This window comes from Diospyros lotus, chromosome 2 (genome assembly GCF_014633365.1).
Source record: "Diospyros lotus cultivar Yz01 chromosome 2, ASM1463336v1, whole genome shotgun sequence".
NCBI classification, from domain to species: domain Eukaryota; kingdom Viridiplantae; phylum Streptophyta; class Magnoliopsida; order Ericales; family Ebenaceae; genus Diospyros; species Diospyros lotus.
This window is the reverse complement of record NC_068339.1, coordinates 33488685-33632863: the sequence shown is the minus strand read 5'-3', so window position 1 is coordinate 33632863 and position 144179 is coordinate 33488685. Positions and strand designations below refer to the sequence as shown.

At 38.0% G+C, this 144179-nt stretch overlaps 1 protein-coding gene across 2 annotated transcripts; it reads right to left on the bottom strand.

The window, feature by feature from the left end:
- Nucleotides 1–27348: 27348 nt before the first annotated feature.
- Nucleotides 27349–139082, bottom strand: LOC127794939 (serine/threonine protein phosphatase 2A 55 kDa regulatory subunit B beta isoform-like). Of its 2 annotated transcripts, XM_052326267.1 has the most exons (14): nucleotides 138713–139081; nucleotides 136714–136817; nucleotides 136422–136529; nucleotides 136181–136300; nucleotides 119062–119253; nucleotides 118879–118970; nucleotides 118472–118590; nucleotides 84130–84253; nucleotides 83840–83963; nucleotides 82882–82950; nucleotides 61884–61975; nucleotides 61693–61770; nucleotides 28124–28200; nucleotides 27349–28005 (listed from the first exon to the last, which is right to left on the bottom strand). In XM_052326267.1, exons 1-14 carry the CDS (start codon nucleotides 138804–138806, stop codon nucleotides 27869–27871), a joined length of 1530 nt encoding a protein of 509 aa, XP_052182227.1. In that variant the 5' UTR covers nucleotides 138807–139081; the 3' UTR covers nucleotides 27349–27868. The 2 variants fall into 2 exon arrangements, with proteins under 2 accessions (XP_052182227.1, XP_052182229.1); XM_052326269.1 differs by lacking the exon at nucleotides 136714–136817 and having other exon boundaries at nucleotides 138713–139082.
- Nucleotides 139083–144179: the final 5097 nt, after the last annotated feature.

Sequence of the window (144179 nt, the reverse complement as noted above, 5' to 3'; positions counted from 1 at the left end):
GAATAGCTCACAGTAGCTTAAGCTAACTCACTCCAACTCAACTTCAACTCACCCAACTCACTCTAACTCAGGTCAACTCAAAGTAGCTGGACCTAGCTCGAGGGAGTGACACTAGTTAAGTGACGTGTCATCAAGCGAAGTGACAGTGACATGTCATCAGGTGATAACATGGTAGCTTAAATGAACCACCAGTCAATTGACATGTGACTTAACCACGTGCTGACACATGGCAACAGATAAGTCTCTCTCTCTTCTTTATGGATGAAAGGTCACCATGATGGATGGTTACACCAAGTTGGCTATGGGTAGTTATGGATGGTTGCACCAAGGTCACCACATATCATTTCACACCAAGCTGGTTATGGGTGGTTACCTGAAAGGTTCCATGCACCCTTTCTCCAAAGACAAGTCTTTTGGGAATGTGTGGCACTCAAATATAAATGGATCACCACCTACTTCATCCAAGGTATTAATTTGAGAGCTCTTTCTTTATATATTACAAAGTAAAAAGTAAAAGAAGAGGATTGAAGGATTATACAAGTATTTTTCTAGTGAGAAGAATAAGACACTAGCAAGGAAGATATATTGGGTTGTGAAAGTATTTTGGTTGTACTTTTTTAAGTTGGTAGTGAAATTGCCCTTGGCGTAGAGTTGTATTTTTACATCAAGTCGATCTTATTATTTAAAGATAAAGTTATTTCTCTTGAAAATTTTATATATAATATTATATTATAATATTAAAACAGAAACAAAAAAAAGAAATTGATAAAATAGACCACGTCAATCATGTATATATATATATATAATATTATAATTTAAATTATAATGTGAACACAAAATATAATATGTTATATATATTGGTGAAAGGAATGGAGGCCACGTGAAGTTGCCTCTCATCCCATATGTGTGTGTATATATATATATATATATATATAAGATAAAGAGAAGCGGCGGGCACGCAAGGGGCTATCCTCCTCCACACTCTCTCTCCTCCATGTGTTTGCGAATTTCACATATATTAAATATAATGCATGATATTATATATTATAATAAATAAATAAAAGAGAAAAGAAGGCCACAACGTGACCCCTTCCTCCCTTTGCGTCCAGTCCGTCTCTCCCTTTCTTAACTTCTTTATATAATGTTCTGCTACTTTCTTTTCTTTTATCTCATAGCTCCCAATTACCTCACTTCAAATATTTTAGTAGTTCCATTCAAATAAAAATTGAAAAAAAAATATCTAAGACAAGTTTCTATTTTTTTTTTCATTTCAAAAAATTTATTTCTTTTATTTCAAAATTTTTGTTCTTGAAATTATTATTTTTTGATAAATTAACTTTGCTATGCTCCTTAAAGGTATAATTCTTTGTAGTTATATCTGATTTGAATATCTGATGAATCTTAATAAAAACGCTAAATAAGGTTGCGATTTACTTTATATTTTTAAAAGGAATGATGTTCTTCCTTATAGTAAGCTCTATCTTTTGATGACCCATACTTCTCTAATTGTTTGATCTTTGATATATCATATTTATTTCATGATATTCTGTTCAAATAATATTATAACTTCATAATATATGTTATGTTGATTATTTAATTCATTAATATCATTAATAGGCACTTGGGTTCTGATAACTCTAGATTACCTTGCTCGTGGTGAAAATTATGCACACGAATAAAATTACTTATTTTGATTTAAAAGCTGATCAAATTGAAACTAGTGATATCAAACGGTGTCATGGTCGAGAATAATAAGAAGATATCCTAAATATGTCTGAAAGATTTATTCAACTAAATAACTAAACATGGAATCGGATGACATAATGTAACGACCAGTTAGTGAGTGTAGATTAATTGGTCATTATTTTTATATGTGTGGTATTTTGATATATTTTGGTCATTGTGATTAAAATAATTTAAATTAAAAAGTTAAAATAGTAAATTGGTTGTTTGTTGAAAAGTCAAAGTTAATGAGGATGTATATGTGTAGAATAATCTAAGTCAATGAGCTGAGAAGTCAAAGCATGAGAAAAATATGAATTGGGTATGAACAAGCCAAAATTAGCAATGGTTTGGGATTGGATTGGAAAAAGCCACCGAGGGTATGTGTTTGTGTAACGACTTGTTAGTGAGCTTAGGGTATTTTATTAATATTTTGATGGGTATTATATTTTGTTATATCTTAATCAATGTGATAAAAAAAAAAATTATATGTGTTGAAAAGTCCAATACTAAACCCCATAATTTGAAATTGTTACAAGCTATCAATTTCTCATTTCAAGCCTCAAATTAAAAGATTTAACAATAAACCAAAAATTTTCCAAATCCCTTCCCAATTGAGGATTAAATGCTTAATAAATAAAAAAAGAAAGGGAAACTTGTCTTATTTACTCTTTTTCTTAATGCTTGATGGACTTGGGACCCTTGTAAATTGCTTCTTATTTTCTCTAATTTTTTTTTAAATAATTCTCTTAATACTCAATTAATTCTTCACCAAGTAAAATCCCCCTTCTCCTATTTAAATAATTCTCTTAATACTCAAGTAATTCTCCACCAAGTAAATTCCTCATTTAACCATATTTATTAACTCCCAATTTTTTCTCTCACCCTTATCTTTAATGCTTCTAGAAGCTCTTTCCCTTAACTCTTAAGTTTGAACTTTTGCCTTCACTTCCCAAGTTTCTAGAAGGCTTCTTCTCTTCCCTTTAGTTGCCATCGGAGAATGCAATCCCAATTTCTACATTTAGCTTAAATTTTGACTTTTCAACTCTCACTTAGCCTCTTGGCTTTCCACACATCTCCCTTCAATACATTGACTTAGATTTTTCAACATCTCACACCATACACATAATTTAAATTTTTAAACTTATTTTAACTAATTTAAAATTTATTATCTCCCATATTACTTAATTAATTTACATAAATTATCAAGAATAGCTAGACAAAAAATTCTACTTACCCGACCTCTCTGTTACTACTTTATCGAGTTCCCAAACAAACTATCAAATACCCTCTGATAATAAATAATTTAACCATTTAGACTAACCCAAATAATTCTAAAATTAACATACCAAAAAATGGGACGTTATAGGTGAAATGTCAAATGATTGGAACGTCAAAATTTATGCGGGGATTTAATTAGAAGTGGGTTGCCAACTGTGTGTATGTATATATATAGATGTATTTCATGTTTTATTAAATGTAAAAATATATATATATAGGATTATTATATGGGTGTGTATGTATAAAGTGGGGGGCAAATTTGGAAAATAGAAAAATGAGCGAGTAGGTGAGCTTGGCGTGCAAGCCCCTCCCTCTCCATCTTCATTTCTCATTCTTCTTCTTTTCCCAGCCTTTTCTCTCTTGTTCCTTCTTTCTTTATTTCTTCTCTTTCTTTCTAATTTTTGGAGCTTCAAGAAAGTTGGAGTGCAGTCCTAGAAGGTTGCTTATTCGGTTTAATCAACGAGGTAAATTCTCTTCCTCTTCTCTTTTTAAATGCAAGTCCCATTTCTTCTCCTACTTTTCTCGTACAAGTTCTTCTCATTTTCTCCTTCTAATACAAGAGTAAATCCTTTCTTTCCGGTTCAGTATTTATGGATCCTTCATCTTGTTGTTGTGCTCTTGAAATCCCATTTTCGGATTTAGTGGGTTTCACTTCCTTACTTTGTAAACCTTTGATTTTCTCAAATGTTGTTGAGTCTTGTTGGAAGTCTCAAATGGGGTCTGATTCACCCTATTTTTCTCAAGGGAATGGCATTTTCTTGGTTAGGGTTAGAGCAATGCAAAATTTGTTGATTTTTGTGCATTTGTTTCGATTTCATCTTCATTCCTTGCATTTCGAGGTTTGAAAAGTCGACTTTCTTAGTTTAGGAATCAAATTTACTATGTTAGGAGTCGACTTTTGAGGCCGGGAGTCGACTTCTCCAAGCAAGAATCAATTGTCCAGAGATCGACTCTCGGTCAGGTCGACTCTGTATATCAAGTTATTTGTTAGGTTAACTAAAACTATATATGAAGAAGTCGACTTTATTCTCCCAAGAGTCGACTTTCCATGCTAAGAGTCAACTTTCTGGATCAGATGTTGGAAAAATATTTTTATGCATTTATTCTTACTTGAGAAATGGTTTTAGTGAAAAATATCCCTTTTGTTAATCATCAAAACACAATTAAAGGTTAAATGGTGCAAGTTGGCTCAATAGTTTTGGGAGTGGTAATGTATCCATGAGTGTAAAATGGGCAAGCCTTGCGATGTTGAGTGATGTTATAGAAATGCATTGAAACTGTCTATGTAGATTTGATAAAGAGAATTTATTAATTTAATCATAGGTGAGCATATGTTGGAATTGTTTAAAAACTTGGACATGTGTATGTGATCATGTTTGGAATGCCTAAGTGTAGCATGATAAAAATTTATGCACCTATTATTTTGTGTTGCAACTATGTATCGCATGGGAAGGAAAATGATGTCCAAAACAAACTCGGTAAGCACTTGCCTAGCACAAGGAAGAGCTTCGGCTCATATTGCTTGCCTGGTGGAAAACTAGTGCATGGGTGGACAATGGTCCACAAGTTAATGATAAGTGATATTATTATTGCATTGATATCCGATATGTTATGTGTGGCCGTGTATGAATAACTGAATGAGTGCATAAATTTTATGGCTCTAGCAGGCATGGCATGGATATATATATATATAGATATATATAAGGTGAGGTGGAAAATGCCTGGATATATAGTATGATGTGGAAAATGCCTTGATATGACATGATGAGCTAGTAAGGAATGAAAATGGATTATGTAGTTGTTGCAGGTAGTCTATTCTACTTCATTCCTATTATTCATGTCATTGATTCATAATACTTCTCACATGCTTTATATTATACTTGTTAATCCTTGCGACTCACTTTTGCTTTCACGTTATTTCAAGTAAGGGGAATGCAGTAATTAAGGGCGAGTCTAGTGGAGCTAGATGCTAGAGCCCTTGGGCAGTATGTTGTGATGCCCCATTCCCACTTACGGGTGCCACTTGTGAACAATTAACCGAATTGCTCACATGCACGGCCATTCGTTAAGGGGGAACTATGTTTTAACATGAAACGCCCTAAGTGGGAATTAGGCTTCATCCTTCCTTTCCCTCAACCCTAGGATCCATTAGTAGATTTTGGCTTTAGCCATACCATCATTATCTAATTAATTTCCATCAAGTTTGCCCAATTGCCAATTTAATTTATTTTAATTCTTTTCTTTCCAAGAATTCCGCCAGGCTCCATAAAATTCACCATTCCATCAACCCATTGATTTTCCCAAAATTTGAGGAAAAACTCAAAATTTTCATTTTTCAAAAATTTGGCATTTATCTCAAAAATGCCCAAAAATTCCTTTATTTTTAAAATTCCTCTGGGGCCCAAAATCAATTAAGAAATTTCCCAAAAATTATCTCAATTTCTAATTTTTTTTAAAAAATTAGCCGGCGGGGCCTGCTAGCCCGTGCGGGCTGGCCACGTCTGCCCCGCGCTGGCCGCGCCTACCGAGTGCGATCGCACGCCCGCGCACCCTTGCCCGTGCTCGTTCCTGCTCGGGCGCCTTGGCTTGCGCCCATTCCCGCTCGCGTGCCTTGGGCATCCCTACTGCTCGCTATGGCCCTCTACGAGCCCCCGTTATTGCTACTGCCCTCTCCTCTTTTCTTTTTTTTTTTTCTTTTTTCTTTTAGGCTTTCTAACCCAAATTTTTCAGAAATTACACATTCCAAAAATAAGCACCACATTTCCAACAAAAACCATTTTTCTCCAACACCCAAGATTTATTCCAAAATAAAATTACATCTATGGTCTTAGGCCTTCACAAGCCATTACCAACCATTAAATTACATCATATAAAGCACATACAACAAATAGGCTTCCATAAGCCATGAACCCACAAATTAATTAAAACACATGCTAAGGCTTCTATAAGCCATAAATTTACAAACCCACCATGAGCTTCCCAACTTCAAGCTTGCAACACTCCCCATTTTTTTGGCACATGAACAACCTACAAGTTGAGGATAAAAACCTCATAAGCTATTAAACTCAATAAGGGTGCAATAACAATAAGTATGAACAAAAACATATCATGTGATGCCAAATGCATGTATGCAACATGGTTAGGGCTTCCACATCCTCACAACTACCTAAGTTTGAGGCTTTAAACTACCCTACCCCACATAACCTCATGACCATAGGCCCTTGAACACAAACAACATGCCAATGCACACATTTAAAGTTTAAATGCATACTTACAACTTGCAAAGCCACCACCCTTGGGGATATCCCTTACTTTAGCATTCTTTGAAGCTTTAAACCCTTCCTAGCTTCCTTCCATCCCTTCTTCCCAAGAGACCCTTAAAGCAAAATTTAAAGAACTAAGCCACTAGCAAGAGAAATAAAGAACTTACACAACCTCAAGGTAGAAACCATACCTTTCTTCTTCTCTTTCCCTATCATTGGAAACCTTCTCCCTTTCTCTTATTTTCTTTTATCTTCTGTCTTTCTTTCTTCAAATGGCCAAAGGAAGACAAGTCTTCCTTACTTGCCAATTTATATTACCCTTCTCCAATTTTCAAGAATGAATCTATGTCATTCACTAAAAGCACAATCCATGTGCTTAAGGAAGATTAAATCTCAGCCATCCATTTCAAATAAACCAATCTCCTCTCTTGGAGAAAACACAAGAAAGCACAATCCATTTGCTCTTCTCGTTTTAAATCCAAGCCTTTGGATTTTTCAAAAATCATCCACCACCATTGGATCAATTCTTCCAATCCCAAAATTAGCCATTTTTCTCATTTATTTAATTTGACTAATTTCACCCCATCACATTTGAGAGACATAACTCATTTATTTCCCATTTAATAAAATCTCCATATTTTCCAAGGCATTAATGGTGACTAATTACCATTTACTTATGGATTTTCTTTAATTCACCATAATCATGGCTCTCATTAAATGTTTGAAAGACTAAATATAATTTCTTTTGCATTTAATTAAATCTCTCTATTTAACTTGGACCACATAATGCCACGTGTCACTCTAAGACACCAAACTTAGCTTCAAAGCTTCCATCTCAACTATCCATGTGGCATTACCATATTAATCCACTAATTTAGGAAAAATTAATTACTTCTTAAATATTAACACAATATAATTAATTTTCCTCTTTAAATAATAAAATTTCCTCATGGAATTATACTCCCAAAATTACCAAATTACCAAAATGCCCCTCTCCTAGGGCACCCTTATTCTCAAAAATCCATTACCTTCTTAAGGGCATTTTTGAAAGTTTTTCACTTCCTTTCTCATTCTCTTAACACTGGTAACATCGGGTGTTACATTCCACCCCCTTAAAAGAATTTCGCTCTCGAAATTCACTTTACCATACTCTTCTGCCCAAGACAATCACATTCTCGGGCTATATGACAAATTCTCATTCTTGAGAATCTCATAGCCTAACCATTTCTCACATTTATCTCGGGCTCTACCCATCTCAAGGTTTCGCTTAGACCTTTGGTCCTTCTGGTCTCTAGGATCTTCATCAACCAAATACCGCTTTGGCCTCCGCCAAACTGCACCACTTGTATTCCTACTGCAACGATGTTAATCTCTTGATGGATTTCCATTGCCTCAAAGCATCGCTTTGCAATTCACTTCCCATTTCCCCGACTACCGAAATAAACACGCGCTAACATTGCATCACTGATCAGTCTACCATGCTTTTACGTCGATCACACACTGTAACGTTTCCCTATTGCCAATCACACATGGCCACGATTTTATGCTGGTCCAACCAGCAATGTCTTTGCGCTGATCATCTACAGCAATGTCACTTCTAGTGCCCACAAGACACTCGGACACCCATTCCACTATGGCAATTCATCGCCACTACTTATATGCAAGCATAAGTTGAGTCGATCCTCATGATAACTTCTCATTACCGATCAACTAACCATGTAAGCACTACTTGGGAAGCAACCATTTGGCTCGCCCAACCAATTTCGACTATTTAATACATGGTCTACTACCTTGACCAACCGACCTTCATTTAAAGATATCATTAAGCATAATCGACATACCCAACACTATGCCTGGCTATTTCACATTTTAACCATAGGTGCACTACTCGAGTTCACCTCGAGTTTGGCGATGCATGCCTTATCACATTTCTAACCTCGAGCTTAACCATGCTCGAGCCACAACCTTCTCCCAACTAGGAGTTCTTTGCATAAGCACACCAAGATACTTATGCCTTTCCTATTAGCCGATACTACTCGCTTGTAGGGGTCTCATACCCATACCAGGGAACTCTTCACTAAGCAACCTCATTCAATCTTTACTCAATTCAGCTTTCACAATCATGTCCCATGTTAGGCCTTACCTTGACTGATAAACTCTACCACTAGTCAAGGATCCTACCATTGCGATTAAGGGCATGAAACCATTAAGCGACCTTCGTCATCACCCACGGTGCATGGCACAAGTGATCGGATCTTTACCATCTGCACAATCACTTATTACATCGCACTTATAGGTTTACTCGTGCCTTTGGTCCCATACCATAACAAGCTAATATGGTTACACCCCCTACCCTTGTAGCGGTCTTCTAGCCAAATTCACTCGCCTAGCTTCAATTTCATTAGGACTTTTCAATCCCACCATTTCTTGACAGAATCTTTTACTCTAGGGCATGAAACTTTTCAGCCATCTTAATCAGGCTCATTCTCAATTCGCAATAGAGACCTGACTTAAACCATGCATAATGGTTCCCCTTGTCCTTCTCGATAAGGACAATACCATGACGACAACGAATTTCCTACCACGGTCATTGCATCTTAAATCTCACAGGCACCAGCCTTCATGGCCATTCCTACTCGGCTTCCTTCTCAGCCCACAACAACAATTGGCTTTAAGGTCCTACCATGCACAATGGTTACCTTTAACCTCCCTGACAGCATCATTTCCCTGACAGCGACGATGACACCACCATGTCATCTCAAAAGACTCGTTGCTCCTTGAATCTCATTAGTCATTGCAACCAACATGACCCCCACTCTTGGGTCAGCCTTTCCCATATCACTTTGCTATCCTTATAGCAACTAGTCAATTCCTTGAGAGACTCTGGCTTTTCCCAAACTTTCTTATACCCTTTGCTTCAATCAGCTCACACCACTCGGTGTGGGACCACATTAGCTCTAATGCCACCATCATCGGCTAGGATAACCTCCTGTCATCGCTTAACGCCACATCCAGCTGCAACCGCGACTCCAAAGCCACCTACGCCACCGATTGACTACTCTCACGACGTCGCAAGACCATGGCTAGCCGTTGTAACACCCGGTGTAACCGGTGTTAGGTGGATGAGAAAGGGAGTAAGAAAACTTCCAAAAATGCTCTTGAGGATGTGCTAGATTCTTGAGACTGAGGGTGCCCTATGAGAAGGGTATTTTGGTAATTTAGATAGTGAAATCCAATAAAAGGGTATTTTGATAAATTGGAAATAATTCCTATGTGGAATTAGGTGAGTAAGTGAATAAAATCCCAAATTGATATTTATGTGGAGATATGGGATTAATAATTCATGAAATGAGAACTTTGGTAATTTAGAGTGATTCCATAAAGGAATTTAATTATGAAAAATAGGGAAAATGGTGTATGTTAAATTATTTGAGGAGAATAATTATATTTTCCCTAAGTTGGTGAATTAATGTGGTAATGCCACATGGAGGGATGAGATTAAACTTGGAATCCAAGGTTAGTGTCTTGTTGTGACACTTGACATCTTGTGGTTCAAGTATAATTGGGGTGATTTAATTAAATGCAAAAGAAATGTTAATTGGTCTTTCAAGCTTTTAATGAGAGGCATGATTATATGGATTAAATAAAATCCAAAAGAAAATGATAAATGGTCACCATTAATGCCTTAGAAAATATGGAGATTTTATTAAATGAGAAAGAAAGCATTTATGTCTTTCAAAGTGGTCTCTCATGTGATGGTGGAAAATGGTCCCATTAAATTTAAATGGGAAAGAAATGAGAAATTGGGAGATGGTGGCTAGGGACACATGGCATAATCTTGTGAATTAAGAATAGGCTATTACATGAAATTCAAATTGGTGAATTAATGGTCTTTCAAGTGTTAAATGCAAGCCATGATGTTGTTGCCTAAAAAGAAAATGAAAAAGAAATGAAAATTAGTCACTCATTTATGAGTGAAAATGGGAGGATTTATTTAAATGAGAAAGAGTGAAATTAGTCACTCAAGTGTTGATTTGTTGAAATTAGTCAAAATAAATATTTGAGAAAATGGCTAATTTTGGTATTGGAAGACTAAATGATCCAAGGGTTAGGATCAAGTCTTGAAAAGGTGAGATATATCCAATGGCTTATATTTAAGTCTTGAAAATGGATATGAAAATAGTCTCATTAAGTAAATGAGAAATAAATGAAAAATGCAAGAGATCTAATGGGTGAGATGCATTCTTGAGAAGGAGAATAAATCCAAGGGTGGGGATTTAAAGAGAGTAAATGGCATGGATTGCCAACCTATTTAAAAGTGTGTTTTCTCCTAGAGAGAAATCTTGTTTATTTGAAATGGATGGTTGAGATTAAGTCTCCCTTAAGCACATGGATTGTGCTTTAAATGGATGGTGAAGATCCATTCTTGAAATTGGAAAATGGTAGTATATAAGGGCAAGTATGGAAGACTTGTTTCCCCTTTGGCTATTTGAATGAAAGAAAGAGAGAAAAAGAAAGAAAAGAAAGAAGAAATGAGAGGAAAGGGAGAAGAAATGAAGAAGGAATCAAGGTAAGTCTCATTCTTCTTCTCCTTATTTAGTGTTCTTGTATGCAAGGAAAGTAAATATCTTTTGGAATACCATCTTAGATGGGAGATAATGAAGATGGAAGCTCTCTTGAAATGGAGATTTAAATATTCAAGAAGAGGTAAGGGATGGCCCCATGGGAGGGTGGCCTTGCAATGGGTTGTAAATATGTTTCATAAATGTATATGTTGCATTTGGCATGTTTTTTTTATGTTCATGAGACTTATGGCCATAGGTTAGTTTGAGAACATGGTTGAAATGGTGGGTTGATGCCTCTAACCTTGGAGGGTTGTGAGGGCAAAGAAACCTAGCCACACTTGCATGCATTTGGCATCATATAAACTTGTTATGTTCATATTTATTTGGCATTGCACCCTTATTGAGCTTAATAGCTCATGAGGTTTTTACCCTCACATGTAGGTTGTGATAGCATGGTAAAGTCAAGGCAAAGTGAAATGGAATGGGAAAGCATGGAAGAAGATTCAAGTGTATATTTTGGCTTATGGAAGCTTAAAGCCATTACTAACCATTAAATTACATCACATGAAACACATACAACAAATAGGCTTCCATAAGCCATGAACCCACAAATTAATTAAAACACATCCTAAGGCTTCTATAAGCCATAAATTTACAAACCCACCGTGAACTTCCCAACTTCAAGCTTGAAACACTCCTCATTTCTCTTGGCACATGAACAACCTACAAGTTGAGGATAAAAACCTCATGAGCTATTAAGCTCGATAAGGGTGCAATGACAATAAGTATGAACAAAAACATATCATGTGATGCCAAATGCATGTATGCGACATGGATAGGGCTTCCACGTCCTCACAACCACCTAGGTATGAGGCTTTAAACTACCCTACCCCACACAACCTCATAGCCATAGGTCCTTGAACACACACAACATGCCAATGCACACATTTAAAGTTTAAATGCATACTTACAACTTGCAAAGCCACCACCCGTAGGGCTATCCCTTACCTTAGCATTCTTTGAAGCTTTAAACCGTTCCTAGCTTCCTTCCATCCCTTCTTCCCAAGAGACCCTTAAAGCAAAATTTAAAGAACTAAGCCACCAACAAGAGAAATAAAAGAACTTACACAACCTCAAGGTAGAAACCATACATTTCTTCTTCTCTTTCCCTATCATTGGAAACCTTCTCTCTTTCTCTTACTTTCTTTCATCTTCTGTCTTTCTTTCTTCAAATGGCCAAAGGAAGACAAGTCTTCCTTACTTGCCAATTTATATTACCCTTCTCCATTTTTCAAGAATGAATCTATGCCATTCACTAAAAGCACAATCCATGTGCTTAAGGAAGATTAAATCTCAACCATCCATTTCAAATAAGCCAATCTCCTTTCTTGGAGAAAACACAAGAAAGCACAACCCATGTGCTCTTCTCGTTTTAAATCCAAGCCTTTGGATTTTTCAAGAATCATCCACCACCATTGGATCAATTCTTCCAATCCCAAAATTAGCCATTTTTCTCATTTATTTAATTTGACTAATTTCACCCCATCACATTTGAGAGACATAACTCATTTCTTTCCCATTTGATAAAATCTCCATATTTTCCAAGGCATTAATAGTGACTAATTATCATTTACTTATGGATTTTCTTTAATTCACTATAATTATGCCTCTCATTAAATGCTTGAAAAACTAAATATAATTTCTTTTGCATTTAATTAAATCTCTCCGTTTAACTTGGACCACATAATGCCATGTGTCACTCTAAGACACCAAACTTAGCTTCCATCTCAATCATCCATGTGGCATTACCACATTAATCCACCAATTTAGGGAAAATTAATTACTTCTTAAATATTAACACACTATAATTAATTTCCCTCATTAAATAATAAAATTTCCTCATGGAATTATACTCCCAAAATTATCAAAATACCCTTTATTGGACTTCACTATCCAAATTATCAAAATGCCCCTCTCTTAGGGCACCCTTATTCTCAAAAATCCATTACCTTCTTAAGGGCATTTTTGGAAGTTTCTCACTTTCTTTCTCATTCTCTTAACACTAGTAACACCGAGTGTTACATATCTGTACACAGATATCACAACCAAAAAGGTCATTGGGGAGTTGTTTTGAGGGTATGTGGAGAGAGTTTAATTTGTATTTATAATTTTATCGCCCTTTGTTTTGGGAATGTATGGGCAATTAAGCCCTAAATAGATTGTTAAATGAATGATGAAGTAATTATTTATTTTGGCTTCTAGTGTTGGTGAGCACGCTGGGAAATATATTTACGTTGGATTTCATTTGTATTAATTTTGCAAGGACCTCATCTTGGATTCCTATGTTAGCAGGATTTTTGGGAGTGGGCCCTCACACATAATGCCTCATAAATCATGTTTATTGTTAATGTGTACATTAATTGATTTTATGTTATGGTTGATTGTAATTGGGGCTATATGATAAATGTACATCCATGAACATGATGATGTGCGTAATATATGATCATATATGAGCATATGTTGGGAATATTTAAGAATATATGGTCATGTATGAATATAAATGTTTTAAAATTTGCTTAAATGTTGCATGATGATTAATGCACACAACGCACAATGTCCAGGGGATATACCCATAAGCTCAGTAGACGAAAGTCTGATGCAAGTGAGCTTAGGCTCACTATGGTCACCTGATGAAAATTAGTGCATGGAAGGACCATGGTCCACAATTTAATGTTTATGTTTGCAGGTACAAGTTAGGTATGTATTTTTAGGCCTTGGGTGTAAGTGTGACTTATATGGGCCCTAGTGTCGTATGTGTGCATGCATGCATGTATATACTCAATAAGGGTGAATTGAGTAATTAAATTTTTCTCTCTTTTAATAAATATTATTGATTAATTATTTTATTTAAGAATATATATTTAAAATAAATTATATTTGAGATTAATAATTAATGCAAGCCATAAGATATAACAAAAATAAATAAAATAAAGTACAACACAATTTATAGTAGTTCGGTATTTTCATACACTATAAGAATTTGAGGGTTTTACCCATACACGTAAATGTGGGTAAAAATTACTTTATGTGTCAACTATATTTTTCCTTACACATAATGCAAATGTCAAGATGTATGGGTAAAGGGGGGGGGGGTTAGGAAATAACTTTTATATATGTGTGGGTAAAGCTTAATATATTACCCACATATATATGTGTAGGTAAATATTTTTGTATGTGTAGGTATTTTTATGTCAGTAAGTTGTAATTGTGACATGGCTGATGATGTGGCTTTAATTGGATGATGATGTGGCTTGACACATGTATTTGTTTATGTGTAGGTAAAGTTAAGATTATGTGTGGGTAATAATATAAAAAATAATTTTCATATGTGTGGGTAAAAAACATTATGTGTAGGTAAAAAAAATATTATGTGTGGATAATAATTTAAAAAGAAATTGAATATGTGTGGGTAAAAAAAAATATAATGTGGGTAACAAACATATTATGTGTGGGTAATAATATAAAAAAAAATTTCCATATGAGAGGATAATTTCCATATGTGTGGCTAAAAAACATATTATATGTGGACAAAACTAAAATTTTATATTTAAAATTTCAATTGTTGCAACATCTATTACAATATAATTCAAACATATACGCACCAAAAAAGTCATAAAGTCACAAGATAAGCATAAAATCATGAAGTCACCTAAAAAGTTCAAACATATATGAAAAAAAATATATAAAATAAATTATTAAATCTCGTCGCCAAACTCATATTCAGTAGAATGGAGGGAATGGTTGGAGTTGGATGGGTCGAGGCGGGAATGGCCGAGGCGGGATCGTCCTTATAATACCCCAAATTTTTAAACTCAAATATGAGATGATACCTAAGGTTATTAGGTTCTAATACTTGAGGAAATAGATCATTTCAAAGGATTATAGAAGCCTTGAGACAAATGTTCAGTTTCTGACACTAGGGGCAAAATCGTAAATATTGAAGTCAGGTAAAAATTGTAATTTATCTAAAATCTTGGGGTCCTAAGTGTAATTTATCCATTTTCTAGGGACAAAAAAAATGCAATTAAAAATGACCTGGGGACTAAGTTGCAAGGGGTCTAACTATAATTAACTAAAAAGTTTGGGCCAATGTGTAATCCCTAGAAACTTGTGATTGGATCATTAAGGGAATGAATTGAGCCAACTAACCATTGGAAGCCATGATAAGGCACAAAAATCAAAGTGTGAGGTGGCAAGAGCAAGGGTGTAAATAGTTGGGAAGATGCGTACGTGAATTTACATTTCAATTCAATTGTGGATTCCAAATCTTATTTAAATCAAAGCCTTTGCTTAGTCCTCAAGCTAGGGACACATGTATAGCAATGAATGGATTGCTTGGAAACTAAGGGTGCGTTTGATTGGAGGTTGGAAAGTGGGGTGGAATTCCAATTCCATGGAATTCCAATTCTCACCCCATCCCCTAGGAATTCCAATTCCTTGATTTCAAGGAAAATCTCCACTTTTTGAACTAAAATAGAATTCGAATTCCATGGAAAATAAAAGTTGTTTGATGAAATTTCCTAGAATTTGGATGGAAAATGAATTCCATCCTCATTTTCCACCCCTATCAAACGCACCCTAAGATAAGGCCTTATGATTGCGGAACACAAATTAAATTCCATTCCACCTTTGGATCGCTTTACAGTCTAAGTCTTCTCAAAGTCGTCCCCAAGTCTTCTCCAAGTCTTTTGCTTAGCTTCCAAGATTACTTAAGCCTCCAAAAGTCTCCAAACCTTATCCTCAAGGACACATGGCAATCAACCATTGGCTACTTTGGAGATAGGATTTAAAGTCTCATGATGACACGACACGTGGCGCGATTTGGTTCGCCGAAGTTTCCTATAAATAAGGGCTTTGGGGTTATTCATTTTGGGCACCAAGCAAGGAGGAAAAGGAAGGGAGTTTGAGAAAGGAAATGCTGCCAAAAGAAGGGAGAAAATTGGGGGAGAAACGAGGGAGAATGAGCCTCTACGGAGTTTTCGGGTATTTCCCGAAGTTCATGCCAAGCAGTAAGAAAACTGTGAGAAAACCCATTCTCGCTTGATTCTTATTGATCACTCTTGGGTTTCATTTGTGAATAGTTTATTGCTTACGTCTTTGTCTCATTTGTTTCGAGCATATTCTTTTTATTTTGTTGCATCGGTTTGAACACGTTGGCTTTCGTGCGTGGCAAATGGCTTGCATATCATATTCCTTCTACTTTGTCACACAACATCACATGGTTGGTGGCTTACATCTCATATTTCCTTGCTTTGAGCATATCTCGCCTATATATATATATATATGCATCTCTGTGTTGTATTTTATGGTTAGTTGGTGGGACTGAAATTTGAACATGATGATTAACAGCTTGTTGGTGGAACATCACGATGATCGGGGGGGCAATCTCGTGCCTAAAGGTAGGGCTGTGCCTAGAGGTGAGGCATGAGGGGTTGGACCACGATCACGTGCCCAGAGGTGGGGCTTAACCTAGAGGTGAGGCGATGTTTAACACAAGTGCTGGAAGGGATGATGGTGACTCGGGAAGGTTTTATATTGATATGATCTTCGGAGATTTGTACTTATTTCTGCATATTTCCTGGCTTAATTGCTTAATGCTCTTGCACGCATGGTTTTCTTTCTTACCACTCACTTAGATATTTTTATCTAACTTCGGGTGTTTTATACCCCTGGAACATTCAACGTTCCAGGTATATTGAAAGTGCCAAGTGTTTCAGGTTCCATTTCAAGCGTGGGTAAGGAAGTGATGCTCAGCTAGTTTAGGACTTTTGGTTTCATTATGTACCCTTGTAACCCAAGTGATGTATTGTAAATATTAGTTAGGATACTCAAGGTTGTAAAGGGTGTGCGTGGGTGTCCTACAGTTGTACCTGCTGTGATGTGTCGTGTTTTATGGAGTATTGAAGGTCGTATACATTTCTTGTACTTGTAAAGGAAATCTAGTGGAAACCCCTTTACTTAGCTTCGGTTAAGCTTGCAGGTTCGATCCAATGCTTCCGTTGGCAAGGGTTTCCATAACACTCGTAGGTGATGTCTTAATTATATTTCAAGTTATTACGTATTTGGAAAAGTGGGGCGTTATAGTCCTGAACTATGATCTAATGGTACATGTGGAGTAGATGGAGGAGGCATAATATTCTTCGCAATCAACACTTGTCGCAGCATGTTTATGTCTCCTTGGAGCTCTCGAAAAAAAGACTTGTATTGGTTCAAATCTTCTACCAATTGATTGTAAGTTGAATGACTGGACTCCTCACTAGTGCATGTTGTCCCAGAAGTACTAGGAGATCATTCCCAACCAAACAAGTGAACAGATTGTCGTCCAAGAACCTTTTCTAAGATATCCTTATCAGTCATTTTATCTGGAGGATTATCTCAGCTCAGCTGTATCATTTGTTCCTGTAAAAAAATGCAACATATTCTTAGTCAACTATTTTTAAATTAAAAATATAGTCTCAATTATCCACACATGCGTAACATTTATTAATATGTGTGGGAAATATAATTCAAAATAAATGTCACATCAGATAAAATTTTACCGAAAAATATCCCACCAATCTCTGAAAGGGGAGGGAATTTTTTCCGCCAAAATAAGTGTGGGTATATCAATTTACCCACACATAATAAATGTGGATAATGTAACGAGTTTGTCTAATTTAATTACCCACACATATTACTATTATGTGTGGGTAAATACCTACATATAATATGTGTGGGTAAAACTTTCAAATTCTTTTAGACACACACCTAGTCCACTCTTCCAAGGTCTAACCACCCTTAGGGTTCCACTAAATTAATTTCACAAAGGTTTTCACACTAGTTCACCTTGAAAACTAGATACATATCTCGATTACAAAAGGTTCTAGGAAACCACTATACCAAGATTTTCTCCCTAGCTTACCTTGAAAACTAGATACACCTAGATTTTAATGGTTCTAGGAAATCTATACAATCCTTTAAATGTTTACAAATAATTTGTCCTCACTTGGACACAAATAAGCAATTAAACACAAAAATATACAAGATAATAATATTTAAATGAATAAATAAATTAGTGACCTCGAAGAAATTCGAAGTAGACTCGAAAATATTTTTTTTCTCTTGCCTTGTGGCTCTTCAATTGGTGTGCAATAATACTTTGTGAGGCTCAGATTGCTTGGATGATAGCTTGAAAGCGTTTGGGATCTTTGGGGTGCTTTGGATTTGCAATGGAAGCATTTGGATGTCTCAAAAATGAGTTTGGATATAGACATTTTGGACACTTTTTCAATTGTTAAAAATCTGACTGTTATAGGTAAGAAAGCTTAACTTAAATTTAATATGTGCACTTATATAACTAAGAAAATTTGTAAATCAATTGACAATAGAAGGCTTGGGTTGGTTGGAGGTCAAGGGTTCGAATCTAGTGGCATGCGCGCACAATTGTTAAATTTTTTGTGATACATTTGTTATAAAAATATTTTATAAATTAATCTAAAATATATTTAAAAAATATTTTAATAGAAAATAATATTTTTGATAACACATATGCTATGAAAAATATTTAATAAATTAATCTAAAAAATATTTTTAATAGAAAATAATATTTTTGGTAATACATATACTATGAAAAATATTTTATAAATTAACCTAAAAAATATATAAAAAATATTTTTAATAGAAAATAATAGTTTTAGTAATACATATGCTATGAAAAATATTTTATAAATTAATCAAAAATAGGTCGATACTAAAATTAATATTTTCAAAAAAAATACTCTTTTTGTTAATCACCAAAAATACTATAATTTGTATATTGAAAATTTTATTTTTGTTAATCATCAAAACTTAATTAATATGAACAAATTGGCTCAATACATATAGTGTTGCGTCAGATATCAACACTAAGCACCCAATGTGTAATACTTGAGAATTTTATAAAATCATATATTTAAGGAAATATGATATTTCCCAAATGATTATGAAAGTGTTGAGGTAAAAGTGTAATTTTTGAATTAGGGTAAAACTACAGTTTTCGAAAAAACCGAGGCAAGAGTGCTATCTTTGAAAGGTTCGAGTCAAAGTGCGATAGTACAAAGACTCAAGCCAATGTGTAATAGTACAAAGCTATAGACTAGGTATAATTTTTGGAAACCCGTAACTGGGTTATTAAAGAAACGAACCGGCATAATGGGCTGTTGGAAGTAATGATGAGGCACACAAACCAAGGCACATAGGTGGCGGGGCATGTGGCAAGAAACTATTAGCCACTTGGAATTCATGATGACGCCTCATAAATGACCCCGAGGTGGCGACACGTGATTGACCAGGAAAGTCTAAAAATAAACCTCAAGCTTAACCCAAAGCATGCTATTGGGATTTGGGCCAAAACTAGGCTAAATTGAGAGGGTTTGAGGTGAGGATTGTATTCTTGAGAAAGAAGGGAAGGTTTTGCAAAAAGAAAGAGTGAAATCGGTGGAGAAACGAGGGAGAACGGGCCTCGCTAGAAAAATTTGGAGCTTCAAAGAAGATTGAGGCAAAACTACCAAAAAAAATAGCGAGGTAAGTTCGGTTTAAGCTTATATTCCTGTAAAGGGGGAAGAAAGGTAGCCGTAGGAAAAAATAGGGGACAAATTGGAGCTAAAATGAGGGAGATATAAACGAAAACCAAAAGAGTCGCTCGTTATCACTAAAGAAGAAGGCGACGTGTGCAATGCACGCGCCAAAACAAGCTGCGAGTGGCAGCCTGTGGACACCCTTCCCAGGGCGTATGAAGGCATGTCCTAGCTCGTTTTCCCCTGCAATTTCCTAGAAAAATAAGTTAGACCAAGTAAAACAAGATTATGTAAAAATATATGATATTTGAATTACAGAAACTAGTGTTTTTTGCAAAAACCTAGGCCCGCTTGCTGTGAGCAGTAACTTCTAAAGGTAAATAGTTAAGGTGAGTGGTTCTTGCATGTCTGGTGACATCCTAGACATCTATTATTCAATTTGCATGTGATATGTGGCTTGCATAACATGTGTTTCTTTGAAATTGCATTGTATCTCTATCTGTCATGCATCTCGATATTTGTGGTTAGTTGGTGGGTTGTCATGTGTGATCTATCACGTGGGCCTGTGTAAAGGGGCTAACCACGTAGGCCTATATAAGAGGGCTATCTCGTGCCTATGTAAGGGGGTCGAGGAGTTCGAACATGACAACATCATAGCATAGCTACCAAGGGAAGATTTCTTGACATGTCTGCATATTGCATTCGCACACACTTATTTCTTTTCATGAATCACTCACTAAGATGTTTCATATCTCATATCAGCATATTCAAACGCGTTAGGTACCTTGGAGACAAGCAAGAGAAAAGGCTAGGAGGTGGCCAAAGTTTAGTTTAATTTTCTGTTAAACATGTACTACAGATCTTTGTATAAAAAGGAGTTATTGTAACCTTTGGGTTTTTCTATCTATTTCTAAATTAGACGCTGTGTAAAGAGGCTACTCTATGGGTTTAATTTGGGACTTGTGTGTCACAATTGTATAAACAGGGGTTACGAAAGGCTTGGGTTTATCTTTATGCAGTTGAGGGTTATGTGTTGTAATTATTATGTACTATGGATAAGAAAGTTGCAATGATAAGGGATTATTTGTTAGATTCTTGGGGATGTATGATACAATTTTATTTGTACGAAGACTACATAGTGAAAATCCTTATTATTTAGCTTTTAGTTAGTTTTCAGGTTTGATCATTTGCTTTCGTTGGTAAGGATTTCCATAATGCTCGTGTGTGATATTATGAAGTATTTAGAATCGTGTATATTTGAAAAACGGGGCATTACACAATGTGTCTCAGTTATGTCATTAAGTGTTAATGATAACAACGGGTCAAAAGTTGACTTGCTGAAGCATTGAGAGTTGATATACTTCATGTCTGGGATCAAAGGTTGACTTGTTGAAGCATTGAGAGTTGACTACATTGTGTCTCGACAGTGGACGGGAGTCAACTCCCAGTGCTACCTCAGTTTCACTTGGTATGTTCCACATGTCAACCAATTAAGGAGGTGGGGTGATTTAGTCGAGGGCAGTGAATTTAGATGTGTAAGAGTGAATTGGAAGGATAAAAGTTACTGTTTGCTTCACTTTGCTATTCTTTGTTTTTGCTTCTATCAATTTCTCTTACTACTCCAGTAAATTAACTGAACATGAGTGTCAGATTGAACACTAGGTGTGGATGGACTAGAACCACCATAACGTGAGGTGGATTCAGTCTTGATACAAAAACAGTTTTTGTATCCTACTTGACATTGGACACCAGGTATTGATTTATTATTATCCATGTGATGAACATACGTGTTACTTAAATATCCAAGCTATGTATGATGTGTGTATTTATGCTTTCGCTGTGTATATTTGATACACGTAAAAAAATTTAATTTTATTTACTCCACCATATGTGAATTCCGTCATATTCAGGTGTAACTTCTCATATATGTGTTTTTATGTAGGATCTCGAGGGGAGTATGTTGCTTGAGAAGTGGGAAGTTGTCTTATGAGTGGGAAATGAAGCTTGTTGTAAAGCCATTAGCTATAGGGATAACTTTTGTAACTCTCCATTCTGGCAATGTAATGACTTTAAAAGACTATTTATATCTACCTAATGCATTTCGAAATGTAGTGTCCATTCCAAGGCTTGTAAGGGATGGTTATGAACGTTCTTTTTCTAGCAATATATGCCATATTCATTATCGTAATGAGGTTGTTGGCAAGGGCATTATGGTCTTTACATATTAGAGTTGTACGAAAGTGTCAGACAGAGGGATGTAAGTGTTGCATCCACTAGTAGTGGGAAGTTTTTTGCAGTGACAGTGTTGACCTTAAGAAATGATGGCATCTTAGACTAGCTTATATAAATGAGAGGAGGATTAACGAATTGGCGAAAAGATGATTAATTAATCTAGTAGGTTCTGAACTGAGACTAACTTGTGAATCCTGCCCTCTCAGTAAAATGGCTAAGTTACCATTTGTTAAACAAAGTGGGAGAGCTAGTGATTAATCCACACAGATGTATGTGGGTCATTCTCTGTTATGGTAATAGATGGTTATAACTACTTCATGACCTTTATTGATGATTTGTCATGGTTTGGTTATGAGTACTTGATGAAGTACAAGTCTGAAACCTTTGAAAAGTTCAAAGAGTTTAAGGCTGAAGTAGAGAATCAAATCGGAAAGAGTATTAAGATACTTTGATCGAATCGAGGTGGGGAATACTTGAGTACAGAGTTTAATGACTACCTCAAGACCAATAGCATAATATCCAAGTTATCTCCTTCTGCTACTCCATAGTTAAATGGTGTTTTTGAGAGAAGAAACTGTATCCTGTTGGACATGGTACGTTCAATGATTGCATTTGTCAATCTACCATTATCATTATGGGGGTTATATGAGAAATGGTATGGGAGGCCACTTAGTCTTAAGCATGTTAAGGTCTAGGGTTATCTCACTTTTATTAAAAATCGTAAGACAAATAAACTAGAGTCCAGGTTTGAAAAAAGCAGGTTTGTAGGGTATCTTCTTCATTATAAGGGATACTATTTCTACTTTCCCAATAATCAAAGAGTCTTGATTAGTAGGGATGCCATATTTCTGGGGAAAGAGTTTCTTCAAGACGGAGACATTAGAAAGAAAGTAGAGTTAGAAGAGGCGTCTTTTGAGCCTCAAATTGTGCTTAGTCAGAAAACCAATCCTAAGCTAGTAGGTCTCAGTAGTGTTATTCGACAAAAGGCGCACAGATCTAGTAGAGTATCTCGTCCTCCAAAACGGTATGATTTTGTAATGAAAGAGATACAGGAAGTGATCATGTATGGAGATAGTAATCAAGATGTTGATCCTACTAACTATGAAGAGGCAATGTCAAATCAACTCTAAGAAATGGTAAGAGGCTGTGCAGTTAGAAATGAAATCCATGTATTCCAACCAAGTTTGGACTCCAATGGATCCACTTGAAGTAATAGTTCCTATAGGGTGTAAATGGGTCCTGATGGGAAGGTGCAGACCTTCAAAGCACGGCTAGTGGCGAAAGCTTATCATCAGAAGCATGGTATTGACCATGAAGAGACATTTTCGCTAGTCGTTATGCTTAAATCTATCAGAATGAAACTGGCCATTGCCGTACATTATGATTATGAGATATGGATGTCAAAACGGTGTTCCTAAATAGTTATCTTAAGGAAGATTTATTCATGGAACAACCTTGTGGTTTTGAGTCTTCCAATGCCAATCAAGTGTGCAAGCTTAAGAGATAAATTTATTGTCTTAAGCAAGCCTCGAGATCTTAGAACATTCGTTTTGATAATGAAATTAAAGAGTTTGGTTTTATTAGAAATCCAGATGAACCTTGTATATACAAAAAAGTCAGTAGGAGCACGCAAGCTTTCCTAATCTTGTATGTGGATGACTAATTGTTAAGAATATGTGACAAAGACTTTGAATTAAAGATTTCTTAAAGTGATTCCTAGTGCTTATATTTCTAAGAATAGAGCTATGATTAATCAATTACAGACTAACACATGGGTTACTACCTTTGATTAATATGAGATACTAATGATAAATGATGGTGAGTTGCATGTTATAATCCATGAGATGGATGTAGTAGACATATGGGTAGATGTTAGTTGAACATTTACTGAATGTGACGCAAGTGATAGATCACATGACTGAGAGGATCTATAATCTGTCATTGGTTTCGATTGTGTTACTGATCCTTAGACCGAATGCAACACAGTTGTCTTGTATGTTGGTGTCTGAGATTTACCTTTGCTAAGAACCTCTCGGTTACTGGGTGGGAGATGCATTGTGTGGTCTTTGAGTAGTAATATATAGAGGCAGGTGATAATGAGATCCATTGACCTTCGACGTGAGGTGAACATCCTATGCGATCAGTGGTGGTTATGATTGTATAAACCTCTAGCTATGGTATACTTGATTGGAAAGGTGTTTCCAATATCGAAAGGAGTTTCGATGTGTCATTTGGATCACACCACGCTAGATCTTGGCATAGCTATTGAGTTAATAAGTTTGATTAGTTCATGGCACTCACTCGATCGAGATGTTAGTTGATGGAAGGATCACAGTACATGGGAATTGAAAGCCCAAATAGGTTTTCTTTGAAGTATGATTTCATTACCGGTAGGATTGCCCTGACAGAATGATAATTGTCACATAATTGTCACGTAGGGTCTTTTGAGGTACATCGAGGAGATGGAGAGATTCTCTTTGTAGATTAAAGTATTTGGTCAACGTCAAAGTGTTTGACGTGTCCTCAGTGCTACTTAGTGGTGAATCTAGAAGGTCACACGCATATCTAAGTGTAGTGGTTGATTAAGTGATGAAACGCTATAATTAATTAGTGATTTGTCATTAAGAGTTAATGATGACACCGTTAAAGAGTTAATGGATTGAGTTCAAATTAATTAAAGCAATTGTCAAGAGATGACAGGCATACCGTTAAAAGTTAACGGGAGCTTTGGTTTCATTGTGAGAAAATGAAAGGGCTATTAAGTCTTAATGGCAGATCTAGATGCAATTTATAGAAAATTGGAACAACGGAACATAATCGGTTGATTAACCTTAGAGGTGGTCGACTAGATCAAGGCTGAACTAGTCGACCAGATCTTGTTGATCGATGAAAACTAGTTGACTAGTTCCTCGAAATCGGTCGACCATTTTTTGGCAGTAATATCACGATTTAGCACGATTTCTTATCGTCTTCTATAATGGTTTGGGACACATGGCTAGGGAAAGTGACAGGAGAACAATGGGAAGGACGACATGCATCTAGCATGCCTCTCCCTTGTCCCCTCTTTCTCTCATAGTCGATTTTGTTGGATTTGGGGCGTTTAGGGTTTTTGGGGTTTGATATAAAAGGTATGGAAGAAGAAGAACATAAGAGCTTTTGTTGTTTTGGCTATTGCAATTGTTGCATTCTCCTCTCTCAACCAAGAGCATTTCTTCTTCATTCCAGAGCCTGTAGAAACCTTCTCTTCCCTAGCTCCCATTTGTTCCAGATTCCATTGTTGATAGTATAGCAAAGTCAATCCAATAGAGAATCTATTGGACTTGGGATCTTTTTGTTTTGAACCCAGTAGTTTTCATCTCCTGAACTTAGCTTGGCTAACACATAAGCTAAGTTATTGGATTCATTCCCTACTCGGAGCGTGGACTGACCAGACCCTTCATATTTTCGGGGGTCGAATTGGTCATCCGAAACTTGATTGGAATAGTTGGACTATTCGAGAGTTGTTTGGTGAGGACCGATTACTACCTCGGGGTGGACTTTCAACCACTTCATCAGTAACGAAACTCTCTAGTAAGGTATACATCTAAAAGCCCTATGGATGGTTTCATTTCGTATAGCATTTGGTTGTTGATACTGGGTCTTGCAATGTGTTCTTGTGTTTGTTTCTACTACATTTATTGGTATGCTTTCGAAAATGTTTTGAAAATGGTAAAAACCCTTGCATGAAACACCAAGAGTTGGCGTAATCCATCACTAGTATTAGAGCCTCGGCTTGGTATTTACGACCTATGTATGTTTTTTTTGTAATGTGTGTGTTTCTGGCAAAGAATAGCTTTTTGTTTTGTAGGTTTATGCAAAAATTATCAATTGTTTTCAACCATCGGTTGACTGTTCTCAACGTTTTACCTTGAGAGCGATCAACTGGAGGTAGAATCGATCGATTGAAGCAGGGAATTGGTTGATAGCTTTGAGAAAGCAGTCGATCGGTTAGAGCAACTCATAAATTGGGCGACTAGTGGCTTTATTGCCATCGACCGTTTTTGGTTCAGTGGGAGGTTGTCAAGCTATTCTTCAAAACGATTGACTGGCCCATTTGAAACCCAAAATCGATCAATCGTTCAAGGCATTGGAAGATTGTTTCGAACCCTTTTCGGTTGTTGTTTCAATACAATGAGATTGCATTCAAGCATAACCAATTAGTGCTCATGATATGAGGTAGCTCATGATATGAGATATAAGTGGTCCAAAAATGATGCATATTATATTAACATGGAGATTTTAATGCGCCATATTATTCAATGAGATTGAATGGATGTAATCATAGAATTTGTACAATATGATTGTATGGATGAATGTTACAGGTATTTGATAAATGGTCTGTAATAATTAATTTTTCATTCCATTCGTGATTGTAATGAGACATAAGTCTCCTTATTACTTTCATTTTTGTTTTAAAAAATATATAATATATTTCTTTATATAAAATGAAGATGAAGGTATCAAGAGTTGATAACTCCAAGGAGCAAGAAGGCCAAGAGAAATTTTATGCTCATGAGATGAATACCCACAGCCAATGAATACTATTAATTAAATTTAGAGACTCAGATCTAATTAATAAGCACTAAACCCCTATCTTGCATGAGTCTAATGCTTGATGTTCTATGTTCCACTTCTTAAAAATATCACCAACTTATTTACTCTATTATTTACAAATTTTGGTGGAGATACTACTAATTAGAAACAACATTACAACAGAATGTAAATATGTAGAATTGCTTAGTAAGCTTTAGCCAGCTCTAGTAAACTCCCCTCATGTTTAATAGACGGGATTACCGATTCCTCTATAACTTAATAGACTTTGAAATTGTTTAGTAGCCCCAATAATAAAATTCCAATTGAATAAATTGATGGTACTACAGGATAGGCCACCCCCCCCCCCAAAAAAATAAAAAATAAAAAAAGAAACATAGAGTTGTTTGACCAATATATTTATATTAATGCTATCTTCATATAGTGAATAAAAATAATCATGCGATTGTATTTCATCGTTTAGTTTAATGAGATAAAAGTGCCAACTTATATACTATGTTATTTAAAAAATTTGGTGAGGTGAGAATGGTTTAATTATATAAGCTGGTTAACAAATTGATTGAATTTCAACTATAATTATTTGATAAAATACGTAACTCACCTAACCTAATGCACTAAAATATTTTAAGTTTGAAGCCTTTGTTAGAATTTATCAAACACTTTATTTATTACATCTATTGCTTACACCATAGAGCGAGCGAGTAGGTTCACAAAGCATCGGCTAAAGCGAAATCATGGTGGCCTCTTTCGTAGTCCCCTTTTAACAAATTCCAAGAACACCACAAAAGCATAAAAGAATGGAAATGGGAATCGGAGGGATATTATGGTGGCTGTAGCATTAAGGTAAACCTGCACATACAATATACCCTGCTGCTAAGACAAAGTAAACAATAACAGCAAGGGGGTGGGGTAAGAAGAGAAACAGTTCAACTTAGATAACAGAATACTCTTCACTTGGACTGGATGCTATGTATTGTGCAATTGTTATCACGTCTTTTTAAATGCTTCTTCGTCAAGTGTAGACTAGTGGTACGAGCTTCCGACCATTTTACATTATTAGTTAATGAAAATAAAAATTGAGAAGTTGAAACTGTCCAAATAAGAAGGAAAACGAAATTGGTATTCTATGAGTTACACCATAGGCTACATAATATAGTTGAAGTGTCCAAACTACCCCTCACTCAAGGCGGTGAGACGCGAAGGGTATTTTTGTCATTTATGATACATTGTGTAGCTCATGGAGTACCAATAGCATGGTCCTAGGACCAAAAACCCTTGGCAAACCTTTTGGCTAATCAATAGTCAAACCTACCTACCTACCTAGTATCTGATCTAGTCAAATTTACTCTCTGGTTGATTGGCCAATGCCTAAAACATAATCATTTCACCCTATCTAGTCCAACCAACTAACCAACCAAATCTAGTTGAGATGAGAGGTTCGGTTCTTCTAACTTCTAGGTAAGCAGGCACATAAAAGCCTTTGTGCCAATCCTCTGGAGAAGAAAAGCGGGATTGCAATTCTGGATTGTGTCCTCTGAACAAATATCTTACTAGAACGTGACACCAACAAGTATTACTTGATAGGCCATATTCTTAAGAAGCACTTAAAAAGTGTCTCAAACTATGCGTAGTACAGGAATAAGCTATTCCCAGCACCACAAGCAATCACGTTCCCTCTTGGATGCCAAGCCAGATGTAGTAGTTTAGAACTGAAGTCATGGGAAAATTCACTACTTCCCAATCTAGAGTTTTCGTGACCTGAAACATTGGAGGAAAAAAAAAAAAAAAAGGTAGCAGGTGACAACTAGGAAAATGCATTAGAAACATTGAAAGAGGGGGTAAAAGGATGTTTCATATTAGAAGTTGGGAATTCCACCTGGTCTGTAAAACCCTCGAGCCAAGTTGCTGAGTGATGACCTTCTAGCCCTCGGAGTGGGTTGAAGATGTGGTCTCCTGCATTCAAAGACAGTAAGAAATCAGTAGAGATATGACGTTTGAGACACAAGGTGAGTATGGGTATCCTGACATGGTATAGACATCAGTAGCTCCTCCAGTTATTGTTACAGGTTCATAATCTGAAAAGGGAACATTTTAGGATTCATATTGTGGGGAATTCCATCTTGAGTTAGATTATTTTGTTAAGACTAGATAGCGCAAACCAAACATAGAAATCAATGACAATAATGACAGAAAATTAATGTGGTTCGACTCAACAACTTACTTCCACAACAAACACTAAGTAAATCAAACAAAACTAGCTAACCTTGAGGCTTCAGATAACTGGTCACATCAGACACTCTGGTTGTCAAGCTGTGGAACACACATTCAAGACACAATCGCAATAATCTGGCTAAATCATCTCAAATATTTTATGGGTGTGGTCCCTCAATAACTAAACTAAGAGTTGCCAATTTATAGGCTAATAAAATCACAACCCTATTGGGATTAGGTCTCCTAAACATATACTTATCTAAGAGACGACTTCTCCATCAAACTAACCTTGTCAGATGAGATAAACCAATCACAATATAATCAGAACTTGAAGAGTTATCTAACAATTGGGATTAGGTGTCTCAACATATACTTATCTAAGGTACTTTTTCTCCATCAAACTAATCTTATCAGATGAGATAAAACCAATCACAGTGTAATCAAAACATGAAGACTTATCTAACAATTCCTCCTTCACTCAAATTATCAAACATGCTCAACAACTCACCCAAAACATAAATCATGGGCCAAAACTATGCAAGCCCAAACAAGAGGGGTCACACATACCTGACTCACTTGATAATCAACTCCAGCCAGTGAATCTGATCTTTAAAACTCTCCTACAAGCATCTTCTTCAGTCAGAACTTGCATCCTCCCTTCAATTACGGCCTTCTCAACAACAATAATCACGGCAGCACAAGCCACATGGCAACAACAACAAAACTGTCTTCTACTTCAAGGCAGCAGGTGGCAACAACTTCACTCCTTCATCAACCAACAGTGTGAAGGGAGCAAAGCTTCAAAAACTGACACCACGACAACTCCCTCCCTTTACCCACAAACTCCTTCACACAGGGATGGCAAATTCATACCCAAATTGTAACAACATGTTGACTTCAATCAATGGTGGCAAGTGTGCTCATAGCAATAATCGGGAATGGAAACACTTCTCTTATTCACTTAATCCACGACTAGAACAATGGACCCTTTTTCAACAATGCATTGCTTCTATCTATCAGCAAGCTTTCTAGCATCATTGTTTCAAAATTGCCATTTGGCGGTATCATCCTCACAGTAACAACTTCAAATTAACATCATATCATCCTCATGAACGTCCCACAACATCATATCTCCACATCAGTGCTGGCAATAAACTTTTGTTGGACTAAATCTCACAGTAACAGATTAGACTAGAAAAAAAAAACCCCAAAACTAATCTCTCACAAATCAACCACAAACCCTCTTTTATTTTTTTGTAATTTTTTTTTTCTGTAAATTGTGATCAAACCAGGCTTTGCTACCACTTGTTAGGATCATACCCGCACAAAGTAGACATAGAAAACAAGAAACAATAACAACATAGAAGATTAACGTGGTTTAAATCAACAACCCATGTCCACAACAAACACTAAATAAATCAAACCGGACCAATTGACCTCATGACTTCAGGTAACTAGCTAGTCACACCATACATCAGGGCTTTGGTTATCAAGCTATGGAACACACACTCGAGACACAACCACAATAATCTGACTATATCACCTCACAGATTATTGTGTATGGTTCGTCAATAATTGAACTAGGGGCTACCTATTTATAGGTTACAATCACAACCCTATTGAGATTAGGTCACCTAAACCTATCCTAGTCCCCTAATCAAAACCAGCATCAAATAAGATTATTTGATGGACTTCTTCTTCATCATAATCTTATTAGATAAGATAAAACTGATCACAATATAATAAGAATTCGAGGAGTTATCTAACATATTTTAGTCTATTGAGGTGAAGAACATTGAGATAACATATATCCATCTTTTCTATTTTTGTTCTTGTTTCTTGTTTTGATGTTTTTGGATTCTTGATATAGTGTTGTTTCATAACACGTGGTGATAAATATTAAAGAGGTTAATTTAGATGAGGGCTTAAACTTTTAAACAATAACTAGATAATATTTTCTCCTTTCTTTTGTATAGTTTTATTTTTTTGCTAGTTTTTTATAATTAATTAGTGGGATATAATTTTGTCATACCTCAACTTCTAAATATTATTGGTATGATTTGGATTGTGTGGATATTGACAATGTTGTGGTAAAAAAAAAGTGACATACTTAGCCAAAAAAAAAAAAAAAAAGAAACAAAAACCAATGAAATAATCTAACAAAATGGCATAAAAGTGTTCTGTTATAATAAGTTTTTTACTATTAGAAAAAAGATATCACATCATAGTATCATTTGTAAATTTTGTTGTACATTAGATTCCATTGAATTCTCTAGTAGCTCTTTTGTAGCTTGTCCTCCCTGGGCCGGGGAGGGAGGGGAGGGGAGGCTCTTCCTCTAGGAGAGAGGTTCTCCCAAAGAAGGGACGACTTCCGAAGTCTCCCAAAAAACCTGACCAGAAGTTCTCCCTGAGAACCCTAATGAGTTCTCCTGAAGAAGCACCTATCACACGCCACAATCCACCCAATCGAGCCAACCTCCCGGGGAAGAGCATGAGAGAATCTTTTCCTAGACAACTCCACCCATTGTCCCGGACAATGTGGCCTGCTTAAACACAGGCTCTCCTTCCTCCAGGAGACCATTCCTCCAAAGGGGTTTCTCACAAAGGCCCTCTTTCAAGCTTAACTCCATGACAACCGCATGTGGCCGGACCAACACCGCGTCCACGTGTCCCAGTTATGGCCGAAGGGTATAATTACCCTCAACCCTTTGGCTTCTGAATCTTCTTTCCGACCCTTGGACTTCCAACACTGGCACGACCACAATTCTTCCAGAGAAACCTACTTCTCCCGAACGACCTTCATTTGCATCTCACTTACATTTCATCCGCATCTTTGCTTCACCATTGTTAGTGATGTGCCATAATGCTAGTTTTGGATGACGTTTAACGTGCGTTTAAATCAATGTTATTAAAGGCCCAAGGCGCACCAAGGTGCAAAAGGGTGTTGGAGCCTAAGGCGAAAGGTAAGGCGTGAGTTTGATGGAACTAGGTGCATGCTAACTAAAAAAAAAATATATATATATATATATCCTAGTTGAAAAATAAGGTATGAAATATGTCCTAACTTCTAATAACATATTCACAAGCATGTTATTAAAAAAATTAAAAAATTCAACATATACTAATGAAAAAAACAATAAAAAATGCCAAAAAATGCAATATAAAAGTCTTTTAAGTCAACTTAAATTAAACTTTAAAACAATTTATAGGTCTTAAGATTAACTAATTATACATTTTAAATAATCTAAAAATCATCCCCATCATCAAGATCAAACATTTCCATATTTTTATCATTAGAAGTATCATCGCTAATATCTTCTTCTACATCATTTCCCTCTCCATCTTTATCCAGTTCAAATTCAATTGGAGCATTTGAACTAGTAGCCCTTTTACTCATTATCAAATTTTTAGTTGAAGCAATAAATTTAAACCTTAAACAGTAAAAAGTTCAATAAAGTAATAAACAGTAAAATAAAAACCCTAAAAAATAGTTAAAAAAGCTTAGGCGCGCCTAAGCCCAAGGCGCCTTGGGCCTAAGTTGGCCTGCGCTCGCCTAGAAGCATTTCAGGCGCCCAAGGTATGCCTTGCACCTAGGCGCGCCTTTAATAACACTGGTTTAAATACATTTGATGTATCTTTGTATATATTGATAAAGACAAGTTTTCATCATTCATTACTCTTCAGTTTGTTGTATTCATGAGTCCTTAGATTTCCTATTTGAGATTCTTATTCTTAAGGTGTTAAGAATATGCGACAAGTTCTTCGGTAACAGGATTTCTTAAATGGTCTTGGTCTTTAGATTGTTTAGATGGAGAATCTGATTAATCAATTATGGACTAGCATGTAGTTTACAACCTTGATTAGTATGAGATACTAATGGTTAAAGGTGGTAATCACATATTGCATAGCATGTAATGTTTATAGTAAACTTGTGGGTAGTTGTTAGAGAATAATGCACTAAATGTGACACCGATGATTGATCACATGGCATAGTAAATAATGATCTTGTCATCAAATTGTGATTGTGTAATTGATCCTTTAACTTGAAGTGACATAGTTGTATTGTGTATTGGCAACGATGTAAAAATCAGCCTAGGCGGCCGCTGGTCGCCGCGATTATGGCCGAATCGACCCCCTTAGGCACCGACCAGGCTAATTGGTATCGAGCGACACCTAGTCAGCCACGGTGGCCACCTAGTCGCATGAACTACTTGGGCCGCATGAATCGCCTGGGCCACCTAATCTATTTTTTATAAATTGATTGTTAGGTTTTTTGTTTCTCCTTACCCCTTATCTCTCTCGTCGCTTTCCCCTTCTCTCTCTCGTGCACCACCACCGATCGTCTCTTGCGGAGTTGCCATCGTTGCTTTCCATTTATGACTTAGCCTCTCTCGTTGCACGCCGCCGCCGTCTCTTGTGGATGGCGGACTCGCCGCCGACTATCGTTCCACTCTATGGTTTCTGGTTCCCTCTCTCGTCTTCCTCAGCCTTCAATAAGCAATAAGCAAGTAGCAAGCAACAAGCGTTGCTACAATTGCTATTGCCTTTGTTTTTTTTATTTAATTTATGTTAATATTTGTTAATGTGTTCCTTTGTTATTCGAATATTTGTTAATGTTTTAAATATTTTATTATTTGCAAGCAAGCAACAAACAAAGCCAACAAGCAGCAAGTAGCAAGCATTGCCTTTGTTGTTGTAGCAGCTACTTGCTGTTGTTGGCTTTGTTTGTTAGCTAGTTGTCTATTTTAATTCAATGTCAATTTACTCAGGAAAAAAAATAAGAAAAAAGGAAGTCATGTCAGATGGGATTGCAAGTATGGGAGCATCGTCTGATGCCGCCTCAGTTCTTAAAAGGAAGTCAAATGATGTTGGATGGGAGTATGGAATGTTAATTGACCGAATAATATGGATAAAGTTAAATGCAAGTTGTGTGGTAAGGTTATGTCTGGAGGAGTTTACAGAGTAAAAGAACACACCGGCCACATTTTTAGAAATGTTTCTGCATGTCCAAAATCTTCTCTGGATGATAAAGCCAAATGCAAGAATGTTATTGCCGAGGCAAAGAGTAAGAAGAAGAATAAGGAGGAGGAAGATTCGATGAGATCCTCTGTTAATATTTTTGAAAAGGGGAAAGGGGGGGATGATGAAGATGAATTGCAAGAGTCAAGGAGCAAAAAAGTGCCTTGAACTCTCAGCTCTATGGATAAGTTTGCAAGCTCCACCAGTCCTGAAATTTGTTTGAGTGCGAGAATGACACAAAGGCAACAAAATATTAGTGAAGTATTGTTTAAAGAGAGAACACAGATTCTTCATGGATATTGTGCTAGATGGGTGTACGAAGTTGGTATACCTTTCAATGATATTGATCATGATAACTTCAAATTGTTTGTTGAGACGGTTGGTCAATTTGGGTCGAGCTTCAAGCCTCCTAGTCAATACCAATTGAGGGAACCGTTATTAAAGGAAGAAGTTAACAAAATGGAAGAGTTACTGAAGAAGCATGAAGAAGAGTGGGCACAAAATGGGTGCTCCATTATGACAGATGCTTGGATAGACAAAAAAAGGAGCATCATGAAGCTATGTGTTAATTCTAGCATGGGTACTACTTTTCTTTCTTCAAAAGAATCATCAGATGAAGCACATACAAGTGAACTCATCTTTGAGTATGTGGATAAGTGCATTGAGCAAGTTGGGCCACAAAATGTCGTTCAAGTAGTAACTGACAATGCTGCTAACAATATGGGAGCGACAAAGCTGAAGAGGCCAAATATCTTTTAGACATCATGTGTTACTTACACCATCGATTAGATGCTTGAAAGTATTGGAAAAATGTCGAGGTATAAGAAAGTCATTGATCAGACCAAGAGTTTGACAATCTTCATTTATATACACCATAAGACCTTGTCCTTAATGAAGTCATTTACAAAGAAGAGGGATATAGTGAGACCAGGAGTCACTAGATTTGCTTCTTTTTTCCTTACTCTGTAGAGTTTGATGGAGAAAAAAGCCCCATTGAGGACAATGTTTACCAGCTCTGAATGGGAGGAGTGTAAATGATCAAAGACTGTTAAAGGGAAAGCAGCTTATACTACTGTGATGAGCATTGCTTTCTAGAATGGTGTAACTTTATGCCTTAAGGTTTTTCACCTTTGGTGAAGATGCTTCAAATTGTTGATGCAGATAAAAGCCTTCTATGGGCTTTTTATATGGAGAGATTAAGTAGGCAAAGGAAGACATTAAGGAGACCCTAAACAATCTTGAGAAGAACTACCAGCCTGTTATAGAGATTATTGAAGCAAGGGTGAAAGATAGACTAGATAGTCCATTTCATTTGGCGGCTTACCTTTTGAATCCCATACTACCTTTTCAAGAATAAGAATATACATCTTGATAATGAAGTGATGGATGGGCTTTTTAATTGTGTGGAGATGTTTTATCATGGTGATGATCATTGTGAATTGCAAAGTCATGTTATAAATGTTGAGTTACCAAAGTATACTCGTAAAGAGGGAGCTTTTGGAAAAGTGTGGGCAGCTCAAGGGTGTGCAAAAAATGATGACAATTATAATCCAAGTATAAAATTCCTTTAATCATTTTCTTAGTTCCTATTGTGTATTAGTGTATAAATTTGTTTACTTTATACTTGTTAACCTATGTAGTTACATGGTGGATGACTTATGGAAATCAAACTCCAAACTTGCAACGAATGGCAACAAGGATACAACCAATAGTTCATCAAGTTGTGAAAGAAATTGGAGCACTTTTAAAGGGGTTAGTGTATATTTTAAAATGTTTTTAATATTTTAATTTTATTATCCCTATGAAAGTATGAACTATATTTCTATAATATCAATTAGTTATCTATCATTTAAATTGATATTGTTTTTATTTTATTTATGTAGATACATACGAAGAAAAGAAATAGACTGGATGTGCATCGATTGAACAATCTTGTCTATGTCCAATTTAATGCGAAACTGATGAACAAGCAAAAAAGGTAGAAGGAAAGGAATATTGATGTGCTATTTGCTAGTGATGCCAGTAATGCACAAGGATGGATTGTTGATGGAGGAGATGATGAAGAAGTTGAACTTGGTACGAGGCTCACTTGGCAAGTGGTTGGTGAAGCATCCGGAGCAGACGAGATGCTTCAACATCGAAGAAGTTCTAGAATGAGAGAGCTTCATGAAGATGATTTTCAATCAGAAGAAGAAGATGAGCAAGAAATCAATGAATTTGATTTTGAGTCCAATAAAGATCACGTGCTGGAAGAATATGGAGAGAAAGAAGTTCAATTAGATAGTTTTTAGTTGGATTCTTTAGACATGGTTTATATTGCATTATTCTTGCTTTTGCTTTCTTGAACCTAGAACTGATATACAATAATTTGTTTTCTCAAACTTAATTACATTATTTCACTTGTTCCAACTTTGATTTACTTGAAAATTATATCAAAATGTTAAAAAAAAAAAACAGTTTTCCTAGGCCCCACCTAGGCGCTAGGCTCCAGTCGGGCGCCCGACTAGTGCCTAGCGCATTTTAGAACACTGTGTATTGGTGTGCAAAATTTGTTGATGCACTGAACCATCCAATTGCGAAGTGGGGACATTCATTTATGTGATCTCGTATTACTGATGTATGGAGGCACGTGTTCACGGATAGGATCTGTCACCCTCATTAAATTGGGACGAGTGTCCTCTGTGGTATACTGTCAGTATGACGGGGAAGTCCTTGCCTGAGGTAGTGAATAATCAGGAAAGAGTTTCTTGAGGTGTCATCTAGTCATGCCGATGAGATCAGATACATAGTTACCAAGTTTGTGAGTTTATTATGCCATGACTCTCGTTCTATTAGGACGTTAGGTGATAAAAGGATTATCTTACATGGTAATTGAAGACGATGAGAATATGGAAATTGAATCAAACTTTTATTCCATTAGTTCTAAAATCCTTTACATACTCGGTCCCTATTTAACATGTACATAGAGAACAAATATGGAAACATAAAATTAAACCCAAATAATCAGCTTAAACATTCCAAATATTGGATCTCATTATGGCCTCAATCTCAATCTCTTACCATAATCTCCTCCAAATCCTCTTCAAATCATTCAGGATTTCAACACTCCCCCTCAAGTTGAATCGTAGATGTTGATCATGTCTAACTTGCAGATAAACTTTTCAAAGCTAGACCTCTGTAATCCATTAGTGAATATATCTGCCAATTGTTCTCTAATAGGGATATAGGTCATGCAGATTGTCCCTTTCTCAATTTTCTCCTTTATAAAATGTCTGTCAACTTCTATATGTTTAGTCCTATCGCGCTGAACAGGATTATGGGAAATACTAATAGTAGTTTTGTTGTCGTAGTAGAGTTTGATGGGGAACTCTACTGTGATATGTAGTTCCTCCAAAAGCTTTTGTAACCATAGCCCTTCACACATCCCTTGTGCAACAGCTCTGAATTCACCTTCGGCACTACTTCTGGCTACCACACTTTACTTCTTACTCCTCCATGTTACTAGATTTCCCCAAACATAGGTACAGTAGCCGGTAGTAGACCTTCTGTCTTCTACTGAGCCTGCCCAATCTACATCTATATAGATCTCTATCTTCTTACTGTCTCTTTTCTTAAAGAATAAACCTCGCCTTGGTGAGCCTCTCAGATATCTGAGAATCTTATATACCGCTTCTAGGTGACTCTCCTTTGGTGAATGCATATGCTGACTGACCACACTTACAACGAAAGCAATGTTAGGTTTAGTGTGAGATAGGTAGATCAATCTACCTACTAGCCTCTGATATCTTTCTCTATCCACAGGCTTTCCAACGTCTTCCATTCTTTTCCCTACCTCAATCGGGGTATTGCTTGGCTTGCAACCAAGCATACCAGTCTCAGTCAAAAGGTTAAGAACATACTTTCTCTGAGAGACACTAATTCCCTTCTTTGATTTGGCGACTTCCATTCCTAAAAAATATCGCATTTGACCTAGGTCTTTTACCTCAAACTCTGTGGCTAAGACCTTCTTCAATCTCTCCACCTCTCCTATGTTATCTCCGGTGAGTATGATGTCATCGACATACACGATCAGAATGGTTCTCCTTCCATCATTGGATTGTTTGAAGAAGATAGTATGATTTGACTGTCCCTGTTGATATCCTTGATTCTTAATTACCTTCGCAAATCTATCAAACCACGCTCTTGGTGATTGCTTGAGCCCATATAGAGATTTCTTCAACCTACATACTCTGATTTCTTTTGCCTCGTAAAATCCTGGTGGTAGTGTCATGAATACTTCTTCCTCTAGCTCACCATTCAGAAACGCATTCTTGATGTCAAACTGATGGAGTGGCCAATGAAAGTTTGCTGCCAAGGACAAGAGAACCCGTATAGTATTTAGCTTTGCTACTGGTGCAAATGTCTCAGTGCAGTCAATACCGTATGTTTGAGTGAACCCCTTTGCAACTAGGTGGGCTTTGTACCGTTCTACTGTGCCATTCGCCTTGTAGTTCACCATGAATACCCACTTACAACCCACTGGTTTCTTCTCCCTTGGCAACGTCATCACCTCCCAAGTTCCATTTTTTTCTAATGCCCTTATTTCTTCCATCACTGCTTCTCTCCATTCTGAAATCTTCAAGGCTTCTTGAATATTCTTAAGAATCTGAATTCTGTCAAGGTTAGATGTAAAAGCACGACACTTGGTAGAAAGAGCATTGTAAGATACAAATTTTGAGATAGGATGGAGAGTACATGAACGAGGTTGTTTTCTAAGAGCAATGGGTAAGTCATCAATATTTTTTACCTGGTCAGGATTGGGTTTTGGCTCATGAGTAGTCGGAGCTATCACCGGTTCAAACTCTTTTGGTGCTTCAGATGCAAGAGTCTCATCGGGCTTTGATTTAGGTCCCCCTGAGTAGACAAGTGTCTCCCTGTTTGTTTGTTTTCCCACACCTCCCCCTGAGTTCAAGATTCCTTCTGCGTTGGACAAAGAAGGAGAGGGTGTATTGTAAGGGGTAGACTCAAAGATCGCAACATCGAAGTCGGTGTCTGAGGGTCGAGCTTCATTCAAGGACTCCCCCTAAAGTGAGTAGTAGGGAGTATGCTAAAAAAAAGTGACATCCAGACTAACATATAATTTCTATAAAAAAGGGTCATAACATTTGTAACTCTTTTGAGTAGGAGAGTAACCAAGAAAGACACATTTGAGGGCTCTAGGATCCAACTTAGTACGTTGGGAGGCGTGAATGTGGACAAACACGATGGACTCAAAAACACGAAGTGGGAGAGATGAACTGAGCCGAGAATCAGGGAAGATCTCCTGAAACTTTTGGATAGGGGTTGCAAATGAGAGAATTCAACTAGGCATTCGATTGATGAGGACTGTAGAGGTCAGAATGGCATCACCCCAAAAATTATTTTTCATGTTAGAGGTGAACAGTAGGGCATGAGCTACCTCAAGAATATGCCGGTTTTTCCATTCAGCAACCCCACTTTGTTGGGGGGGGTGAACATAAGAACTCTGGTGAATAATACCTTTGTCTTGAAAATAGGAGCCCAAAGAATGATTGAAGTACTCAGTGCCATTATCAGTACGAAGAATTTGGATTTTTGTGTGAAATTGGGTGTAAATCATAGTATAGAAGTTCACGAAGACAGAACTAACCTCAGATTTATCATGTAGTAAATACACCCAACAGAAACGAGAAGGTTCATCAATAACGGTAATAAACCATTTTGTGTGCGTCCTATTAGGAACTCGTGAAGGCCCCCAAAGGTCATTGTGAATCAGAGTAAAAGGCAGTGATCGTTTATAAGGACATGAGGGAAAAGTAGTCCGAGGATGTTTTGTAAGTTCACAGACTTCACATTGTGATCCAAGGGAGCTTTATTCAAACAAAGTGAAGGAAACAAACGTTTTAAATATTGAAAACTTGGATGGCCCATTCATTTGTGCCATAACAAAAGGTCACTATCCCTGGGACTAGATGCAGAATTACAAATAGGAGGATGACACTGTTTACTCATGTGAGTGTCATCAAAGTAGTAGAGTCCCTCGCATTCCTTAGCACTGCCAATCGTCTTCCCCGATGATAGGTCCTGGAAGACACAATGGGAAGACAAAAAAGTAGCTGAGCAATGAGATTGGTTGGTTAGCTGACTAACAGACAACAGATTGCAAGACAGATTAAGAACATGAAGGATAAACTCCAAAGTAATAAATTCAGAGATGCGGATACTCCCCTTGCCAGCTACTAGGGATAAAGTATCATCAGCAATTTTTACTTTCAAGTTACCAGCACAAGGTGAATGTGGGAAATAAATGATGGGTATCAGTCATATGGTCGGATGCACCAAAATCAATAATCCAGGGAGTACGACGTGAAGTAGTACTAAGAGCAATAAAAAAAGTACCTTTGTGGGCTAAGGAACCCGATGGCAGAGGAGTAGAAGACTGACTTGAGGCTTGAAAGGTCGAAAAAAGAGAATATAACTTCTCAAGTTGCTCGGGGCAACTTGGGTTAAAACCCCAAATACAGGTCGACTAAGTGTGATGCGTTGTTTATGTTTGCTGTTCAATCAAGGCCTGATACCCATGAGATTTGTTGGGATATCTGGGCTTCTAGTCAGCAGGCTTGCCATGTAAAACCCAGCAGGTATCTTTGGAATGGCCTGATTTTTTGCAATGGTCACAAAATGGCCTTTTGTTTTGTCTCAACCCAGATCCCGTGGGAGGCCCACGAGTTACAAGGGCTGAAGCTTCAGGCCCAGATGCGATTTTCTCCTTCAACATCACCATCCTTCTACTTTCTTCACGCCGAATTTTGGAGAACACCTCCCGAATGGAAGGTAATGGCCGGCAACCCAGGACTCGGCTCCTCACATTGTTGAGCTCTCTATTGAGCCCAACCAGAAACTCGTACACCCTCTTGTTCTCCATTTTCTTCTTGAATTGCACGCTATCATTCGTGCACTCCCAAGATCTTCATAGTTGAGGTCCAGTTCCTGCCATAAACCCAACATCTCCATGTAGTATTCTGTCACCTCTCTTTCTCCCTGCTTCATCTGCCATAGTTGAGTCTTTATCTCAAAGATTTGAGAGGCAATCTCGACGTCGGAGTAAGTTTCGCGAACAACTTCCCACACGTCTTTCGCCGTTGACATGAACATGTATGTTTCGCCGATTGCTGGTCGCATGGAGTTGATCAAGTAGGAGGTGATGAGGGAATTCTCAAAACGCCATTTCTGGAAGGCCGCTACTTCCTTGGAAGGTGGTTGTTTGATCTCGCCGGTAAGGAAGCCTAGTTTTCCTTTGTCGTTGATGACCAGCTTGATGGATTGGGCCCATTCTCGATGGTTCTTACCATTCAGCTTTTCTACGATAAGATAAATTGAGGAATTTTCAAACTTGCTGGTCAAACCCATGGAGGGGATTATCTCTGATTCTCCCTCCCGAGTTACCGACTGGGTAGACTCATGGCTGGCGGCCATGGCTTGCTAGGGTTTTCAGAGTGACCTGTGCTCTGATACCATGAAGACGATGAGAATATGGAAATTGAATCAAACTTTTATTGCATTAGTTCTAAAATCCTTTACATACTCGATCCCTATTTAACATGTATACAGAGAACAAATATGGAAACATAAAATTAAACCCAAAAAATCAGCCCCAAATAATCAGCCTAAACATTCCAAATATTGGATCTCATTATGGCCTCAATCTCAATCTCTTACCACAATCTCCTCCAAATCCTCTTCAAATCATTCAGGATTTCAACAGTAATTGTTAACTCTAATAGGCTCACTTGAAGTTAGACTTCATTATCTCTTATATTGTTCTAAGTCGTTGCTAGGCATTACCCAGAGCCTTTCAAAACATCTCGAGAATATGGAGAGATTCTCAAGATAGGTCCAAGTATTCAACTAACGTCAAAAGAGTTTGAAGTTATCCGATTGCTATTAAGCGGTGAACCTAGAAAGTCACACACCATATAGCATGGTGTGTAGTATCAGAACTATGCACCTGTTGTGATCTCAGCAATGATGGATTAGAATATGTTATTAAGAGTTAATGATGTGGTTCATTAAATATTAATGAACCAATTGTAATTATATGTGGGACCATGCAACATGCAAGTTGAAATTGTCGATTGTTTCTATAAATGATCGATTGTTTTTCTCTATGCTAGGAGAAACGATCGACAGTTTAAGGAGACTATCGACTGCTTTTCCAAACACTTGGGAAACGATCGACAGCCTGAGTGAAACAGTAGACTGTTTATGCCGCCTTAGCTTAGATTAGTGATTTCCGAGTGTCACCTTGGTGGATATCCTTTGGGTGACACGTGGGGGTTACAAGAGGCTTCATTAGAGGTAAACATCGGGGGATTTTGGCTTATTCCTCTTGGCTTGTTCTCTTTTTCTTTGTTCCTCTCTGCTTCTGCTTCTGTATCTGGCTGCATTCAGCTCAATTATTGAGCTAGGAATCTCTAAATAGTCTGGGAGAAACAGACAAGTGTTAAGTGACTTAGCATCCTCTGGCTAACATGAGACGAGAACAACGAGTTGATATCGGCAGGCTTAATAGGTGTGGACAGACTAGGCCCTTCATAGTTTAAGGAGGATTCGCTTTCAGTGTAGAAGCAGTTTCTACAGCCACTTGACATCGGGCTTTTAGATACGTTGTTTATTGTATTATGAAAAATAAACTTGTTGGAAGTTTTAATGAGAGGAATAAACTTCTATGTTCTCATTGATTCGAGGGATGCAAAATATATACACAAAATTCCTAAGAAAACTCCTAACATTTAGGACTAGATTACAATAACATTTAGGACTAGATTACAACTACACATTTTAGATTAGGACTAGATTAAATTTAGGATTTCCTTATCTGAATGAAGGAGCATCCTTATCCTTCCAACTTGAATTCTTCTTCATCTTTTTACATCTTTATCTTTATCATCATCTTCTCTTCTTATCCTCTTGTGTATAACCTGAATTTTTCTCCTTTATCTTCTCTAACACTCCCTCTCAAGCTAGTGAATAGATATCCATAATTCCTAGCTTGCCTCGAATAGATTCAAATCCTTGCTTCTGCATTGCTTTAGTAAGAATATTTGCCTCTTGAAACTCGATAGGGATATATATAAGACTTATATCTCCTCTTTCAATCTCTTGCTTAACAAAGTGTTGGTCAATTCTCACATGTTTCATCCGGTCACATCGTACAGGATTATTCATAATGCTAATTGCCGACTTATTGTCACTATAAAGAATGTTTGGAGGACACCTGTAGATGTGGGTCTTCCATCATTTTCTCCACCCAAATTACTTCACATAGTATACTCTGCTTTTGCACTGCTACTTGCCACCACTAGTTACTTCTTGCTTCTCTAAGTTACCAAATTCTCCTATAATTTTGTGCAAAAATCGGATGTAGATCTACCGCCTTCAATAGAACCAGCCCAATAAGCATCTACAAATGCACTTATTCCTCTGTCTTGACTCTTCTTAAACAAGAATCCTTTCCCAAGGGTTCATTTGAGGTACCTAAGAATGTGATATGCTGCATCAAGATGTCTTCTTGTAGGTGAATGCATGTACTGACTTACTATGCTTACATCATATGCAATGTCAAGTCGTGTGAGTGTTAGATAGATTAACTTACCCACAAATCGCTAATATCTTCCCTTGTCTACTTGGTAGTCTCTTCTGCTATCTTCTTTATTTTTCCTATTAGGTTTTAAGGATGTACTAGTAGGTTTACACCCAAGTTTACTAGTCTCCTTTAGCAAATCAATTGTGTACTTCCTTTGAGATATAAAAATTCCTTGCTTCTGGCTACTTCCATCCCCAGAAAATATTTTAATTCTCTCAAATCTTTCACTTCAAATGCATTTCTTAGTTACCCCTTTAGATTTTTAATTTCCAAAATGTTATCCTTTGTGATGATAATGTCCCCATAGACAATAAGGATTGTCCTCTTGCCATCTACTTCAATTTTTGTGAATAGGGTATGGTATGCCTACCCATGTTTGTGTCCTAACTAAAAGAGGGTGTCACTAAACCACATAAACCAGGCCCTTGGAGACTACTTGAGGCCAAATAGTGACTTCTTTAACTTGCATACCTTTCCTCTTGTATTTTTTGTCTCAAAACCCGGGAATATCCTCATATAAATTTCTTCTTCTAGCTCCCCATTTAAAAATGCATTTTTGATATCCAACTAATGCAAATTCCAATCTAGATTAATAGCCAATGAGAGTAAGATTTGGATAGAATTAAGCTTGGCCACCGGAGCAAAAGTTTCCTATAATCAAGTCCTTACGTTTGTATAAATACTTGGGCTACTAATCTTGCCTTGTACCTATTAATGTTTCTATTTGACTTGTACTTTACTGTAAAAACCCATTTGCTGCCAACAATTTTCTTCCCATCTGGTAGTAACAATATCCCAAGTTTCATTAACTTCTAGGCCTGCATCTCATCCATTACTGCTACCTTCCATTTTTCATCTTGCAATGCATGATATATATTCTTAGGGATTACTATATCATCAATGCTAACTGTGAAGGCCTTGAACTACAAAGATAACTTTGAATATCCCACATAATTTGAAATAGGGTGCGTGGTACACAATCTCACCCCTTTCCTTAATGCTATTGGGATATCTAGATCATCGAACTTGTTAGATATCACCCTTTCCATACTACCATTATCATCAGTTTTAGGACATATCTCTAGATCAAACACTGGGTTCGGCTGAGGGTCACGAGCCCTTCTAGAATATACCAAAGTTGGTTTATCAGAGGCTGGATTTTCTTGAATCCGGTCTTCTTGATCTCCCCTTGAATTAGGCACTGAGGTTTGAGTAGAAAGAGGAGGTTCAAGAACTGATTTTGTAGTGACCCGTGTCAGGGCTTAAAAGATGTTAATAAATTATTTAATTTGAGACTTGGGAGTTATGGGAGCTAAAGTAATTTTATCTATTTATTTATTTATTTTGACTAAGAAAATTATTTCACATGAATTATGATTTAAAGGAGAGTATTATTAGTATTATTCAGAAATTATATGAAAGAGGCGAATCAGGAAAACAATAAGGATAGGGCGCTGATTTAAAAAGGGTAATTTAGGTAAATCTGATTTGGGCTAGGTTTAAGGGGTTTAAGCTTATATATATATATATATATATGCTATAATGCCCTAGGGAGTTGCGTCGTGTTGCATTCTGGGTAAGCTGGGAGGCAAAGAGAAGGGAGGAAAGCCATAGGCGCATAGCATTGAGGTAACTCTCAGTTTCTATTCCTTCTTTTCATTATAGAGATCTCCAACCCATTAAGAGTAAAGCCTTGAACTAGTCACGTTGGTTTCATTCATGTATAGGTTTGCATTATATAATAGAGGCGAGTGCAGAGACTTGGGATTTCAGTTCATAGTGTCAAGGCAAGTGCTCCTTGTTCTTGATTTTTGTTTGATATTCAAGTTTCAATCGTAAGATAACCTTTCAAGCAATTTTTGGTAATATTTCAGTTTCCCTGTTCGTTCGTATGTATATATATACGCTTATATATAATGTATTACAGTGAGTTCTTTTTGGTGATTTATCTTTGATTTTCCAAGTTTGATTCTATTTCAATGGGAATTTGATCTTCCCAAGCTTTCTTGCGGAATGGTTTAGCCTTAGGATGATTTGATTGGGTTATATATATATATATATATATCTAGTTAAGTTGCAGAGAGTATATATATATATACGTATATAACGTTGCATAGGATGGAGGGACCTTGAATTTGAGTTCTTAATTCAATTTGAGCCCTTTCTAGTTGAGATGTATCATGTTTCCAATGATTCTTCTTTGGATCAACTAGTTTAAGAGTTGATTTCTTAATTAAATTGCAGAAGCATTGCAGAGGCTCGCGTAAGTTTCAGATTATAAGCAGGAAGATACTGTAGCGCGGTTACTGTTCACCGTCACTATAGCGATTGCAATGTGGCAAATGCACTGTAGCACTACTGTAGCACCAAATTTGATTTCAATTAATTTATTTTTTTTAGTTTAATTATTCCTGCTTAGTAAGTTTTAAAAATTAGATTTAAAATTTTTATTAATGAAGTTTAATGAGATTTAATGAACACTTATACCTCATAAATCATTCTTAAGCATTTTTTATACATCTAGCTTATCCTTAATGTCATAAGACTTGAGATGTATTATTTATCATTGAGTTTTAATTAAAATAAGTATTATTGTATCCATTACTCCATATTAATTCTTAAGAGATTTAATATTGGTTGCCTCAACATAATTTATCAAACATTCAAAGTTTTAATGTTCTAAAATCCTTAAGACTCGTAATTGGAGTTTAATATTGCTTTCCAAGTTCAATGAGTGCTAAGCTAATTGCCTTGGTTGAAGAGTAGTAATTAAAATTGAGATAAGAGTTAGAGACTCCATATTCTTATAATCATTCCAAGGTATCAAGTCTCTAATGCATTGAGAATTAAGACACATGCATTGCATGAGATTATGTGAGTTTATGTGCATTCATGATTGAGTGAGCATTGAGCATGAGATTACTTGGAGCACTTCATATTGTGTGCTAGCACGTACTTGATGCATCATGCATTGATAGGCGGCCTAGTCTGCAATGGGATCCCTTGAGCTTGCTTTTGAGATTATCAACTACCAGTAGTTAGGGGCACGTACGGCCCTAGCGAGTTATTTTATTTTTGCTCCCTGCTTAGGGAGCCGGGGTTTCGACCCTAGTGTATTTATATGTGCTTATTATTTATCAATGCAGGTTCCAGCCACAAGTAGGTATGAGATTTGTTTATCAGCCTTGTGCCATGAGATGTGTTGCATTGAGCTATGTGGGCCTCAGTGCCAATATTTGCATTCCTACATGAGTTATATGTTTAATTAAACCTGCATGTCAATCAAGGGATTGAGCTTATTTCAATATGTCCCTCAATTGAGTATTTATATCATTCGGTCCACGACTAACCAACCTCTATATTGAGTGAGTCAGTTATTCCTCATTTTGAGATGAGTCAGTCGAGTCGAGTTCGAGACTTTCCTCGATTCCGTATTATTGTTTCTTCATTGCTTATTACTTGCTGAGTGTTGCGACTCACCTTGTATTCCTCACCATTTCAGGTACTAGAGATAAAGCACCTAAGGTTGGTCCTAGCAGTAGCAGTGGGGGATGCTAGTTTTCTTTCTGTGTACGTAGAGCTTGCTCACACCATGAGATTCTGGTGTTTTGTCTTTTAGTTTGTAGTTGACTTTCTTTCCTTATGTTGAGGGATATGTTATTTAGTTGCCAGTATTGGCTGAGTTGTTATGTTGAGCTTATAGACTCAGGGAGACTTATGTTATTTCTTTATGTTATTTCTCAGTTACGAGAGTTTGTTTCTAATTCTTCAATTTTATTATTTGTTTTAGTTTTTTAATTCAGTCGACGGTGTGGCACTTTCCCCTCAGTTTTGTGAGAGTAGGGGCGATGCAGCATTTTAATTTCGACAACGTAGCATCTTTTCCTTGGCTATAAGGGAGGGTGCTACAGATTCAATAGCAAGAGGAAGTTCAGGAGTTGAGATCATAGGTAGAGGCAAAGTAGAGTCCCACTTTTCCTCTACACTAGGTACGTGTCCCCATAGAGGAATGGTGTGAAAAAATGGTTGATGTGTAAGGAAGGATACATCACAAGATACAATGAAACGTCTTGTAGAAGGGTGGTAGCATTTGTATCCTTGTTGAGTGGGAGAATAACGAACAAATATACATTTGAGACCTTTAGGTTCAAGTTTAGATTGAGATGGTTGATACTTATGCACAAACACAGTGCATCCAAAAACTTTGGGGACAAAGAGTTTAGAACCCTAGTGTGATGGGGATAAAAGTCAAGAAGGACACTCAAAGGGGTTTTAAATGCAAGGACCTTGGAGGGAAGCCGATTAATAAGATAGGAAGATATAAGAATAGCTTCTTTGCAGTATGCATTAGGGATTGAGTTTATGAACATAATTGCCTTTGCAGTCTCAAAAAGGTGGCGATTTTTCCTTTCTGCCACCCTATTTTGTTGGGGATTGTAAGGACATGAACTTTGGTGAATAATACCATGTTTAGTTAGATAATGATTGAAATCATTGCAAAAATAATCTCAACTATTATTTGAGCGTAAAACATGGATTGGAGATTGAAAAACATTGTTTATCGTTTGATGAAACCTTTTAAACACTTCATAAGCTTCAGATTTGTCTTTCACTAAGAACACCCAACTAACTCTTGTATGGTCATCTACAACTGTGATGAACCACCAATTGTTACTCAAACTAGGTGTCCTAAGTCCCCAAATATCACTATGAATCAAATAGAAAGGCTTTGTAGGTTTATATGCATGAGATGGATGAGAACTTTTGGTTTGTTTAGCAAGGATACATTGTTCACAATGAAAGGAATGGCTTCTTTTATTAATGAAAAGATAGGGATACAAAACTTTGAGAAAATTGAAACTAAGGTGCCCTAAATGCTGGTGCCATAACATAAGTTTAGAATCTAAAATAGTAGACAAGAAAGATTAGATTTATTACCTAGATCCAAGAGACTGACCAAGCTTTGAAATATAATAGAGGTCTCCTTTTCCTCAGCACTACCAATCATCTTCCCCGAAGATAGGTCTTGAAATTTACAATAGGAAGGAAAGAATGTCACCAAACAATTCTTTTCTTTTTTTAATAAACTCACTGACAGCAAGTTACACTTTAGATCAAGAACATATAACACTAATTTCAAACTTAGATCGGCCACATTAGCTGTACCCTTTCCTCGGGCCATGGTTGTAGTACCATCAGCCATTGAGATGGTTAAACCTTGCTCATAAGGTTCATAGGCTAACAACATTTGAAGTGATCCAATCATATGATCTGAAGCACTTGTGTCGATTATCCAAAAGTCTATAGGGAATTTGAAAGAGATTAGAGAATGTCTAGGTGTACCTTGTTTAGCAAGAGACACTACTGGGTTAGGGGCTTTTGTTGTCTCAGGTTTGGTCACCTTAGTTTGGCTCAATAGTTGCTGCAAAACCTCCAACTGGTCTGCAAATAAAATCAGGTTGGTTGATTTTCTAGTTTCCACTTCTCCGCCATAGGCTACTTGATTTCCTTTCCTATGATTCTTAGGCTTCTAATTTGCTGATTTTCCATAAATTTTCTAGCAAGTTTCCTTTGTGTGATACAACTTGTTGCAGTGGTCACACCATGGTTTGTCTTTCTAGGGCTCACCTTTGGATGGATTAGATGTTTTTATCCTTGAGGAGACCAATGCTGATGTTTGAGAGTTTACATTAGAATTGGACACCCCTAAAGGATTTAACATTACCCTTTCTCTACTCTCTTCTCTCTCGACTTTTGCAAAGACTTCCCTTATTGATAGAAAGGGTTTGGTTCCAAATAACCACCCTCTTACTTCATAAACATCAGAATTAAGACCATGCAAAAAATTAAACACTCTCTTTTTCTACCATCTTATTATATTTCTTTCCCTCCTCAGCACACTCCCATTTAATCTCACGGAATAGATCCGTCTCCTACCACCACAACTCAGTTAAGGCATTATAATATTCAGTAACTGAACTATTACCTTGCCTTGTTGTCCGAATAATAGAACTAATTTGAAAACTTTGGGCATTGTTTTCCATGTCCAAGTAGATTTCTTGCATGACTTCCCAAATCTCCTGGGTTGTTTTGTAGAAGAGGTAAGTCCTTCCAATCTTTGGCTCCATAGAATTAACCAACCATGCCATCACAATAGAGTTTTCAGCTTCCCACACATTATAAGTTGCTGAGTTTGTGCTTGGCTTGGAAATTGTCCCCATTAGGTATCCAACATTGCCTTTTTCCCGGATTACCATCAAAACTGACTAGAACCATTATCTAAAGTTGGTTCCATTCAGCTTATGCTGAGCGATCTAGAGGGCATGACTATCGAAAGTGATTGGAGATGGTGGGACTTGGGTATTCCTCATTGAAGAAGGTAAGTTGGTAGATGCTTAGCTTGCTGATTGAGTTTTAGCCATAGCGTAAGCTTAAAGGAGTCTACCAACTACAAGAGGAGGAGAATAAGTAGGAGAACTTGCCACGGAATTGTGGCTTTGACACCATGAAAAATAAACTTGTTGGAAGTTTTAATGAGGAATAAACTTCCATGTTCTCATTGATCCAAGGGATGCAATATATGTACACTAAATTCCTAAGAAAACTCCTAACATTTAGGAATGGATTAAATTTAGGATTTCCTTATCTGATCTAAGGAGCATCCTTATCCTTCCAGCTTGAATTCTTCATCATCTTTTTACATCTTTATCTTTATCATCATCTTCTTTAAATTCAAGATTTCCTTATCTGATGTATAACCTGAATTTTTTTACATTATCTTCTCCAACATATTACATATGATGTAATATCGTGTTGCATAAATACCAAAACTGCATATGGTTAGTGTAAGATTATGCTTCCGCTGTGTACATTTGATAAACGAAAAATTTTGAATTCACACACATTGCCATATGACTATTCCAACAGTGGTATCAAAGCCTCAACTTTGTATTTAATGCATATGCGAGTATGTTTGTGTCAGGTTTTTGCGGTGTTTTAGGTAGTCGGTTGTTCATAGATGATAAAACTTTTGATGATTTGTAGAGAAAAATCGACTATTGTCATAAAAGTCCAAAAGTTGTCGACTTGTACACAAATGGTCTACAATTTACCTTTTAAAGAACAAAACCAGATGACAGTTCTCAAGCAAATGGTCGACAGTTTTATACAATGCAAAATTGATCCACAGTTTTGTTGTTACCAATCGACCGTTTCTGACTATTCTGCTAAATAGCAAGATGATGCTACACGTCATCGGTTGTGTGGGATTTACATTAGACAATGACACGTGCATGCTAAGCATGGTATGCAGAATGCTCGGATGTTAATTCTTGACATGAGTATGGATGGTTTTTTAAAATTAATACAGCGGAATGGTTTGATTTGATCAAACATTGTAACGACCCGAATTTTTGGGAAAATAATATATGTATTTAAGGTGATTTGTGACCTTGAGTAATTAATGGAAAAATATTAAATTTATTATTTTTGTGAATGAAAGAAATAATTGAGAGTTGGTGGAATTTATTGGATTTAAATGTAAGTTGGAAAATGAACATTTATTTAGTATAAAGTTAAATGTGGTGCTAAGTTGTAGCAAGAAAAGGGGGTAGTCGGGTTGTTGAGTATGCAAGTATTTTGTGTTTTTAAATTAAATAGGAGTGAAATGGTTAAATGACCAAAATGGGTTTAATGAGGGTATTAGGAATGAGAAAAGACAAAAGGGCAAATGTGAGATTTAAAGGTTGTGAATATAAGTCTTCATTCTAATTTAGTTTTGGATGGATTTCTCTAAACAAGGCTGAGAAAATATATTTCTCCATTTCTTAAGATTATATGATGATTTCCCTTTTATCTTTATAGAGGAAGAGAATAATACAAAAGGAAAATAACAAAAAAGGAAAGAGGAATATACACAAAATATACATAGCTCTTAAGATATACAAAGAATATTCTATATTCAAAATACTTCTATTTCTACACTTTCCCTCAAGCTGGTTTGAAAATATATTCCATGGCAAGCTTGCTCACAAGTTTCTCAAACTGAGTTCTGTGTACTCCTTTTATAAGAATGTCAGCCACTCAGTCAACTGTTGAAATGTAGGGCATACAAATTACTCCATTATCAATTTTTTCCTTAATAAAGTGTTTATCCACCTCTACATGCTTCGTCCTGTCATGGAGAACTGGATTATGAGCAATAGAGATTGCAACTTTATCATCACAGTAAACTTTAACTGGAAGGGAAGTGGAGACCCTCAAGTCTGATAGAAGCCTCTTTATCCACATGACCTCACAAATACCATGGGCAACTGCACAAAATTCGGCTTCAGCACTGCTTCTGGCCACCACATTTTGTTTCTTACTCTTCTAAGTAACAAGATTGCGTCCCATAAAGGTGCAGTACCCTGATATAGATATTCTATCAGTTATACTACTTGCCCAGTCTGTATCTGTATAAGCCTCTAGATGAAGATGTCCATGTTTTCTAAAAAGTAGACATTTCCTAGGAGTTCCCTTTAGGTACCGCAGAATTCTGTAGGTAGCTTCAAAATGTTGTGAACCAGGTGAGTGCATAGATTGACTTACAACACTTACAGCAAAGGCTATGTCTGGTCAAGTATGGGATAGATAGATAAGTCTACCCATAAGTCTTTGATATTTCTCCCTTTCTATCACATTCTTGGCCTTGGCATGTTGAAGTTTTAAGTTGGGTTCAATGGGAGTTTCAGCAACCTTACACCCAAGCATTCCTGTTTCATTGAGTAAATCCAGAATATACTTACACTGGTTGACAAAGATCCCCTCCTTAGATCTTGCAAACTCCATCCCAAGAAAGTACTTAAGAGGACCCAAGTCCTTGATGTCAAACTCATGAGCTAATCTCCTCTTAAGCTCTTCAATCTCTCCCTTGTCATCACCAGTCATTATTATATCATCCACATAGACAATTAAGATTGCTTTCTTACCGTCATTGGCGTGCTTGAAGAACAGTGTGTGATTTGCTTGGCTCTGAATGTAACCATAGCTTTTCACCGCCTTTCCAAATCTTTCAAACCATGCTCTCGGAGACTATTTTAGCCAATACAAGAATTTTTTTAAACGACATACCTTGTTTGTACCGAGGCTTTTATCAAACCCTAGTGGAATATTTATAAACACTTCTTCTTCTAAATCACCATTTAGGAAGACATTCTTTACATCAAACTGGTGGAGTGGCCAATCAAAATTCACTGCAAGGGAGGGGAGAACTCGAATGGAGTTTATCTTAGCTACAGGAGCAAATGTTTCTTGATAGTTGATGTCGTATGTTTGGGTGAAACTCTTAGCAACCAGCCTTGCTTTGTATCTTTCTATGCTCCTATTTGCCTTACATTTTATAGTAAATACCCACTTACAACCTACTACTATTTTGCCTTTTGGTTTGTTCACAATCTCCAAAGTTCTATTCTTTCTAAGAGCACTCATTTCCTCCTGGACTACTAACTTCCAATCTGGGTCACCAAGGGCATCCTAAAAGACACATTTTTCAGCTGTGGGATCCAATTTGGTGCATACCCTAGAAAGACACATTTTTCAGCTGTGATGATTGGACAATTCAGCTGAAAATGTGTCTTTCTGGGCTATGTCCAAAACAATTCAAGATGCATAGCCCAGAAAGACATTTTTGGTGCATAGCTCAAAAAGACACATTTTCAGCTGTGGGATCCAATTTAGAACGAAATATTTGAGAAACATAAACAAAGCAAGTGCATCCAAAATCTTTTAAGGGTAACTCAGAATATATACGACAGAGAGAGAAGAGTTGTTTTAAACAGTGTAAGGGAGTTTGAAATTGTAGAACGCGAGTGGACATACAATTGATGAGATAGGAAGCGGTTAAAATTGCGTCACCCTAGAGATATTTAGGGACATTCATAGAAAACATGATGGCCCTGGCAACCTCGAGTAGGTGTCGATTTTTTCGTTCAGCAATACCAATTTGTTGGAGAGTTTCAAGGCAAGCAGATTGATGTAAAATTCTTTTTTCTTTTTAAAAAAAACCCCAATGATTCATTAAAATATTCAGTGCCATTATCAGATCGAAGAATACAAATTTTTGTGTTAAATTGAGCTTCAATCATATGGAAAAAATCCTTGAAAGTTCTAGGCACATATGATTTCTTTGCAAGTAAGTAAACCCAACAAACTCGAGTATGATCATCAATAAAAGTAACAAATCACTTTTTGTCAGATAAAGTGGAGACCTTATAAGGGCCCCAAACATTACTATGCATTAAATAGAATGATTTTGAAGAACAAAGGGTTTTGGAAGAAATTTAACACGATGATCTTTGGATAAATAACAACTCTCGCACTGAAACATAGAAGGATCCACTCTTTTAAACAACGTAGGAAATAAATATTTCAAGTAAGGAAAACTGGGATGACTTAGCCTAAAATGCCATTGCATTATTTGATTAGAAATAGAAGTAGAACTAATACCACTCAACCCGTAAGCTTTTTTATTACGCAAGACATCCCCATCCAAATAGTAGAGCCCGTTTATTTCTCTAGCACTGCCAATCGTCTTCCCCAAGTTCTGGGCCTAAAAAATGCAATAGGAATCAAAAAAGATAACACGACAGTTAGAGTCTTTGGATAGTTTACTAACAGAAAGAAGATTGCAAGCAAGTTTAGGAACATGGAGAACTGATTGAAGATCAATATTGTTAGAAAGTTTAAGACTACCATCGGCTATTCTTATTTTTTCACTACCAGAACAAGGAATATACGAGTTGAATAGATGCGATAAACCAGTCATATGATCAGATGCTCCTGAATCAATGATCCATGGAACAAATTGAAACGAGCTAGATAGGGCAAATGAATTTCTATCTAAATAGGCCAAAGAACAATTGGGTGTACCAAGGGACAGATTAGGCTTTAGCAGTCGCAGAAGTTGATCAATTTTCTCTTTGTTGAATGGTCCTGCATCAGCTTCATGTGAAGTAGGTTGGGATCACTTCGATCTAAACTTCCAATTGGTTGGCTTGCCATAAAGCACCCAACAGGTCTCCTGAGTATGGTGTGGTTTATTGCAATGATTACACCAAACATGAGGCTTTTCTTCTGCCTTTCGTTGAACCGCAATATGTCGTCCACCAGCATTAGCATCAGCAGTCACAAGCGCCATATTTTCAGATAGCCCATTTTCACCACTCTTTTTTTTGCCCAACATAACCAGTCTTCGGCTTTCTTCACACTAAACTTCAGAAAAAACTTCACTAAGAGACGGGAGTGGATTTCTACCAATGATCCTCCCTCAGACTTCATCATACTCAACATTGAGTCCAGCAAGAAACTTAAATACCCGGTTAACATCGACCATTTTCTGATAATTTTTGCAATCTTCTATGTTTTTCCACTCATATGTATTGAAGAGATCCAAGTCCTGCCAAATGCGCTTTAAAGAATTAAAATATATGGTGACAGTATCATTACCTTGTCGAATCTCACCAAGTTTCAAGTTGAGCTCATAGATTTGAGATTGATTCGCCAAATCGGAATACATGGCAGTGACTTCATCCCATAGTTCCTTTGCTGTAGAGAAGCACATATAGTTCGAACTTATCTCTTCCTCCATGGAGTTAACAAGCCACGTCATCACCATTGAATTCTCAGCATCCCAAATGTCATATAGCGGGTCTTTATTGTCTGGGGTTGATGTGGCGTCAATCAAATAGCCAATCTTTCCTCGACCTCGAATGTACATACGAACAAATTGTGACCAATGCAAGAAATTGGTACCATTTAGACGAATGGTCGTAATCTGTATCGGATGTGAGTCGGAGGAGTTTCGGGGAACTCAAAACTGGTTTTGAGAAGACTAGGAATGCTGGGTCGGAGTGACTGAAGATGCAGAGTCAATCATGGTGGTTGAACAACCAGATCAGGGCAGCAGAAGCAAGGACCCACCAGCAGTTGGATCTAGATCTGTACACAGTGGTCGGATCTGGACACACTAGTAGTGACCCACGGATCTAGATACTTGGATCTGGGTACCCAGTTGCCCAATCTAAACAATAGAGGGCTAGACCTTATTAGAGGCAACAAACGGCAGCACGAATAGTAGCACGAACGACGACCAAGGACGTCTGATGTGCGATGCAACCCGAACAAAGCAGCACGAACGAAGGATAGGGGCAGCTCTAGTGTGCGACGTAGAGTCAACCTTCGCAATAGCAACAGGTGCGAATGTCCGATGCGTGATGTAGAAGCAGCACAAACAACGGATAGGAGCGGCTCTCGTGTGTGATGTAGAGCCAACCTTCGCGACCAAGGATAGCGACAAGTGCAACTGATGGAAGCTGACCTTCAGGAGAGGCTAGGAGGCCGCGACCGTTCTAGAGGTGGGAACCCACTGGAGAACAACTACGACTGTAGAGGCGGCAGTGGTCGGGATGGCCAGATCTCAGAGGCGGCGACTGATGTAAGGGTGGCGACAGCCTGAGGATGCAGCAGTGACAAGCAGCCGGTGAAAGGACAGCGGCAGTACTTGGGTATAACAGAGGAATAGAAAAAAATAGGGTTTCACCGTGAACGGCTGTGATTTAATCCCTAATTCCTGCTCTAATACCATCTAAACAAGGCTAAGAAAATATATTTCTCTATTTCTTAAGATTATACGATGATTTCCCTTTTCTCTTTATAGATGAAGAGAATAATACAAAAGCAAAATAACAAAAAAGGAAAGAGGAATATACACAGAATATACATAGCTCCTAAGATATACAAAGAATATTCTATATTCAAAATACTTCTATTTCTACAATTTCAAATATCACATCAATATAGTTTTGGATTTCAAATCTCATTTCAATATAGTTTTGAATTTCAAATCTCATTTCAGTATAGTTTTAGATTTCAAGTCTCATTTCAATTTGGTTTTGGATGAGATTTCAAGTCCATGGCTACATATATATATTCTTCTTCCTTCCATATTCTCCTCGACTTCTTTTCTTCTATGTGGATTGGAGCTGCAAGTTGGGATAGATTTTCCAGCATTTGGGCAAGCTCTTCCATTTGGTTGCTCTTCATAAAGGCAAGTTCTCTTTTCTCCTTACTTTATTTTGGAGGTAAGTCTCTAACCGTATTTGTAAGTCCTTTCCTTCATGCAAGTTCTTCTCTCATTCTCCCCCTAAACATTTGGACTTTGAGGTATTGGAAGTGTGAGTCTAAAAATTAGATTTCCTAAAGGCTTGGCTTGAGTTGATGCCTATGTCAAAATGATTGTAAATTTCCCTAACCTCTTGTTTAATCTTGCTGGTCTTCTTTGAGTTTCGAAATAGGGTTTGTTTCACCCTATAAACCTTTGGGAATGACATGTTCCTTGTTAGGATGTAGGCGGTGTACGTGTTTGTGCTTAACTTGCATGTTTTGAGTGGTTATGCATTCATTGACATGGCATTGAACCCATTTGTGTGCATTTGGAAGGAGTTAGAAGACAATACATGAGCATGTTTTACTTATACATATGTAGTTAATATGCATGGTGTGGGGACTTATTGCCATTCCTTTTTCCTTGTGCATGGTATAAGGGTGGTTAGAAGCATTGGGTGGGAGCGGAATGTCCTCAAGGGTGTATGTACTCATGAGCATCACCCTAGGAGTGAGCTTTCTGGCCCCATTACCTTGTGGTTTGTGTTGTGGTTATGACCTTGGGTGGGAGCTAAATGTCCTCAAGGGTTGTGTGGCGAGAGAGCCCAGCCCTAGGAGTGAGCTTTCTGGCCCCAAGCGTCAGTGGTGGCTGTGGGTGTAGGATGAGATGTCGTGATACTGCTTGTGTTATATACAAACTCATGGGTTGTTTGGTATGCATGACATTGGCATGATTCGTTAGCTTATACTCTTATTCTGAATTGGGCCGCTAATGATGAGTTAGTGATATTTCTTTGTTCTTGGATCATGCCTTCTTTACTCGTTGTTATACTTGCTGAGCCTTGTGGCTCATTCCTTTTCTTGCATCATTCCAGCTAAAGGCAAAGATAGGGCTGAGGGCGAGTCTAGCAAGGGCTAATCTCGTGCCCATAGATGTATATAGAGCTCACCAGAAGAAAGGTCCTAGGGTGTTTTGGTGTTGTACTGCTAGAGTTAGCTGGACTCTTGCACCATGAGGATGTATTATGTTTGTGGCTATAACTTGTTGTATCATATTCAGAGGATGTATTTTTAGACCCGGTTACTTGTAAATGCTTGATGGTTTTTTTTTTTTTTTTTAATTTTTAATTATATGATGGTTTGGGTTTGTGTGGCTTTATGTCATACTACTAGCAACCTTCTCATGCATCCTCCATGCTAGTGGAGGCTTCGGGAGGCGGGCCGTTACAGTTTGGTATCAGAGCAAGGTTTGGTTCAGGATGAGTTTTGAGGTTTGGTTCAAGATGAGTCTCTGTACACATAGGTGTGGGGTAAAGTCATGTGTCTTATGATTTGATGTACGTCTGGATAAGGGTATGCATTGTAAGTAAGTACATGGGTTTAAATGTGGACTTAAGTTCTGGGTATGTTGAGTATGCAGGACCATGAGTGCTTGACGAGGAAGGCCACTAACTCGGAGTTGAGGTCGTGGAAGGTCTGCGCCCGTACCTTCTGCTGCCTCTGAGTCTCCAGGAGAGCCGAGTGGAGACTGGCGCCAGGAGATGGCCAAGTTGCAGGGAGCTTTAGCGGGTATGCAGAGGGTCGTAGAGATGCTTACCGCTAACCAAGCGAGGCAGGACCGAGTGCCCCAGGAAGTTGGGGGAAGTTTGATGGAACATGATGCGGGTCAGGCCCATAATCCAGTGGCACCGGGGGAGGGGAGTAGCATAGGTGGGTAGTTGCTTAAGGACTTCATGGCGCTCCGACCCACTAAATTCTATGGGGGCATGGATGTTTAGGTCGTCAAGAATTGGATGCTCTCTGTGGAGAAGCACTTGCGCTCGATGGGATGTGACGACATTCAGAGGGTACGATTGGCCTCTTTCTTGTTGAGAGGCGATATGGAACGATGGTGGGAGACAGTGAGACAGCAATACAGTTGTAGGGAACTCACATGGACAGAATTTCAAGAAGCCTTTAACGGCCAGTTCTTTCCTGATTGGGTGAGGGAGCAGAAGATTTATGAGTTCATAGAGTTGTCGTAAGGGAGAAAGACGATGGCACAGTACGAGTCCGAGTTCATATCTTTGGCCTGATTCACCTCGGACCTGGTATCCACCTAGGCCAAGAAAGCTGCCAAGTTCCAGAGAGGCCTATGCTTAGAGATCCGGCATGCATTAGCAGGTGCACGGATTACTAATTATTCTGTTGCGGAACAAAGGGCCTATGCCATAGAGCAGAATAGAAATGAGTTGAAAAGTAGTTAAACCAGTTAAAAGGGAGCAAGCACATCGTAGGGATGTAGTGGCGACAGAAAGAGGAGATGGGAATCCAGTTCATCCCAGTATTCAGCAGGACCTACAATATGTGGTGTGTGGGAGGCAGCACCAGGGACCATGTCATAGGACTTTAGGAGCATGTTACTTATGTGGACAAGTGGGACATATACAGAGGGATTGTCCTCAGCAACAGGGGATGGTTGCTACTCTGAACATTGTATGCAACAAATGTGGCAAGAGAAGGCACAGAGCTAATACCTGCACACAACCGCCACAATTCAGAGATCAGAGGTCGGGAGGTCCGAGCTAAAGACCTGCCCAGCGGCCAGTAGGGTCCAAGATGTAGGGGACAGCCCCACAGACAGCGGCACCATCTACTCAGATGTCGGTTGTTGCAGATCGACCCTATGTACAAGGTCGGGTATTCGCCTTGACAACTGCTGATGCAGAGAGGAGTCACAAGACTATCCAAGGTATCCTTACTTCGTTTGGTAATGATGTGCATATGCTTTTTGATACAGGTTCTTCCCATTCATTTGTTGCACCGTGACCTATATGTCATATTCCTACACCTAAGGTTACATTGCCATACTATTTGATTGTAACCACGCCAGGGGATGTAGAATTAGTGGGGAGAGACGTATTTCAAGATTGTGAAATTAAGGTTCATGATAGGGATATGTTGGCTGATTTGGTGGCCCTCAATATCCGAGATTTCGACCTCATTCTTGGTATGGATTGGTTATCACGCCATTATGCAAAGGTTAATTGTCGGAGAAAGATAATATGTTTTGAGCTACCTAAATAGTCCGTTGTTTTGTATAGGGGAGTGAAACCGGTGCATTCTACCTCGATGATATCGGTAATGAGAGCTAAACAATTGGTGTGTCATAGATGTTAACTTGCTTTTGTGACTACTAGTGGGAATAACAAGGTAAAACTGTCTGAGATCCCAGTAGTGTGTGAATTTCCTGATGTGTTCCCAGATGAGCCGCCAGGACTACCACCTCAGAGGAGAGGGGAGTTTTCTATTGAATTAGTGTCGGGTACCCAACCTATCTCAAAAACTCATTCGGCTCCGAATGAGTTGAAGGAGTTAAGTGTTCAGTTGCAGGAGTTAATTGATAAAGGGTTTATCTGTCCAAGTGCGTCACCATGGGGTGCTCCAATCTTATTTATGAGGAAGAATGATGGATCCATGTGGCTATGTATTGATTATTGCCATCTTAACCAAGTAACTATGAAGAGTAGGTACCCGTTGTTGCGAATGGGTGACTTGTTAAACCAACTTCGAGGAGCATTTGTGTTCTCTAAAATTGACTTGAAATCTAGGTATCATCAGGTGCGGGTTAGAGAGGAAGATGTACAGAAGACTGTTTTCAGAACCCACTATGGACATTACAAGTTTGTGATGATGCCATTTGAATTGATGAATGCTCCAGCCATTTTTATGGACCTAATGTATAGAGTGTTTAAGGAGTACTTGGAAAGTTTCGTGATTGTTTTCATACATGACATTTTGGTTTATTCCCCGAGTACGGAAGCACATGAGGAACATCTTAGAGCAGTTTTGCAACGCCTTAGAGAGGAACAACTGTATGCCAATCTCAATAAGTGTGATTTCTGGCAGTCACAGGTGGGATTCTTGGGACATGTGATTTCAAGAGATGATATTTCTGTGGACCCAGAAAAGATTAAAGCAGTGGTTGATTGGCCTAGACCCACAACAGTAACTAGGATTCATAGTTTCTTGGGGTTGGCTAGCTACTGCAGACGGTTTATTGAGGGATTTGCTCGTCTATCATCCCTACTGACAAGATTGACCCAAAAGGGAGTGGCATTTGAATGGAATTAAGCTTGTGAGCGATGTTTTCAAAAATTAAAAATACAATTGACTACCACCCTGGTGTAAGCTATTCTGAAGAGTGGAGAAAAATTTACTGTATATAGTGATGCTTCATACTTGAGACTAGGATGTGGTCTAATGTAAGATGGACGAGTAATTGCTTATGCTTCCCAGCAATTAAAGAAACATGAACTGAATTATCCGACACATGATCTGGAGTTAGCTGTTGTGATATTTGCATTGAAAACTTGGCGACATTACTTATATGGCGAAAAGGTGGAGGTGTACACTCACCCTAAAAGTTTGAAGTATCTCTTCTTGCAAAAAGAGTTGAATATAAGACACCGCCGGTGGATGGAGTTGTTTAAAGATTATGATTGTAACATCTTATATCATAAAGCCAATGTTGTAGCGGATGCTTTGAGTTAGCAGGAAGCCTCCATTGCAGCTATGATGGTACAAGAATGGCAATTGCTGGAGCAATTGAGCAACTTGACTATCTCCTCCCCTGAGGTAAGACCTATTATGTTCTATGGTTTTATGCAGGTGCAACCAGATTGGATTGAACATATTCGGGTATCCCAACCTATTGACGAAAAGTTAGCCACGATTTTATCAAACATGGAGAAATTTGGTGTCTTGGGATACAGTCAGAGGGGCGACGGGTTATTGTTGTATCAGGGAAGGATCTGTGTTCCTAAAGATGAAGAGGTCATCCCTTCTCTGGGATAACTTCTCTCTCAGAGGAAGAGCCTTCTCCAAGAGAACTACACCTCCCTAGGATAGGCTACAACAATGTCCTTAGCAAAATGGCCACAGAAACTTCCAAAGTACTACATGGTGCATTGGGATGACAAGCACAATAACAACTACAGATATTACAGAAGACTATCTTCATTGAGGGACACAACATGGAATAAGAGCTCTCTGACAACAAAATTAAGTGTACAAGACAATCTGATAATTATTTGGTTCGCTTGAATATTATAGTCCACAGCACTGATTAGTTTACAATGTCCTGAACATGGAGGCTGTTCAATTTGCTTCAGTTGGGGACCATTTTGGAGGGATGAGCCTGGAGTTCACAGCGCAAAGCTAACACATATGGTCTTTCAGCGAGATACATATGAGTCTATCCTATTATTTTCTTACAAAGAATAAGTAGTGCAAAAAATAAATAAATAAACAGGCAGAAAATTATAATCATCAAACTGGAAAAAAGTTACTGCATTCTTCATTGATAAATGCCTGAGCTTCAGTAGTCAGATTTATTTATTTATGCTTGATAGTCAACATTAACTAACTGAGATAACAAAAGTAAAAGGTACCTGCAGGGAGTTTTGCTGACCTCCATCATGACCCCTTCTTCATTTCCAACTCCGTGGGTAAAGATGCACAATAAATTGCTAGTTAAGAAACACAAATCATTACAACTGCATGAGTTCACATAAGAAATTCAAAAAGAAAACAAGGTTTGAATTTGTTGACACGACCAACAATTGCTGTTAAAAGGACAAACCTATAAGATCCAGTTGCAAAACGAAGTCCATCCCCACTAAGGCAACAATGAAATTTATCAAATATTGCGTCATTGTTATACAAATCACACAGCTGCAGATTACATGGTCAGTTGTAAGACACAAAAAGATAAGAAAATGCAAACTGCTTTCTCATAAAACTACCGAGAATGAGATGTTTAGAATACTAACATCATAAACTTGTATGTTTGTTTGAGGTACATTTAGTAACATTTCTTTGTGATACCAACTGCTTAACAAAGAAACAGCTTCACTGGAAGCCATTACTTGGAGGATCTGAACAGAACAACCTATGGTAGGCCTACACAAATTTTTAGCCCTTCCAGAACTTACAATGTAAACAACTCCTCCAAATTAATTGTTCCATGTTATACAATTTTTGTCCAAATTAATCTTTGTTCCACTTCTCAATAAACTGATTTGTAGTCATAACCAAAAACAGTTTTCCTCTTCTCCTTTAGCTGGCTGATTATGGAGGTTCTCTTATAGATAAAAGATCTACTACAGGCTACTGTGTATTCTCAGGAGGAAATTTGGTGTCTTGGAGAAGTAAAAAATAGAATCTAGTGGCCCGGTCTAGTGTAAAAGCTGAGTTTCAGGCAATGGCTCTTGGTTTATGTGAACTATTGTGGTTAAAAATTATGCTAGATGATCTACAAATCCCTTGTCATGGTCCATTGAAGTTGTTTTGTGACAATCAATCAGCTATCAGCATTGCATATAATCCAATACAACACGACCGCACCAAGTATGTTGAGATTGATCGCCATTTCATCAAAGAAAAGTTAAGAGGCTAGGGAAATATGCATACCCTTTGTTACTTCAGAAAATCATCTAGTTGATTTATTTACAAAGGGTCCTCCTATCAAGAGATTTGAAGAACTTATAGGCAAGCTGAGAATGATAAATATTCATTCACCAGCTTGAGGGGGAGTGTTAACTAATTCATAGGATTATGGTGAAAATTGGATTATGATTTCTTGGTCTAATCTAGCACAAATTCTATCTTCAGTATTTAAAAAGAAATTGGATAGATTTAGATAGTTCTTATTTTTTGTTTTCTGTATCTTTAAATTTTGTATAGTGTACAACATATCCTTCCTTATTGTTTATCTTTCCTATGTAGTATTCTTCTTCCCTATTAATAGGGGATGTAATATTTAGCTCAATGAAATGAGAGAAGTATTATTCTCTATTCCTCCTACGTCTTTTGATCTATTTTCTACACCTCCAATACCTGATGATAATACAAAGCTAATTTTTGAGGATCTACAAAATAGAGTCAAAAAGGAGGAGGAAAAACCAAATAAAAGATGTCAATGCGTTGCAAAAGATTTTGTTGATCTTTTAGGCACTACCAGGGAGATCACAACAGATGATATTGTTGGAGATGTTTAGTTGCTGAAGATGTAGAGGAGTTCGTGTTGATTTTAATAGAGAAAAATAAAAGAGGTACTTCAAGAGAGCTTGAAATACCTACTAAACAAAGAGATGTTTCCTCTTTCATCCATAAAATAAAGCCAAAAAAGAGAAAGAAAAGAAAAAAGAGGTCAAAACAAGTAAAAGAAAAGAACAAGAAAAGGCAAGGAATAAACCAGATCATGAAAATGGGAATTGGACGAAGAAACAACAGCTTTGTAGTAATAACTTTCATAGAGATAAGAAATCTCTCAAGGAGGGAGGATTGTCACGACTCCAAGGGCATATTAGTAATAATAGATTACATGTAGTTTTTTCCTTTATGTACTCACTAATTTGTACCTTACCCTATAAAACCCATAAATAAGTTGTAACCCAGCAAATTACATATGATAGAATGATAAACTGAAATTCTCTCTTTAATTTCCCTCCCAATTCTTTGTTCTCCCTCTCAGTCTCCTCTATTCTCCGTCTATTCTTGTTATCTGATGACCTAGGGTTTGAATTGAAAATTGGAAGAACATGGGGAAGAATTAGACAGAAATGGAGGGACAAAGCATGAATAGAGGGAGAACAGAGATTTGGGAGAGAAATTAGAAAGAATTTGAGAGAGAAATTCAGTTTATCATTCCACCATGTGTAATTCCCTAGGTTACAGCAAAGCAGTAAGGTACAACCACTAACTAATACATGTAATATCCTATGCCTAATCTACCCTTAGGATCGTGACAATCCCCTCTCCTTGAGAGATTTCTTATCACTAAGAAACTTATTACAATCGAGCTGCTGTTTATAACCGAGCCACTGATTCTTCATCAAATTCCTATCTTCACTATCTAGTTTCTTCTTTACCTTTTTTTATTCTTCTCTTACTTTCCTTTTCTTTTGCTTTCCTTTTCTTTTTCCCCAACAGTAACAATACTATGATTTGTTGCAACACCAAGTCAAGCCATCCACCTATTCCCTATTGCAATTGAAAATAATTCCAATTGACCTGTCATTTGATTGATGTTAGAAAAATGCAATATTTGTTATGTTTTTATTACCTCCTAACCCATTCGATCGACTTAAAATCTCCAGAATTGCTTGTTGCAGCTCAAAAGAAGGAAAAGAGATGAAAGAATGACTCATACTCTCCAAAAGCATGATTGAAAGAGGAATAAAAAGTCAAGAAATAAAGGTGTCCTAATGAAAGTCAAAGCAATTCGAATAAGTCTCCAAAGGTATTCAAATATGGAGCAAAACAGAAGAAAGCTGCTCGCTCATTCGAATAAATCATTCAGACATTCGAATATGCAAGATATCGGGTATGTATTCAGATGAGCTTGTCCTAATTCGAATAAGAAGTAACAAAAATCAAGATCTCCAGATTGTGCATATTCGAATGAGATCCAAGTCATTCGAATGAGCCGAGCATAAGAAGAAATTCGGATGAGCATAATCGTTTGGAAGCAGTGAAGACATATTCGAATGAGATCCAAGTCATTCGAATGAGCCGAGCATAAGAAGAAATTCGGATGAGCATAATCGTTTGGAAGCAGTGAAGACATATTCGAATGAGATCCAAGTCATTCGAATGAAGTTGAAGAAGAAAGGAAATCTATTCGAATGAAGGCTGAGTAATTCGAATGAGTAGCAACCCAAGGAACTCCATATTCGAATGCTCTCCAGGTCATCCGAATGCAATGAAGAAGTCAAGAGAAAAATTAGAAATTCATTCGAATGAAAGTACTGTTGCATTCGAATGACCGAGAAAATCGCCGTGTAAGGAACAGTAAATCATGAAATTCATTCGAATAGGACTAAAATTCATTCGAATGAGCTGGTCAGCCAAAAGAAGCTCAGCAAGCATTCGAATGTCTCTGCTAGTCATTCGAATGAGCAGCCGAACAAAAATTCTGACATGCGCAAATACACGCGGTGGCTCTACGATAAATTCAACCAACTTTTTAAACAACTTTTCAACAAATGGTCCCCACTTCCATGCGCCAAAAGCTTAAAAAGGGACCAACATTCTTTGGAATCAGAAGTTGACGAGTGCAGAAGATACTAAGAAAACAATACAAGAAAGAAGAAGATCATTTTGAAAGCAGGGATTTTTCTTTTCCTTTTGTCTGTTTCTCCTATTTTTGTTCTTGTCTGTATTTCTTTCTTTGATATAGCACTTCAGTTACACTAGTTGTTCTTGCAAAATCTTAGCTCTGTATTACAAGTTTATTTTAATTTCTGCTTCATGTTGTAGTTCGTTTTAGCAATCAATACAGCAGTAATTTACCAAGTTCCTATCTGTTGTCTCAGTTATTTCCTTTACGAATCATGTATTCATCTGTAGAGATTAGTTTTAGTCGTGCACTTCCTATGAAGATGTGTGGCTAACTCGATTCTTGGGTTAAGGCAAAGATGGTGCCCAAAGCCACTGATGAATCAATATAACAGAACTTCATATGTCAAAGTAACAAAAGCAAAAGCAGTTTGGGAAATATTATTAACGAAAACCTCAGGCTTGGATTGGTTCGTACGCCTAACCTAGAGTCTCCATGCCATGTATGGAGGCTGCTTGACCTGGAAACGTCCTCATACCCAAGCCCCGAGCACTTATTTTGTCAAAACATTATTTATACACTGATTTATGATAGCTTCTTACCATAGAGTCTCCATGTCATGTATGGAGGTTGCTTGAACAAAGAGTTATCATCATCTCAGTAGTACATTTAATGGTTGAAAACCCAAGCTATTTGAGCTGCTAGTTACATCACAGAAAGCTATATGGTGAATCAGTTGGGTTTGGCACCAGATTTGTCTTGACTCAAGATCTATCCATTTCCAGATTACAGTTATATCACATTTAGTTTGATCTCATTTCATTATTCTGTTAATCAAAAGAACTGGTGTGGTTATCTCCTTCCATGAGTAATCTCCCTGTGAGTCGACCCGGTCTTGCCCGGAAAAATTACATATAAATTTTCTGCTACAATCACACTCGTGCACTGGCGAGTCTAAACGCCTCATCCTATCTGTGAACATAATTAGTTGCTAAATCAGCTGAATTAGTGAAAGAAAAATACAAAAAGTGACAAATGCAGGGTGAGTGATGCAGCATCATTCCTGCAACCATATCATTTTCAATCATAGAAAGGAATTCAAACTTCTCTACAAGCCAAAACCTTATTTGACGTTGCAACTCTCCAACTGGAATATGAATAATCAAGATAGTAAGAGTCTTGTTCCTGATTTTCTTCTTGGTTGCTGGTGTACACCAAAGGCTCACTTTCATTAGATTTTTCCTCTAGTGGAACCTCAATAACTCCTCAGCTACCAATCCTTTCTTGTCATCCTGAATTACCTGATCCAATTCAGGTTTTTCCTCATTCCTTGCAACTACCATTCCTATTCTTAAGACCTCATCAACCTCATACCTCTCATCAGCTACATGAAACTATCTTCTTCACAATCCTCCTCTTCCAATGCTACTTCATCAATTTCTTGCACTACTTGATTGGCAAGCTTAGAAGTACTATCAATTTGTTGGCTGCTCACAGAATAATTTTTAGGCTACAACCCATGCTTTTTGCATCACTTCTAAAGCAAGCTCCTGTAACCTTGCTTTCTCAGCGGCCTACTTAATAGTAACAGGCTACATCTTCTTGATAGTTGGTCGTACTTCACCTTTAAAGCCACTGCTGAAATTAAAAACGAAGTACCACTCCATTAAGACAGTTGCGAAGTTAACATTAAGGACCTTAATTCTTCAAACTAGTCTTGATACTCCATCACTGATCCCACCAGTTTTAGTTTATGAAATTCGTCAATTGCATCGGTCATTGACTTCTCTCCAGATCGAGCACTTCGATCCTTCACAAACTCAATCTAGTTAACCTCAGTTTCAGTCAAAATACTAACCCAATAGATCCTAGCAAGCTTAATCAGCAATGCATCCATTTGGTCCATCTTTAGGCCAAAATTATCAAGACTTTCTCTATATTGATCAAATTCTCTTTGCATCATATGGTTGCCTTCCGCCATTTCCTGAAGTTACTTACCTTAAACAGTTCGTTGCTCCAAGGACAGCCTTCCAACACTCAATTTAGCAACTTGAGTAAGAGCCGACGAGATCTATAAAGACTGCCTGCTGAGAATTTGATCCACTTTGTTGTAGCTACGAAAATTAGCTGTAATCACAGTCGAAACTCACCTGCCCTGCTTCGCCCCATACTCTTGGCCTTATGGATAAATTTGCAAGCTAAATCATCCCTAAAACTCGTTTGAGTGCAGGAATGACACAAAGGCAACAAAATATTAGCTAAGCACTCTTTAAAGAGAGAACACAGTCTGTTCATGAATATTGTGCTAGATGGGTGTACGAAACTATTATACCCTCAATGCTATTGATCATGATAGTTTCAAATTGTTTGTTGAAGCGGTTGGTCAATTTGGGCAGGACTTCAAACCTCCCAGTCAATACCAGTTGAGGGAACCATTATTAAAGGGAAAAGTTGACAGAACGAAAGAGTTACTGAAGAAGCATAAAGAAAAGTGGGCACGAAATGGGTACTCCATTATGACAGATACTTGGACAGACATAAAAAGGAGGAGCATTATGAACCTGTGTCTCAATTCTAATGCAGGTACTACTTTTCTTTCTTCCAAAGTGTCTTCAGATGAAGCACATACAAGTGAACTCATCTTTGAGTATGTGGACAAGTGCATTGAGCAAGTTGGGCCACAAAATGTCATCCAACTAGTAACCGACAATACTGCCAACAATATGGGAGTGGCACAATTGTTGAAGGTGAAGAGGCCAAATATCTTTTGGACCTCATGAGTTACTCATACCATCAATTTGATGCTTGAAAGTATTGGAAAACTGCCCAGGTGTAAGAAAGTCATTGATCAAGCCAAGAGTTTGACAATCTTCATTTATGCACACCATAAGACCTTGGTCTTAATGAGGTCATTTACGAAGAAAAGGGATATAGTGAGACCGAGAGTCACTAGATTCGCTTCTTCTTTCCTTACTATGCAGAGTTTGATGGAGAAAAATGCCTAAATGAGTACAATGTTTACCAACTCTAAATGGGAGGAGTGCAAATGGTTGAAGACTGTTAAAGGAAGAGTAGCCTATGCTACTGTGATGAGCATTGCTTTTTGGAATGGTCTGACTATATCCCTTAAGGTTTTTGCACCTTTGGTAAAGGTACTTTGAATTGTTGATGCGGATAAAAAGCCTTCTATGGGCTTTTTATGTGGAGAGATTAAGCAAGCAAAGGAAGATACTAAGGAGACCCTAAATAATCTCAAGAAGAACTATTAGCCTGTTATGGAGATTATTGAAGCAAGGGTGAAGATAGGCTAGATAGTCCACTGCATTTTGCAGCTTACCTTTTGAATCCCTACTACTTTTCCAAGGATACGGATATACAACTTGATAATGAAGTGATGGATGGATTTTTTAACTGTGTGGAGATGTTTTATGATGGTGAATTGCAATGCCATGTTATAAATGTTGAGTTGCTAAAGTATACTCATAAAAAGAGAGCTTTTGAAAAATCCTGGGCAACTCAAAGGTGTGCAAAAAATTATAACAATGCTCATACAAAGAAAATACCATTTTCGATATTTGGGATCAGTGATTCAAAAAGATGGAGAAATTCACGAGGATGTCACACACATAAAGTTAAAGCAGGTTGGCTAAAATGGAGAAATGCATCGAGGGTGTTATGTGATGATAAAATCCCATTAAAATTGAAAGGAAAATTCTATAAGACAACTATAAGACCAATTTTGTTGTATGGCTTAGAATGTTCGGCAGTCAAATACCAGCATGAGCAAAAGACTAGAATGTCCAACGACTACACGTTGCAATTCCAATTTTCAGCCATATCTCTTTTGTTTTAGCTTCGTTTTGACTCCCGTTCAAACCTACAACACCCTTATTCAACCCTCTACCAGATTATAAGCAAAAATCGGACTTACCTCATGGTTTTGATGTCATTTGGCACGATTTACTGTGGCGGCCCGAATTTTCTGGCGAGACCTTTTCGTCCTCGTTCTTGGCAGATTTTTTTCCCCTTCTTTTGGCAGTATTTTCTCTCACAAGTTCCCTTCCTTTCCTTCTTGTTGAATGCCCAAAAGAACTCCCCCAAAACCTTATATTTATAGGCACCTTCAGCAAATCACGTTGCGCCATGTGTTATTCTGAGATGAGAGCCCATCATGAGTTTCACCCCATCGCGACACTTGTCCCTTGAGATTTGTGTCTCATCGTTATTTCCTAACCGTCTGTTCGCCCGTTTGGTTACCCTAAGGATCTAGTTATAAGATATTATAAGCTTTCAAGAAATGATGCTTTAACTCGAGGCACTTTGCTTCTTTTCCACTTGAACCCTTGAATTTGCCTTGAATCCACCAAATGCCTTTAGAATAATGGTCTCTTGCATTTGCCTCCAAAGTCCTTTGTAAATTTTGCATTTGTTCCCAAAAATTTCTCAAAAACTACACATATACTCCGATATCCCTATTTTCAAGAGATACTCCGTTCCTTTAACAACAATATCTTTCAGGGACTTTGGGTATTACATCCTCCCCCCCCCCCCCCCCTAAAAAAAAAATTCCGTCCTTGAAATTCATTTTAGGACTCCATATGGTCAAAGAGGTATGGGAACTTCCGATGCATTTCTTCTTCTCACTCCCAGGTGGCTTATTCAATGTTGTAGTGTTTCCATAATACCTTCACCAATGGTATTACTTTGTTTCTCAACACCTGTTCTTTCTGGTCCGAAATTTCAATTGTTCTTCATGGTAGGTTAAGTTTCCTTATAGTTCAACAGTTCCCTATGGAATCTTCTGAGAAGGATCAGGTTTGCACTTTTGTAGTCGAGACACATGGAATACATCGTGTATGTCAGACATCACCGGGGGTAATGCCAATCGATACGCTACCGGCCCAATACGTTCCAAAATCTCGTACAGCCCGATGTATCGTGGGCCTAACTTTCCTTGTTTCTTTCCTTAGCACAAGACCTTCAGGTATGCCTTATCTCCGGTTTGGAATTCCAAATTCCTTCTCCAATTATTTGCATATGATTTCTATCGACTTTGGGTGGCCTTAATCTTTTCCTAAATCACTTTAATCTTCTCATTCATTTGTTGTACTATCTCGGGTCCCAAAAGTTGCCTTTCTCTCACCTCAGTCCAACATAGAGGCGTTCTACATTTCTGACAATAAAGAGCCTCGTATGGAGCCATACCAATACTACTATGATAACTGTTATTGTATGCAAATTCAATCAGGGGTATGTGCTCCTCCCATCCCTTTGAAAATTTGATTACACAAGCTCGCAGCATGTCCTCCATAGTTTGAATTGTTCGTTTTGACTTCCTATCTGTTTGGGGATGATGTTGTGCTTAACCGCAACTAGGTTCCCTAACATTTTTGTAAATTCTCCCAAAATCAAGAAGTAAACCTTGGATCTCTGTCAGACACTATACTTACCGGAGTTCCATGCAGCCCGATTATTTCTTTTACGTATAATTGGCCCAACATGCTAGTAGGTTGTCCTATCTTCATGGGTAGGAAATGAGCGGACTTTATTAGTTTATCCATTATTACCCATATTGCATCATTTCCCGTGGGTCCCCTTGGCAACCCTGTAACAATATCCATCGTGATATACTCTCATTTCCACTTGGGAATTTCTAAAGGCTGCAGCTTCCCAATAGGTCTTTGATGTTCGATCTTTATCCCTTGGCAGGTGTCACATCAAGCTATATGACGAGCTATGTCTTTCTTCATTCCCAGCCACCAATATAAATTCCTCAAGTCTCTATACATCTTGGTAGCACCAGAGTGGACCATATACTTGGCCCGGTGTGCTTCCCTTAGTATGGTTTGCCTCAATTCCTTGTCTCTAGGCACATAGATTCGGTCTGCAAATCGCAATATTCCATCAGATAAACTGAAATTAGGGTTTTTGACCTTTCCCTAGTCATCCACCCACAATCTCACCCTAGAGTCTTCTAGAGTAGCCTGCCGGATTTGTTCCACTAGATGAGAATGAATCACTAGGCCAGCGACGTAGACAAACGTTCTTTTAGGTATCACATCCACAATCAGTTGGCTGAAAGCCTCCACCAATCCCCACTCCCAGGTCATCAGATTGATCATCAGAGCAAGCTCTTTCCTGCTTAAAGCATCAGCCATAATATTTGCCTTCCCAGGGTAGTACTAAATCGTACAATCGTAATTCTTTAAGAACTTCATCCATCGTTGTTGCCTCATATTCAAATCCTTCTGTGAAAACAAATACCTCAAGCTTTTATGATATATAAAGACTTCGAACTCTTCTCCATACAAATAGAGTCGCCAAAGTTTTAAAGCAAACACGACTGCGGCCAACTCCAAATCATGGGTAGGATAGTGTTGCTCGTGATTTTTCAATTGTCGTGACCCATACGCTATCACCTTTCCATTTTGCATGAGGACACATCCCAAGCCGGTTTTGGAAGCATCAATATAAATTGTGAACCCTCCTGTTCCACAAGACATAGCGAAAACGGGAGCAAAGGTTAGTCTCCTTTTGAGTTCATCAAAACTATGCTCGCACACCATATTCCATTCGAACTTAACTCCCTTTCTCGTCAACTAGGTGAGGGGCAAAGCAATACGAGAAAATCCTTCGACATACTTTCTATAATAACCTGCTAGCCCCAAAAAGCTAAGTACCTAAGTTACGGTCTTGGGCTGCTTCCAATCTTTTAATGCTTCAACCTTTGAAGGATCCACCACTATTCCTTCTTCTGATATAACATGACCTAGGAAAGCCACTTGGGTTAGCCAAAACTCGCATTTTGAAAACTTAGCATACAATTGATGCTCCCATAATGTCTTTAGGACCATTTCCAAGTGTTACTCGTGTTCTTCCCTTCCCTACTAGCTGAGTAGATTAAAATATCATCAATAAACACAATCACAAACTGGTCCAGGTATGGTTTGAATATCCTATTCATCAAGTCCATGAAAGTTGCGGGTGCGTTAGTCAACCCAAATGGCATCACGAAGTATTCATAATGTCCATACCAAGATCTAAAGGCAGTCTTTGTTACATCCTCCACCTTAATCCTCAGTTGATAGTACCCCGATCTCAAATCTATTTTTGAAAATAACTTGGCACCTTGCAACTGATCAAAAAACTCATCAATTCTAGGGAGCGGGTATTTGTTTTTAATGGTTACCCTATTCAGTTGGTGGTAATCTATACACATTCTTAAACTCTCGTCCTTTTTCTTTACAAATAATATGGGTGCTCCCCAAGGTGGCATGCTCAATTGGATAAATCCCTTGTCCAAAAGGTCCCGAAGCTGACTTTCTAGTTCTTTCAATTCTAATGGGGCCATTCTGGAAGGAGGTATGGATATAGGGTCCGTTCCTGGTAGGACATCTATGGCAAACTCAATTTCTCGATGAGGGGGTAGCCCAGGTAAATCTTCGAAAACACATCAGGAAATTCTCTTACTACGGGCACTTTCCCAAGCTCAAACTTTTTATCTTCTATTTGAACACAAGCCAAGTAGCCATAGGCCCCTTTTTCCAACATCCTAACAGCTGTAAGGGCTATTATCCATTTGATTCTCCCATCACTATTTTGCCCTCGAAACATCTCCCAAGTCCCATCCTCTGATTGTAACTCAACTGTCTTTGCTTGGCAACTAATTTTGGCATTGTATTTAGTCAAGAAATCCATTCCCAAGGTTATGTCAAAATCCTGAATATCTAGGGATGTAAGCTCGACTGAAAATTCACTATTCCCTAATATGATCCTTCCACCCTCATAGCCCGTACATGATTCTACTTGTTTTCCAAAAAGGGTAGATACTATCATGGGGCACCCTAGCTTTCCTAATTCCAACTCTAGACAATGTGCCAATGCATGCGATACAAATGAATGAGTAAACCTTGGGTCTACTAGCACTTGCACTAGTGTATCAAGAAAAATCATTGTACCTTATATGATTGTCAAGTTGGCACTGGTGTCTTCCCTCGTCAAGTTGAACACACGTCCTCGTCATGGCTCCACGCCTCCCCTATTTGCCCCGAGTTGAACAACTCCTTTTCTTTGTGGGCAGTCCCGAGAGAGATGATCAGGCCTTTGACAATTATAACACATGGGCCCCTTTGGACAATCTCGTGCCACATGGCCGGCTTCCCCACAAGTATAGCATCCTTGGCCTCCGGTCTTACAAGGTTTCCCAAGATGAAATTTCTGGCATTTAGGACACATACCTTTAGGTTTGAACTTCTTCCCTCAAGCCCCCAAGTCATGCTTTCTTCCCAATCTTCCGTCCTCAGGCCCACGAAACTCAGTTCCCAAGGTCTCCATCCGATGAAGGTTGCTTTCTATAGTCACGGCCTGTAGACTACCTCTATATAGATGCGTGTCCCCCAAGGAACTTCCGAGCTTTAGCCTCCTCGTCCAAGTTGTAGATGGGCATATACTTGATTAGTCGAGTGAAGTGATCTTCATATTGGGTGACGGACATGTCCCCAATTTGCTTCAGATTCATAAATTCCCGACATTTTTCCATTTTCTTGCATAGAGGAAAATACTTAGTATTTAAAAGTTCCTTAAATTGCACCCATGCAACACTAGGTGTACCTTGCCCTTCAGGATCTTGCAAGGTCCTCTGCATGGTTTTCCACCATTAGTCAGCCTCATCCTAGAGCATGAATGTAGCACAATTAACTTTGTTCTCCTCCTCACATCCAATGAAATCAAAGATCTTTTCAATCTGTTCCAACCAATACTCACTCTCACAAGGGTCGGTTCTTGCCCTTCCTCCAAAAATGGGCGGGTTTAACTGCTAGAACCCATCACTAACATCAAAGTTTTGGGAAATAACCTACCTGTCGGTCGTGTCCCCTGCATAAGAGTGACCATACTCCCCAGGACTTGTTTCATCTGGTCCATGCGGTTACTTCCTCTTTGGCTCCTTTCAGGTGGTGGATTTTCTAGGGACATTTCTGTCCTTTCTTTACTGGGATTAGGTATCTCCTTCAACCGAGCATATTTCTTTACTTTTCATGCATCATTGTGGTGGGTGTGGCTAGTTGACGTCAGGGCCATCGTGTTAGACCGGGGAGCAGTCATGTGAGGTGTTTGAACATGATGGATCAGCGGGGGTGATTACAACACCTCGGCATCTCTACCACACGGGAGGTTTCATGACATTTTTTCATATTTCATTCGCATGCACAAACTACTTTCTTTCATTCACTCACTAAAATGTTCATATCTTACATCGGCATATTCAAACGCGTCAGGTGCCCCAAGAATAAGTCAAAGGAAAGGGAAGGAGGTGGTCCACAAATAGCTTGTTTCCTTTTAATGTCGATTGTAGAAGAACCTCCACCTTGTGTATTTTCGTGCATTAAGTATGTATCTCAAACAATGAAAAATGGGGTCCTATGTAGTCCCTAGTTTCCTATTTTGTATCAAGGTGTGTCGTGTTGCACTTGTTTCAAGAAATCATAGTGGAAGCCTTAATTATTTAACTTGTGGTTTAAGCTTTCAGCTTCGATCCTTTGTTCCGTTGGCAAAGGCTTCCATAACGCCCACTTGATTGTCAACTGGTTACTGTTAAAAGGCCGGAAATTCTATACTTTCCTAATATGGAGATTTCCGAATTAATGATTGGTTTCCTAAAAGTGTTTGTATCATATATTCTTTATATTCTAGATTGATTTGATTGTATCAATAGCTGTGTGATTTATTTCCTTTCTGTAAATATTTCCTAAGCTAGATTAGGCAACTATTAATTAAGAATCCTTCCTAATTATCCTTAGGATCTTGCCTATTCAAGATAGGCGCATGTGTATATATGTCTTGGCATTTCATTGAGATTAATAAGATCTATTTTTCAGTCTTCTTGACATGGTATCAGAGCCACTTCAGATTGCTCTCTGATTTCTAGCCTCAAGCGTTTGTTCTTTTTTCGTGTTCCTGTTTCAATCCACTCTCTGATCTTCAGTGCCATTCTTCGCCCTTTTGCTTTGACTATTTTTTGGTTGTTATTGCCACATTCACAGTCACCTTTCTTTTCCTTTCCCAACTTAAGAACCATGACCGACTCCATGGAATCCGGCAACACGGCTGAGGTTCCTTTCACAGGTGGTTCGGGCAGTGGTCTAACTTCAAGTGGGGAGTTACAAAATATCCAAATAGCTTACAAGCTGAATGAAAAAAATTATCTTAAGTGGTCTCAATTGATTAGGACTTTCCTAAAAGGTAAGGGAAAGTTGAGCCACTTAGAGAGAACCGGTCCCAAGGAGACGGATCCTACACACGCTACATGGGATGAAGAAGATTCACTTGTGATGTCCTGGCTTTGGAACTCTATGGTTCCAAAAATTAGTGACACTGTGATGTTCCTCACAACTGCTAGAGAAATCTGGGAAACTGTGAAAACCACATATTCAAAGGTGAATGATGCTGCACAAATTTATGAGATTCGGACCGAGGTTGCAGCTACTAAGCAAGGAACTCAATCTATAACCGAGTATGCTAATTTGCTGCAGACCTTGTGGCAGGAGTTGGATCACTATCAGTGCATCCAAATGAATTGTAGTGAGGATGTTGTTATTTTCAAGAAGTCAATAGAGAAAGAGAGAACCTACGACTTTCTAGCGAGGTTAAATGTAGAATATGATGCAGTCAAAGTGCAAATTCTTGGCAAAACGAAACTGCCTTCATTGAATGAGGCAATATCGATAGTACGAGCAGAAGAAGGAAGAAGAGGAGTTATGTTGGAGACTGGTCATATGGAAAATTCAGCCCTACTTAGTCTGAAAGGGCGTGGTCAACAGAGGCTGCCAAAAGGAGATAAGAAGGAGCCATTCAAAACCACAAACAAGGATGATTTGTGGTGTACCTATTGTCAAAAGCCTCGACATACGATTGAGAAGTGCTGGAAGTTACATGGGAAACCAACGAAAGGAGGTCCATCAAAGGGGCAGGCTTACATTGCCAATAATCAACAGGTTACTGAAACAAAAAATTCTGAACTGACTGGGTTGATGGAGCTAAAGCAGGAAGAAATTGAGAGGCTGAGGAATCTGCTGGGACTGCTTGAAAAAGAATCAGGGACAGCAAGTGCAGTAGGAGCCTCTAATCTAGCCTTCACAGGTATAACTTCCACTTCTATTGCTTTTCATGCTTCAGATTTAAGCCTTAAAACTACTTGGATCCTTGACTCCAGTGCCACAGACCATATGACTCATTTTTCCCACAAATTCTTGACCTATAAACCTTGTCCTAGTACAAAGAAAATCATTCTAGCAGATGGGTCACTAACAACAGTGGCTGGACAAGGAGATGTCTTGATAAATGAAAACCTAATCCTGAAAGATGTTCTCCATGTGCCTAAATTATTCACCAACCTTGTCTCCATTAAAAAATTGACCCATGATGCTAATTGTTGTGTTATCTTCTACCCTACCTTTTGTGAGTTTCAGGGAAAGGACTTGAGGAAGGTGATTGGGCATGCTAAAGTAAAGGAGGGGCTTTATCACCTTGAAAGTTTTAGTGAACAGATTTCTAAAAGGGTTTCTCCTGCATCAATCTTAGTGAAGTCCAATAAGGATGTGCTTTGGCTTCATCATTTTCACCTCGGCCATCCATCCTTTAGTGTCCTTCAAGTTATGTTTCCCACTTTGTTCGAGGGATTAGATATTAGAGAATTTCAGTGTGATATTTGTCAATTTGCTAATAAGAGGGCTTATTTTCCCTTCAATAATAATAGAAGTTCTTCTCCTTTTGATCTCATTTCTAATCTCACAGGTGCACGATGGTTTGTGCTTTTTATAGATGATTGCACATGAGTAGTGTGGTTATATCTACTAAAAGCTAAATCAAAAGTATGCACTATCTTTCAAAACTTCCACACTATGGTTAAAAATCAGTTTGGGGCCAAGATTAAAAGAGTTCGAACAAATAATGCCAAAGATTTCTTCAATCAAACGCTATCCAATTTTTTCAAATTAAAGAGGATAATCCATGAGTCCTCTTGTGTCTACACCCCTCAGCAAAATGGGGTAACTGAGAGGAAAAATGGCCATTTGCTTGCTGTTGCAAGAGCCTTGTTGTTTCATAATAATGTTCCTAAAAACTATTGGGGAGAAGCTGCTTTAATAGCAACCTATCTCATTAATCGGTTGCCATCTAAAAGTCTTGACTCACACAGCCTCATTCAGTTGTTTTCTAAGTTTTACCCTGACTTTAGTCCCTCTCATGGTCTTTCTCCTAAGGTGTTTGGATGTCTGGCTTTTGTTCATAACCATTCACCTTATAGAGGTAAATTAGATCCGAGAGCTTTGAAATGTGTTTTTGTTGGGTATTCTTTCACTCAAAAGGGATACAAGTGTTTTCATCCTCCATCAAAACGGTTCTTTGTCTCAGTCGATGTGACTTTTGTGGAGGAAAGTTCCTATTTCAACAAGTCCTATCCTTAGGGGGAGACAACATTCTTGGAGGATAGTGATAGGGAATTGTTCTTTCCTACTCTAACTTCTTCATCTTCTTGTGATCTCAAGAATATTCCACAAGATTCCCTAAATGTGATGCATGGGAACAAGTTTATACTAGTCCACTAAAGGTCTATTCAAGGAGAAAAGTCTCAGATCCTCTTGAACCTAAGCATGTTGAATTACCCGCACCAAGTCCAGATTCTCATCCGAGCCCTGATTCAGAACTCGAGCCTATGTGTTGCCCTGATTCTAACACATCAAAACCAAATTCCTCTACCCATCAAGAATCTGAACCTAATTTAGATGATCTTGACATTCCAATTGCCCTAAGGAAGGGAACTCGAACCTGTATGAGGCATCCCTTGCACCTATTCTTGACTTACTCCCACTTATCTCCAGCTCATAAAGCCTTTCTAACAAACCTACATTCTATCCCCATTCCAAAAACCTTATCTGAAGCATTAAGCAATAAAAATTGGAAGGATTCCATGAAGGTTGAGATGGCAGCTCTTGAAAAAAATCAAACCTGGGAGTTAACTAAGTTACCAAAAGGGAAGAAGCCGATGGGGTGTAGATGGGTTTTCACAGTGAAATATAAATCTGATGGATCTCTAGAAAGGTATAAAGCTCAGCTAGTAGCTAAGGGGTATACTCAAACATATGGGGTGGACTATCTTGAAACTTTTGCCCCGGTTGCAAAGATGAACACAGTGAGAGTTTTACTATCATTAGCAGCTAACTTTGACTGGCCTCTTCTACAATTTGATGTAAAAATGTTTTTTTGCATAGGGACTTAGAAGAGGAGATTTATATGGAAGTGCCTCTTGGTTTTGGAGTTCAAACTCAAGGAGAAAATGTGGTGTGCCGTTTAAAAAAGGCTCTATATGGACTAAAACAGTCACCAAGAGCTTGGTTTGGATGGTTTGCACGAGTTATGGTTGGTTTGGGGAACAAGCAAAGCCAAGCAGATCACACTCTCTTTATACATTATTCAAAAAATGGGAAACTTACTGCCTTGCTCGTCTATGTTGACGATATTATTGTTACTAGGGATGATAAAGAAGGAATAGAGTTTTTGAAAGTGTGTTTGATTAAAGAATTTGAGATAAAAGAGTTGGGGAAATTAAAATATTTTCTAGGTATCGAAGTTGCTCAATCTAAGGAAGGAATATTTATTTCTCAACATAAATATGTGCTAGATCTTTTGACAGATGTTGGTATGCTTGGTGGCAAGGCTGTTGATACACCTATTGAGCCAAATCATAGACTTGGTGCTGATTCGGAAAAAGGTACAATAGATAAGGAATCCTATCAAAGGTTGGTAGAAAGACTTATTTATTTATCTCACTCTCGACCAGATATTGCATATGCGGTAAGTGTGGCTAGTCAATTTATGCATTGTCCTAATAAGAGTCATCTAAAAGCAGTGCATAGAATTCTTCACTATCTTAAAGGGACTCCTGGCAAGGGCATTTTGTTTAAAAAGGGAGGAGACTTGACTCTAGAAGCATATACAGATGCAGATTATGCTGGCTCTATTGTTGACAGGAGGTCTACTTCGGGTTATTGCACTTTTCTTGGTGGAAATCTTATCACTTGGAGAAGTAAAAAACAGAATGTGGTGGCTAGGTCAAGTGCTGAAGCTAAATTTAGATCCATGGCTCTAGGTATTTGTGAGTTATTGTGGCTGAAAATTCTGTTGGAAGACTTAAAAGTGAGTTGGTCAGCTCCAATGAGGCTTTATTGTGACAATAAATCAGCCATCAACATTGCTTACAACCCAGTCCAACACGATAGGACTAAGCATGTTGAGGTTGATAGAGACTTTATTAAAGAAAAACTAGAGAGTGGATTGATCTGCACACCCTTTGTTCCTACAAGAGAACAATTGGCAGATATCTTGACTAAAGGTCTCCCGGGTAATGTGTATCACAGGTTCTTGAGCAAGATGGGCATGCATGATATACACGCTCCATCTTGAGGGGGAGTGTTAGAAGGCCGGAAATTCTATACTTTCCTAATATGGAGATTTCCGAATTAATGATTGGTTTCCTAAAAATGTTTGTATCATATATTCTTTATATTCTAGATTGATTTGATTGTATCAATAGCTGTGTGATTTATTTCCTTTCTGTAAATATTTCCTAAGCTAGATTAGGCAACTATTAATTAAGAATCCTTCCTAATTAGCCTTAGGATCTTGCCTATTAAAGATAGGCGCATGTGTATATATGTCTTGGCATTTCATTGAGATTAATAAGATTTGTTTTTCAGTCTTCTTGACAGTTACCAACATCGTCATGCATCTTCTGCATCCTTTGTACGTATTTTGAAAGAGAATAAAAAGGGGTGTTACACTTGCACTTGTGCCCCATCGAGTACTTCCCATCGTAACGAAAACACAGACCCTTCACTTGTTTGGCTTCCAACTTACTCTCACTCAACCGTTTAAAATGAGGGTTGCTCCACTTACCAACAACCGATGGCCGGTGCGAGGAAGTTGGGCTGGGGGTCACTGACTTCTGTGGTGCTAGCGGAGGGGGCCGAATCACCACCGGTTAAGGGTTTGTTATTGAGGTGGAAGGGGTCAGTACTCTAGTTGGGCCTGATCCAAAATAACCTCCACAGACCACCTAATTCCTCTCCTCAATCCATTGGGCCAGGTCCATCATCTATTCCAGTCCCATTAGCCGCAGCACCCTCATCTTCGCCAGGATATCCGACCTCAAACCATTTATAAAATGGCCCTCCAGAAACGCTTCCGATATCTCTTCGAGCAACGAGGCTAGAGTCTCGAAAAAAAGGCAGTAGTCCTTAATGGATCCCCACTGCCTAAGCGTGAGGAACCTCTCCTCCACAGTGCCTTCTTGTGTCGGCCAGAAGCAACTTACCAGCATCGCCTTGAGCTCCTCCCAACTCCTCACATGTCGTCGTTGCTCCCATTGAAACCAGGCGAGAGCAACCCCTTCAAAGTAGAGCATCGTAGAATCAAACTTCTCTACATCGATCAATTAATTCTTGGGGAAGTAACGCTCTGCCCTAAAAACCCAACCATCAGGGTCGTCTCCCTCAAATATGGGCATCTCCAAGCGTTGACTTCTCACCGTTGGTCTTCCAAAGCCCTCGGTCACACCACCTGTCCCTTACCCTTTCTCCCAGCAACAACGTCTCCTCCACAGTATAAGAGGAACCCATGGGTACGTTCTCCTCACCTCGTTTCCCCTTCCAATCCTTCTCCTACGCCTCCCACTTCTCTATCAGTAAGTTGAATTGGTCCAACATCATCATCATGTTCTTCTTTATTTTTTGCACCCTCTGGAACTTATTTCTCATGGAATCCAACCCGACCTGCAATCGCTCCATTCTTCCTTCTATCTGTTGTTGATAAGTCTCCAATCTTCCCTCCAACGCCCCCACTCTCTCAGAAACGGTTACCCCCATGGATCAGTGCTTTGATACCAAAATGATAAAAGCTTACTCCTTTGATTGAATTCAGTACAAGAACAATATAAAAATCCAACGTTTGCAAGGATTACAACAATAGCTAGAACGTGTATAAGCAAGAAGAAAAACAAAATCAGCTTATTCGAGAGGGCCTTCTCTCTCCCACAACTGTTGTCCAGATTTTTCCTATCCTCTCTCTCCTCTTTTATACCTCCTCCTCATTCCGTTGCAGCCACGTGAATGAATATTCATTCCCTGACCAACTTTGGACTCTTTTGCCCCCGAGTCAATTTCCTTGGTTGTCCCTGATTCCCCCCCCCCCCCCCCCCCCCTCGGGGTTATTCATTGTTATGCAAATGCAGATTAGACAGGATCTCTTTCTAATCATAAGTCAACCTCTGGGTATTGTGTTCTTGTGGGATGAAATCTGGTTTCTTGAAAAAGTAAGAAACAAAATATAGTAGCTAGATCCAATGCAGAGGTAGAGCATCGAGCTCTAGCTAATGCAACTTGTGAGCTCGTCTAGCTTAAGCAACTCCTGTAGGAACTCAAGTTGTTGTGAAGTGTCCCCTATGAAACTTGTTTGTGATAATCAAGTTGCCTTGCACGTTGCTTCCAATCCAATGTTCTATGAACGGACCAAGCATATTGAAATCGACTGTCACTTTATTAGAGAAAAGTTGGTTGAAGGTGTTATTGTTACAGAGTTTGTTAACTCCAATGTTCAACTTGCAGATGTCTTCACCAAGTCTCTAAAGGGTCCTCAGGTAAAATATATTTGTAACAAACTTGGTGCATATGATATCTATGCTCCAGTTTGAAAAGGAATATTAGAATTATTAGTATAACTGTATATATTTTATGTGTATTTTATTTGTAATTATTAGTTCTTGTAATTAGCCCTAGGTAAAGCCCGTAGATTAGGCCCATTATGCTTATTAGGCTATTATAAATAACAAGCTAAGAGAGACTAGTCTCTTAGGTTTTTCTCTCAAAATTATTCTCTCACACATGTAATATCCTATGCCTAATCTACCTTTGGGGTCGTGACAACATGATGCAAACGCTTGTATTCAGTTTCATGATAGTGTAGTTTTCGAATTTGAAGTGGAAGAATTAAGGTGTAGGTCAAATCAATACCTTTGCATTCAGGCAAAGATGTGGAGATTACATGATCCAAATTTAACAATCTGGAATCCATTCAGTTCTTTGAAAATTTAAATGTCCTATGAAATTATTTAAGCACATCAGATTTCACATATAAAAAATCCAGGTTTGAACCACAAACAACTCATTCAACAAGCAGCTATTGAACCAACCAAGATCACTTCCATGCTCTTTCTACTGAGACAAGGTCAACTTTTCTGATAAAACCTGCTACCTAAATTCAAACGCTCATAATATCCCCACAAATAAAAAAACTACGTACTCAATTATTTTACCCAGTAACAGCAACCACTGTTTCCATCAGTTTTTCATTGTTTCTAATGTAGTTCATAAGGAGTTAAGTTGATTCAAATTATATTCCTTGCACGTGCATGTGTTCGTGTGTGTGTGTTGGGGGGGGGGGGGGGGGGGGGGGGGGTTGGAGATTTTACCTTTGGGAGGAGGTGGTCATGGATCTTGTATGACACAACAGGAGAAGTCTCCATGCGCATATCCCATAGCTTCAAAAAGGAAGAAAAATTTATTAGCATACTTGCTGGAAAGTCATCAGTTTACTTCCAACTTTATATTAGACAACACACTGACAGAACATGGTATATCAATTGACGAAACAAATAATCAGCAGAAAAGATTGCAACAATTGAACTGTACACAAATATAGATCTTCAGAGTGTGTGATGATAAATTTGATTTATTGTGATTTTGATTTAGATTTTAGATTTCAGCCTTTTCTTTTAGCAAGATTTGTTTGGAAATTTGATTTATCTTTTTTACTTAAACTTTTGCCTATGAATTCTTCCCCTCGCTGAATTGTTTCCCTTACTGAATTCTCTAGTCTCCCTCTCCCCCTCTACTTTTTCCTCTTCTTCATCTTCCACTGGTTTCTTCTCTCCTGTTATTGATTTTCTTATCTTCTCCAAATTTCTACAATCTTTCTTGCTGCCCCAGATCATTAACACCCGAAATTCAAAGGAAAAATTTAGAGCAACCAAAATTATTGAGTGAGGCAAACCCAAGAAGCAACAAGAACAAAGGAGCTGTCTTAAGTTAATCAAATATGCTATGATGCCTACATTTTCTTTTCCAAGTATAAATGGCTAATAATGCTAAGAGATGCAGTTAGAATATATATCTATTTCTACTAGTCTCCCAAACTATATGCTGTGGAGCTACTTTATTACAACTAAACAAATATGATGTGATCTACATAATAGAAGCATTTACAGAAATATGAAATCATAAACTCATTCGGAGCAAGAAAATAATTACTCAATTTGTATTTTGTCCTCATTGGTTAGTGGGAAGGAGAACCAAGATATAAAGGAGAGAAATTCTGGATGGAGTAAATTTAAATTCTGAACTTCATGCTCAACTTTGTAGCTAAAAGACCTTCAAATTCATATAGTCACGGCTTAGGATATGTCTTCCATCTGTGGAAAACTTTATGTCAGATATGGATGCTATTATTTCTGTGAACAATGATTTAGAGCCTCGGGGTTCCTCTTCTCTTAATCTGTAGAAACAAAATTTAAATTATGAGCTCAATAAAGGCAATCCATTGATAGATAAAAAGAAATTTAAAATTAGAGGAAAAAGACAAGATTTACTTACTGAAAATAAGATGAAGTTTGTAAACACGAGCACATGATAACAAAAAAGAAAATTCATCCAAAACTCACATTCTTGCACTATGATCACATAATGCAGACTGCCGCATGTCTACTAGCCGAATAAAACCCCTTGAACTGCTGTATGCGAGCAGATTACAATGAAATGGATGAAATTCAGCAGATGTTATGACCTCTGAGTGAAAATTGAAAAGATCCATCATAAGAAAATACAAATGAAGCAATGGAATTTAGTATTAGAAATGAACACAATGTACTCCAAGAATTTAGTACTAGAAACAAAGAGAATGTGCTCCAAATGCACCATTCATTTGTGCATCAATATGCAAGCAGAAGATTTCATTCATCTTGACTACTTTGGACTTGGGACATGATGGTGAATATGTAAAGGGTATTGATTACATGGTCCCAGGAAATAAGCATCCTTTTGTAATTCATACTCTTTCATCATCATCATTATCACAGACCTTAATCCCAGTAAATGGGGTTGGCCACACAGATTTTAGCATTACAATTGTTCCTATCCTTGACCATATCTTTTGCACCATTATATCCCATATCATGTCCAAAGGTTCTTGCTAGTTTCTTTTGTCTTCCACTACCTTTTTCTTGCTACAAATTTCTTCTACTCCATCCACTCTTCACAGGGGCATTGATTGATCTTCTCACAGGTCCAAATGATCATATATAACTCACATCCTTAGTCATCGCCCGTTTTTCTGAGCAATTAATCCAAGATATTTAAACTATCGTTTGCTAGGAATCACTTGGTCTTTAAGTCTCCCAAATATATTATTCACATTTTTATTTTTATTGAACTTCATTCTATATATTTAATTTTTGACTTGTTTAACTTGAAAACTTGGTTTCTAAGTTGTTCTTCATTGTTCAAGCTTAATGCTCATACTTCTTTTGTTTCACTACTAAGAGGATATCTTTTGCAAATAAAAGGACACCAAACACCATTTCTAAAAATAGTTCTAAGACTTTTTAAAAAACAATTTGGTTTGTAAATTTTGAAAAAAAAAATTGAAACCAAACCATAAACTGCAATGTATATATCATATAATATCTACCTAAGTTGCATGGAAATGGAAATGGAAATGGAAATGGGAAATGTTTCCGATACGAGATAGAAACAGGAAAACAACATTTTTCCAAAAAAGTAAGAAATGGAAACGCGAGATAAAGTGTAAATTAAAAACATATTAGGGTTTTTTCGTAAATATAATTTTTAATATAGAAAATTATAAAAAATAGTTCAAACATAATACAAATAAACATAAGTTCCATAATGCATTCAAACAAACATAAACATAAAGTTCACAATGCATTCAAATAACTATCAACAATATTTACAATCAGAACCAACCATTAGAAATGCTAAGCCAAGGGGTCAACAAACACAAAAATGGTCCAGATTTAACAATTGGATTTCCATAGATCTGGGTTTTAAGTTTTTGACCAAAACGGAAAGTGCACTACGAATCGCCATGGGCCACTACGGCCAATGGTTTTCGGCAATCAGAAGCAACGACCAACATATTGTTGATCTAGGTTAAACTTTCCCCCAACGACCAACATATCCAAAAATCAGCAAGATCCGACAGTCAGATCTTCGTAGATCTAGGTTAAACTTTCCGGCTAAAGACCCAAATGCACGTATATACATATATATCAAAGGATCTTGCTGCAAAAGTTGCTAGTAAAACTAAAAGACTTACCTCCTTGTAGATCTGGGCCACTTTCATAGTGAAAATGTTGTTGGATCGAAGATTGAATGGTCGGATTTTACAAAATCCATGAATCCAGAGGTGTTCTTGAGAGTGTTGTAGAGAAAATGAGAGAAAGAGAGAGAGAGAGAGAGAGAGAGAGAGAGAGTTCAAATGATAAAATGGTGGCAACCAAGAGAGGGAATGATCGGCGACAAGGGAGCAACAAGAAGAAACTGCTACTGAAAACAAGGGAACGGTGACAACGAGGGAGAACCTGGAGTAGCAAGCTCTAACGACCAAGAGAGGGAACTTTAGAATTTAGAAACAAACTAAAGGAAGAAGAAGAAGACTGAAAAAAAGATAGGGAACTTCATGTTGTTTCACTTTTGTATATTAGTTTTGATAATGAAAAACATCTATTGGCTTAAACCCTAAGTCATAAGTCAAGGTTTTGGTTTTCAACATATATCAATTTCAATATCAAGTATTATTGTGTTCAAACAACAACAACAACATATCCAGCCTTTATCCCACTATGTGGGGTCGGCTACATGAATTCTAGACTTCCATGTATTTTTATCTTTTGTCATATTTTCATTGAGATCCATACACTTCATATCAAACTTTAATGTCTCCCACAAAATCTTCTTAGGTCTGCCTCTACCTCTTTTTTTGATTAATTGTTCCATTTCATCAATTCTCCTCACAGGAGCGTCTCTTGGTCTCCTTCTCACATGACCAAACTATCTTAGTCTAGTCTCTCTCATCTTCTCCTCTATTGGCACTACTCCTATCTTATTACGAATAACTTCATTTCTAATTTTATCTTTTCTTGTATGGCCGCACATCCATCTTAACATCCTCATCTCCGCTACACTCGTCTTTTGCTCATGTTGGTATTTGTCTGCCTAACATTTTGAGCCGTACAACAAAACTAGTCTTATAGCTGTCCTATAGAATTTTTCTTTCAATTTTAATGGGATTTTACCATCACATAACACCCCCGATGCATTTCTCCATTTTAGCCAGCCTGCCTTAATTCTATGTGTGACATCCTCGTGAATTTCTCCATCTTTTTGAATCACTGATCCCAAATATCGAAAATGGTATTTTCTTTGTAAGATTTGGTCTTCCAATTTTATTATAACATCCTCTACTCTTACATTCTTACTAAATTTACATTCCATATATTCTGTTTTCTTTCAATTTAATTTAAATCCCTTAGATTCTAAATTGTTTCTCCATAACTCAAGCTTAGTGTTCACTCCTCCTTTTGTTTCATCCACCAACACTATGTCGTCTGCAAATAGCATACACCATGGCACCTCTGTCTGAATATCTTTAGTGAGTTCATCCATTACTAAAGCAAATAAGTATGGACTTAGTGCAAAACCTTGATGCAATCCTATTGTAATTTTAAACGGTTCAGTATCCCCTCCGCATGTTCTGACCCTTGTCTCTGCACCATGATACATGTCCTTAAGGGCTTTTATATAGGCTATTCGGACTCCTTTCTTCTCTAAAACCCTCCATAATACTTCTCTAGGGACCCTATCATAGGCTTTTTTTAGATCTATAAACACCATATGTAGGCCTTTCTGATAATCTCGATACCTTTCCATTAGGCGCCTCAGTAGGTATATAGCTTCCATTGTTGACCTATCGGGCATGAAACCAAACTGATTTTCTGACACCTCTGTTTCTTTTCTGAGCCTCTGCTCTATTACTCTCTCCCAGAGTTTCATGGTATGGCTCATTAACTTAATTCCTCTGTAATTTTCACAGTTTTGAACATCTCATTTGTTCTTATATATAGGAACCAAAGTACTCTTCCTCCACTCATCTGGCATCTTTTTTTATTTAAGAATCGCATTAAATAATTTCGTTAGCCAGGAGATACCCTCTTCTCCGATGCATTTCCATGCTTCTATTGGTATATTATCCGGTCCCACCGCCTTATGATTTTTCATCTTTTTTAATGCTTACTTTATTTCATTTGGACTTATGCGTCGATAAAATGTATAGCTCACGTTCCCTTCGGAATTACTGAGATGTCCCAACTTAACTCTTGACCTTGCTTCACTAACAGCTTTTTTTGCTGCCTTTTTTGATTCTTTATAATTTTTTTGATTTTCTTCATTGTTGCACTGATATACAGCCTTATAGCAATTTTTCTTATTTTTAATTTTCAATTGCACTTCTTCATTCCACCACCAAGACTCCTTAAGATTAGGGGCTCTACCATTTGTCTCTCCAAGCACTACCTTTGCTGTGTTTCTCAGGGCATTAGCCATTTCTCTCCACATTTGGTTTGTCTGTCCTTCTCCATTCCATTCTCTTCTACCCCTTAATTTTTCTTTCAAGATTAGTTATTTCTCCCCTTTTAAATCCCACCACCTGATTCTTGGATTTTGTTTTATGTGATTTTTTCTCTTCCAATTTCTTACTTGGACGTCAAGTACTAGAAGTCTATGCTGAGTAGTCAAACACTCTCCCGGTATCACCTTACAATCCCTACAACATACCCGGTCCTCTTGTCTCATGAGGAAGTAATCTATTTGGGTGCTTGATGTGACATTTTTATATGTGATTAAGTGTTCGTCCCGTTTTTTGAACCTAGTATTGGTTATGATTAGCCCATATGCTATTGCAAAATTTAGAATAGACTTACCCTCATTATTAATTTCCCCAAATCCATACCCTCCATGTACCTCTCTATAGCCGTTTCCGTCTCTGCCCACGTGACCATTTAAGTCACCTCCTATAATCACTTTCTCTCCTCTTGGTATCATTTGTATGAGTCCCTCTAAATCCTCCCAGAATTTTGCTTTTATCTCCTCACCTAACCCCGCTTGTGGTGCATATGTACTAAAGATATTCATAGTCATTCTTTCTAGAATAACCTTCTCCATAATAATTCTATCCCCTATTCTCTTTACATCCACCTCATCTACTAAGCTTTTATCCATAATGATCCCCACTCCATTTTTTGCTCGAACATTTCCTATGTACCATATTTTATATCCATTTTCTGACAAAGTTTTTGCTTTTTTTCCTACCCATCTCGTCTCTTGAAGGCACATAATATTAATTTTTCTCCTAATCATCACTTCTACCACTTCCATAGCTTTGTCTGTTAATGTTCCTATGTTCCATGACCCAATCCTTAATCTATGATTTTGTTTTTGGTTTTGACTTTGAATTTGCTTTTGTATTTGATGTTGATTTTGTTTTTGGTTTTGGTTTTGATTTTGATTTTGTTTTTGGTTTTGATTTTGATGTTGGACTAACTTCTTTACCCACATCCGTCCAAGCAAATGCAAGAACCCTTGCTCATTTGTCACTACATCCGGGGGCCGATGTAGTGGCCCTAGCTCACTTGACACTACATGCGGGCAGTGTAACACGTCGCTATGAAGGGTTACGCCCACGCCCAAACGTTTTTTCATAATTTGTCTAGAGTTCATGTTTTGGATCCGACTAAGGGTTACGCCCACGCCCATAGCTTAGCCTTGAAATCGTTGGCTAAAATAAAGCTAAAATTGTTATAAGGCAAAAGACTAACTAGAACATATTTTTTAAATGTTTTCATTTTGAAAAACTATCTCCCGGTATTTTGATAGCTAACATTCATTGGTTCTAAAATGATTTTTAATGAATTTTTCAAAAATAGAAAGTATGTATTTTGAAGGTGGTAAAATTGTTAAATGCTGAATTTGTACTAAAACAAAAATTTTACTTTCTTATTGTTATAGATTTTGATTTTTTGGATATTTTTATTGAATCTAAATAAGGGGTACTTGCTTATTTACATTTATGTATTAAAGTAAATAAAAAATAAAATATAAATAAAAGAAAATGTGAACATTTACTTAAACTAAAGAAATGTAAATATGTTGTGATGTATACATGCTATGGATTGTGTTGTCAAGTAAATCTTTCTGAAAATCCGACATGTTTCTATGCATATTTCAAAACCCCTTTTGAAACGGTTTCAGTGTTTTCTAAGTGTGTATGCTATTTTGAAACATCTATGTAATGCATATGTTTTCAAATTAGGTTTTGAAGTATGTTTCGAAACCTCTAACATTTCTGTCAGCAGAGATTTAAAAGATCCAAGATGCTTTTGTTTTGTATTTTAATATTTATCTAAAAGCTTCCAAAGTATTTTTAAATGTATTCTCCATGCTCTAAGAATTCAAGTTTAAATTTGAATTGGAGATCATGTGTATAATCATAGTGGGCATAAGATTTTGTCTCCCACTTAATGTTGTCTCTAAGTGCAAATCCAGCTGGAAAGGTTGTATGTTTCGAAACATGAGGAGTATGTTTCGGAGCCTGAATCTAATTTTGTGATGTTTCAAAACCTTCTTTTTTGTCTTGTCTCTAACGACTATGCTGAAAGATAAAGATGCAACAATCAATCCTAAAAGATTAAGGAAATGATCCGTGGATGAGATAAGAGGAATAAGAGGAGGATAACTCTCCCGAGTTATCCTCAAGCTGATCATATATATTTTGGGTATTATTTGTAGATTAGTTAGAATTATTTTATCTTATATTCTTATGCTAGAATTTAGGAGTTTATCTAGTAGCTAAAGTTTAGGAGATAAGTTTGTATCAAACTAGGAGTCTTGTATATTTAATTTTAGCTGCCAATGGAGAAAAGGTGCAATAGTTTTCATTAATCTATCGAATTTCTTCATGCTATAAACGGCTAGATTTCTATCTCTTGATATAAATAACAGGTGTTTGAAGACAAGAACAAGTTAGAACAAGAGAGTACACACTAGAGACACATACACAACCACAAGTGGAGATCAAAACGTTTATTCAAACTTTCAAAGAAGATCTTCTACAAATCCTAATCTTGCACATTGCAAGTGTGAAGAGAGAAGCAAATGCAAACAACGAGTCTCATCACTTCAGCTCTCCTCACCTCAAGCAAAGAGATTTGTCCAGCCATTGGTAAGATATTCATTGCAATAAATTAATTGGGCTGTAAAGATAAAATTTTATTTATCTTGTTGATTGTTGTAAGGTTTGAGTTAAGCCTAAAACTCATTGTGGAAAATGTTTGAGTTGAGCCTAAAACTCACTTGTTATAAGGTTTGAGTTAAGCCCATAAAAACTCACTTGGTGAAAGGTTTGAGTTGAGCCATAAAAACTCATTGTACAAGGGTTTGGGGTGAACCGTGGTAAAACTCTTGTTATGGTTGATTACTAGTAAAAGTGATTAAAATTGAAAAATCCTTCAAATGGGTAAGTTTGAAGGTAGTGAACTAGGCGGAGTGTCGAACCACTATATATTTTGTGTGCAACAAATTTATTATTTTGCTTGCTTGTTATTCATTGCTCAAGCTTTCAAAAGAATTGTTTTCAAAAGCTAAAACAAGTTTTCTTTGAAGCACAAGAATTGTCATCAAAGTCTAAAATATTTTCCTTGAGCATAAGCTTACATATTCACATAAGCATATATTTGATCTCAAACACCTTTGGTATACTCTTACTTAAGTAAATAATCTTTGCCAAAGATCATTATTTGGAAATACAAGTCCTGAAATTTTGAAACAAGCAAAGCAGTAAGTTGTATTTCGAAACATACCTCATAGATTTCAAAACATATGTAGTAGATTTCGAAACCTACTTAACAAAATGGTTTATTTCGAAACATATAACTTATATTTCGAAACATAGTGTTCTATCATCAATCATTGTGTTTTAATTATCGAAAAATTTATACAAATCCCAATTCACCTCCCCCTCCTCTTGGGATATATTTGCCATCATTAGAACCAACACTTCGAGACTCATGATATTGGGTTGCCGGAAACGCGTTTCTGGCCAAAAAATTTTGCGTTCCCAGCCATTTTATGTAATTTGCGAAACGGCCCTGGAACATTTCGCAAATTATAGAAATGGCCCAAAAAAGTTTCGAGCCTTTTTACCGTTTCAGTGCTTCAAAGATATCTACTACATATATTTATTATACATAATATATGATATTTACCTAAAACAATTTCTAGTAGCAAAATTATTTTCATGATAAAAAATTTTAAGAAAAATTTCGTACACTACCCCTGAGGTTTGATAAAAAAGACAGACAACTCCTAAATTTTGAAAAATGACAATAACCTCCCTTAACTTTTTTGATCCCATATCAATTTCCCCCTTTCCATCTAAAAATTACCACCATATTTATATCTCCCCATCTCTTATTCTTTCTGCTCTCCACCTCACTCATTTCTTTCTCTCATAAGAATCTCCCTGAAAAAAGATGTCAGTGACCATTGTTGACAATGGTCAAGCAAAATCCGAGGTATGTCTCTCTATCTCTCTCTCTCTCTCTCACACACATCTTTGAACCTAGAACTGGGTGTTTGAGATACATCTTGAACCAAATCTAGGTTGGATTAAGATGTTCTTCCTTTCTTTCTCTCTCTCACACACACACAAACGCATCTTTGAACCCAGATTTGGGTTGATTCGAGATGCTCTCTCTCTCTCTCTCTCACACACACACACACATCTTTGAATCAAAATATGGGTTCAAGATGAACATTGAAAACCAGATTTGAGTGTGTTATTCAAGTCGAACCTAGATCTAAGTGTTTGAGATGCATCTCAAATTGGGTCTAGGTTGGTTTGAGATATTCTCTCTCTCTCTCTCTCTCACACACACACACACACACACATCTTCGAACCTAGATCTTGTCAAGTATCTAGACTTAGCCTAGGATTTGTTAGGGAATTTGGAAGAAATCGAGGGAAGAGAGAATAGAAAGGAAGAGAGCAATCAAAAGAACAGAGGGAGAATTTAGAGAGAACAAAGGGAGAGAGAGACTTTGAGACGAAAAGAATCTCTTATCGTTCAACAACAATTCCCATACTCTAGACTTAACCTATTTATAGGCTCCTATCTTTCAGTTTTAGTGTTTAACTAAAAGGTACAATTATGAATAGCAACAATAGAGTACAATACAACAATTGCATTAATACTACAATTACTAACATGTCCCTGGGGTTATGACAATCCCCTTTCCTTGAAAAATTTCTTGGCCCCAAGAAATTACAGCAACTAGGCGTTAGGACCCTACGATTGTATTAAAGGCACATTTGTAATTTTGTTTCTGTGAGAGTGATGGGAGAGAAAACTTGAGAGATTAGCCTCTCAATTCTATTATTTATAAGCTAATTACAATCAATAATGGAACTAATCATGGAGATAATTACATATCATAGGGATAATTACAACCTAGCTAATTACCCTAATTATTAACTAATCATCAGTTGACTATATACACATTTTATACATGAAAAAGAATAAATCTCATAAATCTCACACTCCCCCTCAAGTTAGAGCATATATATTATATGCGTCAAGTTTGTTACAAATGTAGTTTATTCGATGACCCTTGAGTGACTTTGTGAAGATATCTACTAGTTGATTATTGAAGTTGACAAACTTAATGACAATAACACCTTCAGCTAGTTTTTCTCTGATAAAGTGTATCAATCTCAAAATGCTTAGTCCTTTTATGAAATACTAGATTTGAGGCAATATGGAGTGCAACCTAATTGTCACACACAACTTTCATGAGAGACTCTCCACACAACTTTAGTTTTTGAAGAAGTTGCCTAAGCCATATAAGTTCACACGTCGCATTAGCCATGACTCAGTACTCTGCTTCGCACTTGACCTTGCTAACACATTTTGCTTTTTACTTTTCCACGAAATCAAATTACCTCCAATTAGAACACAATACCCTGAAGTAGATCTCCAATCAAAGGGAGATCCTGCCTAGTCAGCATCTAAATAGCACCAAATCTCTGAATGTCCCCTACTTCATAGAGCAATCCTTTCCCTGGTGCACTCTTGATATACTTTAGAATACGAAGAACAACATCCAAGTGAGAGTTACATAGGGAGTTGAGAAATTGATTGACAACACTCACAGCGAAAGAGATGTCTAGTCTTGTTACTATGAGATAACTCAACTTTCCCACCAATCTCTAATATCTCCCAGGGTCTGACAATGGCTCCCCTTAACCTGGTAGCAATTTGACGTTAGGATCCATTGGAGTGTCGACTGGTTTGGAATCTAATAGACCAGTTTCTTCCAGGATATCCAATGCATAATTTCTTTGTGATATAGAAATACCATCTCTCGACTGAGCCACCTCAATACCCAAGAAATATCTAAGTTGCCCCATATCTTTTGTTTGAAAATGTTTGAACATGTGTTCCTTTAGCTGTTGTATGCCACCTGATCACTCCTAGTGATGACAATGTCGTCTACATAAACCACGAGATAGATGCATTGTTGCGATGGTGAGTGTTGATAAAAAACAAAGTGATCAGCTCCACTCTGGGTCATTCCAAAGGCCTGAACCACAATACTAAATTGGTCAAACTATGCTCACGAAGATTGTTTCAATACATAAGAGTAACTCATGGAGTTTGCAAACTAATCTAGACTCCTCTTGAGCAACAAACCCAGGTGGTTGCTCTTTTTCCTGCAAGTCACCATGAAGGAATGCATTTTTAATATCAAGTTGGTGGAGTGACCAATGATGCATAACAGTAAGAGAAAGGAATAGACGAGCAGAGGCCATCTTGGCCACCGGAGAGAAGGTATCACTGTAATCTAACTCGTAGATCCAAGTATACCCTTTAGCGACTAAACGTGCTTTGAGGCAATCAATGGTTCCATTAGGGTCAATCTTGGGAGTAAAATCCATTGACACCCAACGGTAGTCTTTCCTAACGGGAGAATGACCAGGTCCCACGTTGCATTAGAGTGCAAGGCTTCCATCTCATCAAGCATAGCCTTGCGCCAACCAGGAAGGGATAAAGCTTCACCTGTATCTTTAGGAATAGGGACAGAAGAAAGACACGAAACAAAGGCACAATAGGTAGGTGATAGGCAATCATATTTCTAAAAATGATAAATAGGGTAAGGATTGAGAATAAACCATTTACCATTGTGTTGAGCAATAGGGAGACTGTGTCCAGATCCATGGGAGGAGGGACATCTGGCGGAGAGAGTGAGTTCGCATGGGTCGATACAGTCGATGGGTGGGCACCGGTAGCAGGACAAGGACAACCATGGTAAGTGAGAAGAGGAGGATCAGTGGAAGAAGAGACAAACGAATCCTCTAAAGACAAGGAAAAATAATAAAAGGGAATGGGCAAAACCTAATCAATGCGTTGTGAGTTGAGTTGAGCAACTGGAAAGAAGGACTGATGTTCAAAGAAAGTGACATCAACAGACATGATGTTGTTAGAAGATGGGGCAAATTCATATTGATTATTGATTCCTTATGAGGCTGATTCATATTGCTTCATATCCGCGGGAGATTTATTTAATTGATTTGCTTTCCTTATTTGAGTGATTTGATTGTATATTATGTATTGTATCTTTTATGTATATTTCTTTCTATATTCGGTAGCTGTAGCTTTCCTTATTATTTCTTTCTAGATTTGGTAGTTTCCTAATCCGCACAAGGCAGGTTGTGCTTATGCTATATAAATTTACAGCTTGTGCTACATCTTAATATGAAGTTTAGTTTTTCCTTGTTTTCTTGATAGATGTATCTGTGTAACTCAAGAGAATAACATTTGTAGCCCTTCTGTAATCGAAAATAGCCCAAGAAAATGCATTAAAGAGCCTTAGCAGCAAGCTTGTCCTATCTAGGAGAAAGACAATGCACAAAACAAACACAACCAAAGGCACGAAAGGGAAGGAAAGAAAGAAGCTGAGTGGGAAACAAAATACGATGAGGGATTTCATCCAATAGAACAAAAAAGGGCATGAGATTAATAGGATAACAAGCAATAAGAACTGCGTTACCCCAGAATTAAGGAGGAAGATTAGCATGCAATAAAAGAGTTTGGGCAGTCTCAATCAAATGACGATTTTTCCTTTCAGCTCTATCATTCTATTGTGGAGTATATGGACACGAAGATTGGTGCAAAATGCCCTAAGTAGCCATAAATGTAGTAAATTGAGAGGAGAAATATTCTGGAGTATTATCACTATGCAAGTGGTTCTACCAAACTGAGTCTTTATTTTAGCACAAAATGTTTGAAATATGGAAAACAATTCTGAACGACTTTTCAATAAGAAAAGCCAAGCACAACGAGAATAGTCGTCAATAAAGGTAACTGTGAGAGAATAATTTGGAGAGAAAACCCTGAGAGATTAGCCTCTCTTACCTTGTTATTTATAATAGGCATAACGGGTCTTAACCTAGGGCTAATTACAAGGCCTAATAATTACAAATAAAACACACATAAAATATGTATAATTATACTAATAATTCTAACACTCCCCCTCAAGCTGGAGTATAAATATCATATGCACCAAATTTGTTACAAATATATTCTACCCAAAGAGCCTTTAGAGTAGAGGTGTCAAAAGGACCGAGCGGCCCGCGGGCCGCCCGGCCCAGCCTGAGACGGGTCGGGCCAAAGCCCGGCCCGTTACTGTTCAAAAGGGGCCGGGCCAGGCCAAAGAAATTCAGCCCACGACCCAGGCCGTGGCCCGTTGGACCCTTTTGGGCCGAGCCCATGAGGCCCTTATGGGCCAATCAGTTAGGCCCTTACTCATTTTTTTTTAATTTTGTTATTCTTTAATAATTATTGATATTGGATACTAAAAAATTTAATTTCGCAATATATATAAATAATAACTATCAATTTATTTAAAATTTTTAAGTTAAATTTTTTATATATTTAAATTATAAATAAACATTCTCCTTTTTATATGTACATTATTTTTCATATCAATTCACAAGAAAATTTATAAGGCATATAGAATTTTGAAATATAAAATGATGAAATAATATTTAAAACTTAAGAATTAAGATAGAAAATATTTTAAAAAGAAAAAAATTGATTTTTATATATGTATTATTTTGATATTTATATATGTATATATTATATGCATTATTTTTTTAAAAAAAGAAAAAAAGGGTCGGGCCCACCGGGCCCGGCCCGCTAGGCCCTGTGGGCTAAAGGCCCGGCCCCCTTGTAGGGGGGCCGTGGGCCGGGCCGAGCCCTATCCATGGCAAAAGGGCCCGGGCTCGGCCTGGCCCTTTTAAAAAGCCAGTGGGCCGACTCAAGCTGGCCCTTTTGACACCTCTACTTTAGAGACTTGGTGAAGACACCTGCAAGTTGATTATTGCAGTTAACAAACTCTATAACAATAACAATTTCAACCAACTTCTTTTAATAAAGTGACAATCGATTTTAATATCCTTGGTCCGTTCATGAAACACTAGATTGGAAGCAATGTGCAAGACAACCTGGTTATCACAAACAAGCTTCATAGAAGACACTTCACAAAACTTGAGTTCCTATAGAAATTACTTAAGCCAGACGAGCTCACAAGTTGCATTAGCCATATCCCGATGTCTGCCTCTGCACTGGATCTAGTTACTACATTTTGTTTCTTAATTTTTCAAGAAACTAGATTTCCTCCAACAAGAACACAATACCCAGAAGTTAACATACGATCAAAATGAGATCCAACCCAATCTGCATCTACATAACAATAAATATTTGTGTGTCCCTTATCCTCATAGAGTAACCCTTTACTCAATGCTCTTTTGATTTGTCTCAGAATTTGGATAATAGCATCCCAGTGAAAATCACATAGAGAACTAAGAACTTACTAACTACACTCACAACAAAAGCAATGTCAGGATGAGTGACTAAGAGATAGCTCAACTTGCCTACTAGTCTTCAATACCTTCCAGGATCTAAAAAGAGCTCCCCCTATCTCGATAAGAGTTTAACATTTGGGTCTATTAGAGTGTCAACCGATTTGCAATTCACCATATCAGTTTCTTCTAAGATGTCAAGTGCATACTTCCTCTAAGAGATTGAGATACCATCTCTTGATTATGCAACTTCAATACCCAAGAAATACCGAAGTCTACCCATATTTTTGGTTCGAAAGTGCTGATGTAAATGTTTCTTTAGCTTCTATATGCCCACCTAATCACTCCCCGTGATAACATTGTCATCCACATAAACAACAAGGTAGATGCATAAAGAAAAGGCGTGTCGATAGAAAATTGAATGATCAGCTTCATTCCAGGTGAGACCAAAGGTTTGAACCACAGTGTTGAACCTATCGAACCACACTCGTGGAGATTGTTTCAAACCATAGAGAGACTTATTGAGTTTGCAGACTACATTGGACTCCCTCTGAGCAACAAAACCAGGTGGTTGCTCCATATAAACCTCCTCCTGCAAATCACCATGGAGAAAGGCATTTTTAATATCCAGCTGATAGAGTAGCCAATGATGCAAGGCAGCCATAGAAAGAAATAGGCGAACAAGGGTCATCTTAGCAACAGGAGAGAATGTATCACTATAATACAACCCATAGATCTATGTAAAGCCTTTGGCAACCAAGTGGGCCTTAAGACGATCCACTTGTCCATCAAGTCCCACTTTCAGGGTGAACACCCACTGACAACTAACAGGAGTCTTTCCTGGTGATCAAAGCACCAAATCCCAAATACCATTTGAATGTTACACTACAATCTCATCTAACATAGCTTGGCGCCAACCAGGATGCGACATTGCTTCAACTGTGGTTTTAGAAATAGAAACAGAGGAAAAACTTGAAACAAAGGCACCATAAGCAGGTGACAAACAGTCACGGCATAAAAAGTTATAAAGAGGGTGTGGATTATGAGTAGACTGTGTACCTTCGCGAAGAGTAACAGGAAGGTTATCTAACTCAGGATTTGTGGCAGGAGGAACTGTGAAGCTTAGGAAGTAAACCTAGCTTTTAATATGTATAAAACCACTTAATTAAATTCATAGATTATACACCTATATATATATACAAATACAATGAACCATGGGCTCCATCATAGGATTAATCCTAGACTATAACCATATAACTCAACACTCCCCCTCAAGCTGGAGCATATATATCATATGCACCAAGCTTGCTACAAATATACTCAATTCGAAGACTCTTGAGAGACTTAGTGAACACATCTGCTAACTGGTCATTGGAATTGACAAAATTTGTGGTAATACAGTCAAATAAAATCTTCTCTCGGATGAAATGACAATCTATCTCGATATGTTTGGTCCTCTCATGAAAGACTAGATTGGAAGCAATATGTAATGTAGCTTGATTGTCGCAAATTAATCTCATCTGTGATATCTCCCCAAACTTGAGCTCCTGAAACAATTGTTTTAACCAGATAAATTCACACGTTGCCAAGGCCATAGCACGATATTCTGCTTCGGCACTCGACCTAGCAACAACCTCATGCTTCTTACTTTTCCAAGTACTAGGTTTCCTCCAACCATAACACAATATCCTGAAGTAAACCGTCTATCAGAAGGAAAACTTGCCCAATCAGCATCAGAATATCCCACTACTTGAGTATGACCTCTGTCCTCACACAATAGTCCTCTACCTGGAGCTCCCTTAATATACCTGAGAATCCAGACTACCGTATCCCAGTGGCTATCACAAGGAGACTGTAAAAACTGACTGACAACACTGACTGAGAAAGAAATATCTGGACGAGTGATAATGAGATAATTAAATTTTTCGACTAACCTGCAGTAGCTTCCAGGATCAGCAAGAGGCTCCCCCTATCTTGGTAAGAGCTTTACATTAGGTCCATAGGAGAATCTATAGGTTTACAATCAAGCATCTCAGTTTCTTCCAGAATGTCTAACACATACTTCCGTTGAGAGATAACAATACCAGAACTAGACTGAGCAACTTCTATGCCAAGAAAGTATTTAAGTAACCCCAAGTCCTTAGTTTGAAAATGATAGAAAATATGTTTCTTCAACTGAATAATACTATCTTGATCATCACCGGTAATAACAATATCATCCACATAAACAATCAAGTATATACACCTCCCTTGTGATGTGTGTTTATAAAAAACCGAATGATCATACTCACTACGAGTCATACCAAAATCTTGAATGACAGCACTGAAACGACCAAACCAAGCTCGAGGAGACAGCTTCAACCCATATAGTGAGCGACGGAGTTTACAAACCTGCCCAGACTCCCCCTAAGCAACAAACCCAGGAGGTTGCTCCATATAAATCTCCTCCTGAAGCTCACCATGTAAGAAGGCATTCTTAATGTCCAGTTAATACAACGGCCAGTGGCGCATAGCTGCTATAGAGAGAAACAAATGCATAGAGGACATCTTAGCAACAGGGGAAAAAGTGTCACCATAGTCAAGGCCAAAAACCTGAGTATACCCTTTGGCAACCAAACGAGCCTTGAGGCAATCAACCTGCCCATCAGGACCCACCTTTATAGTATAAATCCACCGACAGGCGACAAGAGATTTCCCTGGGGGTAAAGGAACCAAATCCCAAGTACCATTGGAATGCAAAGCAGTCATCTCATCCACCATTGCTTATCGCCACCCCGAATCAGAAAGTGCCTCACTAACAGTCCTAGGTACTAAAACAAAGGATAAGGAAGACACAAAAGCACCAAAAGGAGACGAGAGACAATGATAGCTAAGAAAATTATAAATAGGATGAAGATTGCGAGAAGAACCGGTACCTTTCCGAAGGGCAATAGGAAGCAGATCCTTAGAAGGCAAGACCGCGACAGGTGGAGAGACTAGACCAGGATGTGAGGCAGCAAGAGTCGCTGAAGTAGTAGGAGATGCGGGAGAAGGCGCAGGAACAACATCTCCACCGGGAGGAGACCGAGGCTGATGACACCAATGATAAACCTCCAATGGGGTAGAAGAAGGAACAGGGAGAATAGGAGAAGGAGGACTCGCGAGAAGAGGGATGGCCTCAGAAATGGGTTGACACTCAGAATGAAGCGAAGAGTAGAAAGGAGACGACTCAAAGAAGGTAACATTCGCCGAAAGAAAATAACGGCGGGTGTCAGGAGAATAACACCGATGACCCTTCTGAAGGCAAGAGTAACTAAGAAAAATGCACTTAATGGACCGAGCAGACAATTTATCTTAACTAGGAGACAGATTATGGACAAAACAGGTGCAACCAAAGACATGTGGAGGAAGAATATATAATGGTTGATCAGGAAACAAGAAAGAGTGAGAAATTTGGTGCTGAAAAACCGATGAAGGCATCCTGTTAATGAGATAGCAAGCAACAAGGACAACTTCAGCCCAAAAGCGAAAGGGGACATGATGATGTAAAATAAAAGTGCGAGCAGTTTCAATCAAATGTCTATTTTTATGCTCAGCAACCCCATTCTGGTGTGGTGTATATGCACAAGACGACAGATGCAAGATCCCCTGAGAAGACATAAAGGTAGTAAAGGGAATAGAAAAATACTCAAGGGTATTGTCACTGCGCAATACTTAAACAAAGGTATGAAATTGCGTTTTGATTTCAGCATAAAAGGATTCAAAAATTGAGAATAACTCAAAACGATTTTTCATTAAATATAACCATGTGCAACGAGAATAATCGTCGATAAACGTTATAAAATATTGAAAACCCAAAACAGACATGACACGACTAGGACCCTAGACATCAGAATGAACTAAAGCAAACGAGGACACAGCCCGATTATTGACTCGCTTTGGAAAAGAAGTGCGAGACTGTTTTCCAAGTTGACAAGACTCACAATGAAAAGACAACAAACTAGATAAACTGGGGATCATCTTCTAAAACTTAGCCAAACTAGGATGTCCTAAACAATTGTGGAGAAGAGCAGGAGACTCAGTCACCGAGCAAGCAATAGGCGATGCAGGAAGGTTGAGATGATAGAGACCCTGCGACTCACATCTGACGCCAATCATCTGTCCCGTACCGCAATCCTGGATAGTAACAGAATGATCATCAAATGTGATAAAACAATTTAAGGCACGCGTAAGTTTACTAACAGAGACAAGATTAAAGGGATAATGAGGAAGATAAAGGACAGAATCTAAAGGCAAAGAAGGTAAGGGTTTGGTAGTGCCAATAGCTTTAGCAACCGCTTTGGACCCATTGGCTAATGTTACAGAAGGTAAAGAAATAGAATTAGTAAAATGAGATAACAAATGAGGAATACTAGATATATGGTTAGAAGCACCTGAGTCCAAGACCCATGGTCCCAAAGAGGATGACTGAGCGAGACAGGCAATGGAATCACCAGAGTGGGTGACAGAAACAACTGTGGATGAGGTTTGCTGGGACGTCTTATACTTGAGATACTCATCATAGTCAGCTCCAGTGAGAAGGACAGATTGTGGTGGATGACCATCAAAAGACTCAAATCGAGAACCATCAGCATGAGCAACATTAACATGAGGAGGGCGGTCATGCAACTTATAACACTATTCCTTAGTATGCCCCCACTTGTGACAATAGTTACACTTGAGGCGTTTACCCCGATTACCACGATCTCCTCCCTGTTCACCACTACTCTGAACCTGTGAAGCCATGACTGAATGATCACCTGCAGAAGAGGGAGGCACCGTAGGAACAGATGAAACCCGAAGAAGACGAGAATACACTTCATCCGCTGAGCTAGATCCTTTGCAGCAATCTTACTAGTAGGTAATAAGGAGTTAAATTCAGCTTTAATAGAGGCCATCCGACTAAGAAAATCAAGAAGAGTCAAATTCTGTTGTCGTAAATTGAGCAGATTAGACACCATTAAATACAGGCATTGAATGTCATTAGTGTATAATGCTTTGGCCTGAGCCCACAATTCACAGCACGTGGTATAGTTAGTATAGATCGGATGAAGAGAGGGATCAATTGACTGCCACAGGAGACTGCACAACAGAGCATCAGCTCTCTGCCACTCAGGTTTGTTTGTGGTCACATTCTCGGCCTCGGTAGTTAGATGATCCTGTAAGTCTTGACCCATACACCATAGTTCAACTGCCTTGGACCAAGAGATATAATTGGAACTACCCATCAACTTCTTAGTAGCAATGGCTGGAGAGGGAGACAAAATACCAGAAAATGAGCCAGATTTACTAGTACCAGCCATGTTGGATAAAAGGGAGCCCTACAAGATCAACAGATCTGAAACAAAAGGGTTAAATAAGCCAAAAAATAAAGGCTGGATGATCCAGCATAGAGAACAAGCACGCTGGAGCGACGGCAGATGGCGGATGCCGGTGACTGGCGGTCGCGGATGGCAGCGGATGGCGACGAAACCACCGGGGTTGGGATGGACTGAAAAAGGCGAGTCCAATGGTGAAGACGGTGTTGCAATCGGAGCACTGGTGAGAGTGATCGGAGCAAAAACATCTCCGTGAACAATGCAAGAGAGGCGGCGCGTGGCGGCGGCAACGGCGACGATCCTCCAGCGGTCAACAGATCGAAGGCCGGCGAACGCAACGGCAATGGTGGTGTGCGTGATCGGTGGCCGGACAGTGAAGACCCGCAACTGACCAATAGCACGCGCTCGGTAGAAACGCAGTGGGCGGCGACGACGGTGGCACGACAGGTTGTGGCGGTCGATGGCGACGCGACCGACGGTGTTCGTCGGTGACGTGGGCGGTGACGACGGCTAGGGTTTGTATAGTGGCTATTATGGTTTGTATTAAAAACTGGGGTTTGTATTTTGGCTCTAATACCATGTGAAGCTTAGGAAGTAAACCTAGCTTTTAATATGTATAAAACCATTTAATTAAATTCATAGACTATACACTTATATATATATACAAATACAATGGGCCATGGGCTCTATCATAGGATTAACCCTAGACTATAACTCAACAGGAACCATTGATGGAGAGATTGAGTCAAGAGAGTCTTGTTCGGGAGGAATGTTGGCGAAGGCAGTGGGCTAAGGACGACGATGATATGTAAAGGGTGGATTCATGGAATGTAGACCTAAAGATGGTAGTGGGGGGTCCAAAAAAGAGGAGACAGACAAACCCGGAAAGGACAGTGAAAGAAAAGAAAAAGAAATAGGCAATACTTGGTCAAGACTCTGTGAATCGGGTTGAGCAACCGAGAAGAAAGATTGTTGCTCAAAGAAGGTGATATCAGCAGATATAAGACAGCGGCTCAACTCAGGAGAGTAACACTTACAGCCTTTCTGCAACCGAGAGTAGCCGAGAAAGATACACTTGAGAGATTTGGCAGTAAGTTTATCCTGTCCAGGCGAAAAGAATGCACAAAACAGATACATCCAAATACACGAAGGGGAAAAGAATAAAGTGGTTGTGTAGAGAACAAAAGATAATGAGGAATATTGTCTTGTAGCACTGAAGATGGCATGCGATTTATCAGATAATACGCAGTAAGAACAGCATCTCCCCAAAATTTGGTGGGAAGATTGGCAAGTAAAAGTAGTGTCCATGCAGTTTCAATGAGACGGCAATTTTTAAGCTTAGCAACACCATTTTGTTGAGGTGTGTAAGGATAGGAAGATTGATGCAAGAAGCCATTAGCAATCATGAACGTAGTAAATTGAGAGGAAAAGTACTCAAGGGCATTATCACTACGTAAAGCACGTATAGAAACTCTAAACTGTGTTTTTATTTCAATCGTAAATGTTTGAAAGATAGAAAACAATCCGGACTGACTCCTCATAAGAAACAACCAAGTGCAACAAGAGAAGTCATCAATAAAAGTAACGAAATATGAAAAACCTAGAGTAGAGTTGACTCAACTGGGCCCCCATACATTAGAGTACATAAGGGAAAAAGGAACCTCAGCCCTATTATTGACGCGACTAGAAAAAAGAACTACGAGAGTGTTTACCACGCTGACATGACTCACAATGAAAAGTGGATAATGACGACAAACTAGGAACTAATTTCTTAGGTTTAGAGAGGTTGGGATGAGCGAGACGAGAGTGGAGAAGGTCTAGGGAAGCCGCACTGGTGCAAGCTACTAGCGAACTAGGCACAATAAGATGATAATGGCCATGTGACTCACGCCCGACACCAATGGTCCTCCCCATACCCCGATCCTACACACAAATATAAGTGGAAGTACAAGTTACAGAACAGTCTAGTTCTCTAGTAAACTTACTAACATAAAGCAAATTAAAAGGACTGCATGGGACATAAAGGACAGAATTTAAAGAGAAAGAAGAGGTGGGAGAGATTTTCCCTATCCCTTTAACTGGCATTTTGGTGCCATCTACAAGAGTTATTGTTGGTAAATGTTCAAAAAAGTAAGGGTAGAGAAAATATCTTTATCACCACACATGTGATCGGTGGCGCCAAAGTCCAAAATCCAAGGCCTAATAGAAGGGCATTGAGTAACAAGCCATGGGATTACCAATAGATTGCTAAGATGCCTAGAATTTCAAGAAAGCCTCATAGTCAGTAAAAGGCAGGGTTATCGTCGGAGGGCCCAATGCTAGACTAGGGTCACTCTATGCAACGTAAGCTACCAGGGATGTCTGATATGCAGGAGGGGCAGCTACTCTACCATGCTCTTTCCAACACTTGTCTTCCTCATGCCCCTTCTTTTAGCAAAAGTTGCACTGAGGGCGAGAGCGACTATCGAACCGGCCCTGATTACCACCTGAAGTCTGACACATAAGAGTAAAGGCCACGGGAGGAGTACTTGTAAAAGCTCCAATAGAGAAAGAACTGTCATCCATATTAAGCAATCTTTTGTATGCATCTTTCATAGTAGGGTTAGTTGACCCAGTCAAGATCTAATGGAGGAGAGCCTCAAACTCAAGCTTGAGACCAGATAAAGTAAGGACCACGAACAATTTTTCTCATTGAGAATCATGAGCAGCTTTGGAAGCAACGTATGGAAGAAGAGCTTCAAACTCCTACATGAGAGAATGCATCTGGCTCACATAGGATTCCATAGATTGACCCTGCTGAATGTTCTTGATAGAGTGGACAACAGTATAAAGACGTTGAATATCGTTGGTATAACACTTAGCAGCTTCCTTCCAAACCTCATAACAAATTTCAAATAGCCGAAAGAGTTGTAAAACATATCGGTCAATGGAATTCCATAAAATATTACACAACTAAGCATCAACTTGTTCCCATTTAGCCTTGTTGGTTGTGTCAACATCCTTTGCCTTGTTGGTGAGATGGTCTGCTTGTCCCTGCCCCTTGAACCACATCTTGACAGAGGCTACCCATGAGAGATAGTTGGCAGACCCTATCAACTTGTCAAAGGTGATAACAGGGGGTCCCTATGTTGGAAAAGGTGAAGGGTTGAGATGCAGATGAGGCACTAAGAGTAGAGTTAGCATCACTCAAGGACGACATGAGGGGTTCAAGCGAATAGACTGAAAATCCGGTGTTTAAAAGCTATTGGGTAATTGATACACAAATCAGGATAGTTTTTGGGAAAATAGACACCGGGGGCAGGTTCAAGAGGCTTCGTTGAAGTTCCAATGAGAAGACAGCGATATTCCGGCGATGCATGCGTTCCCACATGCCAACGTGTGAGGACTCGGCCAGAAAATTCCGACAACACGTGACGGTGCATGAGGACTCCGATGGTCAGCCGATCTAATGACGGCGAACACTGTGGCGGCAGCAGTGTTGGCCAACGATGGTAGGACAACGAACATTAGGCCTTGACAAGGACAGCGAGGAGAGAGATAAATAGGATTTTTAAGGTTTGGAGACCGCTGGAGAAGGATGCATAGCGTCGACTTAGGGTTTTTCTCACCAATGGCTCCAATACCCTGTGAGAGAATAATTTGTAGAGAAAAACCTAAGAGATTAGTCTCCCTTAGCTTGTTATTTATAATAGGCATAACGAGTCTTAACCTACGAGCTTACCCTAGGGCTAATTACAAGGCCTAATAATTAAAATAAAACACATAAAATATGTACAATTATACTGATAATTCTAATAGTAACAAAGCAAGAAAAACCCAAAGTAGATTGAACACGACTAGGATCCCATACATCCGGTAGATTAAACACGACTAGGACCCCATATATCCGTGTGAATAAGAGAGAAAGGGGACTCAACTCTATTGGAGACGCAACGAGGGAAATCATTAAGTGTGCTTTTCAAGTTGACAGGACTAACAACTAAAAACAGATAAAGAGGATAAACTTGGAACCAATTTCTTGAGTTTAGAGAGACTTGGGTGACCAAGGCAATGATGGAGGAGCTCAGGAGAGGTAATACTAGTGCAAGCTATCGGTGAACTAGGAATAGCCAGATGGTAGTGATCCCGCGACTCATGCCCGACATCAATCGTCCGCCCCATACCCTGGTCCTATACACAAACAAAGTTAGGAGTGAAGGTGACTAAGCAATTAAGGGTTTTAATGAGTTGGCCAACTGAAATTAAATTAAAAGGACTAACAGGGACTTATAAAATAGAATTTAAGGATAAAGACAAGGTGGGTGTGGTTTAGCCTATCCCTTTAATTGCAGTTTTGGTTCCATTAGCCAAGGTAACAAGGGGCAAGGTACCAGAATAGGTAAGTGAGGAGAAAAGTTCATTACCACACAAGCAATGAGATGGGCCTTTAGCAACGCAAGCAATGAGATTACCAGAGTGAGACGATTGTGTGGCCTGGAACTTCAGCACAGCATCATACTCAACTACAGGCATAGGTATCAACTACAAACCTGGTGGAGATAGGACAGGGCTAGGATCACTCTAAAACACATTGGCTACACTAGTAGATGATGCAGGCGGAGCAACTGGCCAACCATGTTTCTTCCAGCATTTTTCCTCAAAATAACCCATTTTCTTACAAAAGGTACACTGTGGATGTGGGCAACTATTATTACATCCCTACATCCCTTATTCCCTCCTAAGTTGAAGACCTGAGATACAAGAGCTGAAGATTCGGCTGGAGGAACAACAACAGAAGAATAGGACAAACCATGCGCACCCATCATGTTCAGCAACCTTTTGAAATCGAAACTGATTAGATTCACTCCCTTTATCCAATCTACTCCTAGCACTATGTGACAGCCCCCAAGTTTTAGAAGCCTCAAATCCACTTCAAAGAGTTCTCATTGCATTTCCGAACAGAATCCCAAACAAGCAAACTTACTTATCACCTTGTTTCCATTAGTCACAGTTACTGATAATGGCTGTGTATTCGACAACTGGCACTTCATCTTCTTAGCAATCTCCTCATCAATGAAACTGTGGGTACTCCCAATGTCAATCAAAACCATCAGGGTGCTTTCTTGCACCTGACCTTCCACCTTAATTATATTGGTACTAACCATTCCCTTGATGGCATGTAATGATATGGCCCCATTGTCTTCTTCCCCCAATTCTTCCACTATTGCCAGACCTTCCTCCTCATCCTCCTCTTCTCCTTCTAAAAGCAGTAACCGCTTCTTACACTGATGCCCTTTATCACCACATTTAAAACACAACCCCGCATGTCTCCTCTGCTCTATAAGCTTGTCTCTTGGCTTTAAAACTTGGGTGGATGATGGGGCCACTTGGTATCTAACTCCTGCTTCGGCCTTAGGGGTTCCCTCCCATGTATCCTCCCACCGTATTGTATTAACCCCTGAGTTCCTCCATTATTTTGTCCCCTCCGTTTCCTCATTAGTGCCTCAATTGTTAGTTCCTGCAAAGAAGGCACCTCTACCGCCTCCTATACTGTTTTTAGTTTCAACATTTTTACGACTAATCTTAGCTCATCACTCAATCCCCCCCCCCCCCCAACAAAGCTAGATACAAAGTACTCCTTTGTTATGTAGGGGTTCCAACTCAACATTAGAGACTTCAACTCTTCAAATTTCATTTGGTATTCTAGCACAATTCCTTCCTGTCTCAATCAGTTAAATTCCTCTACTATGTCCATCATACCCCTTTCACCAAACCTCTCACACAACCCCTTAGTAAAATCATCCCAATTATACATATCTCTAACCTTAGACCACCCTTGGAATCATGTCACCAACATCATTGAGATAGGCCGATGCCAGGGCCACTCTCTGATTCTCAATCACCTGGTGGATACCAAACAACTTTTCACATCACCTTATACACCATCGAGGCTTCTGTCCCTCGAATATATGCAATTCAAGTTTCTGTACTGGAAAACCGAATTGGTGTGGATGAGTTTGAACCTCTTGCCTCCTTTCCAACACATTTTCTCCCACCGTAGCCAGATCCACCTCAAACTCCAATGATCCAACATTCCGGTTATTGGTTCCAATTCCCAATAGAATTGGTTCCAACCTATCTTTAGGAGGGAAATCAAGTGAGATTCTTACCTGATTTTAACTGGAAAACATAAGCATGAATTGTTGCAGTTGATCGCGCAACAAATTACCTTGCTCCTGCATCTCCTCCCTTATGTGATCACACATATCCACACGTAGTCTCTTCGCCGATGTTGTCACTTGCTGTAACTGTGTCTCCATCTGCCTCATTCGAGCACCGTCGACCATGGTCTAATCACTCCAAGATCTCCAGCTAGGAACTTGCTCTGATACCAAAATGTCATATTTTAGATCTGGCAGGGTAATTTTCCGCTATTTGAGAGAGAATTAGGCGGGAATTTGAAAGGGAAGGGTGAGAATTAGAGAAATGAGGGGGGAAATCAAAGAGAAAGGAGAGAGAGAATCTAAGGAAGGAAATCAACTAATCTATATTATTTTCCATGTGTTCAAATGGCTGAGTCAGTCTCTTTTTATACAACCTCAACTTGGATTGGGGCCAAAAACAGTTGCCAATCGTCTAGAATTAGTACAACTTGCACTTACTGGAACATTCCTCCAGTGTGCTAATTTCACTTACAAAATAAAGACATAGTAGCCTAAGTACGTGACAATAACCTTCTTTGAGTAAGCCACCTCAATGCCCAGTAAGTATTTCAGCATCTCGAGGTCTTCAATCTCAAATTCCTTAGCCAAGCATCTCTGGAGAGATTCTCTCTCGACTATATCATCTCTAGTTACAATGATATCATCAACATACACAAAGTTGAGTTGTCATTCCACCTATGATTGAGTGTTTTATAAATAAAGTATTGTCTCCTTGACTCTATTTGTACCCCATTGCTAGCATAGCTTTCGTAAATCTCCCAAACCACGCCTAAGCATATTGCTTCAACCTATACAATGCCTTTTTCAATCTGCAAACTTTATTATTACTGAAATTTTGATCAAATCAGGTGGTGGTTCCAAGAACACTTCTTCCAAGTCTCCATGCAAAAGAGCATTCTTCGCATCAAACTATCGTTAACACCAACCTAAGTTAGCATCTAGGGACAACAATATTCGTATTGTATTCATTTTTGCAACAAGGGCAAAAGTTTCTTGATAATCTACCTCATAGGTTTCAGTATACCATTTGGCAACCAACTTAGCTTTGTATATTTCTAAGGATCCATCAGCCTTACACTTCAAGGTCAATACTGAAAGTAAAGCAATATCGCTACGGGGCAAGTAGTGTAATTCAAAAATTTTGAACCTTACCCCAATCCCGGCGATTGGATCAACGTCGAAATTAAATCATTCACATACAAATAAAATAAATCTAACCATTAGATTTTCGAGTCGTTCGCGGATTCGAGCCGTCCAAGCGTCCGACCTCTAACTCATGATGCGCGGCACGCGTTCATTAGCAAGGAGAGCGGAATAAGAGTGCTAACTCCTTCTCCTTTTTGCGACTTGTGTATGGACAGAAAAGAACGCCCACATTTCAAATCGATGCCAAAAAGAAATGGGAAAGAGTGAATGGCCTTCGTTTTTCAACTCTTGAAAAGCCACACAACCAACCATTAATTTTGGGTAACTCATAAAGGGATATTTATAGAGAAAACATCATAGGGTTTCTTAAACCCTAATGGATTGGGCTAACCCATTAATCCTAGTTAAACTAGAATCTTAAGTGAGCTTATCCTAGTCCAACTAGAAATATAATTAAGTGGCCCAAATCCATTTATAAAACATTTAGCCCAAATCTAATTCAAACCCAAATATTTATTATTTAATATTTGGTTCAAATCTAATTTAGTCCAAATATAATATTTAATATTTGGCCCAAACCTAATTTAGTCCAAATATAATATTTAATTTAATATTTGACCCAAATCTAATTTAGTCCAAATATTAATTTAAGCCCAAATATATTTCATTTCCTATTTGCCACTCTAACAAATAGAAAATTATTAAATTAGAAACTCCTTCCCAATTTAATCAATTGCCATTTTAGTAAACTCTTTCCATTATGACGACCCATCGTCATATCAACGGCATTACGTCTATTTGTTCTTTTCCGTGAGAACCTACGACGACATAACTTTTTGCCGAAGTGTCCCACTTAACCATACGTCCACTCTCCTAGTTTAAGCCAGGGACCGTGCCTATTGTGCATGACTCATTAGGCTTCAGAATATGTTGGCAATGTGTCGGTACGAACACATAAGACAAGATTGGCCTCTAGCAAGGCATCATGCCTACCAAATTATTTAGAAGAATTCATAATCTGCAAATAACCTTTCACGAGCATGGTTACCGTGTAATTAGATCATCTTATCAATGTATCTTATGTGATCTCAAGTCTGGCAATGTGTTGCTTGATTATGATCACATGAGTTTTTCTTCGGTCATCCGAATATCTTCACTTAATAGAAAGTGAATCAATAACTCCTTATTGATCTCTTTCACCATAGCCATAGATTTAAAGTGAATATCCACCGAAAGCGCCTTAGATACATCATCCTCTATCAAGAGATAGACGAGTCCCATCTTGGTTATGCACCCATCTTCATAAGCCTCACAATATGACCAATGATCACCCACGTGCAGCCTTTATCTAGGCCCATCGAAACGATGTCAAAACATACCGGTCTTTTTATGAGATGACCGTGACAACCTCAGGTCCAAGGATTAGTTACACCCATCTCGTATGAGAATACCATCAACATATAACCAAAATGGATTCTCATGGCGAGTCATGCCCAGTGACACGTTCTCCAACATTAGTCACATATGTACTTGTCTAGGCATCCCCATGCCTATGGGTGTGAGACTCCCATTGCTATCACATAGCAAAAACATAGTACATACAAGTCTTACCGCAATTGTCAATGTCCATTCTTGACATTGCTACAACTTGGGACATTTAATGATGTCTAGAAACTGTGATACATCATCTCACATCTTTATAGATTAATCACAGTATACATCATATGGACTTCTATCTAGTTTCATTTGGTTATTACAATAATAACAAGAAGCTAATAGAATGACTTCTTGTGAATTTGAACAACTCCTTATTCAAATAATAAGCATGATTACAATTGCCAATGTACAACATGCCCAATCTAATTGGGTCTAGAGCACCTACACTAACAAATACCCATTTGCATCCCACCGATTTTTTCCTTAGGTAAGGTGAGAATTTCACATGTCTTATTCTTCTCTAGGGCACTCATTTTCTCTTTCATAGCTTGCACCTAGTTCCTATCCCTAAATGCCTCTTGTAAGGTTTGAGGAGTGTCAATGGAGTGCAGGGTAGTAAGGAAAGTTTTATACTATGGAAACAATCTATGGGAATATACAAAGTGAGAAATCAGGTGTTGAGTGCATTTTCAGGTTCCCTTCCTAATAGCAATAGGCAAATCCAAATCATGGGAGTATGACTTACCAAATGAAGGAGAATAGGGAGATGTAGTACCTGGAGAATGAGGAGATCCAGTACCTGGTTCTGGTTCCCTTCATGAATCTGCTAAGGTTGAGAAGCAGGTATCTTCTTTCTTGAATATACTTGCAGTGGCTTAGTAGGGTTCAGATCCAGTTGCTGCCCTTCCTGGATATTTTCAGGTTTGGTTTCCATCTCAGGTCGGTTCCAGGCGCTCTTTGGGAAGTTGTGGTGTCAATTTCAGGTTCGGGAGAGGAATCTGTACTCAGGAAGGACTTGGAATTGGAACCAGGAGTATTGGATATGGGAATGCTGTCAAAGAAGGAATTCCCCCTTATCTTCCTCCTGAAATTCTCCCCTTGAAGATAAGGGGTTTGGCCTTCGAAGAATCACGCATTTTCATGAAAGGTGACATCCATAGAGAGAATGAATTTCCTAGTGGGAGGATGACAGCATTTACAGCCTATGATCAGTGACTGCACAAGTCTTCAACAGCGGCAGCTATCACTGCAAATATCAATGGCAACACCATATTGACTGCAATAAGCACAATGATAATGGATTGGGCTTGGGTTCTGATACCAAATCTGATCTAGGGTGAGCGAAAAAGGAGAAGAAACCAAGGAAGAGGCACAAAGAATGTAATCCATAGGAGAAGAAGAGATCGCAAAGAAAACAATTGCAGATCTGAAGCTGAAGAAGAGAGAGAACCAAAAAAAAAGATGCAGAAAACAGCAATAAGCAGTAACAGTAGACAGAATTTTATGCAGAAAGTATGAGACAGGAGGAAAAATAAGAGAGAAGAACCTGACAAAAGAGAAGACAAGTAGTAATAAAGTAATAGAAATAGAACAGATGAGGGAGAAGAGAACAAGCAGGAGGATGATTGCTGAAAATATTGCTGGACATATGCTCAAATTAAGGAAGATTTGTCCTTGATCCTAAAATATTCTAGGAATTAAGTTTTATGTAAATATTATGTAAATATAGTAAGTCAATGATGTAGATTAGGATACTATCAATATTTAGTTTATTTTCTTCCTTTTTTGTTTATAATCCTCCCCTTAAAAGAGGATGTTATTCTTGCTCATTGTAATCAATTAAGACAAATTGTCTTTGATTATTTCTAAGATAGTATCAGAGCTAGATTAAATCCCAGCCATCCATTTCGTGTGAGGCCCTTCTCGCGACTGCCTGCGCCTTCTCTATTGGCCTCTCGATTGGCCACTGATGCTCAAATCCAGCAACTTTTAGCTCTTCCCAGCCGTCGCCGAACTTAAATCTGCTGGTTGCGGCCACCCAAGGTCGTCTTCTTTGTCGCTTCCTCCATTGTCAACTGCCAAGTCGCTTTCTACCTCCTGCGAGTGCAAGTTTCCGCTAGGCGAGTGCAAGTTCACCATTCAGGACGGTGACCCCCACTCCGATTGGGTCGGCTATGTTTGCTTCAGCCACTGTCGATTGCTCACAACCTCTCTACCTTGACCACCTACTACTTGCTGGCATCTTACATCGACAGCAACCAATTTGCAGCCACCTCCCAAATCTTGGTAACCCTGCTTGCTACCTTTCCTTCTTGTTTTTTTTCACTCCCAACGTGATAAGTTATGTCGGAAGTCACTTCTGAAACGACCTTAAACCCTGCTGCTACCATCCAAACAAAACACCCAGCAACCCAACCAAACCATTCTAGCACCCATTTTGTCCAAATCACCATCATTCGTTTAAATGGTGATAATTTTCTTTGCTGGTCTCAATCTGTCCGGATGTATATCCGCGAGCAAGAAAAAATTGGCTACATTATTGGAGACAAGAAGGAACCAGCAATGGATGACCCAGCACACTCTATTTGGGATGCTGAAAACTCTATGGTCATGACATGGATGGTCAATTCCATGGATGAAGATATCAGTTCCAATTATATGTGTTATCCTACTGCAAAGGAATAGTGGGATAATGTAAATCAAATGTACTCTGACCTAGGTAACTAATCTCAAGTTTTTGAGTTAACTCTGAAGCTAGGAGAGATTCGGCAAGGAGATGATTTCGTTACTAAATGCTTTCATTCATTAAAGAGACTGTGGCAAGATCTTGACCTCTTCAACACTTATGAGCGGAAATCTACTGAAGATTGCAACCACCACAAGAAAATGATTGAAGATGGTCGTATTTACAAGTTTCTTGTTGGCCTTAATATTGAGTTCGATGAGGTGCGAGGGAGGATTATTGGCCGATCTCCCCTTCCTCCTATTGGTGAAGTATTTGCTGAGGTTAGAAGGGAAGAAAGCCAAAGGAGTGTCATGCTCGGCAAAAAAACTACTGGTGAGTCAATTGAAAATTCTGCCTTGTTTACTGATACTGCTACCTACAAGGCTGCAAATTTTCCAACATATGAGCAATGAGCAGCCCTAGGTCTGGTGTGACCATTGCAACAAGCCACGCCATACTCGTTAGACTTGCTGGAAAATTCATGGCAAACCTGCCAACTAGAATAACAACAAGCAAGGAGACAAGAGCAATAACCGTGGGGTCCCTACTACGAATGAGGTTAACATAGGTCCCTTCAACAAAGAGTAGATTGATCAACTCTTGAAACTGTTACAATCCAGTTCCTCATTTGGTATTCCTAGTGTTTCCTTGGCGCACACAGGTAGAAAACCTAAAGCTCTTTCTTGTTTACATTCCTCTCCATGGGTTATTGATTCTGGAGCCTCCGATCATATGACTAGTTCTCCTTATTTATTTAATACCTATTCTCCTAGCTCTAGAAATAAAAAAATCAGAATTGTCGATGGTAGTTTTTCATCTATTGTAGGAAAAGGTCTTATTAAACTAACCACAAAAATTAATCTCCATTCTGTTCTTCATGTTCCTAACTTGGCCCGCAATCTTTTTTCTATTAGTAAACTTTGCAAAGATTTTAACTGTCGTGTTACGTTCTTTGAATCCAATTGTGAATTTCAGGACAAGAACTTGAGGACGATGATTGAGCGTGCTAGGATGATTGAAGGTCTTTACTACTTTGATGAAATTTCTTCTGGTAATGAAAAAGCTCAGGGCTTTAGTAGTACTAGTTCAATTCCTGTTCAAGACACAATTATGCTATGGCATCTTAGACTAGGACATCCTAGTTTTGTCTATATGAAACATTTATTTCCTGAATTATTTAGAGGAATGAATTGTTCTTCTTTTCAATGTGAAAGTTGCATCTTGGCAAAAAATCATCGTTCTACATACTTACCAAAACCCTACCAAGCATCCAAACCTTTTTATATAATTCATAGTGATGTTCGGGGTCCATCTAAAATTTCTACTCTATCTGGAAAAAAATGGTATGTTACCTTTATAGACGATCATATCCGTTTGTACTGGGTTTATTTGATGCACAAAAAATCTGAAGTGGAATATTTATTCAAAAACTTTTACACTATGAATGAAAACCAATTTCAAACCAAAATTGGCATTTTACACTCTGACAATGGCACCAAGTATTTCAATGAGTACTTGGGGGATTTTTTGAAAACCAAAGGTATTCACCACCAATCTACTTGTCAGCATACTTCTCAATAAAATGGCATTGCTAAACGTAAAAATCAACATTTACTCGAAGTAGCATGTGCCATCATGTTTTCTATGCATGTTCCAAAATATTTATGGTTCGAATGCTTTGGAAAGGCAGTTACCAGTTATGACTTCCTTCAAAGTCAGGCAAATCACACTATATTTTATAAACACTCAAAGGATGGTAAAGTTGCAATTTTGATTGTTTATGTTGATGACATTATTTTAACTGGTAATAATGAGACAGAGTTAGCAGTCCTCAAGCAGAAACTTGCAAAGGAGTTCCAAATCAAGGACCTAGGGATCCTAAAATACTTCCTTGGAATGGAGTTTGCAAGATCTAAAGAAGGCATCTTTGTCAATCAAAGAAAATATGTTCTTGACCTTCTTAGAGAAACAGGATTACTCGGTTGCAAGGTGTCAAAAACTCCCATTGAGCCTAATGTGAAACTATATGCTGTCAAAACTGAAGAAGTAAAAGACAAGGAACAATATCAGAGACTTGTGGGCAAAATAATCTACTTGTCTCATACGTGACCTGACATTGCTTTTGCAATGACTATGGTGAATCAATTTATGCACTCACCAGGGCCAGAGCATTTTGAAGCGGTCTACAAAATCCTAAGATATCTAAAAGGGACTCCTGGAAGAGGCTTACTGTTCAAGAAATATGGCTACTTACAAGTTGAGATCCACACTGATGCAGATTGGGAAGGAAGTGTTAATGATAGGAGATCTACTTCAGGTTATTGTTCTTTTTGTTGGAGGAAACCTAGTCACCTGGCAAAGCAAAAAACAAAATGTGGTGGCTAGAAGTAGTGCAGAAGCAGAGTTCAGAGCTATTGCTCATGGAATCTGTGAGGGAATGTGGATCAAAAGGATACTTGAAGAGCTGAAATTTCCTCAATCAAAACCTGTAAAAGTCTATTGTGACAACAAGGCTGCCATCTCTATTGCTCATAATCCGGTGTTGCATGATCGTACAAAACATATAGAAGTGGACAAACATTTCATCAAGGAGAAGCTCGATGCTGGAATAATATGCATGCCATATCTTCCAACAACTGAACAAATTACTGATGTTCTAACTAAGGGTCTTCACAAGAAACAATTTGATAAACTTATTGGCAAGCTAGCTGGAAATATGCCCAAATTAAGGAAGATTTGTCCTTGATCCTAGAATATTCTAGGATTTAAGTTTTATGTAAATATGGTAAGTCAAGGATGTAGATTAGGATGCTGTCAATATTTAGTTATTTTCTTCCTTTTTTGTTTATAATCCTCCCATTAAAAGAGGATGTTGTTCTTGCTCATTGTAATCAATTATGACAAATTGTCTTTGATTATTTCTAAGAATGATATATGCAGCAGCAAAGCAGCCAGAGATGATGCAGAAACAAAGAAGAAGAAGGAGAAGAAGACGAAGAAGAAGAGAACATAGGAAAGATGAAAACAACAAAGAAAAGGGTAGAAGGAAGGGAGAGAGAGCTCTAGTTGTATCAAATATTCAATTTTTATTGATTCCAGAAACCATAATTTCAGATTACACTAATAAGCAATATATATAGGCTTCATAAAAGTCCTTAAACAACTAAAACTCTTTTAAAATTTCTCTTACCTAATATGTAACCTAATATCACAAATTATTTTAGACAAACTCCAAAAAGTCTAAAACTAAAATACATTTAGTTAATCACTATATCCTAATCACATTAAAATAGTATCTTTATTTGTTATCATGAGTCCCAAATCATCATGACTTCCAGATATAGATACCAGGATTGCAGTATGCTAGGGGCAGAAATACAGGGTCAGGACGGGTACATAACTTAATATAATAGGCAGTACATGAGGTGGGGGTAGGCTTAGTTGGTACACTATTTGGGGTCATATTACATTCTGAGTATATATCTTGTTTTTAAAAAAAATTAAGACTTATTGAAGTTTTAAATTTTTAATTTATGTTTTAGGAGCAGCAAAAAGGGCCATTTACTTGCAACTTATTATAGTTTTTGTTGATGTTTTAGGAGCAGTGTAAAGGCTCATTTACTTGAAACATATTAGAAATTATGAATTGGGAAACAAAGCTGCGCAAACTGAAAAAGGCCATAAAAAATCTTTGAAGAACAAACAAAATCGCAAGATAATGCAGATTAGTCCCCAGAGGTTCTTTGCCTGTCTCCAGCATCAGTGAAAGCAGGTTGCAACATAAGGCCACGTGCCACTTGTTTACTGGCGCATGGCTGTCATGTGCAGAAACTTGCTGGCGTGTGACATGTGTGATGGACCTGCAACCAACACTGGCAGGCTCGCCTCTCTGTGATCCATGTGAATATGCTTTCATTTTGACAAAAAGGAGATTGTTTGATGACAAATCAAGCTAAAAAGCCCTAAACTTTCAGACATCAATCTGAAAATCCAGATTACAACCTGGGTCAAAAGTGGATTTTATGCCCACGTGAAATGTAACATACTCCTAATTTTAAGTCACCCACTATTGAAATATATTATAACTTAAATTTAGCATGACCGGTCCAAGGCTCAATATCTGTGTTATCAGTAGGGTGAATTACAACACAATGGCATATTTACCTGTAAGATCCTCCATGTGTGAAGGCTTCATGTCAATGATGTTGAAACATTGACCACTGACCTCAAGATTCCACAAGTTTATCCTAAGGTCATCTGCTGAAACAAATGTCTCACCATCACTGCATAAGCATTAGAACACCGGGTCATCTTCGAAAGTAGCAATATTGTTTGAGCCAATTAATTGCTTAATTACAACTGACTTCATGAACCTTCTACAATACCGCATATGCTACCCCAAGTAATTGGATTAACTCAGATTATATAGGCACTAAGAACCCCATGCCAGGGAACTCATGCAAACTCTTCCATTACAGTAGTTAAATCCATAAGAGAAGGAATGAAGTAAAAAACCAGATACAAAGAGAAAATAGATGTAAATTAGCTAAAGATACCAACTCCAACCTTACCTATTATTTGAGATAGAGTTAATATTAAAATCATGGGCATGAGCAAACACCTTCCGACATCTTGAACAAGCAAAATCCCCAATGTTCGCTGCCTATTCCAGAGCAAACTAGCATTATATATTGTTAAACATTGCTACCTTGAAAAGAATCAACCAAGGGTTTCCAAGATACACAAATACCTACCTTGATATGCCCTTGATGAGATGGCAAAGACCTGTTGGCTATTTTTCCAGTCCATTCTAATAAATAACCATTATTGAAAGATGGATTGTGTTGCACACCAACAAAACTCTTTTCAGACAAGAGCACATTTTCCGTGACTACAAATGAATTGGTGTCCATTTCTTTGACTTTCTTCACTTTCTGTTCCTTAACCTTGGTTAAAAAAGAAAAGGCAATAAGTTAGGATAAGTACATAAATTACTAGTAGTAGGATAGAACAACAAAAGTCGTCCGGTCTTACAAATTCTATTAAAGTAAGAGAATATTATATTCATGTCATTATGATGTAGAAGGTATATAATGGGTATATATAGGGGTCTTTGACTATCCTAAAAAAATAATAAAGTCTATAATCAAAAAAGGTAATAACAACCACGGAAAAGATAACAAAGAACATACAAAAAAATTCTAGTAATATTCTAACACACCCCTCCCCCACCCCAAAAAAAAAGAAAAAAAAAGAAACTCAAGAAGCTAAAAAGTTATTGATGAATATCATACAAATAAATATTTTGGGAAACAATATTTTAGGTGTAAAAATAGAAATTAATATTTCTTTATTAGTTTATTTATTTAATTTTTTACATAGTTTCTTTTTATTTCTTTTATTTCCTAGAATCCTAGTTAGAATAGATTTTTATCAATTAGTTTTCTATAAATAATGATATATTATAGAGCAGACATTAATGAATACTAGTGAATAATGATATTTGGTTTGAGTAATTAGAATTACTCTTGTTTCTTTGGTTCAAGTTCTACATTTATTGGTATTAGAGCCAAAATTTTAAAAAATCTCCAACAACAATTCAAGAATTTCAACTCTAATACCAATTGATGCAAAATCTAAACCAAAGAAACAAGAGCAATCTTGATTACTCAAACCAAATATCATTAGTCAATAGTATTCATTGAAGTATGCTTTATAATACATAATTATTAATAGATAACTAATTGATAAAAATCTATTCTAACTAGGATCCCTTGATATAATCTAATTAAGATTATAAAGACAATCCCAATCCAATTAAGATTCTAGAAAATAAACGAAATCAAAAGAAATTTTAGGGAAAAAAAATTAAATAAATGAACTAATAAAACAATATTATAGGAAAAAACATCACCAATCCTTCCATCGCCGATTCACAAACTATGCCCAATCATCTAAAGCCCTCACATAGCATTGGCGTTTATCGACACACACAGCAGTGAAAACCCTAGCCAAAGCAACCATCACCATTGGACTCCTTCCAGAGCCTTGCTGGAGAAGTAGAAAACCATAGCCAACCCTTCTAGAACTTTTCATTATTGATCATGTTGGACCAATCGTCGTTGAAGCATCAGAAGCCTAGAAAAGACCATCTAGAGTTTGTTGCCAAGGCAAAGCTTTTGCTGAAACCTTTCTCACAGTGTCGAACAAGCACAACTTCACAACACTATGTGTATGAATGCTAAGTCCACAACTCCTATAGCTAAATTAATAACTCTTATTAATTCTCAATTATCCACGTTAGCCAACGACTTCCCGAGTTGTGACTTCATCATTCACATAGGGCATATACCTTTTTAAATCTTACTAAGGTCAATAGATTCCATCTTGCGTACTCACCTCCATTCGTATAATTTGGATCATACTCAATAACCACCCTATTAGGGACCCATTTTATTAGACCCGTACAGTGGCATCAAAACATGACACTCCTTATACAAGATAACTGTGGTACCTTAGGACAAGAGATTACTAACACCTGTCGCCACATAGAACTCCCAATTGACATTTAGTAAAAATTATCATTTGGATGTTCTCAAGTTAGGTCATTTAGTGAACTCATTCGCCAATGAGCACCTACACACTTACATTAGTGTTACCACACCAGTAGTCAATAAGATCAACTACCCTCCTTATGAGCATGCATAGTGTGTACCAATCTTAAGGATACTATAGAGGCCCCACACTATAGTCCTATGATGAGGAATAGTTTAAGAATGAAGCATCAGTCATTCAATTTCATTAGTATAATCTCATCATAACCCGATTAACATTGCTACACTCTTTGGGATTCATCTAAATAGGAAAATATAAAGATGAACTTATTGCCAAGTATTAAAAGATAAATACTTTTATTAATCAAAATATATCCGAGATTAAAAAGATATGTAGCCAACTCACAACTCTTATGATTGACTCCTAGATTACAACTCCATCAACAGTATCATCTTTTTTGCAAGGGACTACTCTGGTGCCACTCGGAGAGTCCCTCGCTCTCAAACAACCGATCACATTAGCCCATTTATTTGCCCACGTCAACAGATACGTTGTGCAGTTGGACAATTTACGAACCTGTAATTTGCCAGTCAGGGTAGTGGACCTCACGTATGAACCCTGCTTTCAAGAGTTTGTCAACTTCCTCCTCGATGGCTAGTAGCCTGTCTGGGGTAATATTCCTTTCTTTTGCTTGACAAGCTTGGCTCTGGGCTTTATGTTTTATTGAAGGGAAATTATCTTAGGGTCAATCCCTGGCATATCAATAGATGGCCATGCAAAAATGTCCGCATTTTCCCATAGACACTGTACAATTTCCTATCTTTATTCTATCGACAGTTGGCTTCCTACATAAACTATCTTTTCTTCTTCATTTTCATAGAGTTTGATGGGTTCCAGGACTTCCACATGCTAAGGTTTCAGCTAGTGTTCTAAAAATCGAGCTAGGCGGTTGCTGAGGCGTTAGACGGCCCCTGGCTGCCACGAATATTGGCTAATCGGCCTCCCTAGGCGCCGATCCAATTAACCGGTCGTCAACGGCGCCTAGGCCAATTTCTCTCACTCGTTGCCGCCACCAATAGCCTCTTCGAAAGCTCTCTCTCATCACCGCTACCGCCGCCAATCATCTTTCTTGGCCCTTGATTTCCTAATTTCCCTTGGCCATCGCTCCAGTCATCTCTCTTAGCCCCAATTTCCCTTGGCCCTTGGCCGCTGCCACCAATCGTCTCTCTCATTGTTAGTTGTTCTTCCTTCGCCCTAGCCATCACCCCAGTTTATATATAAACAGATCTATTTATAAATATATTGTTTATATACATAAATATATATAAATTTCTTATTTATATATGTATATATAAGTTTCATTTGTCTTTTTAACTTTGATTTATCAGAAAATAACATGAAATTACATTAAAAATTTAAAAAAAAAAAAAAAGCGTAGCAGTTCACCTAGGCATCCTAGGCACTAGGCCCCAGTTTGGTGCCCGACTAGCGCCTAGCGCGTTTTAGAACACTAGTTTCAGCGATGCTTGTTCTAAAATAGACATGGTTTTTTCAGGTTCATGGGAAACCTCTTTGCCCTTTCCTGCTTTGGTGGATCTATAACAAACTCAGGCCTTCTTTTGGTCACCTCTGACCTGGCCCACACCACTAGGAATTGAAAATTTCAATAGGAGGTAGCCGGGATGTATGACTACCCTCATGTTATTAATGAGCGATATCCTGAGAATGACATTGTAAGCTGTGGACATTGTCTTGATCACCATGAAGTTCACTTGGCGAGTAACGCTGCGAGGATGAGATCCCAGAGTTATCAACAACTACAAAGAACCTGCCACAGGTACTACCTCTACGGTAAAGCTATACAATAGCAAGGAAATGGGTCGGACGCGATCGTAAGCAATGTGCATCTGTTCAAAGCAGTTTCAGTAAATCAAATTGATAGAATTGCCGCTATCCACAGGGATACGATCAATTGGGTGCTTGGCAATTATGGCAAAAACGACGAAGGGGTCATCATGGGGCATAAGTATATTCCCCTGGTCTGTGGGAGTGAAGATGTAATATCCCAAGAGCCCAGAGAATGGTAGTATATATCGAGAATAAGTAAGGAAGGAAACAACACCAGCTGGATACCTTTTGGCTTGAATGTAGGCAAAGAACTCCCGGGTTAAGCGTGTTTGAGCAAGAGAAGCTTAAGGATGGGTGACCCCTGGGAAGTTCGCGTAGACCCATCAGGGTAAATTGTTCCAATCCTTCCTATCGCTCGATGTGGGATGTTACAGGTGGACCAGGTGGTATCAGAGCTGACCCTTGGAGAAGGCGGTCCGATGAGGGCAGGGAGTGGTGCCGAGGCGCGAGGGCCTGAACAAGGAGTGGTTCCTAGCAAACTTCTAGGATGGCAGCCTCCAAATAGGAGAGCTGGGACCAGTTGTAAGGTCGCATGACGAGGACCTCATATGCTCAAGTAGGGAAGAATGTAATACCCCAAGAGCCTAGAGAAAGGTAGTATAAATCGAGGATAAGTAAGGAAAAAAATAATACCAGTTGTATACCTATGTAATACCCCAAGAGTCCAGAAAATGGTAGTATATATCGAGGATAAGTAAGGAAAGAAACAACGCTAGTTGGATACCTTTTGGGCTGAATGTGGATAAAGACCTCCCGGGTTAAGCGTGCTTGAGCTAGGGTAGCTCAAGGATGAATAACCCCTAGGAAGTTCGAGTAAGCCTATCAGGGTAAGTTGATCTGATCTTTCATATCGCTCGATGTGAGATGTTACAGGTGGTATCAAAGTTGACCCTTGAAGAAGGCGGCCTGATAAGGGCAGGGAGTGGCGCCGGGGCGCGAGGGCCTGAACAAGGAGCGGCTCCTGGCAGGCTTCTAGGATGGCAGCCTCCAAAAGGGAGAGCTAGGACCAATTGTAAGGTTGCATGACAAGGACGTCATGTGCTCAAGGGGGGGAGAATATAATACTCCAAGAACCCAGAGAAATGTAGTATATATCGAGGATAAGTAAGGAAAGAAATAATACCAGCTGGATACCTATGTAATACCCCAAGAGTCCAGAGAATGGTAGTATACATCGAGGATAAATAAGGAAGGAAACAACACCAGCTTGATACCTTTTGTGCTGAATGTGGATAAAGAACTCTCGGGTTGAGCGTGTTTGAACTAGGGTAGCTCAAGGATGGGTGACCCCTGGGAAGTTCGCATAGGCCGATCAGGGTAAGTTGATTTGGTCCTTCCTATCGCTCGAAGTGGGATGTTACAGGTGGTATCAGAGCCGACCCTTGGTGAAGGCGGTCCAATGAGGGCGGGGAGTGGCGCCGGGGCTCGAGGGCCTGTACAAGAAGCGACTTCTGGTAGGCTTCTAGGATGGTAGCCCCCAAAGAAGAGAAGATCTGGGACCAGTTGTAAGGTCGTATGACAAAAACGTCATGTGCTTAAGGGGGGGAGAATGTAATACCCTAAGAGCCCAAATAAGAGTAGTATATATCGAGGATAAGTAAAGAAAGAAAAAACACCAGTTAGATACCTTTTGGGTTGAATGTAGGCAAAGAACTCTTGGGTCAAGCATGCTTGAGCTGGGAAAGCTTAAGGATGGGTGACCCCTAGAAAGTTCACGTAGGCCCATCAGGGTAAGTTTTTCCGGTCCTTGCTATCGCTCGATGTGGGATCTTACAGAAGGTGATAGGTTCCTCATCAGGCACCACATGTGCCACAAAGTCTTACGAGCAGAGCTTGGTGCGCATATGATTTTCGGGTCGATGAAGAGTCACCGGCCAAAGTCTCGCCTCCCGAAATAACATGGATATGCTCTCGCGTAGGTTCATTGTCCGCTAGGGGTGTAGAGGTTTCTCCCTCTTAAGGCCCCCTCTGTTGTTCTGGCAGGGCCCTGTATTGCTAATTTCCACCGCCTTGAGGCCATCCCCTCAATAGGCCTCGATCTGTCTTAAGAAATCTATCTTGTTGCGGTGGATTGTTGTGATGGGGTGCCCTCCGATGAGTTGGGGCCAGCATAGGTCAATTTGGGAGGAATTGGTCAATCTTACCCTCCCTGGCCAGCCTTCCAATTTGTTCACAAAAAGTGTGGCAATTTTCCGTTATATAACCCAGATATTGGTGGAATTGGCAGAAAGGTTGTGGGTCCTTCTCTTTTGATTCATTCAAGGATGAGGGAAAGTTGATGAGCCCCGTAAGAGGGATTGTAAGGGTTGTGGGGGCTGGTATCCTAACCAGAGGCGGGGCATATGCTTGGTGGCAATATCTAAGGTAGTCATCAGGCTTGGGAATCTTTATATCAAGTTACCTGCCCCTATCACATGCAAGTTGGCCTCTTTTCTTTGGCCCTTCTTCAGGCTACTTTGGCAAATCACAGGTTCTTAAAATGCCCAACTGTACAACGTATCTATTGGCATGGGCAAATAAGTTGGCCAATGTGGTCGACTGTTTGAGAACAAGGGACTCTCTGAGTGGCACCAGGGTAATCCTTGCAAAAAAGCTAATACTACCACCCTGACCAGTAAATCATGGACCTCCAACATCGCATATCTAAAGCAATCAATGTATTGCCTCAAAGTTTCCTTGGGACCCTATCAAATACTAAGGAGCTAAGTGGGGTCCTTCTTTCTTGAGGCATGAGCTACAAAGGCTGCAACAAACTCCGCTCGTAGGAAGTGATGTTTCCAGAGGGTAATTCACTAAACCAGGCATGGGTGTATTCTGTCAATGACTGTGGGAAACCAAGCACATGGTGGCATCACCCCATTTGTATAGGTACTCCAAGGATTTGAATCGTTGCTCGTGGAGGATAGGGTCCTCTCTGCCACTATACTCAGGCAAGTGCAAGAGTTTAAATTTGTGTAGAAGGGCATGACTGAGCACATCTTTAGAAAAGGGGACCCACCATGGCTGTGCATCGTCGAAGATTGTCCCTGCTACTTTTTTTTTGAAAACATCTTCAATTATCTTTTTGATTTCCATGGCCAAAGAAGTTGGAAGGGATCCTGGTTGAATATCCTACTCAGGCTTGTGTGCTTCTTTAGTCGAGGCCGTGCTTCCCACTGTTTCTTCTCACATAACACTTTCCCTAGTGTTTTTATGCCTCATCACATATAAGACTTCTGCAGTGGGGATTTGTTGTTGCGGTTTCGGGGGAACCAATGGTGGTTGTTGTAAGGGTGCTAAAGTGCTAATGTGAACACCGCCTGAGAAAGGCATTCTAAGGGCTTGAGCTTCTCTTGGGACTGGAAAAAGCACACACAGCAAACCAGATAGATGTTGTAGAGTTTTGGACTTCTCCTCATCACTCTTTCTCAATTCTTCATATCTTTGTTCTATTATTTGGAATTATTAAAGGGACACAATGGAGGATTTTTTTGCTCCAAAGGTTCCAGGTATGTCAACCAGTGCCCAGCCACCTTCAATAGTCCTTGGTTGAGTTGGCTCGGGGGTCAATTGTCTAGAGACCAAGTGTGCGAGAGATGTAAGTGTAGGAGATGTTTGCTTAATAGACCAGTCCTGCACCGGTGGGTGTTGTTCACCAGCTCCCTTGTTTCTTTGGGATGCCATAGGTTCTAGAGAGATGGTCAACAAATGCTCCCCGGTAGTGGCCTCACATTCAGATCCCCTTGTTCGAGTAGACCTCGTTCCCTTAGTCATGAATAATGGCTTCTTGTTCATTCCCACAAACGGCGCCAAATTGTTATTGCCTGACTACAACAATTAAATTTATTTGTCTTGGAAACAACAAGAGAAGAGCTTCCTAAGAGAACAGTGAGGTCCGAAATGCCACTTAGAAGATCAACAAAGGCTTGACTCAATCCGTTCTCCGAGAGAGCTAAGGCTTCGAGGGACCTAAATGAGTCTTCGAGTCTGTTATCCCTAAAGAGTCTTTGAGGGACCAAGATCAAGAGGGTCCTAGAGAGTCTTCGGGGGATGGGCCTGATCAATTCTCGTGGCTGCTGCTCCGGATGGGTCTATAATCAAAGAGACGAACAAAAGGCACGCGGGGATCTTCCCCAAGTGGGCCCTTCAATGCCTAAGTCAAACACTGATGTCCGAAAGTAAATATGCAAAGATGCAAAAGATATGTGAGTTATATGTTAGTTGGGGGTCTTTTGAGGAGTAATCTCCTGATGGGTAGAACGTAGTTCAGAGTCTAAGTCTTCGGGACCAAGGTCTCAAAGAGAAGGTGTGAGTCTAAACAGGTTGCAAAAAGATCCTTTTGCTATGGAATGAGCAGGTATTTATAGATACCTGATGGTGGGACCCACGTAGCATGTGGTATGTGGATGGGAGTCCGCCAACTCTCTGAGGAAGATGCGTCGAGCGAAGTCGAAGGGCCTGGAGATATCTTCTGGGTGAAAGTACCCCAATGAGTGTTTCCAGGGTCTTCAAAGCCACCAAGTAACTTAGGCCCGAATGACTCAAGGTGAGTCTTCAGGTTATGCAATGCTGAGGCTTGACCACCCTGGAAGACTCTCTAGAGGCTCCGGGGGACTCTCACCCCAGGAGACTCTCGGGAGTCATCCGAATCTTCGAGCATACATAGGTTATTTTCTATGAACTTTGGTTTTTCTAAGGCACCCCACAACACAGCTAGTTTTCAGGTTGTTAGTATTCTCTACAAATGATGCTCCTGTCCACTTCAAAATCAATTGTTTATACCAAGAATTTTCATATGGGAGCTTACCTTTTTGTCTATTAGTCCTAGAGTATAATATAAGTTCTGAGTCAATGATATTATGTATCAAATAAGTGCTAATTTATATACATGCCTTAGATATGGGACCATATTGAGTTAAAATTAGTTATCTTCTATCTTATTTTTTCATATCTTGGAAGAATATGACGTAAATGTGTAGAAAATATTTAGGAGAAAGGAAAAACTCTCCCTTTTCATTCGTGCATAGGATGTATATATACATATGAGTACAAGACATCTACCTCGTATAGAAGTCTATTCTATTTACAAGATATCTATGTTATTTAAAATACAAACTAGTTATCTCTAAATTTTAGGAATATAATTTAAACTAAATTATATAAACTTAATTATCTTCTTTTCGCTCTATCTCTAACTTCCCTAGAATTTCGGATCCTCATCTTTGCAATATTCTCGACCTATTGGCCTCCCGATCTCTTATTTCCACACTCCCCCTCAAGCTGGGCTAAATATGTTATTTAAGTCAAGCTTGCAACTTAATTCATCAAATACTCTTCTTGGTAGAGCCTTAGTGAGAATGTCAGCTACTAGACTGCTAGTAAGAGTGTAGCTTAACTTGAATACCCTTTCTTCTATCTTTCTTTGATGAAATGCCTATTAATCTCCACATGTTTTGTCCAGTCATGATGAACCGAATTTTTTGCAATACTAATAGCCAATTGGTTATCACACAATACTTGTACCGGCTTTGTCATAGGTATTTGTAATTCTTGAAGTAGCCTTCTTAACCATATTCCTTCACAAATCCTTGAGCCATAGCTCTAAACTCAGCCTTCGCACTGCTTCTAGAGACAACAGATTGTTTCTTGCTACGCCAAGTAAATAGATTTCCCCATACAAATGAACAATATCCAGAAGTTGATCTTCTATCTAGGATTAACCCATCCCAATCAGCATCACTATAGATTTTTATCCTTCAGTTTGCCATTTTCCTGAACATTAATCCCTTGCCTAGAGTTAATTTTAAGTACCTTAGGATGCGATAAACTGCTTCCAAATGCTCTTCTTTGGGATCATTCATGAATTGACTTACAATGCTCACAGAAAAGCCTATATTCGGTCTAGTATGTGACAAGTAAATGAGCTTTCCCACCAACCTTTGATATCTCCCTTTGTCAACTGGAGTGCTTTCTTTGCCAATGTCTAATTCTGTCGTAGATTCTATAGGAGTATCTATTGGTTTGCAACCCAACATCCCTATCTCATTTAGGAGATCAAGGATATACTTCATTTGGGAGACTAAAATCCCTTCTTTGGACCTTGCAACTTCCATGCCTAAGAAGTATCTTAGACTTTCAAGATCCTTAATCTCAAATTCCATTGCAAGTACATCTTTAAGCTTTTGATTTCAAAAATATTATTTCCTGTAACAATGATATCATCCACATATACAATAAGAATAGAAATTTTACCTTCCAAGGAGTGCTTGATGAATAAGGTGTGGTATGCTTGGCATTGATTGTATCCATGCTTCTTGACTGCCCTTGTAAATCTCTCAAACCAAGCTCTCAGGGATTGTTTAAGTCTATAGAGTGATCTCCTTAGCTTGCATACTTTGTTTCTTGTAAGCTTAGTTTCAAATCCATGGGGAATTTCCATGTAAACTTCCTCTTCTAAATCTCCATTTAGGAATGCATTCTTTACGTCTAACCGGTGCACAGGCCAATCCAAATTTGTTGCTAGGGACAACAAAACTCTGATGGTATTTAGCTTTGCCACAAGGGCAAATGTTTCTTGGTAATCGATACCATAGGATTAGGTGAAGCCCTTTGCCACTAGTCGGGCTTTAAACTCGTCGATCCTTCCATCCTCCCTGCATTTTACTGTAAGAACCCATTTGCAACCCACGTGATTCTTTCCAGGAGATAAATCAATGATATTCCATGTCTCATTTTTTTCCAAAGCCTTGATGTCCTCAAGGACAACCTCCCTCCACTTAGGATGTTGAAAAGCCTCTTGAATAGTGTTGGGAACTTGCACTTTATCCACATTTAAAACAAATGTGCTAAAATTGGGTGAGAGACCCTTGTATGAGATATAGTTTTGTATAGGATGTTGTGTTTATGATCTTACTCCCTTTCTCAAGGTAATAAATCCTCATCATCAATAGAAGCAGTCTTAGAATTTTCACCAGTGGTTGTATTCCTTCCCCTTATTATCACCAGATCTGAATTTGGGTTAGCCTCTCAATCAGTCCTAGGGCATGTTCAGTCCTCACTTTCCTTATGTTTAAACTGTCTCCAAGAATAAAATTGGAATCCCTTGATAGGAGAAGGAGAATGGTTGATCGAAGAATTAGAATCTAGTTACTGGCAGGGAGCTAGTTATCAGTAGGGAAAGATAGAATATCCCAAAACTGATATTCTGAAGAGTTATTTTAAGTGTTTTGAGTGTTCTCCCCTGAATATTAGATTTGGGATAATAGGGTTGATGCTCAGAAAAGGTTACATCCATAGAGGTGAAGAATTTTTGAAGCTCGTGAGAGTAGCCTTTGTAACCTTTTTGATGAGGAGAGTAGCCTAGGAAGATGTATTTGATGGACTTAGGATTAAGCTTGCTTCTAAGGTAGTTGTGAACATGAACAAATGCACAACAACCAAAAATTTTTAGAGGAATTTGTGAAAGAATCCGAGTGTGAGGAAAGGAAGTGAGGAGAAGTTGACTAGGAGTTTGATGCTTTAGGATGCGTGAGGGCATTCTATTTATACAGTACGTGGCCGTAAGGATAGCCTCACCTCAAAAATGTTTGGAGACATTAGTAGAAAATAATAGGGATCTTGCCACTTCTAACAGGTGTCGGTTCTTTCATTCAACAACCCCATTTTGTTGGGGGGTATTGACACATGAGCTTTGATGTATAATGCCTTGATGGGAGAGATAATGACCAAGAATAGAATTAAAGTATTCTTTGCCATTATCAATCCTTAGGATCTGAATTTTGGCATTAAATTGTTGTTGCACCATTGAATGAAAGGTTCGGAAAATAGGACCAACTTCAAATTTATCTTTCATAAGAAATACCCAAGTAAGGTAAGTACGATCATCAATAAAGGATATGAACCAACGAACCCCTGTAATATTTTTAACCCTCAAAGGCCCCCACACATCACTATGAATCAAAGAAAAATGGTAAGATGAAGTATAGGTCTGACTGGGATAAGGCTTTCGAATATGTTTAGAGAATTGACAGATTTCACATTGCAACATATGTGGGTCTTGATTCTCAAACAATGAGGGAAATAGTTTTTGGAGGTAAACAAAATTAGGATGTTCTAGTCTATAGTGCCATAACATGATTGCACTATTATTGTTAGAATGAAAATTAGAGAGACAAACAAAGGATTTAGTGGAGGAACAATTGCTAAAATGAGCAAGTTTATTGCTGGAAGTAGTCCCTTGAAGGATGTAGAGTCTCGAACATACCTTAACACTACCAATCGTCTTCCCCAAAATCCAATCCTAAAATTCACACTGATTTTGTGAGAATTTAACCAAACAATCATGATCAGTAAACAACTTACTAACTAATAATAGGTTACAATCTAGATTTAGCACCAAGAGTATAGAATTTAAGGTATGATTTGTAGATACAGCCACTGAATCTATTCCAGCCACCATTGACAATGAGCCATCAGCAATTCTTACCATCCAATCTTGCTTGCATGGTTGAAATCTAGTTAGTAGATTAGTATCTCCAGTCATGTGATCTAAAGCCCCTGAATCAACAACCCATACAGTAGAAAAATTACTCTTAGCAGTCAAGGCATGCAAGGTGTTACCTTTATGAGCTATAGAGCCGGATGCCAATGTAGGAGACTAAGAAATCTAGGTCTTGCCAAACATATTTTGAAGCCATTCCATCCGTTCTTTGCTAAATAGGTTAGGTGATAGGGTTGTTGTGGTTTCCTCTGTGGAGGCTGAGGTACCTCTACTCTTCCTTTCATGGGCTGGCTTCCAATCAGGTGGCTTCCCATGGATTTCCCAACAAGTATCCTTAGTGTGACCTATCTTGTGATAGTGATCACACCAAGCACGCCCCTTCTTTTGTTTAACTGAAGTTTGATGGCTTCCCCGGGTGATTAAAGTCGATTGCTCCAAGGTCGGGTTTGTAGGCTTCAGCATGACTTTCATCCGACTTTCCTCCCTTCAAACTTCCACAAACGCCTCTCTAAGACTTGGCAGAGGCTTTGTACCAAGAATTCTCCCTCTTACTCCATCTAGGTTTTTGTTCAAACCTATGAGAAACTTGTATAGTCTCTTCTTTTCCACAATTTGCTTGTACATTACTGAATCAACTGTACACTTGCATTGGATAGTATCACACTTATCCAATTGAAGCCAATACTTGTTTAAGGAGTTAAAATACTGTGTAACATGGGAATCTCCTTGCTTTAAATCATCAAGCATGCTCTTTATCTCAAATAATTCAGAGGTATTCTCAATATGTGAGTAGGCTTCCCTAGCCGCTACCCAAATCTCTTATGCAAAGCCATAAAGAAGAAAATTCTCACCTATTTTGTTCGTCACAGAGTTGATGAGCCAAGACATCACCATATTATTTTCGGACTTCCAAGCTTTGAACCCTGATTCTGCTTCTCCTAGTTTGGTTGTGGCTTTGGTTAAGTAATCATCTTTTCCCTTGCCGCATATGAACATCAACACTAATTGTAACCATTGAAGATAGTCTTGACCATTTAGCTTGTACCTCGTAATGGTGAACATGTTGTTGTTGTCAATGGTTCCAGGGTGGTTATTTGGTAGGGGAATGATCTCGGAGGATTGGCTACTTCTGTCAGCCATTGTGAATAATGGCAAAACTGGTAGGTACAGGTAGAAGGGAGCTGGATTATGTGGCGGCTAATCCCTTAGGGTTTGATAATAGGAGGAAAAACAATCTTGCTCTGATACCATGTAGAAAATAGTTAGGAGAAAGGAAAAAACTCTCCCTTTTCATTCGTGCATAGGATGTATATATACATATGAGTACAAGACATCTACCTCCTATAAAAGTCTACTCTATTTACAAGATATCTAAGTTATTTAAAATACAAACTAGCTATCTCTAAATTTTAGGAATACAAACAACAACAACATATCCAGCCTTTATCCCACTATGTGGGGTCGGCTACATGAATTCTAGACTTCCATGTATTTCTGTCTTTTGTCATATCCTCATTTAGATCCATATATTTCATATCAAATTTTAATGTCTCTCCTAAAGTCTTCTTGGGTCTACCTCTACCTCTTTTTGTGACTAATTGTTCCATTTCATCAACTCTTCTCACAGGAGCGTCTCTTAGTCTCCTTCTCACATGACCAAACCATCTTAGTCTAGTCTCTCTCATCTTCTCCTTGATTGGCACTACTCCTACCTTATTACGAATAACTTCATTTCTAATTTTATCATTTCTTGTATGTCCGCACATCCATCTTAACATCCCCATCTCCGCTACACTCGTCTTTCGCTCATGCTGGTATTTGACTGCCCAACATTCTGAGCCATACAGCAAGACTGGTCTTATAGCTGTCCTATAAAATTTTCCTTTCAATTTTAATGTGATTTTACCATCACATAACACCCCCGATACATTTCTCCATTTTAGCCAACCTGCCTTAATTCTATGTGCGACATCCTCATGGATTTCTCCATCTTTTTGAATCACTGATCCCAAATATCGAAAATGGTCTTTTCTTTGTAAGATTTGGTCTTCTAATTTTATTATAACATCATCCACTCTTGCATTTTTACTAAATTTGCATTCCATATATTCTGTTTTCTTTCTACTTAATTTAAATCTCTTAGATTCTAAATTGTTTCTCCACAACTCAAACTTAGTGTTCACTCCTTCTTTTGTTTCATCCACCAACACTATGTCGTCTGCAAATAGCATGCACCATGGCACATATGTCTGAATATCTTTAGTGAGTTCATCCATTACTAGGGCAAATAAGTATGGACTTAGTGCAGAACCTTGATGCAATCCTATTGTAGTTGTAAATGGTTCAGTATCCCCTCCGCATGTTCTGACCCTTGTCTCAACACCATGATACATGTCCTTAAGGGCTTGTATATAGGCTATTTTGACTCCTTTCTTCTCTAAAACCCTCCATAATACTTCTCTAGGGACCCTATCATAGGCCTTTTCTAGATCTATAAACACCATATGTAGGTCCTTCTGATGATCTCGATACCTTTCCATTAGACGCCTCAGTAAATATATAGCTTCCATTGTTGACCTACCAGGCATGAAACCAAACTGATTTTCTGACACCTTTGTTTCCTTTCTGAGCCTCTGCTCTATTACTCTCTCCTAGAGTTTCATGGTATGACTCATTAACTTAATTCCTCTATAATTTTCACAATTTTGAACATCTCCTTTGTTCTTGTATATAGGAACCAAAGTACTCTTCCTCCACTCATCTGGTATCTTTTTTGATTTAAGGATGGCGTTAAATAGTTGCGTTAACCAGGAGATGCCCTCTTCTCCCATGCATTTCCATGCTTCTATTGGTATATTATCTGGTCCCATTGCCTTATGATTTTTCATCTTTTTTAATGCTTGCCTTATTTCATTTGAACTTATGCGTCGATAGAATGTGTAGCTCACATTCCCTTCGGAGTTACTAAGATATCCCAACCTAACTCTTGTGTCACCACCATCATTGAATAATTTTGTGAAATACTCCTTCCATCTCTCCTTAATCGCTCCCTCATTTACTAAAACATTTTGATTGTCATCTTTTATGCATTTCACTAGATTTAAATCTCGTGTTTTTCTTTCTCTTGCTTTAGCTAATTTATATATATCCCTTTCTCCATCTTTTGTATCAAGTCGTTTATATAGATTCTCATATGCTTTTGACCTTGCTTCACTAACAGCTTTTTTTGTTGCCTTTTTTGCTTCTTTATAATTTTTTTGATTTTCTTCATTGTTACATTGATATACCGCCTTATAGCAAGTGTTCTTATTTTTAATTTTCAATTGTACCTCTTCATTCCACCACCAAGACTCCTTAAGGTTAGGGGCTCTACCATTTGTCTCTCCAAGGACTACATTTGTCGTGCTTCTCAGAGCATTAGCCATTTCTTTCCACATTTGGTTTGTCTGTCTTTCTCCATTCCATTCCCTTCTATCCCTTAATTTTTCTTTGAAGATTAGTTGTTTCTCCCCTTTTAAATTCCACCACCTGATTCTTGGATTTTGTTTTATGTGATTTTTTCTCTTCCAATTTCTTACTTGGACGTCAAGTACTAAAAGTCTATGTTGAGTAGTCAAACACTCTCCCGGTATCACCTTACAATTCCTACAACATAACCGATCCTCTTGTCTCATGAGGAAGTAATCTATTTGGGTGCTTGAAGTGATATTTTTATATGTGATTAAGTGTTCGCCCCGTTTTTTGAACCTAGTATTGGTTATAATGAGCCCATATGCCATAGCAAAATCTAGGATAGATTTACCCTCATTATTAATTTCCCCGAATCCATACCCTCCGTGTACCTCTCTATATCCGTTTCCGTCTCTACCCACGTGCCCATTTAAGTCACCTCCTATAATCACTTTCTCTCCTCTTGGTATCATTTGTATGAGTCCCTCTAGGTCCTCCCAGAATTTTGCTTTTATCTCATCACCTAACCCCGCTTGTGGTGCATATGTACTAAAGATATTCATAGTCATTCTTCCTAGACTAATCTTCACCATAATAATTCTATCCCCTATTCTCTTTACATCCACTACCTCATCTATTAAGCTTTTATCCATAATAATCCTCACTCCATTTTTCGCTCGATCAGTTCCTGTGTACCATATTTTATATCCAGCTTCTGATAAAGTTTTTGCTTTTTTCCCTACCCATCTCGTCTCTTGAAGGCACATAATATTAATTTTTCTCCTAATCATCACATCCACCACTTCCATAGCTTTGCCTATTAATGTTCCTATGTTCCATGACCCAATCCTTAATCTATGATTTTGTTTTTGGCCTTGACTTTGGATTTGATTTTGTTTTTGGCCTTGACTTTGAATTTGATTTTGGTTTTGGTTTTGGTTTTGATTTTGGTTTTGATTTTGATTTTGATTTTGGACTAGCTTCTTTACCCACATCCGTCCAAGCAAATACGGGAACCCTTGCTCATTTATCACTACATCCGGGCGCCGATGCAGCGGCCCTAACTCACTTGTCACTACACGGGGGCAGTGTAGCGCGTCGCTATGAAGGGTTACGCCCACACCCAAACAATTTTTCATAATTTGTCTAGAGTTCATGTTTTGGATCCGACTAAGTTTTACGTTGGCTGTCGGCTACCTAACACAACCCTCCTTCTTTTCCCTCTATCTCTAACTTCCCTAGAATTTCGGATCCTCATCTTTGCAATATTCTTGGCCCGTTGGCCTCCCGATCTCTTATTTCCATAAAATAATTTATGAATTCTTTAGTTATCCCCATGATCAAACAGTATGGCAAAAAGGGAAAAAGCAAGGATCAAAATTCTTCCACCAAAATTTTACAAAACTATTTTATTCAAAAACAGATCTAAAACAAAGGTAAAATTATTAACATTCATATTTTTTATTCCAACAATTCCATACCTTCCACAGTTTTATTGTCTTATCATTTGTTGAAAGAATAAACAGTGATCCATTAGGTGTTGTGCACCATCTCACTTTGTTGATCCTCTCTTCAATCTCCAAACTCTTCAGATAATCAAACTATATAAAAGAGAAATTGATCACATTCTATAATACACATAGAAAGCCAAATATACACAATTTCAATCAAAACAGTCAAACTACAACTTCTATGTTAGAAATAATAATCCAAAAGGCAGACCTCAGGCTCATGACTCTGAAATTCAGTTTTATATTGGAATTCAGGATGCTGTCTGTCCACAAAATTCAGTTGTTCCAACTCATTTGGAGTGTAGCGCTCCCTTAAAACCTAACAAAAGAAAATAAACATAAATAAATATTTTCAATCTTCTCATAAATAAATGGAACTTTGGGTCTTTTACACAGGTGCACACACACATACAGAGAGAGAGGTCCAAACTGAATTTAAAACTCTTGCCAGGTAAATTTTATAAACAAAAGTTGAAACACTTGAATAGATGCACCATTCTCACATTTTTATTAGCCTTCCTTTCAAAAATTACAACACGACCGCCTTTATCTCCAACTGCAAGATAATCACCACTCTTGTCGAATTCAATTGTAGATATGATGTCAACTAGAAGAAGAACCAACATTTAGCAATAATTCCATAATGATATAATGCTAAAGAAATTTATGGAAAGATAAAAAAAAAAATCAAAACCAAAAACAGTTCCAAGGAGTAGACTAAGATCAATAATATTTCAATCATTCCCTTGTATGGTTGTCATTTTTTAATCCAGCAAGTTTTCCCAGCTATAACATTGCAGGCAGCAGAACAAAGGATAAGTTTGTCTTAGCAGCCCATCAAACCACATCACTCATGAAAGCTAAACAACTACTTTCTTTTTTCCATCCTTCTTTACCTCTCTCAGTCTTTCTTCTTCTTCTTTTTTTCCCTTCAAAAGTTTAGGTTCATAGTGCTTGAGTAGCAATAATAGAAATTAGAAACTAGAAATTTAGTTGGCATCTACAATAACAGTAGTTCACACCCACTCAACATGCCAAAAGAGTCTAATAGAATGAGGTGGCATGCGCTTTGAGACAACCTAAAATGGCAACTTGGAAATTCCACCATTCACATAAACAAGAAGAGTAAGAAATACACTCATTAGAAAAGGGGGATACATCAGCTAAGAAGCACAAGCATAGATCTGTATACAAGATGTGATTCTTCACAGCAAATTAGCAGGATACACCAAAGTATTATAATTTTGTTAACTTGTTTACAAACATAACTACAGCAATGAACCAAAACAAAAGGTAAAATATTTAACTTCTATAGTCAATAAATTATCCACCAAAAATAGAAGAACTCAAAAGGTCAAAGAGAAAAAAAAATTATTGCATCTAATGTTCATCAAAAACCAAAGAGAAGGAAGCATCAAAGTTGCAGTGACCCAACTTTTAGTCAAGTAATCATCTTCAGGCACATTTATTTAATATGGATTTTCATGTGCTTGACACGTTATTGCCATTGGACGAACATTATCAATAAATATGTAGCCTAATAAATCAGATGACAGACTAACTTTATACACTCACTAATACTGGACAAGTACAAATCATCACAGAGCTACATATGGCAGACTGTCAGTCAGATGAAAAAATTTACAGGCTATATTTTTAATATCAGTAAGATGGTTGTGACAGAAAGGTCAGTAGTTAATATTTAACTGGAAAAAAAATGACAGGAAGTTCCTTCACATATGACATTCCATAATAAAAAATGTAGGCTAATGAACTCATAGAGACAAGAAGAAACCCCATCCTGGAGAGACATTATAGAGTTGGGTTTCAAAGAAGTGGATCAATGACTACTCTTTACAACTGTTTCATGAATTTTTGTAGGATTGACTTTGATCAAGCCAAATATTGGATAAATGTCATTCTGCATCAATCATTCTATTGGCATCATGACCTGAAATTAGAGCATAACTCAAATAAATTACAAACAGAGATATGAGTTCCTAGATAAAGAAGTTAATTTTATCCAGTCAAGATGTCATCATGCAGAAAAAGTCGCCTACTCATCTAAGCCGTCTTTTGCTAGTTGGCTCAGCTACATGGGTACCTTTTTCTCCATTCCGCTCTGTCAAAGCATAATTTCAAATGAACTCCATTTGTATCATCTCTTCCAACTCAACTAAATTTTCGCTTAGCATGCATGAAAAAACAAGGATAAAGGTAACTAAGCCAGTTAAAGACTGCATTATTAACGGCTGTGATGTTATCCCGAGTCATATGAACTCGGGAAACGCAATCCCAAACTGAACTAATCGTATAGTCCTACTGAATACTGGATAACCCCATGACAGTTAAACTAACGTGGATACATATTTTGTTGGAAACAGCTCAAATCCATCACCATTCGACTACGGCGCAATAAAGTGAGTTTACAATTGTGTATTTCAGAAGAGCACGCGGAATCACAAATAACCGAGTACTCATCGATGAGTTAGAAACCCTAACCATCTTGAACTTCCTCTCCCGGGCTTCGTTCGCCGAAGACCTGAGAGAACTTCCAATCCAAGGCGGAAGGAGAAGCGCCAGTGCTGAAAGTCATGGGGCCGAAGACCTGAGATAACTTCCAATCCGAAGCGGAATGGCTTAACTACGAAGTTGCGTCGTCCGAGCTCAATGAAGAGATAGCCATTAAAGCGTATCGCAATTGCTGAGTGTAAACAGAAGGAGACAAACACTCTCAAGTGAGATTCAGATTCTGATTCCTCGTTTTCTCTTATCCACTCGATTTTCCCGGGAAAATTTTCTCGGTCACTCGGCAGTCGCCATTTGCTGCCCGCAAGAGTAAAATTTTCTTTTCCCCGGTACGGACAGAATTTATACTCGCGGAAGAAAAATTTTAGGCGCTTCACCAAATGGCAAAATCTTTGTATATATGATTAAAAAATATTATTATTTAATTTTAAAATATTATTATTTAATTTTATTTAACAAGTAACTTTTGCCGGAATTTTTATACTTTGGTTACTTCATATTTTTTGTGATCAATTAAATACTTAAATTTACAATTTTGATTCAATTTCATACAAATAAAATTAGGTCAATTCCTAGCTTAGATTAAATTACTCTTCCACCGTCTCTAATTTTAAAAAGTGTCTCAATTTTGATTCAATTTTATACAAATAAAATTAGGTCAATTCCTAGCTTAGATTAAATTATTCTTGGACTCTCTAATTTCAAAAAGTCTCTCAATCTATATGATTTTTTTAGATAAATTATTCTTAAATTATATGTGGCACTGTCTATATACATAGAGATCTTTAATCATTTAAAAATGTCTATAAAAATACTTATAAGTTGTTTTTTTTACTCAAATATTCCTTTATAGTAGACGTCATTAATTGGATCCTAATTAAATTTATTAAATCTAATAATGTTAAATCAGGCATAATTTACTGTCAATAAAAAGATAAAAAAAGAAAACGTCAAGTAAAACCCATTTGCAATAGTTAGGTTATATTCAACCACGCTCCATATTTTACTTTTTATTATATTATAAACAATACACTATTTATTCTTTTTTATCTTGAAAATTATTATTACTTCAACCGCACTTCTTATTTTTTTCTCTATTTAACTCATTGTTTCATTTATTTATTAATAAATTTTAATTTCATTTATTTTACCTTACCTACAATTTTCACCACTACTAAAATTTAATATTTATTTTATAATTTAATAATAAATATTATTGTATTAAATTTTAATAATATTTAATATATTTTTAAATCAATTTAATAATATTTTTAAATTCGATTTTTTAAAAAATTCATTTGAAATAATTCCATAATAATAATTTTAAAATACAAAAATCAATAATTAAATACACAATATCACTCATCAAATACATAAATCAATACAAAATTTCTCAAAATCAAATACACAAACCCTGATCATTGTCATGTATGTCCCCCTCTCGTCATTGTCGCCGCATCTATTGCTCGTCACTATCGCTAGACTTAGTTCTCATCTCCATTGCCTAGTTTGTTAGTCATCACCACCACGATCATTGACTTCTCCAGTCAATTTCTTCTTCCAAACGACCACCTGGACCTCTAATATATGGATCTACTGCAACAACGAGCCTCTTCAAATGACAAATCAATCTTCTACGACACTGAGATGGCGTTGTAAGGGAGAGACAACGAGGGTTGTTTGGATGTTGTGGATCGCCAAATCTGGCAAGGGAATTGGGATTAACCAAAATTTTGGCGAGCAGATTTGGAGATGGTGAGCAACATTGGACGTCAAAAAATAAAGTTATCTTACTATCTATTTGACTTGGCGAGTTTCTTGATGAAGCGTTAGAGATAGTCTTAGGCAATCAAATTGGCATAATTTTTTGCCTCTACTTTCCACAACTAGCAAAGCACAGGTTTAACAACTTAGGCTACATTATCTTTCGTGTTTCAAGTTTTAGTTTTAAATTCATTTTCAATTTTGTATTTTGTGTTTTGAATATCTATTTTGAGATTTTTCAAAACGCATTCTTTTTGTCATTCAAAAAAACTGTTTCTTAAAATAGAAAATTAGAAAACATGTTTACTTTGAAATTTTGAAAAAAAAATTTATGATATTTTATTCAATGAATTTGATTATTAAATAATAAAATTAACTCTTTTCATGAAATTCTACTATTAAAATAAAATAATAAATTTGATTAATGAATTACTAACATCTGAGCAATAATTTATATTAAATATTATTATACATATCATGTATAATACACTTAATAATATATTATATGTTATCTTATATTTTTAATTATAGTATAGATATATTACATTTTTAAAATTTTAAATAAATATATAATTTTATTTTCAAAATTTAAGAATGATTTTTTCTTATTTTTCCCCCTTTCTTTTTTTTCCTTTTTCTATTTTCTCTGGTGCCCTACATCTTCTCCGTCGCTGGCAACCACTACCATCTAGAGATTCACACAATCAAAGCCTACAAAGGTTGTAACGACCCGTTAGGGGGTTTAGGCATTTTCGGGTATTTTATTTTAGGCTCAAAATTTTTGCTTTAGTTAATTCAAAATTAGAAATATATATATATTTTTTAAAATAAAGTGTAAGTGGAAATAAAAAATTGGGAGCCCATTCAAATCGGGTTTAAAGATGTGGGAAAAGCTCAAATGAATTGGACAATTAAGATGTGTTAGAATTTTAATTGTGAATGAATGAGGATTGGGCTTTGGAATTGAGTTAGACCCAAGTGTAAAGTTGATACAAATAAGTGAAGGTTGAAAGAAGAATGTTGGGCCTTAATTTAGTTAGCCTAGTTTATTTGAGAAGGATAAATGGGTTGGGCTTTAACTCATTTGTAATTAATGATTGAAATTTAATATGAAATTGAAATGAAATGTAAAATGTCTAAAATGGGTTAATGAATGGTTATGCATGATAAAAAGATAAGGGCAAGTGTGTAATTTCAATTGAGTTGAATAAAGAATATGATAAAAGAAATAAAGAAAATGACAAATGTCAATAGTGCCCTTGGATCTTAGTTTGACCGTTGTTAGATAAGGGGTAAATCTGTTAATTTCTATGGCAGGTGCAGCTTGCAGCGTGCAACCTTTTCCTCTCCCTTTTGTTCTCTTTTTTCTGTGCACTGATACTCTTGTAGTTTTGCAACGATTTGTTGTTGATTCTGTCTCCTGTTCCATTGGCCATCACTTTCTTCTATTTCTCCAACTGCTACATAGTCTCCATCTGTTAGAATGGGTAGGTGCTATGGCACACACCAAGAGGGGGGGTGAATTGGTTATTTTAAAAATTTAATTGATAGAACTTAAAATAAAAACTTTTTGATACAAATTGAGGTTTTAGAGTTTTAAAGCGTAAACAATAAAAATGACAAATGAATAAAAATAAATATGAGAACCGAGGAGGAATAATGAAATGCTTGAAAAGATAAATATATCAAAGAACACAAGCATAAGAAAACACAAAGGATTTATAGTGGTTCGGCTTAACCAAGCTTAATCCACTACCTTATCTCCTCACTAAGGATTTTTCAAACCATCCACTAAAACCCCCTACTTAAACCAAGTAGGTCCTCTAGTCCAAGACTAGGAATTACAACCTCTTGCTTATATAAGCAAGCCCTCTAGCACCTAGCTAGGAATTACAGCCACTTGCTTTAACGAGTAAGTCTTCTAGCACAAAGCTAGGAAAATAAGAGTGATACAAATGTAAACAAGATGCTAAGAGTGGGCACTCTTAGTTACAAGTTCTCTCACAATAAAAACAAGGCTTTAATGAATTAATACAAGTTAAAATCAAAGCCTTGAAGAGAGAAAAAAATTGAAGCACGATCACTATAAATACAAACGAGTAACAGTAAGCTCAAATTAATTTATTCCTATCCATTGGCCTTCTCTTGATCTCCTTGATATGTATATATAAGCTTCCCACAAGATTGAAGAGAAATGAAGTCGTTTGTGACCGTTGGAGAATGAGAAACTAGTCGTTGGAGATTGAAAAACTAGCCGTTGTAAGTTTCTGTGAAACACATAGTCGACAGATCAAATAGGTTAGTCGACTATTTTATTAAATAAAACTAGCCATAGTCGACAAACAGAAAAGCATAGTCGACTATCTTATAACACAAAAAATCCTATAGTCGACAGATCCTTTTACATAGTCGACAGATCAAAATTTACAAAGAAAATTTTGAAATTCATGAACAAACATAGTCGACAGATGAAATAGTATAGTCGACTATCCTTTCACAATAGTCGACAGATGCAAAAATAGTCGACAGATGCAAGATATAGTCGACAGACTGAACAAGCATAGTCGACTATCCTTATGCATAGTCGACAGCACTAAACAACATAGTCGACTATCTTCTTGGAAAATCTGAAAACTTAACAGATAACATGAGAAGCACACTTGATTAATACAAAACATCACCACATATTTACATAAATGTCCTCATTTTGTTTAATTTATATTTTACCTTTCATTTACTTTAATACATAAATGTAAATAAGAAAGTACCCCCCATTTGGATTCAATAAAAATATCTAAAAAATCAAAATCCATAAGAATAAAAAAGTAGAATTTGGATTTTAGTATGAACTTAGGATTTTGCGATTTTACCACCTCCAAGATATACACTTTTCATTTCTTGAAAAATTCGTTAAAAATCATTTTATCACTGATGAATGTTAGTTATTGAATTACCGAGAGTTAGTTTTCTAAAAAGAAAATATTTTCATATATGTCTCCTTATAAGGTGCTAGTTTTCCAGACTTAGAAAAATATTGAAACGATATCAAAATGAGTTTCAAGACATGATGCATGAACTAAAGGATTTTTCATACGATTAAGTTTCAAGCCAAAACCTTTCATGCATGTTTCAAAATATGAAAAACTTATATTGAAAACCTTTCATTTGAATTTCTAGTTGGTCTTTTGCCTTAGAACAATTTTAGCTCTATGTTGACCAACGACTTCAAAGCTAATTCAAAAAACATTTTAGGAGATTTTATCATAATACATGTTTATTCACATCTCCATGTATAAGAATATAAATCATTTGGTTTTCATTTTAACAAAGTATTTGAAATTGATTTTTGTTAAAAACCATAAACTTGACTCATGACTTGGGGATAAACACGATATTGTTTTTCATCATCAAAACTAAACACAAGGGTAGAACATCACCATCTTCTCTGTGTTCTTCTTCTAGTTTATCTCCTTCTTCTTATTCTTCAACTGTTTTGCTTTTGGCGACTAGAGCTCATTAAGGGAGTTTCAAGTTCTTCTGCTGGAACATTTTCAGGCAAGTTGTCTTACCTATTTTTATTCCAATGCAAATTCTTCTCATCTATCTCGTCTTTGTCTCACTACAAGAAAACAACATTTTAGAGGCAGATTTTGAGATGGATTTAAAGACGAAAAAA

Bases quoted from the DNA above. Each gene is read 5' to 3' on its own strand.
- LOC127794939 (XM_052326267.1), bottom strand. From the start codon at position 138,806: ATGACTTTCAGCACTGGCGCTTCTCCTTCCGCCTTGGATTGGAAGTTC. The intron at 119,254-136,180 runs GTATGGAATTGT...TTTTTAACCAAG, and splicing joins AGACAATAAAACTGTGGAAG to GTTAAGGAACAGAAAGTGAA. The intron at 28,006-28,123 runs GTGGAATTCCCA...CCAATGTTTCAG, and splicing joins TCGAGGGTTTTACAGACCAG to GTCACGAAAACTCTAGATTG.